This window comes from Amaranthus tricolor, chromosome 1 (genome assembly GCF_026212465.1).
Source record: "Amaranthus tricolor cultivar Red isolate AtriRed21 chromosome 1, ASM2621246v1, whole genome shotgun sequence".
Taxonomy (NCBI): Eukaryota; Viridiplantae; Streptophyta; class Magnoliopsida; order Caryophyllales; family Amaranthaceae; genus Amaranthus; species Amaranthus tricolor.
This window is the reverse complement of record NC_080047.1, coordinates 15350037-15483737: the sequence shown is the minus strand read 5'-3', so window position 1 is coordinate 15483737 and position 133701 is coordinate 15350037. Positions and strand designations below refer to the sequence as shown.

The 133701-nt window shown below is 33.3% G+C and overlaps 6 protein-coding genes and 1 long non-coding RNA gene across 13 annotated transcripts in view; 3 read left to right on the top strand and 4 right to left on the bottom strand.

The window, feature by feature from the left end:
• Nucleotides 1-1721, bottom strand: part of LOC130805657 (uncharacterized) — a 3076-nt gene extending 1355 nt beyond the window's left edge. The window contains exons 1-3 of the long non-coding RNA XR_009040213.1: nt 1000-1721; nt 557-630; nt 1-136 (exon numbers count right to left, since the gene is read on the bottom strand). The exon at nt 1-136 is cut by the window's left edge and continues 1355 nt beyond it. This is a non-coding gene — a long non-coding RNA (uncharacterized LOC130805657). The remainder of the gene's footprint in view (nt 137-556; nt 631-999) is intronic.
• A 6179-nt stretch (nt 1722-7900) lies between these two features.
• On the top strand, nt 7901-11193 carry LOC130805653 (uncharacterized). Its single transcript, XM_057670437.1, has 2 exons — nt 7901-8520; nt 10838-11193. The coding sequence occupies exons 1-2, from the start codon at nt 8197-8199 to the stop codon at nt 11012-11014; spliced, it is 501 nt and encodes a 166-aa protein (XP_057526420.1). The 5' UTR covers nt 7901-8196; the 3' UTR covers nt 11015-11193.
• Nucleotides 11194-12483: 1290 nt separating this feature from the next.
• On the bottom strand, nt 12484-22296 carry LOC130805647 (exocyst complex component EXO84C). The gene is made up of 7 exons (XM_057670433.1): nt 22066-22296; nt 19540-19634; nt 17104-18133; nt 15427-15951; nt 14944-15132; nt 13051-13187; nt 12484-12966 (listed from the first exon to the last, which is right to left on the bottom strand). Exons 1-7 carry the CDS (start codon nt 22159-22161, stop codon nt 12705-12707), a joined length of 2334 nt encoding a protein of 777 aa, XP_057526416.1. The 5' UTR covers nt 22162-22296; the 3' UTR covers nt 12484-12704.
• A 26950-nt stretch (nt 22297-49246) lies between these two features.
• On the top strand, nt 49247-57083 carry LOC130805640 (zinc finger protein CONSTANS-LIKE 10-like). The gene is made up of 6 exons (XM_057670427.1): nt 49247-49402; nt 50741-51391; nt 52190-52414; nt 54157-54461; nt 56818-56950; nt 57051-57083. The coding sequence occupies exons 2-5, from the start codon at nt 50831-50833 to the stop codon at nt 56945-56947; spliced, it is 1221 nt and encodes a 406-aa protein (XP_057526410.1). The 5' UTR covers nt 49247-49402; nt 50741-50830; the 3' UTR covers nt 56948-56950; nt 57051-57083.
• Nucleotides 57084-66465: 9382 nt separating this feature from the next.
• LOC130805632 (NAC domain-containing protein 21/22-like) lies at nt 66466-73057 on the bottom strand. Of its 2 annotated transcripts, none has more exons than XM_057670418.1 (3): nt 72792-73051; nt 70648-70928; nt 66466-67341 (listed from the first exon to the last, which is right to left on the bottom strand). In XM_057670418.1, exons 1-3 carry the CDS (start codon nt 72958-72960, stop codon nt 66790-66792), a joined length of 1002 nt encoding a protein of 333 aa, XP_057526401.1. In that variant the 5' UTR covers nt 72961-73051; the 3' UTR covers nt 66466-66789. The 2 variants fall into 2 exon arrangements, with proteins under 2 accessions (XP_057526401.1, XP_057526405.1); XM_057670422.1 differs by having other exon boundaries at nt 66468-67338; nt 72792-73057.
• Nucleotides 73058-79952: 6895 nt separating this feature from the next.
• LOC130805623 (peroxisome biogenesis protein 22-like) lies at nt 79953-104719 on the bottom strand. Of its 5 annotated transcripts, none has more exons than XR_009040211.1 (9): nt 104401-104679; nt 96613-96843; nt 96496-96543; nt 88346-88402; nt 88151-88249; nt 85797-85869; nt 81963-82028; nt 80549-80650; nt 79953-80462 (listed from the first exon to the last, which is right to left on the bottom strand). XR_009040211.1 is itself a non-coding variant. In XM_057670409.1 (8 exons), the coding sequence occupies exons 1-8, from the start codon at nt 104503-104505 to the stop codon at nt 80358-80360; spliced, it is 816 nt and encodes a 271-aa protein (XP_057526392.1). In that variant the 5' UTR covers nt 104506-104719; the 3' UTR covers nt 79953-80357. The 5 variants fall into 5 exon arrangements, 2 of the variants coding, with proteins under 2 accessions (XP_057526392.1, XP_057526397.1); XR_009040210.1 differs by having other exon boundaries at nt 88151-88252; nt 104401-104677; XR_009040212.1 differs by lacking the exon at nt 79953-80462 and adding an exon at nt 84800-85727 and having other exon boundaries at nt 80581-80650; nt 88151-88252; nt 104401-104678.
• A 9455-nt stretch (nt 104720-114174) lies between these two features.
• LOC130805606 (uncharacterized) lies at nt 114175-130424 on the top strand. Of its 2 annotated transcripts, XR_009040209.1 has the most exons (10): nt 114175-114793; nt 116880-116927; nt 117066-117125; nt 121772-121855; nt 123057-123161; nt 126508-126621; nt 126738-126838; nt 127533-127644; nt 128968-129090; nt 129896-130034. XR_009040209.1 is itself a non-coding variant. In XM_057670393.1 (9 exons), the coding sequence occupies exons 1-9, from the start codon at nt 114296-114298 to the stop codon at nt 130028-130030; spliced, it is 1257 nt and encodes a 418-aa protein (XP_057526376.1). In that variant the 5' UTR covers nt 114178-114295; the 3' UTR covers nt 130031-130424. The 2 variants fall into 2 exon arrangements, 1 of the variants encoding a protein (XP_057526376.1); XM_057670393.1 differs by lacking the exon at nt 128968-129090 and having other exon boundaries at nt 114178-114793; nt 129896-130424.
• The last annotated feature ends 3277 nt before the right edge of the window (nt 130425-133701 follow it).

Below are 133701 nucleotides of genomic sequence, written 5' to 3'. Positions count from 1 at the left end.
CAAATCTAATATACATTTATCCAAAATCCTAATACAAATCTACAAATTCCTACGTGCTCAGCTCAATATACATCCTTGGAACGCTATTTAACACCGCTAACCCATCGTTTCCGACCGGTTCCGATCTGTGATCAAACTAAAAGATGGAAACAACAGAGGGTCAGATTAAATTGAATGAGAAGTAACAATCCAAAACAACAAAACACAGTAATTCAAATCATAGGTTTAAAAGCAACATCAGTTCCTTAGATCTATGTGCGCACAAGGAGTCTAGTTTGAGAGGTGCCCCATAGCTCTAAGGCTATGTCGCTCTCCGGTGAAGCTAGTCAATATCTAAATGACAAATCGCTTCAAAACAGGGAGCAGGGAACAATGTTCCTCAACTCCTTCAATGACCAGCTCGCAAGCCCGATCTATTGACCATATCATAATATCAGCATAAACATTCACAACAACATTTGTCTCAACAATTTTCAATTTCAAAAGAGCTTTAGTAAAAAGTTTATTTTCAAGAATGTAGTCTAATCAGACCGTTTAAGGGACTGCTACTACTCACCAAAGACGACGCTTCAAAGAGGTGGGTTCGATTCACAAATATCAGCTAGAATGGTTCCTCCGAGAAATCGTCTCCTGAAGCATAACAATACACATAATCACCAAAAGGCGTTCAATACTTAATACTAACATATAACTTTATTACATCTCCTCCTAAGACCGTAGCGTAACCAAGACTTTATTCTTACATAGTCCAACCCATATGCCATAAAGAGTTTATAATCCAATACTCAAAAATTGTTCACATTCTCCTAAAGGTTATCCAACAATCATCATTCGCTCTTTCTATATATGTAAACACCAAAATTGTTCATCATTCTCCTAAAGGTTTCTTTCTTGATGGTACGAAATTAAAGTAATATAATAATAACATTATATAAGGAAAGAAGAGTATGGGTATGTATATATCAATGTAGATTAAGCAAAATAAATAAAGGATGTTACCTCCTTGCATTTTCGGTTTAGAAACACAAAGGAACATTGTTGCCTGGCCTGCTGATTTTCGAATCAAAAGAACGCAGCAAGGCTGCTGCCTACTGTTGTCGAACCAACCCGATGTGAACTTACCAAAAAGAATTAGAATCCATGGAGGTTTGCTTTCAAAGGAACATCAAGAACAATTAGGGAATTAACAAATGGGGTTTGTTTTGCCAAGAAGGGTTGCAGTACAACCCCTTGTTCGACAGAAACAGATGCGAACGGAGGGGAAAAAGAGGGGGTTGTTTTCGAACAAGATCAGCGAAATTACCAACAATTTATTTTGAAATTTCAGAAGAAGGGCTGCGGGTTGTTGTCCTTATGATTCGAACTCAGAGGAAGGTGGATTGGGAAGGCTATGTTCGAATTTCAAAAGGAAAACGCAAGACATGGAGATTGTACTCGATTTCATATGTTTATGGAGGAAAATGGTTGTTGCTTGGATTTCGAACATTAAGAACCCTAACATTTGAATCTGACTATCGAATTTAGAGGAGGGTTGTGTTTTTGTTAGGTTCGAATCTTAGGGCAAATATGGGGTCAACTGTCGATTTCCATGGCAAAATGAGAAGAATTTTAGTAGGGGTGAGGGAGATTTCGAGTTCTTGATTTATTTCTTGCTTAATCATGAAAGGAATGGGATTTGAGAAGTGGGGAGAAATGAAGAAGATGATGAATAGTGGAATGCATGAAACTGGTTTCTATTATTCTTTTTTTTTTTTTTTTATTTATATTCTTTTAAAAGAAAAGGAAAAGAAGAGAAATTAAATTGAGAATATTTTATGTCATGTGTATTTAAGATCATTCTCGCACTGATAATTCTCTTAAATTTACTCGTCTTAAAATATTAATTTCCTGAATGTTACAGTAATAGCATATCTCACATGTTTTGGCAGTATTCCACAGACTGCAATTGGTAAGAACACTAGCATCATTACATGGCAATCGTGAGATTTCATGCTTCCCAACATCAGCTCACCATTTAGGCTCACAAATCTCTTCATGTTGGATGAGTACACAGACAGAACCTTAATGTCATACAAAGACTCACAAAATGTCCGCTTCTCTGCTTTGGACAATGTGTAGCAAGCTGGAGGCAAATAAACTTTGTCATTACTCATCTTCTTCTTACCGCCCTTTCCCTTGTTACTGCCACCAACTTCATCAGCTCTATTTCTTTTCTTACTCACCTTAACATGTGCCCACAACTCCAGACGAAGACCCTTACATTCGAACCAATCTCGCACGGCCCTAGCATCCTTTGTCTTACCCGGAATGTTCATGAGAGTCCCAAGTATGGCATCGCATACATTTTTCTCTATATGCATAACGTCAAGACAATGCCTAACCTGTAGATCTCTCCAATATGGAAGCTTCCAAAAGATTGATTCTTTTTTCCATAATCGGTCTTCACCCCCTTGCACTTGCCCTATTTTACCAAATACAGTCTCAACTCCCTTAACCTGTTCATAAACTTCATAACCGGTCAACGGTCGACGAGCTACACGGTCCTCAACCTCCCCATTGAACATCTTCTTCTTCTTACGATATTGGTGATCTCGTGGGAGGAACTTTCGATGGTGCATGAATACGTGGTTGCACTTAGGAATCCACGTGGATTCCATGTCATCGATACATATTGGGCATGATTTCTTCCCTTTGTTCTTTTACCCCGATAAGTTGCCATATGCCAGAAAATCATTAACGATGCATAAAAGCATTGCACGCAAGGTGAACTCCTCATTAGCATATGCATCAAACACAGAAACGCCTTCATCCCACATCTTTCTCAAATCCTCAACAAGAGGTGCAAGATATAAATCTATGTCATTGTCAGGTTGTTTAGGACCCGAGATAAGAAGCAAAAGCATAATGTACTTACGCTTCATACACAACCAAGGTGGCAAATTATAGATCACTAACAGTACCGGCCAAGTACTATGTTGAGAACTAAGATTGCCGAATGAGTTCATTCCGTCCGTACACAGCCCGAGCCTTAAATTACGAACCTCATCCCCAAAAGTCTTATGCAACCTATCAATACTCTTCCACTCCGGAGAATCAGATGGATGTGTGAGCAAGTGACCTTTCTTCACCCTATCTGCATGCCACCTCAAATTTAACGCATCTTTCTTTATAGAAAACAAGCGCTTGAATCTAGGTATTATTGGAAGATACCACAATACCTTAACCGGGGGCCCTTTAGCATCCCAAGCCTCTTTACGCTTGTAGCGCGATAACCCACACCTAGGACATTCTTCTAAGTTCTCGTTTTCATTCCGATACAACACACAATCATTCGGACAAAAATGAATCTTTTGGTACTCTAAGCCGAAAGGACACATGAGCTTTTTGGAATAATATGTCGACTTTGGAAGTTCATTTCCCTCAGGAAGCATCTCACTTAACACTTCTAATAACATTGTGAAACTAGCGTCACTCTAATTGAACTTTGACTTAATGTTGAAAATTGTCAATACTGCTGTTAGTTTGGTGAACTTTGTACATCCAGGGTACAAAGGCTTTTGAGAAGCCTTTGTCAACAAGTCAAAAACATGAGGATGTTTTCCTAACTCATCCTCGACTCCCTCCATCATCTCATCAACATGATCCATATCCTCATCTACATTCTCTTCATCTGTCTCATACCCATCAACATGATCTATTACATCCTCATTGACATCAGCCACATTATTGACGTCCTCAACAACACTTTTCTCTTTGTAAACTCCCTCCTCACCATGCCAAACCCAAACATGATATTTAGGCCTAAACCCATGTCAAAGTATGTGCTCCCTAAGGATATTAACACTATCTACCTTTGATACTTTGCCACAAGTGACACATGGGCAATAAAAACCAACACCCCCCGTCCTAACTTAATGTTCAACCGCAATACTACAAAATTCTAATACGCCATCAATAAATTCTGACGATTCAATGCTTCCATGAATCCAAGGACGATCTTTTGTCATCCTAATTAGTGTGATTAATTAATTCAAAAATAAAATTAATACACAACTTTTAACATATATACTTCTTTATAACAAACATATTTAACCCTAAAAATATATACTTTGAATAATTAACATTGTATACTTCATACTTCATATACTTCACATTCTAATTCTATATAACCAAACATATTCTAATTATATACTTCTTACTTCAATATTAAGCACTACATTGTAAATAAAATCATATTCAAGATATAAATAATAAAATTAAATCATTTAACCTTAGATATATAAGTATTCTAATTCTAATAATTAAAGATAAGTATAACAACAAACCACATTTTTAACAAAATATGCAAATAATTAACAAACCACACGAACCACATTCACAAATAATTACTAAATATGCAAATAATTAACAAACCTCATTTTTAACTAAATTACTAAATTACAAGTGAAACAATAAAAATATAAACTTGCAAATTTACAAAACAAATAAAAATTACCTTGATTTCGTGGGTTATGTAATAATCTACAAAGAAAAACAAAAAAAATTAGCCCTAATTTCGTATGTTATGAACTTGCAAAAAACTTGAAGGTTTGAGAATTTAAAAAGACGAATAATACCTTAATTCGTGAGTTTTAAAGATGAACAAGACCAAATGCCTTTGGTTTCAAAGGGTTTTGAAGAATGATGAATAGTAGAAGTCGTGGGAGAAGAAGAATAGTCGAGCAGATGATGAACAAGTAGGGGGTTTATGAAAATTCGAAGTTTGAAGTTTGATGATGAACAAGAAGAACAGTAGAAGTTTGAAGTTTGAAGTCTGGAGAAGAAGAACCGTTGTGCAATACTACGTGCGTGTGTTCGTTTGTGGTTTATGAAACAGAAGGGTTCTTATGAAAATATATGTTAAAAGGCGCCATTTTAAATTAGTCTATTGCTGCGGTCATACAAAGAACCACATCATTTGATTTCTTCATTGATTATTTGTTGCGGGCTTATCACAAAACCGCAACATTTGAGTGTCTTATTTGCTACGGTCTCACAAAGAACCGCAGCATTTGAGTTCTTCAATGCTTATTTGCTGCGGGGAATGAAGAAACCGCAACATTTAATAGGTTTTTTTTCTAAATTCTTTTTCCTATTTATTGCTGCGTATATAAAAAATCGCAGCAAATGACACGCAGCAGATGCGTTTTTTTCCACTAGTCATTCTTCTAACAAAAATCAAGATTTTTGTTAAAGAATTATAAATCATAGAACTATATAAAAACATCATGACCAAAAATTCCTCTAACAAATTAAATTTTGTTAAAGGATTGTTAATCATGGAAAAAAATTATATAAAATAGCTCATGACATAATTCTTCTAACAAATTAAATTTTTGTTAAGAATCATAAATCATGAAAACTAAAAAAAAAAAAAAAAAAAAAAAAAAAAAAAAAAAAAACATACCCATAAACACAATTCCTTCTAACAAATTAAATTTTTTTTAATAAAACTAAGAACAATAATTTTTTTAATTTCAAATAAAAACAAAAGTTTGATTAAAGAATTAAATTTTCAAAACTTACAATTTCAAGGTTTGAAGATTGAATAATACAATTAAACACCCAAAAACTCAACTTAAGAATTTTCCTCACTTTTCCTCTCAATACTACACTTTGGCCGAAAATTTTGAAGCAAATATGAAGAAAAATTTCTGATTTTTGTGAGTCAAAAGTTGAAGGTTATTTGCTAAATTAACCTCTTTAATTCCATTCCTTAATGCCTAAAATAATTACCCCCTTAATTATTATTAAGGGAGGAGTTACAAACTCCCCAAAAGCCACGCCACAACCGGCTCCCCTTCCCAAAATTTTTTTTTTCTTTTTTTTAATTAATTAATTAATTGTTCGGTTTAATTGTTAGACGAAAAACCGTTATGCGATAAACTTGTTACGCGATAACACGCGCGTACCACTTAAATAATTAAACAATCAAATAACTAATTAAATTAAATAATCAAATAATTAATTAAATATAATTAATTAAATTAAATAATTATATTTTTTTTGATATTTTAACAGGGTGTTACAATAAAATAAAGGGAAATTTCACATAGTAGCATCCAGTTTTCATAAAACGCCAGTGATAGCACTTTTGTTGAATTTTTCCACATGGTACCATGTAGTTTATGCACTATCTAACTGTCGTAGCATTTTCCGTTAAGTTCTTGTTAATTTTTATTTAATTCATCATTTTGTAAAATTTTTTCACATGGTAACATCCAATTTTTTGCTCTCAAATGTTTAATTCACCATTTTAACTTTTAATTCACCGATTAAATTATCAACGCCCTTAAATGTTGTAACAATTAAGTAGATATGTATTAGCTAGTGCTTGGAATGCACCTTTTGAACTATTGAAATGCACCTTTTTAGCTTATAAAATGCGCCTTTTGAATTATTTATCAGTGTTTGTGATGCACCTTTTGAACTTTATAATGCCAATAATTCGAATGAAAATAAAATTGTTACAACATTTAAGGGCGTTGATAAATTAATCGGTGAATTAAAAGTTAAAATGGAGAATTAAACATTTGGGAGCAAAATATGGATGCTATCATATGGAAAAATCTTACAAAATAATGAATTAAACAAAAATTAACAAGAATTTAACGGAAAATGCTACGGCAGTTAGATGGTGCATAAACTGGATGCCACCATGTGAAAGAATCTTACAAAAGTACTACCACTCAAAATAATAGACCGACTATTCCAAGTTACTACTAGTTATTACATTCAACACGTCATCCTCCTCCTTCTTTATAAGATTTCTTTCATGGAGTAATACCATATTCAACCCCGAAACTTTAGATAGAAAGAGAAAAAAAAAAACATTTACTTTTTAAATTTAGTAAAAATTTTGATAATTTTAAAAGGTATAAATTCTAATTGATCTTTTTCTGGACTTCAACAACGTTTGTCAAATCCTAATTGCAATGAAGATTGAACTTGGAAATTCATAATTGAGAGAGAGTGAAATTGAAAAAGATAGGATTTTGATTGTGAGTTGAATTAGAAATGAAGAACAAGAGGAAGAAATAAATGGGGACTTTAATAAACGTCAAAGAGATTCTTTAATTAGAAATATAAAGGATATTTAAATAAGTTAAAAGGAAAAGGAATTTATTGGTTCTTTGAAACAAAAGTCCATAGGCAACAAAAGATATGTAAAAGTTGAATTATTTAAAATTTTTCAAAAGTTGAGATTATTAACAAAGAATGACTAATAAGTTAGATTATTTAGTACTTTCTCTGTTTCTTTTTGTTCTTCTCATTTACTTTTTGCACAGATTTCAATGTAAATTTTAAATCTCAATATCTCTAAATACACATAATAAAAAATTATAAAAAATACATAATAAAAAAGTATACATTAAGACGAATTAATGAGATCTTACATGGATATATTTTATCTTCTAAATATGTGTTAAAAACATTAATTAACTTTCTCTCTCCTTAAGATGGTGGAATATTCCAAATGAGAAAAACATTAAAAAATGACGTACTATTTTTCCAAATTATAAATACAAAACCATAAATTAAATGTAAACAAATGTTTTTTACTCCCTCCTATTCAGCTGAACTGTCCCATTTGACTTTTCACACTTGCCGAGGCAACATTTTAACTCTTAATATCTCAAATTATGCTTAATTAAAAATTATAAAAAGTTGATATTAATAATCCTTGTATTGAGACGAATCAAACAAGATCCCATATGACTATGTTTTAACTTATAGATTAAGAGTAAAATACAAATTAAGAGTGATAAGTGAATAGTGCCAAAAAAATAGGACAATTCAACTGAATAGGAGGTAGTATTTTTCAAAAACCATAAGCACTTGAATGTCCACGTTAGAAGCACTACCAAAAACATGGAATCTAAAATACATGGCTTCCATCTAGTTATATTATTAGGATTTGAATTTGAAATACTATAATCTAAATAATGTTCAACTTGTTAACCCTTAACCCTTAAGCATAAACAACCCATTACCAATTGTTCATCTCAGATCCAGATCATTCAAGTCAATTTCCTATAAATTCTACCCATCACGCATTCCCATCACTCTTACAGCATCCCAATCAATCTCGGATCCCACAAAACGATTCAATTCTTATATCATTTACAAACCCTAAAGAAAAGCCAGAAGAAGAAAATGGGGTGTGTATTGAAACTCATAGATGCAGTGTTATTACTGTTCTTTCTTCTAATGTCAGTGGTGATTCCATTGTTTGATGCCCAGAATTGTTTGCCTCAGGAGTATTATCCTGAGGCTTTGGTAAATCTTAATTCGTGGTATAGTAATGAGTATGGAGATTATTTAGTGGTTGAGAAGCCACATTTCTTTGTTGGTCTTGTTTGGATGGAGTTTTTGGTTCTTTGGCCTCTATCCATTCTTAATCTTTTTGCTCTTATTTCTTCCAAGCCTTGGTTTGGCTCTACCTGCTTGATCTATGGCGCTTCTGTCACCACATCCATGGTAATTTTGGTTATCTTCTTGTTGATGTGACTCATGTTCTTGTTTTTGTCATAGTTGTTTTATTGATATCCTTATTATTGGATGATAATGGACTACTTCTTTTTGTCATTGTTGTTATGATTGCTATTTTTGTTATTGCACGTGCATTAGAATTGTCGACCCCAATCTTTTGAAATAAATGTTTTTGACATAGTTGTTGTGTTATTGATTAAAATGGGGTATATTAAAATGATTAAATTATAATTTCTATGAGTAGCATGCACCGGTATCAGGTATGATGGTATATGATGATATCAAAATGATTAAATAATAATGTTTGGTGCAAACAATCTCTCTTTTTACTCACAAGAGTAAAATTGCTTATTCAATCTCATACTGTGCCTAGATGGGAGTTATTAATGGTATTGGGGTAATAGAATATTATTGATTTAATTATTTCATTCTGAAGATTAGATAAGTCTCAAAAACCAGATGAAATCGGTAATAAAATTTGCTAAAATAATAGAGGAAGAAATAAAGGAAAGTGAAAATGGAGCTACAATATCCATGTAGATGAAAGGGGGAAGAAAGGGTTTTTCTTGATCTTCTTCAGGTTGAATAAAGTATATAATGGAACTTAGGCAATAACTCTTGATGTCATTGATTTAGACATTCATTTGGTTTGAAAAGGTACTCATTATCTATGGATCAATATGTACCTCTGCTCTATACATTTGCTTTCGAATTTGATGGATCTGATTGTAAAATTAAGTATTTTGTTTGTGGTCTTAGGATAGATAAGTCACATAAGGATGATTTTCATTAAAAAAAGTCAGCTTGGCCATAAATTGTCCTACAAAACAAGGTTTCATTGAAAGGTCCTATTACGAGATAATTTTCATTGAGTTTACATTAAGTTATTGTTGTGTACTATAATGTATTTGCACCTGTTATGCTTCATTTGTATTTTGTGTTATTTAGATCAACACGTCTAAGTTCCTAACACAGACATATTGTTAACTTTCCTATATGGGTTTGATTGGTTCAAGTTCTGCATTTATAACAAAAAAAATTCCTAACATAAGTTGGTAGATTGGTTTGAGTTCTAGTATCATTACACTTCTCAGTTGTTGAGGAGATCTATGTACTTCTATAGTTACATCTGAGGTTTGTCAAAATTGGACCTTAAGCTTAATATGTCATATGTGGTGTGTTTTGGTGCGCTCACTTTGTATGAATTCATTTTCACTTTGTTTGAATTCTTTTGCTTACATCTTGATACAAACCACATGAGCTTCTTCTTGAAAACATTATTTATCGTAAAGTTTATAAAAACGAATTATAACAATGCCAAAGCCTTATTGCCAATTATGGGACTGGCTACATGAAATGAAATCAGTCAGCGTGATGAATCAATGCTAACAAAATTATTCGGTCCTATATAATACTAGTATTATTTTCTTGTTCTATTCTACCACTAACAAAATTAATTCCAATGATATCAACATATATTCGCATCATCTATTTATATTGCCTCCATCACTCTCATTTTGCACCTAGTGTAAAATGGGTGAAATTTAGTAGAATGGAAAATGGAATTGGAGAATAAGATGAAAAACAAGTGGAGTATAAAAATGAGGGGTAAGATGGAGAGAGAATAAAAGTTTGTGGATGAGATTAAAAGGAGAGTGGGACCATTGTACAAATTAAAATGAAAAATGGTGCAAAATGAGAGGGGCAGAGAGAGTATCTATTATCATATGGTCGGACAAATTTCAATTTTTCATGCCATATTGAAAACCAAATAGACAACATTCTTGTTTCAGAATAGAATTTACTTGGATGGAATGCTGCACAGTCCAAACTATTTTCTTCTTAAAAGGTCTATAACAAGGTCAATGTGTAAAATGCGAGTGCAATCCTTTCAACTTTTGTTATGATATAAAAAAATATCTTTGTTTCTTTTCCTAGCATCCCCATGGTTTCTCCGCAAAATCGATTGTTTGAACATCCTAAGAAAAGGTTGAACCCAAGACAAATCATATTTTCAATGTTAGATTAAGTGCAGATTAAGATAACCATTACATCGTAGTTTTTCCAAAGGGGTATGTCTTGCATAATGTTACGTTATGAATTCTAGTATTTTTAGTGATGTGTTCTTTTATAACTTTTTAAGAGAATTCACCCCACTTCTGCTGGATGTATCTTTATCCTAAGCTTATGAAATTCTGATGAAAACTTGTATTTTACTAAGCTTAAAATTGTTCAATATTGATAACTTATGATTGTATGACCAAGGATTTAATTGCTGAAACTTGATTGTTACTGGACATTTTAGGCGGCAATACTCTCGGAATTAATCAATTCTGGCAAAGCTTCAGATACATTGAAGATGGTGTACTACCCATTCTTGGGCTTAGGGTTGCTAGCAGTCCTACGAGGCTTGCTCCCATCATCATGCAAGACCGAAGGTAGCGCAAAGCGTGTCATTGCACCAAGGAAGAAGAGGGCTTGAAGTTATTGGCATTGCTTTGCCTATTTTGCTATTCATTGAATGTTAACGTTCCCATTTATTCAGTTTCTGTGGCCACAATTTAAGTGACGCATTTTGGTCGCTAATCACAATGTATTTGGGATTGTTATTTCTGTATTTTCTCGAAATCGGATCATTAGTATCAGTTAATATTTTCCTTCGTTTCCGGTGTTCTTTTTCCTATTTGTTTTTGTTTTAACTTTTGTTTTATTTGTTGGGTGGAGGGAATTTGTTGTTGCGACATATTCTGTTTGGGTTATGTTGGATATGAATTCCCGAGTCTCAAGCATCAAGCATGGAGTTCAAGAGACAATTTTCAGATTATAGCGACTACAACACGAAATTGAGTTTTAATTAGGGTTTTGAGTAGCATATTCTTACAAAGTTGATTTGGCTCACAAGCTAAGACCAACCAATACAAAATTCACAAAAAAAATATTGCAAAGAATTAACGAAAACAAACTCCTATAAAGCTAGGCAATGCTTTGATTCATTCTTCCAACTCTCTAATTCTCAACTTAACATTCAACCAAATGTTTTAATTGAAGATTTGCAAACATTTAAACTTAATTAATTATTAACATTGGGTCCAAATGATATGCTTTGTGTCCTTAAATTCGCCACTCTAAACCAATTATCAAAGTGAAACTTAGCGTTTGAAAGAGGTGGAGGGAGTATGACCAATCCATATAAATATGAAATCTTTTGAAATCCGAAAAATTATTGTCATTTGATTCAATTTATTAGAAGTTTTATACAATCTTTACAGTTTTGGTAATCAATATTAAATGGTGGAAATAAGAATGATTCGTAGTGTTTAATTTTTATGATATTTATCTCATGGTAATGAAAGTTTGGTCATAAAAGAGTTTTTTTCATCATTTTTCATTACCACCTAATACCACATGTTTAAATATGATAACGTATAGAATGAATTTTGTAAAGAAAATGAAATTATTAGAGCATAACCATGACTATTAAACTTGTCAAGAGACATTCCTACTAAAATTACATTAACTTTCGATTACTGTTCGCACTACTTAGTACCGATTACCGAATGAATCATTAGTGTTTGGTATAATGAAGTTAGATTTAAAATTTTCAGATTTGATCCAGGTTGTGATTTCAGTTTTTCAATATAAAAACTATTAACGCATATGAAATCTATTGAAATCCGAAAAACTAATAGAAAAATGTTAATGTATGATATAACACCATAAAACACACTTATTTTTGTGAAAGAAGCTCTTTCTTTGAATGGAGTAGAGTTCGCCTGTTCGGTACATTGAAGCAAACGGGCACTAGCCTCGGCAATGGAGAGGAAAAAGAAACATTACTAGCAACAGACGAATCCCTTGATTTGAGCAAGGATTCGAAGAGTAGAGTGAAAAGTTGTCTGATAACCAAGATGTTGTGACTTTGAGGAATCAATATGACCAGTCGAGTTTGGATTGTATGTGACCCTATAAAATCATATATGCTTATAAAAGTAGCGTTCGCAAGTCATCAATTAATTCGAAAGAGTACCAACTAATATCGACATATTTTACTACTGAGAAGCGTATAATGATACAACATACACAGCTTCGTTTAGTCCAAGGACACACAGCCCTCACCACTCCAATTGCGAGCGTAAAGATACATTTTTCAGGCGAAATTTCAGCTCACAGAATCAAAAACTATGTGAAGGGCTGTCTGGATCACCCATTTCTGCTGACACAAATGAATGAAAGGAATCTGTGGTTGACGGACAGGAAATTGAGTCATCCGAATCTGACACGATATGTTCTTGATGAAGAAATACGATTGGTTCTTGATGAAGTAACACAGATTCGTCTTCTGCTTCTTCCGCTTCTGATCCAGAAGCTGCATGTAAAAGTTTTGTTATAGCAACCTTGGCGGCCTCGGAGAACCATTCATCCTCAGGAAGTGAGCTACAAAAACATAGAACCATAAGAAAGCAGCATAAATCCGACATCTATTATTAGACCACCAATATTTAGAAGTATGTGGGATACCTTTGCGGATCAATGCCTTTTGCAGAAAAGGTTTTGACTGCACGAGTAATAATTCCAGATGCTTGCTGTAGCACATTTCTCGAAAAAAAGCCTCCATAACGTGCGATTTCAACGGTAAAATGCATATCAAGAATCAACTGCCACGATAGAAAAAGTAGGATTTGAAATTTCAAATGATCAACAGAAGAAAGTTTTGCTAATTAAAGCCATTTTTTAAGTTTCCAAAATGTCTATTTAGCATTTATAAGCATTTGTTTGCAAACTAATGCCATATTGCCATCTAATTACAGCCTTGGTGCATTCTCAATGGAACCAAAGAATTATACTTGTTTAGTTTCAAATATAGTAAAATGCTGTACTAAATCATGTACACTTATTATGTAAAGTTGTGGATGTCAATTAAAGAGTAAGGCCACGTATATCCATTCCTTAAACCCTAAGTGGGAGTCTAAATAGAGTCAATTAATGACACCATAGTAATGCTATGTTTGCAAACTAAACTTCTACGATTTATAAACTTTAAAATTACAACCATATTTATTAACCTGGCAAAAACAATCAGACATAATGGTAAATTGACTACTTGTAATCCAGTTTTGGACTGATGTTAAGGTTAAATCTTGGTAAAAAAAAATCTGATTTTGGTATCATTCAACTCCAGTTGTTGCTTTTATCCGAGCTTTTCTATGTATTGACATTTGTTTCTAACCCTAATCAGCAAATTAGTTGGTGTGATGGCATTAATGGCATAACATTCATGGCATCGTGGTGGTGGAGAGGGTGAGGACTGGTTGAGGTAAAAGGTGGGGGACAAATTAATTCGTTATAAGGAAGTTAATGAGAGAACAGATAGCTAAGGCTGCCCAACAAATAAAAGTTGGGTACCTAATCATTAATTATTAAAGTTACGATTCCACATTAGTATTTCTGCTGTGCAACAAATTTGACCGACATACACAATTTTTCACTTGAATTTAAGGGATTACCCATTTGGGTTGATCACTTTATAGGAAATTTGAGATAATGATCTGCTTCGCCTAGTATAAACACATGCAAATATTGATTTTTCCCACTTCATATGGAATATGGATTACTAGGCAATTTTTCCTCATAGAAAGTCAGATGTGAGGGCAAGGGGAAAGAGCTAATCAGAGGGCTAAGAATTTAAGAAAAAAAGAATAAGTGGTTGCAGATTTTGTTTTCTTGAATTCATAGCTTGATAGGTTGGTTTGTCATGGAGTGAAGGAATCAAGGGGAAAAACAAAAGAGAAGAAGAATAAAGTGAAGGCATTAAAGCCATGGTGGTGGAAAGGGTGAGAACAGCTGAACAGGTGTTGAGGATGGAGTTGAATGAAAAATTAATTAGTTCACCAAAGTTCATTTGATAAAGGGTGTTTTCCCTTAATTTGAACCTTTTAACCAGTTTAGTGATGGTCAAACCCTCTATTACTCAATCTCTTCACTTACGCTCAATTAACCGTGTAGGATTCCCTAACAATTGGTCATGTCTAGGACACTCGAACATTTCAATTTCGTTCCAAGTATTGGGAGTTTTTCATAAATTAGCCAAGTAGAACACTTTGACATGGGTATATGAGTCTGGGTAACAGGTCAAACCACCCTAGTGAATGTTTTTCGGCTATAGTAATTAAGATTGCAATATGCAATTACAAAGTAACTACATCTTAATAAATCGTAGTTAAGATAAGAATTCAATGTATATCGTTCACAAAAACCAAAACTTCAAAAGTTTTAGTTAACAAATTCCAAAACATATCAGGACTGGTGATTGTTTCTGCAGTGTGTTTGAGGATGAAAAACAAATACTTGAATCAATATCAAGAAGTCATTTTTTGACCTGCAGGTATCACAATAATAGTAAAATTCTAGTACCTGTTGCAATCCAGATGACTTTAATGGCACTGACCCGTCCTCTAATACGACCCAAAATTCCTGTTCATTAGACAGCCATATGACTATCACTTCAGTCAGCCTTGCCAGCACAACTTTCTGAAGCTTCTGTTTTCCGAGCAATACATCCCCAGCAACAATAGCTAATTGTTGTAGCCTAGCAAATAAAGCCTGTGACAATTTTAAGTCAGTTGCTATACGACTGAGGTTTCCAACACTATCGTATAATAATGAATTCAACAAAACTTTAGATATTAGTTTTGAAGAATATGAAGAAGAGATGAATCATAAAACTACAGCAACCCCTAAGCTGAGCAAGAAACAGACACAGAAAGCAAAACAATAGTGAGTAAATTTTTTAAATGCAGCCTGTACAATTAGGAATACAAGATTTAGCTACTCATTCAACATAAATTATGATATCTAGAAGAGAAGATATATAAGTTCATCGTAGCAAGATTTTACCTGGAATGGAAGTGAAGGAAGTGGATCTGAGTCCCAAGGTAAAACCTCCCCTTCTACATCAACATAAATTCTGGCATCGAGTTTTGCTTTCTCCTCTCTAGTATAAATGAAGTTACAAACATACTGCTGGCAAAAATAATCCTTTAACTTGTCTAGAGAGAGCTGGAGCTGACGTCTCCAATCCTTGAACTCAGCAACATTACCTCCTATAGACAAGATGCTCTCAAGAGATCCAGTACTGGGATCATTAGTTTCCATTTTAGCATTCCAAATTCTTGACAATGCCATTGGTAGAAGTTCATCAGCAACAGTGTTAGCAACCCCTAAAAGAGCAAGTTGCTGTGAATCTGCCTCAGCTTTGAAGGGCAGATCCTCCTTTAGCTCTGTAATACCATCATCCTCCAAAACCATAGGTAAAGCTTTCATCAAAAGGTCCACATAGTTATCAAATAACTTCAAAACTCTACTCAAAACATTACCACCAAACTGCAGAATGGCCAAGGGTGTCAGCTGATCAATTATTTCCTGCAATTGCATAAAGAGCACCTGTTTGAGAAATCTCTATTATGTCATCCAATCAGCAGACATGATAATTTTTTAGATCTAGTAGCTCATACTGTTTTTGGTGGGAATAAAAGTAACAGTTTATACAATTCTTTTGGACGCAAGATAATATTGGAAATGATGAACCAGGATACTTAACACCATAACGATTGGATGAGACATAGTAGAAATTTCTGAAGATTGCTTGCTCCAATTATCTTCCAGTCAAGATACTTTCTTTTATCTCCTTATACGAATTTGAGGAGCTACTTTCACAATTTTAGCAGTCATGTTACATAACATAAAGTTTCCTGGTTTGACATCCTTACTGAAAATTGCAGTACTCCTTAATAATTACCATCTTTATCCTTGTAATATATGAATTAATAGCATGACTTCACAAATCTAACTAAGCAAAATAATGACTACACAAATCAACTATAGGTAGAGACTAAATATTCCCTTAACTCATCCATCAATTCTTACTAGGAAGTCTAAGTTCACCATTGTTGATTGAAATGTAATCGGATTCAAAATTTCTTCAGATTTAGTAACAGGTAGAAAGAAAAAGGGGAAAAACATATTAGACTACAACTATTATTCTAGAGTCTACAGGAATAGAAGAGATAGATGACAAACAAGAAGATGAATGCATAAATTTCAAATAACTAGAGTTACCAGACCAAAAACAAAGATGATCCTCTCATCCAATATTTGTTTAACCACAAGTGTTTGCAAAAAACAACCTGCCATTAGCTTTTTGATTGATTTTCTCTTCCTTCATTCTTTTAAAATGCACCATACTCCTTTTAAGTTTCTAGATAAATGCATCACTTTATTTGATAAATTTTTTTATCATTAAATGACAAAAATGTCCGCTTGACAACCACTCAAGTACATGGGCAAGTTACTTAGTTAAACAAACACTCTCCAAAATGGTGAAACTAAAAACAGAAGTAATGTGCATCCATTCAATTAATCATAACTTAATTTGAGAAATGTTCTCTTTCCCTTTGCAAATAAACTCACCAGCGAAATTACTAAATAAAAAAATTTCATTGACATGTTTCAAAATTTTAAAATTTACGGGTGCTTCTTATGATGCCAAACTAGGTATGAGAAAAAAAAACTTACTTTGACAATAACTACAAACTTCACTCCACTTCTAATGAGAGCAGCATCTGAAGAGGCTGAAAAAACTGACAAAGGAGACAAAAACTGAGGAGATAGCATAGAACTTCCATCATTTTCAGCAGTGTCCAAAAACGCTCGTCTGGCTCTTCTAAAGTTCATCTCCAATACTTCTTCCATATAAGGCAACAAAAGTACCATAAGTAACTTAGAGAGCTTCACGCCTTGTTCTTCCAGTATTACACAATTCTTGAGGTTAGCCTCAACACAAACACTAGCTGCACGCAGTGCAGTAAGAGTTTCTGATGAAGGACTCTGCTCCTTGACTAACCGCAAAAAAGACTCAATTTCCCCCTCTGCCCATTGAACCACTTTGTTTATATATAGAGGATCATCACCAAATGTTGAGTGGGATTCTTTTGCAGCTAATAAGATAAATGAAAACAAAATTTTGGACAAAGTAGCTGGGTATGTCTCTGGATAAAGGGAACATGAAGGGATAAAAGCCTCAAATCTGTTTCGGAGTCGGGAAGCATATCTTTTGAGTAGTATCTGATGAGCTGACGGTCCTTTTCCAAGTTTCAGCAGACCAAATAAAGCCTGCTTCAGCTCAACACCGCCAATTGAAGATTGACCACTGATTCCAACAAGCAGATCCTCAAGAATGGATTTCCTTTTCAAGAAAGCTGATTTATAGGACACATTTGATGAAGTGTCTCCAGCACTTCTCAGATGCGGAGAGCTTTTTTCTTCCACATCCAAAGCTTCAAGAGCTTCCTGTAGTTTGTGCTCAGCCAAGAGGAGATCAATCTTTTCCAAGAATATTTTTTTCTCATCATAGGTGTCTTTACAGAACAGATCATCTAGCTCATCATATTGCATTTCAGGCGCATCTTGTTCAACAACTTTTATCCACTCATCTAACTCATGAAATACACCACTCTCTAGATCCTGTACAAGAATTCCTTGGGCAGAAATGTGCTTTCTAAGCTCAGTCAGTTCATGTTCCATTTCAATTACTTCTTCAGATAATCTGTCACATACATCAGACATTATAGATTAATCCTTCAACATCCAATTTAAGGGTAAAAGACAGTAGAGACCACTTTGCAATATGTAAAAAACGATGAGTATTTAAACAGAAAAACCAAAAGAAATTTTGATATAGATAGCACATAGTGCACAATGGGTTATAAACACCAAAGTAAACAAACGCCTCTTGCACAACTGACCAGAGGAAATTCGGTAATAAACCAGTAAGTTTTAAATGATGAAGCTTGTCATATTACAGTGAACTTTTTCCTCACCAATTAAAAGGGTTAAGTACTTTATACCATAAGGTTTTTCACTCATAGCTTAATGTTCAAGTTCAACCGTTAATATTTTGATGTTGATTCACATATAAAGGTTCTAGCCTAATAGTGATTTTAGTTCTCACAATGGGCTGGTCTTGATAAAAAAAATATGTTTTCAAGTTTAGTTTAATCTATTTGATGACAAAGGTGAGGGTTTTTTTTTTTTCTTGAAATGAAACATCTTGTGCATTGAAAAGACATCAATCATGAATAAATTTTGTCCAACATTGTTTAACACCTATTGTCACTAATCACACAAAAGATGGGAAATCAAAATAGTCAATTTCTATATAGGTCCATAGTGCAAAACATTGATTGCATCACCGCATTGACACCATATTGTTCCGAATAGTGAGCTAACAGCAATGTAAATACAAACCAAGACAACTGCAAAATATGCCGCATTAACAGCAATCACACAACGTACTAGGAAAGTGAAGCTATTTATATAACCGAAAACCTCTACATTTGAGGGTGCATTAGTGGTGATCGGTTAAGGAAACCTTACAATCAAAATATAATCGCTCTCACTAAGCCAATAAGCAACTAGATCAATATATTAGATTAGAGCTCATTCAATTACCAAGTTTCCTCATTCCAAGGATGTTGCACTCCTAGATCAATTTACTTAACTGACCACATCCGTCATACTAAGACCAACCACATTATCATTGAAATTTTATTAGGTGTTATAGTCCTAAATATCTTTGTGAGTGAGGGATACTAAGCAAGACCCATGGAAAAAGTACTGAAAAGGTTGATGTGGCTCGCTGAATGATACAATCCAACCTAATATGTAGGCCACATATACATCTTTAGAAGTTTCAACTTAAAGAAAAAAGATCCAAAGGAGTTCCACAAGAGACAAGTCACGATCCATAATATCCATCCATTCTTAAAAATAAAGAGCACTTTTAATCAACAAGTTACTAACTACATCATCAACTTTTCTCAAAGGATGCATGTCGTTACCTATTGTCATATATGCAATTTAACATTTGAGAAGTGAATACAAAAGTACAAAGTTTCTATAAAACATATTTATTGATGTAAACCAAAATATTTGAATTTGGTTCAATAATACCTTAGGAAGGCCAAGTATTTTGCCCTTGTATTTCCACATAAATTCTCCACTGAATCCTTCAGATCCAGCAGCTCACAACATAGTTTTCTGATTCCCTTTGGCAATTCATATGCAAGAATGATAAAGAAACTCGTTACTTAAAAGGAAAAAAAAGTAGTAAGTCAAGATATTTAATGACATAAGATTCTAGTTAAGGCACATGATTTCAAAAAAAATGAGTGCAAATAATACACCCAAAATGGCCAAAAGCATGACTACATAAGACAATTACATTAGGCCTTTAACCTCTAAAAAAAGTTTCCCAAAGTTCCAATATTTACCGTATGTTTCAACAATTGAAGTCTTTTCTAAGAGCTTGTTTGGTTTACTCATAAATTCTCATATGAAGTTGCATTTCGTAGAACTTATGACCCTTGTCAATTTTTTGGGAAATACCTTAGTATGTGTGATAAGTGGTAACCCATTGGAATTTATATTTCCTTAGAAACTGATAAGGAACTTGCAAACCCCCTTGGTAAGTTCCCATGAGAATTGCAATTTTCCTGGTATGTTACATTTCCTGTGCTTCAACTTCTAATGGCCAACTAGACACAACTTTATTCGGCTAATTCCTAGGAATCAAAATTTTCAAGGGGATTGAGGTCCAAGCAAGCAGTAAGATGAGAAGCATGAGCAACATGTGGAAAAGGGAATTTCAACCAATTAAATATACCCAACCTGTGACATAAGAGGATTAACTTATTCAAATTTCTTCGAAGGGAAATAGTAACAATATTTTGAGCCAACAAAATCAAGAAAATACAAGATTCCCTTTCTTAGCATACACCAATAAAATAACCTACATTTGAGATAAGGGTTTATGTAGACTAGAATAAAAGAACACATGGATGCCCTTCATCAATTGGGATCAACCATTCAAGTTTAAGATCGAAGAGCTTGTAGCTCTACAAGAGGGCATAAAGATGGTAGAAACAAAATGCATGATTATCAAAAAGATTGTGTGATATATTAGATATGAGGGTATCATGGATATTTTAACATTAGTTGGTTATAGAGCTTATTAGTATAAATAAGATAGAAGGAAATGAAAAAGGTATCAAGAAATTGTATTTAATTTTTAGAGGGAATTTTATACCCATGTCCTAGGAGAGTGCAAGCCTCTCAAAAGCTTGTATAACTTGTTTCCTCCCATTACATCAATAAACTCTACAATTTCATTTTAGTCTCATTAACATTTATGTAATCTTTAAAAGAGATATCTAACTTCCATTGTGTAGTGTAAAAAAAAAAAAAAAGCATTAAGAAAGTTATGTAGTGTAACTGAAACTTTCTATCCAACTAGACAATAAGAGATAACCAGCCAAGGGAAAGCACAACACCTCATCAAATATTCAAATAATAAGCAAATAAATTCAAGTCAAAGAAACCTTTCCTAATAATTCTCTCTTTTTTCCAAAGATACTCTCTCCAGGTTAAGGCCCAAACCCAATGTTCTTTTGACTTGTACACGATTGACAACAATTTGAATTCATGCAAGATTGAATACAGAACCACTACTCCCAACTCAACTCTATGTCATTATTGAAGTGTACTCTACACCCTATTATCACATTAAATTGATTTCCTGATTTTTTAACATCGTGATAAATGCAAATCAGTTGCACAACTGCTAATACTCACAAGAACTCAATAATTCCTCCAAAAGTTATGAAAACATATGAAGCTGGAAATATAGTCAAAGACTCAAAAGTATTCAACATTTTAAAAGAACGGCAAAATGGGATTATTTAAAGAGAAAGCCAATCAAGAGGCACAGAAAATGGCTTTACGCAGTCATCCTAGCAGAAAAAACCAGTGTGATACTTAAATTCAAGTCTCAAAAAAAGGTAAGAAAACCCACATTTGAATTTGAAGCTGTATACAATGAAATATAGTTACGCCATTAAACTCTCTCCTACTCTTGTTTTGTTCAAGCAAAATTATTCATTCTATCTTTCACTAATCTTGAAACCCTGAAACCAGTAGAAACATCGGTTTCTTTTCCGGAGCTACTCTTGTGAGAGAGGTCTCTTGGTGATACAACCTAGCTCATATTCTTCATAATATGTATAAATGGACTATTTAATCTCACATATAAGACACGTCTATCAGTGAGACCATCTTCTACAACAATGTCTTTTTCACTCAAACAAGGGCTTTCATAATAGAGCACCTCAACCATCCCGATACAACACCCATAGAAAAATCAAAAGGGAAGTTCAAGCTCACACAGTCTTGCAAATAGGAATGTTTACGCCATTTCTAGCCCGTATAAAGTAACGTATAGTTGTGTTATTCAAAATAAGCCCTAACGCAAGTTCTCAACCAGTTCAATACAGACCAAATGGGCATAAAAATCCAGCGTGAAGCTAGAAAAAGTGAACAACTAGAAAAACCGAAGAAAAGAACTAAGTTGATTGAGAGTAGAAACTACAAAGCAGTTGAATCAGACAAGAGAATAAAGCTTAATTGTAAAAGAGAGAAAACCTTTTCAGTGTTGGATTGGTAAAGAGAATTGATCTTAGATTGTGGGATTATGCCTTCATGGTATGAGAAATCTTCGTCTTCGTCGCTGCTCTCCATGTCGAAGATTCGACAATTAGCTGCTGGATTTCTTGCTGTTTTACGTGGGATTGAGACTTTGGGAGATACTAACAGTTCAAAATCAACAACTTCCAAAGGGGTAAAAACCAAAACGACCAGTTCATCACTCACTACTAAATACTTCCTCTTAGTAATAGGATATATGGCACTATTTATTTAATTATAACTTAAAATATAGTCACCTAAATTTATGATTAATTTTTAATTTATAAGTTAAAATATAGTCAAGTGAATTTTTGTTTAATTCGTCTTATTATAAAGATTATTAATATTAAATTTTTATAATTTTTTATTACATAATTAGACATAATAAGGATTGAATTAGTATATTAAACTGCGTGATATAACAAATGTTGCAAGTATTTTGGAACGTAGAAAGTACTTAAAATTAAGGGTTTGACAAATTAAAGAATCTAAAATTGGAAGAGATTGATATGACTTTGCTATTTTTTATTATTTTTTAAAGGGAAGGATAAGAAACGAGAGCGTACATCTTGACTAGAAGGGAAGGAAAGGAAAAATAGAACAAAATGAGTGTTTTCTCCCGGAGACATGTATTAAAGTTTGTTTTTGTCTTCCCTTCTAACCCCTCCCTTTCAAATTCATCCCCTCCGTTTTTTGTTAGTCAAATAAGATTTTAGGATATTCTATATGATAACAACATTTTTTTATGAAACGGCAGTGATGGCAAATCTTAAAAAAATTCCACATAATAGCATTGTAATGTTGTACTTAAAGCTATAGTAACATTGATGTGCTAATAAAAAAAAATTAATATGCTAAAAACGTTTAATTGGCCGTTAAGTTGTGAAATTTCTTATTTGCACTCGTCTTCTTTCCTTAAAGCTACAGTAGATTTTGATTTGCTACCACTGGCATTTCATACAAGTATGTTACTACCATATTGATATTCGTAAGATATTTCACAGCATAACAGTCAATTAAACGTTTTTAGCCCATTAATGTTATTGTAGATTTAAGTATAATAATACAATGTTATTCTGTGGAATTTTTTTTAAGATTTACTACCATTAGCGTTTCATTAAAGTATGTTGCTACTATATAAAATATTATTTTACATTTTTTCAAATCTCTCCCCTTTTTTACTCCTCGGTTCTTTCTATTTTTATTCATCCTCTATGGTTATAATTGACCAATTTATTGCCATTAAAAGTGATCATTTAAAACTGTAAGGGATCATTTTAAAGTTGTAAGTGATCACTTTAAGATTATAAAGTTATCACTTTAAAATTATAAGTAATTACTTTAAGGTTATAATTGATCAATTTAGGATTATAAGTGATGATTTTATGATTATAAATGATTATTTTTAAAATTGTAAGTATATATTGGGTTAGCCAATATAAATAGTCTCACCGTGAGACTGTACTACTCTAAATTGAGAATTTGTACTTTATGTTTGTTTATGTTTTTTATCGCCTTCTTGGCACCCATGATAAATTAGAGAAACAAAATGTTAATCCATATAAATAGATCTGCTAAATTTGTTTATAAATGTTATAAATTTATAAAATGCTAAATTTGTACTTAATAAAGAGTCTACCATTTGTCTTTTTTTTATTGGTAGCAATTAATAGCATTAGAATGAATGTCACATGTCCTTTTCTAAATAGTTTATAAATGTTATCAATCATGTTAAATTTATCAAAATTACAGTTTAGCATTTTAAGAAAAATTTATAAATTACAGTTATTTCAATTATATTGTGATTATTTTAAAATAGAAAAATTAACTGATAAATATAGCAAATGTATCATATGTATTGCAATTACAATCAATCAAATACAATTACTTCTGAGAATTTGGGAAATTACAAGAATCACAGAATTTTCATGAATGAATTACAGTTATTAATAGAGACAAATTTACAGATATTTCAATTATGTTGTGATTATTTTAAAATAAAGAAATTAACTATCATTCTATTATAATTAACATTGCAATTTAGGAAATTACAGGAATTATACAATTTTCAAAAATGACATACATTGTTATTTTAAACTGAAATGACATAAAAGACATTAAACTAATCACTACAATCAGTAATCACATTGTTAAACCTATCATAATTACAATTTTGAATTTTAGGAAAAATAATAAGAATAATAAATCGGGTTGCAAATATGGTAACATATAAACTAATAATTAAAATTAGTTAAATACACTATGCCAACTACCATATATATTGCAATTAAAATCAATCAATTAAAATATTGTCTGCATTTTTTGTTATGTAATTAGCCCTTTTTATAAATTGTTATAATACTGAAATGAGAGAAATTACTATATTAACTTATTTGAAAATTCGTGCATTGCACGAATTTCTATCCTAGTATTTGTATAAATTAAGAAATTAAATTTTGAAAAATAAATTTTTCATTATAGTTATATTTCATTTCAATCTGAACTAATAAACAGTTGTATAGATAACATATATTGTATCATATTTTGCATTGTGTGCGTGATTATGAAAATTTAGTTCATGACAAATTAATCACAACAAAAGATAAAAAAAAATTATATCTTTGATAAAAAATTTAAATAACATACTAATTTTTGGTAACAAAAATAAATATTACACTAATTTATACTCCCTCCGTTTTATATATTCTTCCCATTTACTTTTTGCATAGTTTTCAAAATAAATTTTGAGCTTTAATATCTCTAATACACATCATAGAAAATTATAAAAAACGTATAATAAAAAAGTATATCTTAAGACGAATCTAACGAGATCTCACATGGATATATTTTATTATTGATATATGTTTTAAACATCTTAATCAAATTTCTCTCTCCAAAATAGAATATTCTAAACGGGAAGAACATTAGAAAACGAAGAGAGTATAAAGTATTAAATCTATTAGTAACACACATTACAATTACATATAACATAAAAATATGTAAAATTATTTTATAAAAGTTTAAACGTAAAAAGAGAATTTTTCCTCATAAAAATATATGTGACTTACATAAAGATAATCACAACCTAAATCATATCAGAATTAAGCATTGCATTTAAGTAATCGATAGTATAAATAACAAAAACAAATCCTGATAAAACTATATTATGTTTTTAACCATCTCCAAAATATCCCATACACTAAATAATACTCATTTAATAAACAAAATTTAAAAAATTTTATAAATAATTTAAAAAATAAATAAAATATATGATTTTTTAATATGTTAAATGATGTATACAAAAAGTAAAAAAAATCAATCAATATAAATATTATAGTCATAGTTAAAAAGTATTAAAGTCAAAGATATAAACATTAGTCATTATGACAATGACATTATCATTAAACTAGTTTTGTATAATAATTGATGAATGTCGGGACCTATCAAAAAAGGAGTAGATGGATATTGACATAAGATTTGTTGATAAAGATGGATTTGTACAAGAATGCTTTTCGGAGTTAGTACAAGCTAAAGACACAACCTCAAAAACTCTCCATGAATGTATTTCTACGATTTATTTAACCATAAGTTGAGTGTTACAAATCTTAGAGGGCAGGGGTATGATGGTGCTAGTAATATGTGAGGTGAATGGAATGATTTGTAAGCACTTTTTATGAATAACACCCCCTATGTATATTAAGTGCATTGTCAAGCACATCAATTGCAATTAGCTCTTATTGCCCATGCTGGAGAAGTATCCGATATTCATGTCTTTTTCAAAGATTTAATATTCGTCATGAATGTTGTTAGTTTTTCTTCCAAGTGTCACAATGAGCTACAAGAAATCAATTAGATGAATTGCAGCGATCAATTGAAATTAATTTGCAGTTTGTTAAAAATGTTCAATGCAACTCTTTCAATCCATGAAAAAATAGCCTCTGTTCGCTGTCTTTCATACGCTCAATGTGGAGATGCTAAATATGCTCTAAAAAAGTTGTTCCATTTGATTTAATCTTTATATTGCAAATTTGTAACACCCTTGAATTTTCGACCCCTTATACGGAACCAAAACTGCAAAGGACGGGAGGAAATTTGGGTGTTACATTAAAATAAATAAAATAATAATAAACTTTAAGAATGTGAGTGAAAATTTCGGCAACATTTCGACTAAAATCGAAGGCGTGATGGAATATAAAACACAATAAAATAACTAAATTCATCCTAGGCATCATCGTCTTAAAAATCTCGTACCACGACGAAATGATTCATCGTCGGCTCCTCAAATCAACATGACAAGCCTGGATCGTGATTTCAGTGTCGACACTTGAGTTTTTTTTTTTTTTTTAAAAAAAATACTTTAAAATCATACAAACCCATAACCTATGCAGCGGGAAGTTTAAATAATGCAAAGGAGGACACAAGGCCTCATGTCAATAACATATACAGACAAAGTTTGAAAAAAGACATAAGAACTACAAAATCAAAGCCGTTTGCATAACAGAGTTATGCTTCGCACTCCACACTCCCCCAAAGCAAAGCAAAAGATGCTCCAGATACCTGGTACGCTAGTCTATGATCCTGCTGCTGCTCAACATCAGACCAAAGGCCTATGTATCATAGCAGAACAATCAGAGAAAGTCATAAAACAATCAAATATAAACACAAACACGTACACGTCAGTAACTAACACCAAATATAATAAGGCCAACATACTAGATCACATTATGTTATACAACAATATAAATATGATTTCATAAGACACAAGCACAACTAATAACCATTTATCATCCATTTATACTTGTAATCTCATTTCTTCCTTTCCAACCTGAACAATGCGTTCCTGGGTGGAATGTAAGTGTAACAACCCGACTTACCGTTGACTGAGTAAACAGGGTCATCATGGGGTTCATTTCCCAAGAAACTGAAATCACACTTCCAAAACTTTGAGCAAAGGGGTCACAAGCTCTTTAACCTGACTAACTCAGCTAAATCTCAAATCAAACATCTAACTAAAACACAAGATACTCATACAATTCTCTACAATTCGAATATAACCAACACAACCAAATCTAATATACATTTATCCAAAATCCTAATATAAATCTACAATTTCCTACTTGCTCAGCTCAATATACATCCTTGGAACACTATTCAACACAGCTAACCCATCGTTCCCGACCGGTTCCGATCTGTAATCAAACTAAAAGATGGAAACAACAGAAAGGTCTGATTAAACTGAATGAGAAGTAACAATCCAAAACGACTAAACACAGTAAATCAAATCATAGGTTTAAAAGCAACATCAATTTCCTAGATTTATGTGCGCACAGGGAGTCTAGTTGAGAGGAACATCCATAGCTCTAAGGCTATGTCACTCTTGGGTGAAGCTAGTCAATATCTAAATGACAATTCGCTTCAAAAAAAACAGGGAGTAGGGGACAATGTTCCTCAACTCCGTTGACATATCACAATATCAGCATACGCATTCACAACAATATTTGTCTCAACAATTTCCAATTCAAAAGAGCTTTAGTAAAAAGTTTATTTTCAAGAATGTAGTCTGGCCAGACCCTTTAAGGAACTGCTACTACTCACCAAAAGAATGCTTCAAGAAGTTAAGTCTGGTACTCCGCGATTACTAGAAGGGCTCCTCGATAATGTCGCCTCCTGAAGCATAACAAATATAGCATTACAACAAAGCATACGATACTACAACTAGGTTCATATAGCTCATTGCATCTCATCCTAAGAATGCATCTCGGTTCCATCTTCTATTCTAATATTTCTAATTTCAAAGATTGCGCAAGTTCTAACTCTAACCCCCAAAATCATAAGAAAATATATAACCTTATTTAAAACCAGCTTATATTCTTGTAAAGATCGTACGTCTCCACTAATCCCCTTTGCATTTCCAATTCAAACATTTCTATGTTCATCTAGACTCAAAACCAAGAAACTAAACAAGATTAACAAACTATCCAAAAGAAAGATTCAGCTAGTCTATCCATTCAACTAATAATTTCCACACGAACCCTAGATACCTTCAATAACAACCAATCAATCAACATTTAACCATTACCATAATTTGAAAAGGTTAATATTACATCCAAGAACACTGAACTAACCACAACTAAATCATTTGAATAATCTACTACTAAAATCATAGCCCACACTTAAATTCTCATCATCATATAACTCACTAATAACACATTTCCATGAATTTCCAATTTGATGACTCATCTACTAATTCATACACATTACAAGATTCAACAACATTTAGGGTTTAACACATGAATGAAAGATTATACAAGGGAAAGCATATGAATAAGAGTATAATCATTAAGGAAAAACTAAGGAAGAAATCAAGAAGAACTACCTTCTGTTTGCAGCAGCAAGAAACGAAAAAATTCAGGTTCAATGCTTTATTTTTGACTTGGATTTGATGTTTAATCAACAGGACTAAAACTCACTCAATCCTTCCCCAAATCGGCAGAATTCAGGTCAAGGGATGAAGACTTCGGCTGCTTCTACACTTATGGTGGTTCGAAATCAGAGAAAAGCTAAAGATAATGCTGAAATAACGTGTTGAAAATCAAAGAAAGAATCGTGTAGATTATACCTGATTAGTTTTAGTTTGTTACTTTTCAAGAAAAATCAAGCGAAGGACTACGTTTCTTGAGGAACCAGGAGCGAAATCAGATGGATAATCGACATTGTTGTTTCGAAATTAGATGAAAGGAATGGTGTTAGGGCTGTGGCTTCCTTTGAAGGTCGAAAACAAAGAAGACGACAACCATTGTTGTTCTTCTTGCGAAAACCAAATGTAAGAGATGATTAAGGCTTGCTTTGCCCTAATGTGTGAAGAAGAAAGGGTTTATGCCCTAAATTTCGAAATTTCTGGAGGAAGAAGTGCGAATTGTGTGTCGCAGACTATAGGAATCGAAGAGGGTGAAGAACGGTTAGATTACCTTTGAAAAATCAAGGGGAGGAGAAGAGAATCAAGAAGGAATCAGAGGAGTGGCACCATTGTTGAGGTTCGAAGGAGAGCTTCAAGAATGAGGTTGTGATTATGTTGTTGCTTAAGTTCAATGTCGTGGGAGAGAAGGAAATTTTGGGCATTTTAATCAAAATAAAACAAAAGGAAAAGAGGGAAGAAATTAAATTGAGAATGTTTCATGTCATGTGTATTTAAGATCATTCTCGCACTGATAATTCTCTTAAACTTACTCGTCTTAAAATATTAATTTCCCAAATGTTATAGTAAGTCTTAACACTCCTCTTTTCAAATACATAGACTCAAATAAACACGCGTAGTGTCAACTCATTTAAGGGCATCAACAGACTACTTAATGCGTGACCTTAAAAAGCTTGTCTACTTTAAAGCAAGTATAATCATAGTATATCCTTAGGATCCTTTACTCCCATAAGGTATCTTAACTTAGGCATAATCTTTCTAAAAAGGAAAACCTTTGGAGTTCGCAAGACCCACTGGACACTTCTCACTATAAATCTTGTACCAATGAATAAAATCTCCAATGAGAACCATGGGGTTCGCAAGATCCACCGGTAACTCAAACATACTCTTGATATCAATGAGAACTATGAGGTTTGGAAGACCCACCGGTAACTCAAATATACTTTTTCTATCAATGAGAACCATAGGGTTTGCAAGACCCACTGGTAACTCAAATATACTTTTGCTCATAATGAGAACAATGGAGTTTCAAGACCTATCGGTAACTCAAACATAAACTTGAACTCATATATAAAGGAATCATTCTGACTCCAAGTAAACATAATGAAATCTATCGATAAGGGAATTGTGCTTAACATCTAATAATACCTTAGTTCTATACGTCTATACCATTCTAAGTTCAAGAGATACGCAATCAATAGCTATTCATGTATAAGGCTTACTCTAGTACTTCATATTTATAATACAATGCATAAAGTCACAAATATTGATAACACTTTGAAACATAAGCATATAAGAGGTTGTTACGGCATGTGTGTACCTATAATTGCAATTGCAAGACAAAAAGTTATCACAACCACCAAATATGAGGTTCTTAAGCTTCTCTTATGAACTGAAAACTTATGCACGTTCAAAGTATGACTAATAAGTCTACTTAGCCTCATATAAGAGTCAATTACTATAAAAGAAAGTACCCTATTACCATTAGAGCAAGTTCTAGTTCATGCTATCAAAAAAATTAGCCAAATGCAATAATTTCAATTCTAAGCTTGCTTACCACTATACCATTAATTCCAATCTAAGCAAAAGATACATTTAATTTCCACTGAATATTTACAAAAAAGTATGTTTTAGCACGACGTAACTATATATTTTTGCGTTGTCATATTACTATGAATTTGTAGTAAAATTGTATAAAGTAGAGTATTACATACAATGGTATACCAAAACCTAAGGTAGTAAGCTAGTAAAGATATGGAATCCATGTCACCACATTGTTTAAGGTTCACAGTGACTACAAGAAATTACTTATATCACTCACAACATCAATTATCCTTTTCTTTTGTGCCAAGGCTATGCAACTTACAACAACAATTAGTTTAAGTAATAATGACAATTAATTTAATTTCAAAGTGCAACGAAAACAATGCCAACTCATAACAATCGCAAAAGCCCATTAACAACTCTTAGCAATCAATTAAAATTAATTAACAACCACTATTAACAAACACCTCTTAATGGTATTAACAATATAAACAACCATTAACAAAAATAATAATGACAATTAACAATCATTTTTTGTGACCAAGAATCCTAACCATTTCTAATAATAATACTACCACCATTCATCAACAATATCACATACAGAAAGCTTATACAAGGTTTTTCAATTAATAAAACACCATCCAAACCACAAAAGTAGTACATACTAATTTTAAATTCATCCTAATATAAACCCTAACTTATTCATGTTCAAATCACACTTTTTAACACTAACCCACTATAAATTCTATCAAGATATAACTTAATTTAAGCTAAGATTCATTAATTTACCCAAAACTTTATGATTAAAGCACTAAATTAACGAGATTGAGAAGCTCACAAAAATGGGGAATAAGAGAGGAGTGCGCATGGGGGGCGGGGGGGGGGGGGGGGGGGGGGGGGACAACACCGACTGCTGTGGCTGGCCGACTGCCACGAGCTGTCCGGCGGTGGCTGTATGCGGCTGCTATTGACAAATTCTTGGTGGTTTTAAGGATGAGAGATGAAGAAGAAAGAGAGGGAAGAAGAAAATGAAAGAGTAAGGGTTTTTGTTGGGTTTCTTTTATTATAATTATTTTTTTTTTTTCTAATTTAACACCCTAACTCATTGAAATATTTGCCAAGATCGTTATGACGCTAAGAACTTAGATGAATGATACAAATAACAATGAACAAGACAATGTTTGATAATGTAAAACTAAGCAAAGAGACACAAAGGTTTAAGGAGGTTCACCCAATAATGGCTACGTCCTCCATCGTGTGTAGTTTCCGTTTATATTATATCAATGGAGTATAAAATACTCTTACAAATGAAGTATTACAATTGTGTAAGAGGTAAAAACAAAAAAGCTATGTGTTTGGCTTAGGGGTTGTGTTTGATGTGTTTTTTGAGTGAGTATGAGAGCTCTATATATAGTACTAAGTACATTAATGTTAATTACTCACTGAATACAAGATTAATATTGAATAATGAATGATATGAAACATCTCCAAGAACTTGAAAGGTCGAAAAACAGCATCCTAGGCACATCAGAGGATGCTACAGACACCTTCTGCATGCATTCTGTCTAACCGCTCGACCAACCAAGAAAACTCGCTCGGTCGAGCGACCATCAGGCTTCCTTTGTCAGAATTCTGTTCGAGCAAGCATCTATCAAAGCCCTTTGCACTTCTTCATTAATCATCATTAACACCAATAATTACCATGAATACTCTTCCACAACAAATCACACTTAAACACTACAATCATTAAGTTAAGAACTTAATCTCCCACATTATCACACCCATTGGATTCCAAACCCAAGAGTCATACATGAATGCACTCATCAAATGTGCACTCAAGTCACATAATTCATAACAATCTCCACCTTGACTTGAGTTCACCTAAGTCAAAGCATACATCAATCCACTTCATCTTACAAAAATATAAACAAAAGTAACATACATACCTCAAATGCCCCAAAAGCCATTACTTCAAGCAAGGAGCTAAACCAACCAAGTCAACACACAAATCAAACTTAGTTGTAGGCAATGACTTTGTCATAATGTCGGCTGGGTTTTCTTTTGTAACACCCCGTAATTTATCGGGTTTAAGAAATAATATAATAAAATAAAATAAATACGTATTATTAAATTATATTATTTCACATATATAATTTTAAGAAATAAAGTGAGTTAAATTTTAACGGTAACGAGTTTTATCGCGTACGAGACTATCGCGTAACGTTCTTTTTATTTTAACAATAATATAATAATGACTTAATTAATTAATTAAATTAAATTAAAAAAAAAAATAATAATGAGAGGGGAGTGAAGGGGTGGCCGGTTGTGATGAGGAGGAAGGGGAGGAGTTTGTAACTCCTCTCATAAGTGAGTATTATGGCATAATTAAACTCACCTCTTAAGTGCCTATTAATCCTTAAGCATCATTGAGTTGCCTCTCTTTTCCTAAGCTTTCAAAGTGAACAAAAAATTCAGAAATTTTCCCTCTTTCTTGCTCTTGTTTCGGTATTCAAGGAAAAAAAAAAAAAAAAAAAAAAAAACTTTGTTCAATTCAATCTTCAAATCAAAGGGTAAGTAAGTTGAGTTGTTAATTATAAATTTTATTTATAAGAAATTCTAGTATGAGATTATATAATATTTCTTTCAATATGATGATATCCTATGACTTATTAGGAGGATTGAGTATTTTACATAAGTTTTCTTTTATAATCCTTTGATAAAATTGATTTGTCAAAAGGGTTAAATCATATCTCTGTTATGCAAAATTTTCCTTGATTTACATTCTTTAACAAAGTTTAAATTTGTTATAAGAATAAAGTTTATACAAAGGTTAAAAATGTATTTATTTTATGCCTTATATTTCTCTAGCAAGATGTTAGTTTGTTAGAAGAAATTTTAAGTGTATGGATTAAGTAATGTAGGTATCCGTGAGTTTATAAATCCTTTAACAAAATTTGATTTGTTTAAAGGATTGTCCTTATATAGGTGTTTAATTCAAAAATGATGATATATGATTCTCTACAAAATTTTAATTTGATAAGAGAATCAAGTATTTAATTTAATTGTCAAGGGTTATGAAACTTTAATTGCTTTTGAAGGATCTTGTGGATGAATATTTTTTAAATTGTTAATTTTGTGTTTTGATGATGGTTTGGATTGTTGATGGGATTTTATGTATTGTTACATGTGTGGAAATATCAAGTGGATGGTGGGATAGGAGATTTGGTTTTATTTGTTTTATTTTAGTAAAAGGTAAATTTGGTTTTGGTTAGGTATATTTTGATATGGGGATTTAAAAAGGGATTAAATAATTTAAATAGAAAAAAAAATATATATAAATATAATAAAAATAATTTAAGTAGCGGGAATTTTCGGACAGCAGCTGCTGCCTCGGTAGTGGCGCTCCGATCCGAGTATCGGGTGTGTTTCGTTGTGGTTTTATTTAACCGATGCGTTTTTTTTAAAACTCGTTAAAACGCTTAAAATAATTAAAAATAGTAATCGGATGCTAGAAATTATGAAATTTGGTACCCAAGATAATTGATGCGTTCCGGACGCAGCGGTGAAGTCGGATTTTTAATTTGAATTTTCTAAACTGTCCGATTTGGCCATAAAAGTTTCTGGTCAGAATGGGAATTTTGGAGCGATCATGAATTGGATGAAAACATTTGAAATTATCAAGTCTTTGTGATATTTTAGTAGTATGGAGTGGATTGTTTGTGTAAACCCGTTATTAAACGTGGTCGTTTTGTGTGTTTGTTAATTAGGACCTCGATTCATAAGAGGGTGAAATTCTTGTCGTGCGTAAACGTCGTTTGGATTTGCTGTGCTTAAAGGTACACGCTTAGACCATACTGTTTATATGGTTGTGCAAGTAATGTTGTTTTATTCCTAATCAAGGCATTGTAATCACATAAGGTTTAGACACCTCAAATAATATGAAATGATTATGTGGAAATTGAGAATTTATGGATATGTTACCCAGAAGGGTTAACAAATAAATTGGAAAACTATCAACTATTTTTCCCATGGCATTCAGGGATCTTTATGGTCACCATGGGGGTATGCATACTTAGCCTTTGGCGACCCGAACAGGACGGGCAACGTCTTAGGTAGGTGGTTGCCTTGGGATTTGCTCTCCCAAGTGTATTCCACCAAAACAAATTTGGAATATGACTTGTACGACCCGAACAGGACGGGCAACGTTACAAGGTTTGGAATTAATGAATAAAGATTACATAATAGAGCCTTTGCATGCTAGGGTAAACACAATGCTTGTATTCAACCTGTTTTGTATATGTATGAAGTCTCTGACGTGTATTGGTTGTTCTTTGGAACCTGCTACGTGTTATCATATGACGTGCAGCAGGTTAACTGCAGGAGGGGGCTGGAGTGAGGATTCAGCTTAGAACCCGTAACTATCAAGTCTAGACTTACTTTGTAATGAGTCTAAATACCTCAGTTTATGTAAACAAAGTTTATGATGTTTTCTTTTTATTTCGTACAACTTTTAGCTAGTCTAGAGGCCGGTGGGCTCTCGAGTTGTATGTAAAGACTTCCGCTGTTTTGTTTGGTTTTGTTTTGTTTGGCGCTGTTTTCTTTGTTGACCATATTCCTTTACCGTTGGAACGTTGACGATCCGAGTAAGGATGTGTTTATTTGTGTCCGTAAGTGAACCGGATTCATGTTTTCACATGATTTTTCCGGGTCACTTTAACCGGGCCGTTACATCTTTAGTATCAATCTTCTTCAAAATCACCCTTTTGTACTCAACTTCATCCCGGATGAAATTATACTTAATATCAATGTGTTTGGACCTTCTATGAAATGTATTTGATTCCTAGCCAACTGAATTGCTTTTTGACTATCACAATGCACACTTACCTCACACACCTTATTGCACATTTCACCAACAAGACCTTTAAGCCATTTTGCCTCCTTGAATGACTCGGCAACAGCTATGTACTCCGCTTCGGTTGTCGAAAGAGCAATCACATCTTGTAATGATGATTGCCAACTTACCATCGAACCACCCAAAGTGAACACGAACCCACTTGTGGACTTTCTATTATCTAGATCATCACCATAGTTCGAGTCACAAAACCTGGTTAGCTTGCTTGAATCCTTCCCATACATAAGACAAACATTAGAAGTACTTTTCAAATACCTCAATAACCACTTAAGTGCCTCCCAATGTCCCTTCCCCAGATTTTACATATATCTACTTACCAAACTCACCGCATGAGCTATGTCGGGTCTAGAACATACAATGGCATACATTACACTACCAACGGCACTAGTATATGAGATTCTTACCATTTGCTCTTCTTCCGCCTTTGTTCATGGACACAACCTCTTGGATAATTTGAAATGAGAGGCAAGAGGAGTAGACACACCTTTAGCATCATCCATAGAGAAACGATGCACAACTTTCTCAAAGTACTTCCTTTGGCTTAGGTATAAGACACCCTCAGCCCGGTCTCTCAAAATTTGAAAGCAACTCTTTCAAGTTCTCCACCTCAAAAAAGAACTACAAGCTACTAGCATATCATCAACATATAAGAGCAAATACAATAAAGAATCATCGTCAAATTTCTTAAGATAAATACAACTATCATAAGAACTTCTAATAAAATCATGTGAAATCATAAAGGAATCAAACCTCTTGTACCATTGACTTGGCGATTGCTTCAACCCATACAATGACCTCTTCAATTTATACTCATGATTTTCCTTACCGGCTAACTCAAAACCTTCCGGTTGCTTCATAAAAATCTCCTCTTCAAGCTTACCGTGAAGAAATGTCGTTTTCACATCCAATTGATGCAACTCCAAATCCTCCATCGCTACCAAAGCAAGTAATGCCCTTATAGAAGAGTGCTTCACTACCGGTGAGAATACCTCATGAAAATCAACACCCTCAATTTGAGAGTATCCCTTTGCAACTACCCTTGCTTTGTAGATGGGAGGAACACCACTAGAAGGACCCTCCTTCCTCTTGAATATCCACTTGCACCCAACAATTTCCTTTTTCTTTGGTGCTTCAACAATATCCCAAGTTTTATTCTTTGCAAGAGACTCCATCTCTTGCTTTATGGCTATCAACCATTTGCTTGAGTCATTTGAGGCCATAGCCTCCTTGTACGTACTAGGTTCATGTAACCCTTCGACTTCGCTAGCAATGTTGAGAGCATATGCAACATAATCACACTCTTCAATATACCTCCTTGGAGCCATGATCTTCCTTCTTTGCCTGGTTTTGGACAAAGAAACCTTTGTTGAACATCATCATCATCAATTTTATCTTCCTCAATATTGGGAGGTTGATCCTTCACTTGTGCATCATTCTTTACAACATTATCAATGGACTTTTCTACACTAGAGACTAACATACTATTTTCATCAAATACAACATCTCTAGACGTAATTATTCTTTTTGACTCATTACACCAATCCTTATATCCCTTTACACCCACTCCATATCCCACAAAAATACATTTTCTAGCTCTAGGTTCTAACTTACCATCATTTACGTGAATATAAGCTGGATAACCAAAGACTCTAAGACTCGAATAATTTATCGGAGTGTTGTACCACAGTTCTTGTGGTGATTTGAATTTTAAGGCGGTATGAGGTGAGCGATTGATCAGATAACATGCCATAACCACCGCTTCGGCCCAAAATTGCCTCCCCAATTTTGCTTGGTTTAGCATGCACCGAGCCCTCTCCAACAATGTTTTATTTATCCTCTCTGCAACACCATTTTGTTGAGGACGCCTTGCACAAGTTCTATGTCTAACAATACCTTCACTAGAACAATATTAAAGAAATTTGTTATCAACAAATTCAAGACCATTATCTGTTCTTAAGGTCTTGATGCTCCTACCGGTCTTTTTCTCTATCATGTTCTTCCACTCCAAGAAACATCAAAAACTTCATTCTTTTGTTTGATGAAGTAACACCAAACTTTTCTTGAGAAATCATCAATAAAGGTCAACAAGTAATTACAACCACTAAGGGAGGGCTTTCGTGAAAGCCCCCACAAGTCGGAATGGATATAGTCTAAAATTCCCTTAGTGTTGTGTACGGCGGGTTTATAACTAACCTTCTTGTGTTTCCCATAAACACAATGTTCACAAAACCCAAGGTTCCCAAATTTCTTGCCATCAAATAAACCTTGTTTAGAAAGTTCAAACATACCTCTTTCTCCCATGTGACCAAGTCTCAAGTGCCAAAGTTTTGTGTCATGATCGGACATTGTGCTTGTGGAAATGTTTGCTGAGCCTAAGATGGTTGAACCATCAAGAGCATACAAACTCCCATTCAACTTACCCTTCATCACTACTAGTGACCCTCTAGCAACCTTCATGACTCCACCTTCAGAAGTAATTCTATACCCGATTTTGTCAAGAGTACCCGAAGATATAAGATTCTTTTTCAAACCTGAAACATACCTTACATCGGTCAAGGTCCTTACCATCTCATCAAACATCTTCATTTTAACGCTCTCAACACCAACTACCTTACATGTGTTGTTCCCTATGGTTACATTTCCCCCATCAACACTTTTAAATTTTTGGAAGAAAGTTTATTTGGGAGTCATGTGGAATGTGCACCCCGAGTCTAGAATCCACTCATCACTATCTTTGTACCAAAGTGTGGCAACTAATACACCACCATCATCACTATCATTTACGTAACTAGCATCGGCATTGCTAATTCCATCCCTAGTCCCCTCATCATTTTTCTTTTTCAATTTCCAACAATTTTTCTTGATGTGGCCCTTAAGCTTGCAATAGTTGCAAGTCTTATTTTTGTTAGGCCCCCTAGACTTAGACCTCTCTTTACCCTTGTTTCCACTCCCACTAGTGGAACCTTTCTCTTGTGTCCTCCCTCTCACAAACAACCCATCACTAGTATTACTTTGTGATTTTTGTGATAATTGTGAATCAATGAGATCCCTTTGTGTCAAGGCATTTTTCACATCATCACTACTCAAATTATCTCTACCATAAAGTAGAGTTTCTCTAAAATTTTTGTAAGAAGAGGGTAGAGAACATAAGAGGTAAATTGCCAAGTCCTCATCATCAAGCTTGACATCAATATTTTGCAAATCCATAACGATGGAATAAAATTCATCTAAGTGAGGTTTTAAAGGTTTATCTTCCTCCAAGCTATGTGTATGGCTTAGGGGTTGTGTTTGATGTGTTTTTGAGTGAGCATGAGAGCTCTATATATAGTATTAAGTACATTAATGTCAATTGCTCACTGAATACAAGATTAATATTGAATAATGAATGATATGAAACAGCTCCAAGAACTTGAAAGGTCGAAAAACAACATCCTAGGCACATCAGAGGATCCGCTCGACCGGAACAGAGAACTCACTCGGTCGAGCGAGCTATAGACACCTTTTGGATGCATTCTGTTTGACCGCTCGACCAACCAAGAAAACTCGCTCGGTCGAGCGACCATCAGGCTTCCTCTATCAGAATTATGTTCGAGCAAGCATCTATCAAAGCCCTTTGCACTTCTTCATTAATCATCATTAACACCAATAATTCCCATGAATACTCTTCCACAATAAATCACATTTAAACACTACAATCATTAAGTTAACAGCTTAATCTCCCACATTATCACACCTATTGGATTCCAAACCCAAGAGTCATACATGAATGCACTCATCAAATGTGCACTCAAGTCATATAATTCATAATACTCATCAATATAATTACATGGAGTATTTACTTACAAGCCCAAATTGAGACAACTTTCAATATTACAATTATAAGTTTAATTTGAAATATTATTTGAGTAATTATAAATAAAATCTTAATATAAATAAGTAGGCATTCATATACATGTATAAATAATCGGTATAAACTTATTCAAAATAATTATTAAAATTAAAATAACTCCAAAAATCATTATTACAAATTAATGATGACATAATAAAATGACGGGGTGTTATATTGCAAATGCCGGAAGAACTTATGAGTTTCACCAATAAACTTTGTCAAGCTTTGCAATGTAAAGCATTAGACATCTTGAATGCAATGGATTTACTCGTTGCTACGAAGATAAGGATACAAGAGTTTAGGGATAATAATTGGGAAGGTCTTTTACATGAATTAACCTTATTTATTTTGTGATAAACGTAATATTCCTCTTTCTGAAATAATGCTTTATATGCTGACATCATTTAATCTCATCGTGATAAGGATATTGTAACAATGGAGCATCACTATAAAGTGGATATATTTAGAACCGCTATGGATTTATAATTGCAAAAACTCAATAGTTGTTTTAAACTATTGACCGACATATAACTAATGACAGAGATTAATAGAATCTAATAGTAATCAAGCCAACTCATATTCAATCCGAATTATGCACAACACCAAACTAGATCCGACTAAAACTGACTTAACCTGCATCGATTTTTTGTCAAATTGTTGTAAATTCGAATCGATGTTTAACCGAATTGTTGTAAACCCAAACTGATTTTTAATTGAAAACAAGTCAAAACTCTAGAAAATTTATGATTAGTTTTAGTTTATCAAATTATTACTAATTTATCGAATAATTTCAGCAAATTTATAGCTTATTTAATTAATCAAATGATGAATTTTTGAAAAACTAATTTTTAGTATTGCAGCATCATAAAGAACTTTGAAAACAAATTAACAAAATTTTCCATAAAATTATCATCAATTATAAACCAATAAGCACATTACAAAACTCTGATCAAGTAACAGATGGAAGTGCATTAAAACAAAAACTTTTTTGTATATTCGATTGATAGATAATCTAATAGTTTAATTAATTTAATTTAAAGTTTCAATGTAAATAAATAACTTAAAAATTATACACATCTATTTTAGTCTAATCAATTATTTAAATTAGTTTCATTCACTCAACTAGGTCAAGTTTAAAGTATTCAATATGACTTATAATCTTATAGGCAAAATTACAAGTCAATATTAAACTAATGGATACTTAAGATTACTTTTATTTATCTTAATGAATAGAGTTTCAATTATTTAGCTTTGTAATATCCCCGCTTTATAATTTAATAGCTAATAGCGTAATATTAAATCTAATGGATAGTTTAGTTTAGAATATTCACTATTAGCTTATTTAGAATATTCACCATAACTATTCACTTTTAACAAATTAAGTATAAGGCCACAATTGTCTAATAGATTGCCTTTATTAGTTTTATTCTATCTAATAGTATGGGTTTCGATTATTAAGCATATATGGAAAAGTACAATCGACTCATGTTCTATCATCTTATTAGTTAGTCTAACTGAGTAATATATAATTTTATAAATTAAATTTACAAATATAAAGTTTCATATATTTGGAGTTAACAATCAGTGGTCAATGTATTAAACAATTTTAAATCAAATTAAATGAAAAATAATAGAACTTAAATTTTTATTTACAGTCAAATAGTAAACGTAACAAAGTAATAATTAATAATTAATTTACTCTGTAATTATTTTTCCCTATGTAAAGAAGATATGATTAATTACAAATGATTAGATATTGATCCGAGCGATAATAACCATAGTCAAATGCTACTCAAATATAAAGCCTGAACCTTATATGTGTCTGGTAAAACTGAACCAATTGTTAACCCATGACAACTCGAGACTGATTAACACTCGATTCGAACTTTAACCGATACTGAATCAGTGCAATCTCGATAACTTGAACAAATGATTTTCAACCGAAGCGTAACTAACTGACACGAGTGTAATTAGTCACGACATTTATCTGAAAAGTAACCAACCTTAAATACTCCCTCCTATTCCCTTTAAATATTCTATTTGAGTTGGGAACGAACATTAAGAAAGAGAGGAGACCATTACGATTGTAGAGAGATACCCATGTGGTAGTTAAAGTGTTTTAAGACAAATTGAAAAGTTAATAGGGGTATTTTTGTAATAAAATAGAACTCAAAAGGGAAGGAACGACAACAATTGCAGAATTAATATTTCTATTTTTCTAATAAAATAGAACTCATAACGTGAAACAGCCCAAACCAGCGTAAACAATATAATAATATTGTCTACAAAGCACAGCGGAAGACTTATAGAAGTCTGGGCTGAATCCGACCTGTGGCTCGATAGCCACAGCAACCAATATCAAAGTATTTAAAAACTTTATATAACTGTAATACAATTACTTACAACCCAGTTATAAACTAAGTTAATACATTATAAAATATCTAAATTTTTTTAAATTTTTACAACACATGATTAGTCAAAATATCATTATAAGTTAACTTTCCAAAAACGATGTCCTCGCTATTACAACACATGACACATAAAGGAGCAGCACATCCATCCGCACTAAAGTTGGCAACCTGAAAGGGGATCTATCCCCCGTAAGAGATAGGCCCCATAAAAAACTGTCAACAATTGAATTGTTGAGTAATCCCACAAACTATTACATTTATATACAAGTCATTAACAAACATCTCCAATCAAATTCCTTGTTCACTTGGTAACCATTTATAAATATTATTTTATCAAAATCCAAACTCTTTTAAAAGACCGTTTGGTATCGACATAAATACGACTAAGAACCTTTGGTTCATAATGAATCAAAACACGGCTATAACTTTACAAGTTAATAGCGAAAATCAAAATGCGGCTATTACTTTACAAGTCAATAGCGAAACAATACGGCAAATGAAAAATATGATATCATTTGCGAAACAAACAAAACTTTATGTACCAAACGTATTTATTCAAAACTCATATTAAATCAATAATTTAACATCACTTTAAAACGTGCACTAGTGGAAAAAACCTCATTTGCTGCGTGTCATTTGTTGCGGTTTTCCTTAGACGCAACATTAAATAGCAAAAAAAAAAGAAAAAAAATATATATTACAATTGCTGCGGTTTTCCTGATGCCCGTAGCAAATAATGCTTATTTGCTGCGGTTTTGTTAAGCCCGCAGCAAATAAGTGCATATTAAACGAAAAAAAATAAAACATAAATAAATAAGCATTATTTGCTGCGGTTTTGTTAGGCCCGCAGCAAATAAGTATTAAAAAAAATTTTAATTTTTTTTTTTTCGTTTAATAAGCAGTTATTTGCTGCGAGCTTCTTAAAACCGCAGCAAATAATGCTTATTTGCTGCGGTTTTTTAAGAAGCCCGCAGCAAATAGTTAGTTCAAAAAATATAAAAAACGCTTTTGACGTTCTATTGCTTCAAACCCTAAAATAACTTTCTTCAAAAACCCACGACGACGACTGTCTTCTTCTTCAAGCTCTTCAATTTCAGAAATTTTTTTCAAAAACCCACGAAAAATCTCTTCAAGTTTTTCAAATCATACGACTCTACTATGTTTTCTCTTCATTTCGTTCATTATCTTCCAAACTTACGACTTTGTTTAAGTTCTTCAAGTTCTTGTGTTGTTGAAATTTGTTGCTTCAATAACCACCCATTGCATGACTTTCCTTCTCCATCTTTGTTTAAGTTCTTCAGCCCACCATTGTTGCTTTTCCTTCGAAAGCCACGAAATTAGGGTTAGTCTTGTTCTTTTTCAAGTCATTGTGTTTTAATAAGGATTTAGTCTTTTTTTATACTAATCTTATTGTAGAAACAAAATTATCATATCTCATTACCAAGGTATGTATTTTATATTTGAATGTGAATAATTTACTTATGTATGTACTTGAATGTTTGAATGTGAATAATTTTAATTAATTAGGATTTTTAGGGTAGATTGAATGTGAATAATTTACTTATGTAGTTGTATATTTGAATGTGAATAATTACTTATGTATGTGGTATCAATGGTTCAATGGGTAGTTGTTCTTGTAAACGACATCATGTAAGATTATAATCATGTAATTTAATTATCAATCTTTATCATTGGATTAATCATTGTTTATTCCATTCTACATTATTGGATTATTTAATACTTTTAAACGAAAAAAGCAAAAAAAAAAAAGTGAAGAATAAATTTGAAGGCAGACAGACCCAACTCCGCGCCTCGCCCAAATCTCCACGGCACGCGGAGAGCCTTCTAATCCAGCAAAAATAAATAAATAAATAAAAAATTGCTGCGGGCTTCTTAAAAACTGCAGCAAATAGTGTATGACTATTTGCTGCGGTTTTTAAGAAGACCGCAGCAAATAGCCTTTTTTTGCTGCGGTTTTAAACCGCAGCATTTAAAATAGGCCATTTGCTGCTATCACTATTGCTGCGGGCCAAAACCGCAGCATATTATGGCCAAAAAAGGCAGCAAATAAGGTTTTTTCCACTAGTGGTGGGAATATATGGACCATCAGGAAGTAGGCTTGATCTAAATCCTGAGAACACGGGTGATCGTCATCACCAAAAATACTGTTCTTGCAAGAACGAAACGGGATCGGGGGCTCAAGACCGATCCGAATAACCATTACCTATTATCAAGCTATAGGATTTCACAATAATCCGGATATAAATATTCGTTGCCAATTCCCAAAAACGGACATTTTTCAATGTCGAACACTTTAATATAAAACGAATCAATAAGTCTCTTGATTTTCTTTAAAATCAATAATCATAACTCATTTTCCTAGTTTAATATTGAAAAGCTCATATTTATAAAATTGTGAATATACAAAACATAATTTTGACCAAGAACTAGAAGCAAGGTCAAAACAAAGTTAAAGTCCAAAGTTTCAAACACCAAAAATTATACGATTTTGCTCAAATATCAATAGCAGTAATACCACACCTTATAAACTATAACTTAACCTTTGAAATACTTGAATTAAATTTAAAAGATAGTAGTGTTTGTAGGATTACCTTTCTATGCCATGAATAGCAATCAATAATTAAAATACCAATCAATTCATCATCAACCATCATCATGTAAAAGCTTAAGTTACTATCAATGGGATTTAACTAATTTTACACAAATCTTAAATCCCAATATCCAACTTATCATATCCAAATATATCAACTAATCAATACCCAATTGATACTTATGTTCCCAAATTTATACTTGAATCAAACATCCATATTAATCAAATAAGAACCATAACTCAACAATAAAAATCAATAAAGAAAGAATAATAACCCTAATTTGATCTCAAATATCAAATAAGTAACCTTAAACATCCAATTTATTTCATAGTTTCTAATCCCACTTTATAAATTCCGTATTAGTACCATATCAGGACACCCTATTAGTATTTTGGACATAACTCCCTCATACAAACTCATTTTGGGGGGATTCAAGTGCCCACGAGACCGCGACTCGGAGCTCTACAAATCTTGTGCAGATACCAGAACCTAAAAACAATCAAAACTGACCCGAAAATGGCCAAAATAGAATGCTCAGTTTCTGAGCTGAAATTTCAATATCCAAATACTAAATTTTATACTAGAAACCAAATAACCCAAATAACCAATTCTAATCAACACTAAAAACTACTCAATTACTAATTGAATCCATATACTCATCTTAAATTCAAGTTGATACTTAAATTTGAATCAAAGACCCAAATTGAATCCACAAATACTAAACAACTTTAAAACATTCAATTAATACTTAAATAGAATAATTTGTGGGTTACCTCAATCACCATGGAAGGGTGTAACATCTCGGAATAACTCGGATCGTACGAAAAGAGAAGATGACCTTTTAAAAACAAGTGTATATCGTCCGAGTCAAACCAGGATGTTAGAAGGCAGTTAAAAACGGATTTGAAATTAAGGGAAGCTTGCGGATCGAGTTTTATTCGTGTTATTATGAACTACTAGATATAAGAAATTCTTAGCAGCGGATAAGAACGAAAAATTAAATCAACTTATTACAACTTGAGAACAAAATCGCCTCATAAAACCAAATATTCTTTAAACTTTATTAGAAGTTCTTATCAAGACTTCTGTATCCTAACGGTTTATTTCTCCAAGGGACAATCCTCACTCCCCAGACCTGCAACTTAACTTACTGCTAGTCATTGCCCAGATAGGAAACAACATCATCGCAGGGTCGTTAAGACCAAAAGTACACGTCAGCTAACGTCGCATAACAAATAATTAATTACAACAAGAGAAAGACTTAATTCAATAGCTGTCAATTCGCAGAAAAGTACGCTTCGATCATGCTAATAAAGAATAATTATTTTCATATAAAGGTTAGTCAGCCATACTGCTGTACTATCCAGCCATACTGCCGGTACACTCCAATCTCCATAAGTGAGACAATACATTAGGGGGAGCTAACCCCTAAGCAAGTCTCTACCATAGACACTCGCCTTACTTCGGTGCCTATGGTTAAGTATGCATACCCCCGCGGTGGCTCATAATGCCCCCATATACCGCGAGTAATTCATTTCCACCAATTGACGTCATACTACGTCCACTTTAAGGTTAATGAGGTCATACTACCTCTGCTTATCAAAACAATGTATAAAAATTATTTATTCGAAAGATAACATTATCCGTACTATATATCCATGCCTTACTTTTGTATACCATTATTATATGATACATCGGACTAATGCGAACCACGCTGCGTGTACATACCTTAAGCAAGATAACCAATTCATAAGCGTCTTAATCAATTCCCGGTCACGAATCGACTTCCTACAAGGTTCAATCGTATTCGGGAAATAAGCACACATACACATTTTCCTCAAATCATCCATAACACACATATACAATTACACCCACACCTAGAATACCACACACATCATGAACATCCATCACATACTATAACATGGTAAACACACAAAACAGGACAGCATACATAATCTGTCCAGAAACACAACTTAAAACTGTCAAACTGAAAATCCGACTTCACCGTTGCGTTCGGAAGGCGTCAAAACCCCCGGGTACTAATTTCCATAATTTATAACATAGTATAAGTATTTTTAACCTAATTTCAAAGTCAAAAATGTTCCAAAAACACCTTTTTTCACCATTTTCCAAACCTACGGGATTTTGTCATTTCATTTTTTTTTATCACAAAAATATAAATTTCAATGCTTTATTTCCTATTAAATCTAAACGACTATTTACATAATTTTCATGACCATCTATGAAATTAATTTTTATTCCTCAAAAATAATTCTTTTTACACAATGTACACACACACACACATCACATATATATTTATATATATTTCTCTAACAACATTATAAATTCCTCCTATTAATCAATAAAATAAATTTCTAACACCACATACATTTTTCTATTAGCATCCATTTTTATATATATATATACTTTACAATCATCCATCAAACAAATCCTTCACACATATATAAACATATCTAAAACCCTAAAAAGAAACATTCTTCATCAATTTAGATAGAAAAATACATCCCAAAATCATACATGAAATTTTAAATTCATAAAGTAAACATGAATTATAAGATAAAACATATAATAATCATAGAATTTTAATTTAAAACTTAAGATTCAACATAGATTAAGAATTACACTTACAATTGTAAAGGAAAACACCAAATGATGAAGTGTGATGGAGTTAGGAATGTGAATTAGGAGAAATTTTGAAAGGATGTCAATATGAAAATAATTTAGGAATTAAGAAGGGTTAATTATATGGGATTAATGCCTTGATCCTTCATTACCCTAAGGGAGTTACAAGCTCCACCAAGAGTCCCTCCTATTTTCTTTTTTTTTTTTTTGAAAAGAAAAGATGGGTTAAGGAAAAGTTTGGGCCCAAATAATTCTAATTGCCAAAAAGGATTGCAAATCTCATGACCCAGCCCAATAATAAATAAAATATATATATATAGAAATAATATTACTAGTGAATTATTAAATATATCGGGAAGAAAATATCGGGAAAATATCGGGGTGTTACAAAGGGCCTTTCAACTTTCAATCTTGAACTTCAATTTGAGTCACAAAATCCCCAATTACTTCATGTTCAAAGTTAGCACCATTTAAAGAGTGAGACTAAGAAATGGACCAAGAGATAGATGGTCCTTGTGGTGGTGATGACTCACGTGTGTGATGGTGGAGGGAGGAGAGAGAGCTGTTGCTTGCTCCTGTTGGCGGCACAAAGGCTGGCTGCTGGAAGGGAGGCAGCTGGCGTCACAAATAAGGGAGGGAAGGCTGGTGAAATGGTGGCGAACAGCCGATTTGGTCGGCCAGCAGCAGTTGGTGCACAGGGAAGGGGAGAAGAGAGAGAAAGAGGGAAGAAGGAAGGGCCGTGGGTTTTCAATGTGAGGGAAGGGGTGTGTCGGTTAGATTGAGGTAAGAATGGGTTCATTTTTAGCTTTGAACCACTAAATTCTATTAAAGTCGTCTCATCGTTAGACAGTCTTATATAAGACATGCTGTAAGGGTATAATAGACGATTTTTGAAATAAGTAATTGGTAGTATGAATAAGGATTGCATTTAGGAATTTATTTTTCAATACTTTATTTAAATTTATTTTTATAAAGATAAGATAGTAATCAATTAATAAAATATAATCAAAATACACTTTTATTGAAGTATTCTTTATATAAATTTTATACATTAAATAAAATATACCTCTTTCTTGAAAATGTTAACAAATGAAATACTTGAATCAATATTATCAAAATAATAATATTATTACTCGAATAAACTTACTTAATAACCCCAATCAGCTTAATAAACTTATTATTAAGCTTTATTAAATTTAGTCTATATCATGGACTGTCAAGAAACCACCTCAAACAAAAACTTAAGATATAATATGTTAAATATTCTAAAACGCTTGCTCACACAAAAGACCTTTGGGCTAGAAGCGTGGATGCAACACATACTCTTCTCATACCTTACGCTAATTATTCCACTTTGAATGAGGGGTGATTGAAATTCAAACTCGTGACTACTTGTCACGTTGGCTCTGATACCATGTCAAGGAACCAATCAACAAAAATCTTAAGCTAATGATTGAAACTTCATGATGTGTTATATACTCTAACAAGAAAAAAATGTTAAAAAAACCCTTAAATTTACTAAAGAAAGAAATAATATAATTAAAAAGAAATATGAGGGAATATAGCCGAACATAATACATCCTCCAATTCTTTTTAGTTATCCTCTTTCTTTATTTTGGCAGTTCATCTCTATTGTTCCATTTTCATTTTAAGATATACATTTTTAGGTGGTCCTCTTATTTTCTTAATATTAAAATACTCAATATTACACATGGGTCTACTATTTTAGGTGGTCCCCTTATTTTCTTAATATTAAAAATACTCATATTGCACATCAATCTACTATTTTAGGTGGTTCTTTCATTTTCTTAATATTTGTTCCCAATCCAAAAAGAACAACTAAATTGAATTGGAGGGAATAACATCCATCTTAAACCGATTCTATAACCTAATGTAATGTTTGTGAATAAGTATTTCATTTCAAATTATAAATTTCAAATATAAAATTATAAATGAAGAATTTGAGAATGACAAGATTTGGGTAGTCATTCTTAAATTCTCAACTTTAACTACATTAAAAACAATGATGAAATTTAATCCAAATTCAAATTTAAAATTTTAATTTGTCCAATAATAAATTTAAATTAATTTTAAATTTCTTGATGGTTTTCAAACATTGTATGGATGAATTCACATAGTTAAATAAAATGAAGTCATTCAAGATTTGCCGACCATGAGGTATGAGTTGAACTTTCATAAAAATGATGACTTGGCAAAAAACAGGTTGCCAAAACTGAAGCATTAAAGCGGCATACGGGTTGGGCCCTAACACTTTTCGTCGCATGAACTCCATGGCCCCACCTATTTTCACTTTTTATCACTTTTTGTCAGAATTTCTTCCCACCCTACTTTCTTTATATTTATAAAAAATATCTTTTTTTGTCCATAAATACTTTATTTTATTAAAATGAGTCTCAATTTTGATTGGTTTTTTTAATTTTAATTGCCAAATTTAAGCTGTTGTGACCCACACACAAGCAAGAGTGTACAATTCATCAAGTAGATAGAAAAGAGAGCACAGCCTCTGGACTCTGCACTCGTCCCTTTTTTATTGCTTTTTCTATCAACAGATTTCTTCCTAGATTCCTGGTAATTTTTCCGTTCTTTGATTTTGACTTTACTTGATTCTTCTTCATCTTCTTCTTTTGATTTTTCTTGTTTGTTTTTAGTGTTTATTTTTGCTTTTAATTTTGCGTACTTTACCTAAAAGTCATCATCTTTTTTTTGTGTGTGTGGAAATTCCATGTTTTCTTGTTCATCGTTTCTTTTATTAGAATATGAAATCAATCTTATATTTGTTTTTGATCCGGGATAAGGATAGAAAATTTCCAGAGAAATTGATTGTTGTTATAAGCAGTGAGAATCGAATTCCGGAAAAGCCCTTAACCAGTGGTTTAACTCATGATTGTTGAAATCAACCTGATTATTTGAGTTGCTATTAAATTAATGTACTGATGGTTCGGTATTAGTAGTTTTCAATGAGTTCTATTGTCGGTGTTAGTTTATTCCAATACTCTAACTTGTGAAAGTGTATTTCAGGACATACTTATTACTTTTCATAATTAATTTGCAACATTTTCTTTGAATTTGTTATGGTCATTTGACTAAATAGTGGTTTAGGGTGTATATGAAGGAATTCTGTTGCCTATTCTTTCAACTTACTTTTCTCTTTCTGAGCTGTTTGGGTGTTTCTTCATGGTATGGATCTTGACCCTAATGGGATAATTAAATGGAAAGCATCAAAATTGAATTAAGTGCATAGTAATCCATGTTTGAATCCTCAAATAGCCCATAACACAACTACTTAGGTTTTTTATTTTTGATCTCGATTGCAGAAATTGATTAAAGGTTTGTGATAAGTAAGAACAAGAGGTATTAGTTCTGCAACATTGTTAATGTTGATTATTCTCTTTTTTGTTTGTGGGCTGTCAAGGGAAGTGCTTGTAAAATGCACTACCTTATAAGTCAATGTGTACGCGTCCAGATCCGGGGAGGTTTTGTGCATATGCAACATGCTTGACTGCACAGGACCCAAGGGGCCTTTAGTACAACTATATGTAATATGCCTGGCTGTATGAATGTTTGGTCCAAAACATTTGGGGTTAGGGGGCCTCCACTATGAAAGCGCACAAGGTCATAAATTTTTTTGCCTGTTTTGCTCCGTCCTTGTGCTTATCTTGTTGATAACTGCACTGAATTTCCTTGTGTATTAGGTAGTTAGCTTGCTCCTATTATTAGGGTAATTAGCTTGATAAGAACAAGGTATTGTTGACGCATTAAAATGGTATTGATAACTTTCCTGTGTATTATTAAGGTAGTTAGCTTGTCCCCTATTGCACTTTACGTGGAATTATTGACGCATAAAAATTGGAATTTGTTCAGTGATGTTTACATTTCTCTTCTCTAATTTTGTTTCCTTATGAACAGGTATTCAACTACGTGTTCCTGTAAAAAATAAGTTGTGGGGGGCAAACTGGCCCGTGATTTGAATAAGAATTTTGAACTTCCTTAGAAATAATGGGATATTTATGTGACTATTGTGGGGAACACAGATCAATGGTGTACTGCCGATCTGATACAGCTTTTTTGTGCTTGTCCTGTGATCGAAATGTTCACTCTGCTAATGCCCTTTCGAAGCGACATTCTCGGACTCTTGTTTGTGAAAGATGTAATGCCCAGCCTGCTTTAGTTAGATGTATTGATGAAGAAGTATCTCTATGCCAGAAATGTAATTGGGAGGGTCATGATGAGAAAACTTCATTTCATAAGCAGCAAAGTATAGATTATTATACTGGCTGCCCTTCTGCATCAGAGCTTTCCAAAATCTGGTCATTCATCTTAGATATTCCTCTGCCTTCATCAGATAATTCTACTTGTCAAGAAGGATTAGGTTTATTGAGTATTTCTGAGAGTGGTACAAAGAACTGCATGGATCATGTTGATAAAAATGACAATCAAGCTGCAGTTGCTGATGGGAATGATCTCAATGAATCAATTTTTTGGAGTGGACGTGCATCTAGCCCTGAACTCCGTCTGCGTGAATGTCCAGACCAACCTGGGTGTACAGAATCCTCTCAGGTAATTACCACTTCAGCATTTTTCGGATTAGTCATTTGGATAGGAAAATTGTCTAGTTACGGTCTCACTAAGCATCCTGTTGTGGCTTCATTCCTTGTTATTGTTTTCTTGATGCAGCAGCATCCTTTTCTGGTCCGAACTTGTTTAAGAATCCTTTAGATATTCAAAGTAATCATATTGATGAATCAAAATTTATAAAACCCCTAAACAAAGAAGTATTTATCTATTGCAGTATCAGAAGTCTTCTGTGACAATGGTTTTCATAAAAAGAACAGTACATCAGTCATGCTGAAGCCTGCTAGTCTACTAAAGAATTTCCTGGTACAACCAAAGTAAAATCTGTGAAGGAACAAGTTAAAAAAATTGATAAGAAAATTGATGTATTCCTCATAACAAAACATATAATGATTAGGTTCACCATTGCTTTCCCCTCCAGTGCCCACATATTTTGTCCAAAACTGCTTTCTATCATTAAAATTTTAGTTGTGAAATTACTGATCACTTGTAAGTTTCTGATGAAGTGCGAATATTTAATTGCGTATCAGGTATACGAAATATAACACATTGGCACTCTGAACCATCGAGATACTTATGGTAAAGCTTTTTGTTAAGGACAAGTATATTGCCATCTCAACCTGTTATATTAATTTAATATCATCAAAGTATTCTGTTATATTAGTTTCCTTTAGTTATTCATTTTTCCCTCTTCCAGGGGCTTTTCTGGATCAGATATATTGAACTATATTTGGAGGTGTTTTTCTGGGTTGCATTTGACAATCTTTTTTGTCTTCTGTGCAGATGTTTTATTCCTCTTATAGAGTTGTTGCAACATCCGAGGATGACCTGTTTGCAGACATAGACATGGATGAAGTTGACATAAATTTTGAGAACTATGACGAGCTCTTTGGTGTTACTCTTACTCACTCGGAACAATTGCTTGAGAATGGTGGAATTAACAGCTTGTTTTCAAGACATGACATGCGCATAGCTGATTCTAATTGCCAGGGTGGATTGGGTGCTGAGGTTTGTTTCTTGTTGGACCTCAATTTTTCTTAGAAGTATCTTTTATGTTCTAATCCAACTCTATCCAACCACTTAACTCAATATAATGCGAAGTTGAGGATTTCTTACCAATCACGTCAAATTTTTTTTAAAATCCTGTTAATCTAACTATGTTGTGTTAGGCTGAAAAAGAAAATTTTTAAGCTCATTAGCTTATTAATGGCCAGGTCTACATTATTTTAGATCTTTGTCCTTACTAGCTTTAGATTTAATTCTTTTTTCATTTCTTTTTAATTATTGGTTTATGGAAAAGGTTAGGCTGATAGGGATAAGTATGAGGCTCGTTAGCTTATTAGTGGCTAGGACTACGTTGATTTAGACCTTGCTAGAAAGCATGTACAGTTTTACAAAACCCTTGAGGATGTCAGCACAAGGTATCCACAAGGAAATCAGTTTGAGAACTGGGCGTACCAATCTTATAACATCTTCTGCTCCGAAACCTTGAAAAGCTTCCATAGAATGGCACCAAGCTTAAACAAGATGAATCAATGTATCCCATAAAATGCTCACTCTTTGTACTTGTATGAGGAATTCCCAACATTTGTCTCTAGCTGTAGTATCAAAAACTATTAACTTCCACAACATACATAGGAAAAAAGCTGATGTGCTGAAATAGAATTGTAGAAGCTTGCCAACTTCTCTTTTAACCCTGCAGTATCAGAACTAATAAACAGTAGGCACATTAGACCTATGTAATGGGAAATACACTTATTTGGCTCTTAAGTTCACCTATCACTCTTAACCAAGGATCAAAACTCCAATCGAATGAACACTTCTAGATAATACACTCACTTTTAAAGATAATAAAGAAGCAAATTGTATCCAAATATCTTGCTTTGTCATTGGGCCACTAAAATTCTGTCTTAATTGGCCATCAAGAAGATAGATGCCAATCTTAACTTACATACAGTGGATTAAAGTAAGAAAAAAATTTAACAATGTTAACTTGTAAGAAAAAAGGCACTTCGCTTGGCAATGCTCTCTAATTACAAGCTTGTGGTTAACTTCAATTTTTTACCTTCAATTATGGGTTTTTTGCACCTAATAAAGGGTGTTGGGAGAGAAGAAAATCAATGGGGTTGTTCTCAATAAGCATTTCACCAAAACAAAAATTTGGTACTTAAGGAGTGTCATTCGTATTTTAAATCTTTGGTTTTGGATTATAATTGAATGTACTAAAATAACTTGTAAAATTACGTTAGCTTCCTATTTATGTGAAGTTGTGGATGGTATTTGATTTTAATGGTCCATTGGAAACAATCTTTGTTGTTTAAAGGGTAAAGTGGCTCCCACTTAAGCGGGTTTAAGAGGGGGTCGGATGTATATAACCTTACCTTACCATGTTAGTGATAACAAAGAGATTTTTTCTGATAGACTCTTGATAACAAATATGATTCGCACATAATTTAATAAGTCATCTTAATAGTCTATTATAACAAAGAACTATATATCTTTCGATCAAAATAAGGGACATATGATTTGCTTTTGCAAGTACTGAAAATTTTGGGAATAGTTCTTGATTCAGTTCATTGAAAACCTGTTTGTGTTCTGTTATGCAAAGCTTTAATTTGTAAAGAATCCTAGTTCCAAGGTTCTCCAATAAGTAGCATTTTTTTAATGGTGTATTGTATTTTACATTATTGAGCTGGGAGTCCATTTGTTCTTAATAGTGGTGATGGTGATGATATTTTGGTATAATGCAGGGGGCATCGGCTGGAATTACTGGTCAAATGCAGCCAGCATGCAGCAATGCAGCATCTGCTGACTCAATCATGAGTGTCAAAACTGAACCAAACATTGGCTTTGCGGCAAAGCAAGCCCATTCTGGTCTCTCCTTTTCTGGCCTTACTGGAGAGAGTAGCGGTGGGGATTATCAGGACTGTGGAGCTTCTTCATTGCTTTTACTTGGAGAGCCACCCTGGTGTCCTCAAGGTCCTGAAAGTTCTAACCAATCCACTATTCGAACTGAAGCTGTTATGCGATATAAGGAAAAGAAGAAGACCAGAAAGTAAGTTTTGCAGAAAATTAATTTTGTTTTGTTTTCCTTATGTCATCCTTCAGGACATAATAAATTTCTTTGTTGCGTTTTTTAATTCATACGCATTGTTAATATGTTATCATTTGTCTTGTTTGAAAAATATTTGTGACCAAAAAGGAATAGTTTTAGCTTAAGATGCTCTTAGAGGACATTATATGGTGACCAAATACTTCTGGTCTACACAATACCCGAACAAATATATTCATCTATATTGTGAGTTAGGACCTTTTGTGATAAATTAATAGATTAAGTTGTCTTTCTTATTATTCTTAAACTTTTTGGTGCATGGTCTTTCTAATTTATCCTTTGTGATTGAAGACATGAGGAAATCTCCCGTTCTTTTAAGGTTCTTCTTTGAATTCAATAAAGTGTTTACAAGACTCATCAAATAAGAAAGTGTTAGTGTAGACTGAGTTTCAGCTTTCTTTCCATGATAATCTATTCTGTTACATGTTTTCTGAAATGAAACAATGATAGCTATGTCACTGCTTCTGCCTTACCGTCGTTTATTTAGGCCTCTGTGTTATGCATTACTAGTACTCTTTAATACACATACATGAGAACTTTACTCTTTTATTTTAGTATTGGTCAGACGGTCACACTTTCAGTTGATCTTTTCCCGGCCAAAAAATATGAAAGTAAAATTTTTACGTACCAAATCAAATATCTTACATCAAATCCGGGAAAACCTCACAAAATCCCCCCAAAACTCTTTGATGCTAATTGTTCTTGTCTGGGACCGATAACAGTTAAGGTTACTCTAAACTGGTCGAGTAAGAGGATTAAGGAGATGATTAAAAAGGTGTTTGATGTGTGTGATGCTGGTGAGAGACTTGTTTTTTCTATCCTTCCTGTAGTAAGACCACTTAAATGACTAGTCTGTTCAAGTAGTGCATGATAGATGGCCTAAAGTTACCCTGAGAACCACATCCGACGCTCAAGTCAGACAATCCCAAGTGCACAGTGACCTTAGCTTGAAGGAACTTTCTAGGGTTTATTTATGGCGCGAGGCTTTAATAAATGTTCTTCAATGCAAGAATCAATGCAAGAAGAGTAATGCTTATTTACCAATGATTGAGAGTGAATAACAATAAATGAGTTAAGTTTGGGATACCTGAGATTACCTTGATTGTGGGGAATGTTAGTATATTTATATCCAATGTTTGACTTGGAGCAGTGAAAATCCTATTTTGCTATGTAATGTCTCTCATGACCTTCGTGCGTACCATTATATATCCTTTGTGGTGCAGCACCTTTCCTAAGCTTTATGAGTAGAGTCAACAATGTCTTTTGCCGTGGCAGCTCTCTTTTGAGTATCTCCACTCACATTTCACTATAGCAGCCATAAATTTAATGGTACGTCCTTTTGAAGATTTTGAGAAGATCGCGCAGCCCAAGGTAAAGGATTAGGTTCTAGATCCTTGGACCCAAATCCAGATGCTTACAAAAATGAAAGTGGCTTTTGGGAGGTTTGCCCAGGTTTGATGTAAGATCTTTTCTTTGTTAAGTAAGAATATTTTATTTGAAAAAAACAAACGGAAGAAAATATCATCGTGTTAAATATCGACTGCATGACGGGATCATTGCATCGCGACCACATCAATTTGTCATAGTTTTTGAGGTTATTGCAACTGCAATATAGGTCACGGTAACCGTAAAACACCGTGAAAGTTGTTTTGGAACCGTCACGGGCTCACGGCAGCAACTGCGACTGTGCTTGAGATTTTACATTATGGAAAATTTTCTGTTTGTCAATTCTGCCAAACCACTAGTCCACTACATTATACTTATTGTTATAATCTTATACATTTGAGCCAAAATTTGAGTCAAGACTTGGGACTAGTCTTTAGGAGGTTCTCAGAGTTTTATGGTAAGACTAAACCAGCTAAACCTAGAAAGAGGAGATATACAAGGACTCTAAGTTGGATACGCAGAGAGTGAGCAGAGAAATAGAGAAGAATAAGCTAAGTGGCGGAATTAGAACAAAATCAGTAACAAGATGCAGCCTTGAGCCATCAATTATTGTACTCAATCCACCATGAGCTAAAATATCAATTTATGCTCAATCAGCCACAAGCCAATCAGCAATTTATATTCAAACAGTAGAGTGCAGCAGCCATAATTTATAGGATTATTAGTGATTAGTTACTGGTATATGGGTCGATTCTAGTTTGCAGTCATACTGGGTGTTTATAATCAGGATGTTGCGAGTTTTATGTGGGCAGGAGAAAGTCTGACAGGGTACTCGTTGAATTCTTTGTTTATTGCCGTGTCAGTGTGCTGTAGTTTGATTTACTGACTGTTTTTCTTCTTATTGATGAACTAGGTTTGAGAAGAGAGTTAGATATGCATCTCGCAAAGCCAGGGCTGACGTGAGGAAGCGTGTGAAGGGCCGATTTGTCAAGGCTGGTGATGCTTATGATTACGATCCTTTGAACGATACTAGGAGCTTCTGAAGAGTAAATTCCCATCCTTATGATATGGACCTTCTGATTTCATGTTAGGATAGGTTAAAAAGTAAAATCTTTCTCGAATGACAGTTCTATGGTAATATTACAGGAGCATGTCAGCACCAAAATCCATGTTGTAATTTCAGGTTCAGCCCAATATTCAATTGTGCATCGCAAACACATCAGATTACTGACAGTAACCATGAATATGAAGGATGGCTGTTCGCCTTAGCTTCCAATGGTTAACAGTTGGAGCACAGTCTTTCCGGCTGACAATAAACTCAACCATTTTGAACAGTCTATCCAGATTCTCCTGCTCGTAAATTCTAGCACCTGATATTTGCCAGGTATAGATGTACTATTATCTGCAAAAATGGTATTCTCTCAGTATTTCTGTCATAGATTTCCTATGGCATTGTATTACCTTGTATGTAAAACAAAAGACCTGCAACTGCAAGCTTTAAGAGGGAACTAGCGAGGGTTTCGTCTTTTTTCCCTTTTCAGGGGTTGATGGGTGTTTGTATAACATGTTCTGTAGATTATATGTACATTACCTGTTTCTCTATCTCTGTAATATTTTTTCTCTTTTGGGAAATTAACAGAAGAGTTGTTAGTGTACATTGTATATCTATTTTTAGAAGGTTATAGGGTTTATTTGGTCTTTGAACAACATTGTTCGGTATATGAAAACTTATTTTTCAATGTAAGGATACACTGTTGTACTATTGAATTTGCAATAATTTTCATGATTTGTTCCACAGAATTTGTTATACGTTTTTTTTGAAGTAACGTCACTATATCTTGTCATTTATTATGCACACATTTAGTCACTTTGTTTAGTATGCTCTATCTTAGCTTTCAGAAACAAGGTATTGTATACCTCTTCATTCAGGTACTGATTTGGAAAAGCACTAGACTCTTTGGCTCACGATAAGCAATTTTTGCTATTGTTCTCCTCCCATCGTCAATGGGTGAAGCAATCTCTTTGGAAGCCCTAAGGACTAAGGTAACATAACCTTCAAATTGCTAATTATATCTTGATCATCCACATAACCCTGATATTAATCTTATGACTTATAATTGATGATATTGTAATTGTGGTGATTAACTTTATTCTATACAACCTTCTCGGATGAAGTTGAGAATCTAATGAACTTGGACTTCTAAACTACTTGTTCATTAGAGGAGTTTTTACCACAAATCCTTATGGAAAATAATTAGAAAATTTGAAAAAAAAAAAGATAATTTAACAACTTTATTCAAAAAATAAACTTTGAAAAAACTTTATTCTCAAAATAAGCGTCCTTGCCTCCGAAGCTAGGCTTGGTGTATACTCGCACTTAATAACAGCGAATTGAAACAAATGATCAAAATTTGAGTCAAGCCTCAAGTCGCCGTTAGTACAGCGACATTAAGGTTGACTGGTCAATCCTTAATGTCATTGTTACTAACAACGACTTGAGGCTTGATTGGTTTGACTTTTATTGACTTTCTTGTATGAATTAAAATAGCCGTTGTTAAATTGAAAAATAGCCGTTATGAAGTTGAAAATAGCCGTTGTTATTATGTTCTATAAATAACTCCATCATTTCCCTACTTCATTGTATCCAATCTCCATAATTCTTGTTCTAGTTAATCAATTTTTAAAGGTAACATAAGGTATTATGTTAGTGTTATTCTCAATTTATAAATGTTAATATTATTTTTGAATGTTTACTTACGTTACTATATCATATGTGTTTCGTAGATGTCACAGGAGCATTCTATTGAAGAGCTTTCTGATTGTGGTTATGAAGTTGAGATTAATACAGATTGAAGCGACTTCGATCCTGGGCGTGATTTTGTTGCTTGTCCTTTCTGCTTGGTTGAAGGATTAGGTTGCACATACTTTAGATGGATTGCTCCGGAGGGTACCAAATGGCAGAGAGACTTAATAATACGGCTTGAAAAAGAAAAACAAGAGCTTAAAGATGAGGTATTTAATCTCAAGAGACAAATAGATGATATGACACATAGGAAAGAAGAGACTGAAAGGATTATGAGAAAGTTTAAGAAGCAATCTTAGTTAGCGACGGTGGTTTAACTTAACGAATGAACTATGTAATTTGATATGGATTCGTTGAACATGAATGAAATTGTGTTGAATTTTCAAGAGCATTTTCCTTATTTGAATATGATTGTCTGTTTGTTTTTGATTAAATTCATATTGCATTCTTGGCGGAATGATTCATCGCCGAAAACTTTGAGTACTTAACATCATTTCATTCATAATAAACGTGTGATAATACGATAAAAATATATACATCTACATATATATTACAAATTATACACAAAAGTCCAAATGTTACAAATATTGAATATGTACAAATGTTCAATGTATACAAACAGTATACTAATGCTAATCCTCCTCCTGTAACCTGTTTAACTGTGACAGTTTACGATGCCTCCTACGATAGTAAGAGGCCATCCCATGACGCTCGGGTAGGGGAGGTGATTGATAATGTGATGATCCAGCCCCCTATAAGGACCCGACACCATAGTCGGGGCACGTTAAGTCTACCTCCTCAAGATGAACGTCGGCATGATGAGGAGATGACCCCTGCTCGTCCATACTGGTGTCGGGCACAACGACTTCTGGAATGAAGTGCTGAAACTATGTCCCTAGGAGTATGCCTTGGGCAATCTCCCGTACAGGCTCCTCTTGGGTGGAGCTGATGACAGATGCAATGCCCTGTGCCTGCATTAAGACTGAAGTATTAATGAAATGTATAACATGTAAGTTCTATGGATAATAATCAACGTTGAAGAATACTTACAAAGTGTGTCATCGTCGGTGCTGCGAGAGCGTACTGGGCTACCGCGATGATACCTCGTGGTGTCATCCATCGATGAGTGATGGAGAGGAACCACGTCATGTAATCCGCCATAGTAGGTGCGCCTACAGCCTCGATCGGCGCACCTTGGGCCAGCAGCTCCAGCCTGTGATCCTAACGAGCTATATGGCGCCAATTGATCTCCAACCAGTTCTTGGGCTCCCTACCCTTGCGTGAACTGTGATGGAGATCCGCCACTGTGTCACAACGCGGCGGGATTCCCTGTACCATCCCAAATTGGTGCAGTATGCGCTCAGGGAGATGCACTTCGACTATGTCGAAGCATATCAAAGGTACAGAGGCTCTCCACGCCCCTGACAAGATCCCTGAGTGCTAGGCAATGCAGCGTATGCCTCAGCGAGGTAAGGGTCCCATCGAAACTACAGGTGAAAATGTAATTAATAAATTACGCAATATGATAGTTACAAGACAAGTTGTAGTGAAGTTTTTACCTGGTCAGCTTGAAGTAGATCGAGTTGATCGCGGTAGAACCCCACGCTCGATCCTGTGTGGGTCCTTGTACGTCTTTCAAAGGACCACCGTGATCCATACGGCACATGTGGGGGTGGAAGAATTGGTGGCGCAAATGCACCACGTCCCACACTCCTCATTAGTTGACCAATGAGAATGTGCTCCCACGCCCAAAGCTATGAATTACAGATATAAGTAAGTAAATGAAACACAAAAACAAATTAAGAAATAAAGAGTTAACATGTAAAGTTAGTACTACCTACAGAATAATTAGGGGCCCGACGATCTCCTTCACGTTCTTCTGTGAAGCTTCACACAGTCTTCTATACAGATAAGCTAGGGCTGCGGAACCCCAGCTGTAACCGGAGATGACCTCCCATGGCGCATCAAGCAACGTCAAGTACAAAAGTTGTACCCTGTTGCCAGTCTTGTCGGGAACAAGACAGCACCAATCAGATATAAGAGATACGCCTTAGCGTATCTCTCAACGGTTCAGGGAGGTGCGAGAAGTTCTGCGTAAGCCATGTTACGCGCAAGCTACTCCCTTTGGCTACCTCTGCGGGAGGTCGGACTCCTAATAATCTATGGACTTTGTCTTACCAACTTCTTAAGTCACTGTTACTAATAGCGAATTGACCCTTTACTAATTTTTTGACCATTTGCTTTAATTCACTGTCAGTAAGAGCGAGTTTACACCAAGCCTAGGTTTGGAGGCAAGGACGCTTATTTTGGGAATAAAGTTTGAATGAAGCTTTTTTTTGGAATAAAGTTGTTAAATAATCTTATTTTTAAAAAATTTTCTAAATAGGAGTCCACAAATAATTACTAGTTACTAACCTTGGATAGAGTGCGAAATGCATGAGGTCCCCTATCTAGGGATAGCCCAAACCCCATTGATCCTCATTTCAGGGATTTCTAAGAGGATTTCAAATTCTAGCCATGAGCCATTAATTTCCAATCCAAAGCCTTATTATAAATAACCCCCCACTAAGCATGTTTAGCCCCTAGTTCTAGTGAGGTTACCACCCACATATATTCAAAGTAAACATAGAAATGGACAACTTAAGACTAAACATGATTGAGTTAGCTAATGAGAAAATTATTACTAAATAAATAAGATTGAAAATACTAGATAAGCAAATATGAACTTAAACATAGAAACATGTAGAATATTCCATTAAAAAAATGTATAGGGCTATTTCCTTAAAATGTGTCAAACTCGAGTCCTATATACATTTCATACCAATTTGGTGAACCCTTCCTGCTGATCAACTTCTAATGATCGCACCACTCATGAACGCATAAGAGAAAGACTTATGCATCAAAAAAAGCAAATGATTGAGTTGACACGTCATATATATTAGGAGACCAATGCTCTACTAAGCATGCAACAACAACATTTAAATATGTTGCAATAACGTTTAACTAACATTGAAAACGAAAACACGCAATTAAAAGAACTTCTCAGCCAAAGACATTACAGTTATTGACCTGGGGGTCTAGTATGGGTGGTCCAAGCTCATGTTAATTTTTTTTGTAATTGTATGTAAAATTCCACGTGGTAATCCTAAGGTTTTGGGTTTTCCACGTGGTAACCAAAACTTTTAAAAAATCCACGCGGTAAGCATGAGGTTTACTAAATTGTTCCACCGTGACCTTTTTCCACATAAAACGTTAGCAAACGTTAATTTCGAAGCTTTTAGGCTGTTGTACGCTTATTTATGCGACTCATCATTTTAAATTTCATCATTTTCAACCTTTTCTCCCAAAACATAAATCTTAACTCTACCATCTTTCATTCAAATCACATTTTCCCCCCAAATTCAAATATAGTACCTGAAATGGTGAGTTAGGGTTTGTGTTTTGGGGAAAAGGTTGAAACTGATGGACTTTGAAATGGTGAGTCGCATAAATAGGTGTACAACAGCCTTAAAGCTTCGAAATTATCGTTTGCTAATGTTTTATATGCAAAAAAGGTCACGGTGGAACAATTGGGTAAACCTCAGGGTTACCACGCATATTTTGTAAAAATTTTGGTTACCACGTGGAAAACCCGAAACCTCAGGGTTATCACTTAGAATTTCCCTTTAATATAATATAAAGTATATGTTTTTAGATTTTTAATGGTTTATTTTAATTGTTTGTCTTTTAATTGTTTCTAAAATTTTCACATATATTATATATCATATTATATAATATTATCATATTTATAATTATATATTATATTAGTCTTCTTGTCCCCTTTTATTCTGTAAGTGGGTCTACTTATTTTCTTTTATAGGTTTTTTCTCCCATGTAGCTACGTCTTCGTATCTTTCTGCGAGCCGGGGGACTCCTTTGGCCGCGCTCTCCTCCATGGGTATGTGTTGTCGTCGTTTTCCCTCCCCAGATCCTGTCCATAGTTTTTCTATGAGCGAGATATACTAGGTTGGATGATGATGATGACTATATTTATAATTATAAAAAATAAAATCACATATTATTTTTAATATAAAAATTATATTGAAAATAATATGAGTATGATTTTTTTTTTAATTTTTGGGTAAAAACTGGCGACCAAGTCTTGGTGGGGACTTAGTCGCCTTTGGCGACCCAATAATAACACAACTTTAATTTCTAGTTGCCATTAGCGTCTCAATGGCTAAGCTCCTCTGGTCGCTATAGGTTACCTACTTATGACAAACTTTTGTTTGCCGACTAATATCGACGTGACTTGGGGGATTTGTCACTATTTGGTCGCCTAATTAATTTTGCCTATTTTCTTTTAGTACTAGTTAGTCGTTGGTCATCTGTTGGACCCAAGAAATACATGTTATACTTGTTGCCAGCTTAACTAAAAAATCTTGTGAAGATTGTGTATATAATTGTTTTAACCCTTAACCTTTCCATGCTACAACACAATTTGAAGCCTGGGCCATAGATCGCTTGAGATATTTTTAGCCCTTTTGTATTTTATAATTCTATGTTATTGTTTGATTCTCAAGTTTAGCCTTTAGTATTTCTTCCCCATGCCCATTCATGTCAACTTTGCACTTTTTTTTCTTTTTTTTTTTTTTTTTTTTTTGGCAATTGAGCATGTTTAATCTTTATTTACCACTTGTATGGTTTATAACTCCATATTATTTATACGATATTTCCCCTAATTTATGAGTTTAAAAATGATGTGTTTTTATGCTATTATCTACTTTTCATTAAATTTCCAATTTGAATGAGAGTTTATGGGTCTTTACTTATTTTGCAGGTGAAATAAGCGTATTCTATGAAAAAGAAAAAGTTTTGAAGACATAGAAACACTAAGTAAGGAAATGAATCTACTATTTTAGTCATAGCTTATGATAAAGTTAAAATGTAGCAAGACTAGAATTATTAGAAAGAGGATTTCAATAGTTTTTCAGGAAACATGTCATACGTCCTAATTAATTAAACGAATATTGATTAGAAAGTTATGACTTTTAACGACAACAGTCTCTCTAAATCAAATCCGCATAGGCCAAGCCCAATACAAAAATTAGTTAGGGTTTTGGCTATTCTAGGCTAATCAATATTCACAAATTCTAGTTTAGGACTGTCTTATTGATAGGACGAGTCCAAGCTGTACATAACTGATTTTAATATATGTGATTGATTTTAAGCTATATGTGATTGGTTTTATAGATGTAAGTTTGCACTATATGTTTCATTTTATCATTTATGTGTACATTCTTAAGGCATATGTGATCATTATTAAAAGTGATCATTGTTACTATATAATTTTTTCATTAATAGATTATTATTCTCATTTAATTAAAGAAGCATGAAAGAAGTCAATAGTAAGCACTATGTGATCAATTTAAAGCTCTAAATGATTGATTTTAAGTTATATGATTATTTTAAGGTGTATGTAATTGGTTTTAATGTGATCAATTTTTAACTATGTCATCCGTTTTAAGCTGCATATGACTTGTTTTATGATGTATGTAATCATTTTTTATCTATTAGTTGTACACATTTTAAATTTTAGTTGTGATTAATTTTTAAACTGTATATGTTCAGTTTTAAGCTATATGTGACAGATTTTTAGCTACTTATGAGCGCTTTTAAGCAATATGTGGTTATAGTGAGCTGTCTCATATGCAGCTTCCTAATGTTGAGACGGCCGCATATGATTTTATAGTTGGCTGTCTCATATGCGACTTCCTAATATTGAGACGGTTGCATATGAGACGCACTAATGAATAGTAGTTCTATTTTTTCTCAACAATTTAATCCATTCTTTAGGATAATATGTAACTGTATAAACCCCTTACGTCCCGTTTGGTTAGTGGTACTAAATTCCGGTAATGCGAATGATTTATAGCGTAAAATTTCATCAAAAGTTCCATATCATTCCCATGGTAATGAAACTTCGATCACAAAAAGGTTTTTTGTTTACAAATTTTCATTACCGCCTAATACTACATCTCCCAATGATATACACTAGAATGAAAATTATAAAGATATGAGATAATTGAAGTTGGACAAGTATGACTATCAAGATAGCAAGAGATTTTTCAACTAAAGTTACACTAGTTTGCATTCTTATTACCATTGTTTAATACCACCTACCAAATGGGCCGTTAGTGTCACCACATTTTCTTAAGCCTTTAATTTAAGTTATGTCATTGCTTTTTTAATTGTGTTATATTTTATTGATTTTATTATGTTATAGTTTTATTTTAGGATAATATTAGATTATTTCATCTCTATATTAGTTTTAAAGTTTTATTTTGAATTTTTCATTAATTATTTATTTTTTGTTATTTACATGTTGATCTTAGTTTTTATATTTCAATTTTTGTTCTTAATTTCCATTTTTATTTCTTGTATCATGATTAGGGTTTTAATTATTCATTTCTTGTATCTCGTACTAACATACCTAGCTAGTTGTTTCCTTTCTGTGGTAGAGCATCGAACCCTAATGTATATGGATTGGTTTACGTATGGTTTTACATATGAAATTGTGGGTCTTTTAATTAAATATGTGTTTAAGGAAGCTTAGATTAAAATCTTTGTTAACTTGATCAATATCACTATGAAATCAAGATTAACCAACCTTAAGATTTATCCAATTAAACATTTGTAACCTTTTTATCTAAAAAATGTTTGAAAACGTTAATTCTACTGCCTATTGCTGGCTTGCTGTAAGCATGTACCCTCAAGTTTTTTTTTTCCTCTATTAGTTTTTCCATTTTTCTCTCAAAACACAAATCCTAATTTTTCAAAATTCAACAATTAAAATTAGGGTTTCGAAATTGACCTAACAACAAACTAAAATTAGGGATTTGAAATTCACCCAGCAACAAATCAAACAAGAGTTAATTGACAAAAAAATTCTAGCAAAAGAATCGAATAGACCTAAAAGCATTCGAATTCATCAACCAACAATTGAAATTCTTGTAAATTAAAGTTTCTCATCTTTATTAATTGCTAAACCAAACGAAATTTTTAAGTAAACAAACAAAATTGACCCATAAACTTTCAAATTCATCCACTAGCAGTTGAATGCTTAAATTTGTTGTCAAACTTTGAGAAATTATGGAATCAAGGTTAAATAATTAGGGGTTGGGAATTAGAGAAATTAAAGAATTAGGGTTAGAAAATTAGAAAAAATGTGATTTTTGGAGTGTGTCAATGTATTGAATCTCAGAACCAAGGAATACTTACTAATAGACGGTTTCCAAACATCTTTTAGTTAAAAAGGTCAAGGAGCTTTAATTGGTTAAACCTCAAAATTACAATGTGGATTTAAAAAAAGTTTTGGTTACCACGTGGAAAACCCAATACTTTAGGGTTGTCATATGTAATCCGCTTTAAATTTTTTATATTGTTATGCCCATTAGCCGCGGATAGTGACAAAAAAATTTGGTCCGCAATGGTGAACATACCATTGAAAATTCAAGCTCACAAACAAATTTTTATAAGCATGTCCGATTTACTACCCGTCTAAACCCCTATAAAATCCTCAAATACTAATAACTAAATGAAAATAGTTATCATTCTCATATCACAGGCATCCCATTAACTTAACAAAATTCTTCAAATGTTTGCATTGGTAGAACATCAAGGTCCGTTTAATATGTATCAATATACATATCCATGTAAATAAATATACATCTGTGTAGATGCTCCTATAGCGCGCCTATAAAATGGTACTATCAATCGATTTACAAAGTATTCTATGAATAAATCATTAATATTCAAAGTAATGATAGGTGGTAAATGTCATGAACTCTGATACCATGTTAAGAAACCAATTCAGCCAAAATCTCAAGTTAATGATTAAGGACCCATGATATATTATATATATTATAACGGTAAAGACTAATAGTATTCCAAAATAGCATGAATTCACTTTAAAAAGTTTGATTTATCAATTACAATATACTTAAATCTTTAAAGAACATAACATACATATAAAAAGTCATGGAAAACTAGAGTGTACATGTAAAGCCAAGTAGCAAAGTATTACATCCTAATAATAAGAAGCTAATAATGATTCCACATGTGAGTGGGTAAAGCAGCATAAGGAGTAGCATTTAGGGTTGGGGAAGGAAGGGATGGTTCCATCTTAGTAAGGTGTGTTAGGAAAGCTTCAACCACCTTTTTATCACATGATAAAGCACCTGGGTTTATATTATTATTATTATTATTATTATTATTATTATTATTATTATTGGCTGAATCATTATTTAGATGAAATTGCTGCATTATTATGGGGTAATTGTAGTTGTCTGATGATGACCTCATGGAGAAGCAGGGCACTTGCACTTGATTATTATTATTATTATTATTATTATTATTATTATTATTATTATTATTATTGTTATCATTATTATTATTATTATTGTTAATATTATAAATATTTGATTGAGTTTGGTCAAAAGTGATGTAAGAATCCAATAAAGGAGGTAGAGTATTAAGAGTAGATGAGCTTGTTTCTTCAACTGAATTATTGGTTGAATCATTTTCAGCTTGATCACTTATTGATCTTGATTCTTTCTTCTTCAAGAACACCCTACATAGCACCCAGTCCTCCTGCTTCACATATGTCAATATAGAAAAAAAAAATTAATTAGTTACATTTTGCATTAAACCTATGATTTTCTATAGTTAATTATACATATATTTAAAATTTTGCATTGAATGAGGTTGGGGTCATTTGATATAGAACTTATTCAATGTCGTTTCTGGTATTTTTTAGGTCCTAGATAAATTGAACGAAATGACCCTTTCTATAGAAAGTTGATTCTAAACTTTAATAGGTGTTTGGCAAAATAACAGAGATTGCCGAAATATATTATAATTATCATTATAAATGTAGCTTTGGTGTGTCATATATTCAATCGATAAAAGAAATAATCATAAATTGTAAATTTTTCAAATGTCTACTTCATTAACCAATAAATATTGGGCCGTTTTTAGATCTAGGCCCTAGGCAAATGCCAACCTTGCCTAGGGTTAGGAGCGTCCATGAACCTATTGATATAAGATTATGTAACATACTCCCGCTGTCCCTCTTAATTGGCACCCCTTTCTATATTAGTTTATCTTACTTATTTTGCATTCTTTTTTTGGTTAAGGTCTCACTCTCTCTTTCTTTTAATTTCATTCATAAACTTATTATATCCTCCATCTTGACCACTTATTTCTATCAACTATTTGTTTTTTGTCTTATTCTCTAACTTTTCTCTTAAATTTCACCAAAATTTTTTTTTGTGCATCCTTATATGATTAGGGACGGAGGGAGTATAACATAACAAAATGATAGCCAAGTAATTGGTTCAATATATACATGCAAAGTCATTGACTATTACTCAGTCCACCTTATATTAGTATTTTAGATTCCCCCATTGATATTTATTTATATAAATGAACTAAAAATTAGTTTAAATTGACTTATTGCATATAAAAAATTTTATTCCCTTAAAAATTATAGCTCTTATTAAACTAGATAATTTTTTATAAGCTAATTAGCTCTTTAAATTTAAGTCTTCTATTTTTTGTGTTCTTTTGAGCTTGCACTATATAACTTAAAATAAATACTTCCTCAATTCTTTAAAATTGTTCTCATTTTTCATTTGTCTCTTTCATTTGTTGTTCCCCTAAATTATCTTTCTATTAACACAAATTTTGGATATAATTAACCTTATTCATTTTATAATAATATAGTAATGCTTATGGTCCTACATATTTTTCACTAACCTTAGTTTAACATTTTATATTATTTATGATCTCTACATATTTTCCACTAACTTCTTAAAACATGTTTTTAATAAGTGTGATTTTCATATTTTTTCCACTAACTTTATTTTAATATTTTTAATGCTTATAATTATAATCCTCACTTTTTCATTCGTTAAATTTATTATTCAATAAATAATTTATTCACCATCTAAAATATTTTATTTTTCTTAATTCTCCTGATCATTTCTTATTAAATCAATAAGAAACGGAGGGAATATAACTTTTTAAATCATGTGGTACAAACTGATAAGTAACAAAAAAAAAACTTCATTCTTTAAATCTTGGAGCATTTTACTTTTCTCTTCCCCCAATACACAATTTTATTTGTTTCCAATTGTTAATATCTCTATTTATATTTATCAAAAAGTTATGAAAAATATAAATTAATATATTTTAGGTCAAGACGATTCAAACAAAATCCCATATGAATATGTTTTGACTTATAAATTAATGATAATAGAAGAGTCAAATTTTACTAATAAACAGTGAATAGTGATGAAATAGAGCAAGTAGATTATTGTTTAGGTGATGGCTTCATTAATTACAAAAATGCAAATGGAATAGTGGAAATATTGTATCATCATTAGATTAGATGGTTAACAGCTAATACAATTAAATTCTTCGTAGCTGAATATATGGTGATGCGAGTTGGCCGCTGAAAACTAACTACTCTTTGGCTAAAAATACAACCACATCAAGATTTAACTACCAATTATGACTTTAATGTGAACTCTTTTTTAAAGTCAAAATGTAATTTAATATAAGAAGCTACTACATCTATTTTTCAGCATTTTAATGTTAATTAGTACGTTAAGTGTAGTTAATAACATATAATAAATTACTACTTAATAACAAATCAATGTGGGACCCATTTTTATGACATTTATCCTACATGGAGGAGATGTCCATATCTTTCTCAAAATTGACTTAATAATATAAAATGTGAGATTATTATTATTTTTTTTTAATTATTTCCTCATCAAAGAATATTTCAAATCAATGATGAATGCCTTGATGTTACACTTTTAACTATTGCTTTCTTTTACTTTTATGATCATTATTTCAAAGCATCATGGTTTTCCATGCAAATTAGGACACCTTATATTTGCTTTTGCTTTTTTATTTAAACAATTTTTATTTTTTATTTTACTCAATAATATTTATCAAAAGAGCTCTTAAATATAAATAATGAAATACAGGAAACGTACTAAAATAGAGAATGCTAATCAAACTCTTTGTTTTATTGTTTAAAAAAAATTAAATTTAAAATAAATTTTTTTGTGATATCATACATATATAAATTAGTTAATATAGTAAATTTTAAACAATGATTCCAAATGATGAGGTTTTTTTAAGTATTAGCTCATTTACTTGTAAAATTAAGTCTTTTCTCAAAGACTAAAATTGAATAAGTAACTTTAGAGAGTAACTCTAAACTCTAGAGTTGTACTTTCCAAATAAACTTTTAGATTTTCATGTAAGGAAATTAACTTTCATGATGTACCAAACCCTAATTTGAAACATTCATTGTACATTTATACGTAGCTTCATAATTGTACATTTTCTCATGATTCATGCCATCAACCCCAACATAAATTTCATAATTGTTTCATTTAGTTTCAAATGTCATAATGTATATCAAGTGAAATATATATATATATATATATATATATATATATATATATATATATATATATATATATATATATATATATATATATATATATTTGATAAAGAAAAAGATTGAATTGTATTGAATATTGATGATATTAAAAAGAAAGTTACAATGTATGGATGTGACTAAAAAAAGTGATGGTCAATTTTTAAAAATAGGATTGATGCAAAATGAAAGAACAATCCAAAATGAAAAATACAAATTCTTGTGAGAGATGGTCTCTTCAAGTGACCATCTCTAATTGGGTCGGCTCATAAAGAAAAATGTAAAGTAAGAGTGGGCATTAAGCTTTAATGAATTTGGCCTGAGAGACGTCTCTACAGTTTTCCAGGAGACCGACTAAATGAAAAATAATGCTAAATAAGAGAAATAGAGAGAGTATGGTAGTATTAAGTAAATTAGGTTAATGGGCAAAGCATACATACCTTAGACAAGCCAGAAAATGTTGGAGGGGTAAAAAAAGGTCCTTCAACACGAAATTCATGCATAACCCAATTAGTTTTATTGCCTTTGGGAGCTCTCCCTTGGTAAAATACCAATGTTTTTCTCATTCCAACCAAGCTGCTCCGTCGAAGCACCGGCCTATCTTTTCCGGTGGCTTTCCAGTAACCGGAGGCGGTTGCTCGATTTGTTCTTAGCCCCGTTGCATATTTCCTATCTCTTTGGCTGTAAAAGTACCATTCTTTTCCTCCAACACAAACTGTTTCTGCCCACCAATAATCATAATCTATCGCGTTAAGTTGCTACTATTAAATTGTGAAATTTTAATGTAATTATTTGAGAAAGTATGATCATGTTTATTCTATTACTTTATCCTTTTCAAAATACTTACAAGTTATAATGTTTGACTTTTTATGTAGTACAATGTATTCATTCAATCTTTAATATATCTAATGATGTATAATAAAAATTATAAAAATTTAATATTAATAATCTTTATATTAAACTGAATCAAACAAAATCTCAATTTATAATATTTTAACTAATAAATTAAAAATTAATCACAAATTAAAATTGGAAAACGAATAGTGCAATATTTCTTATATATAGAAAAACGAGTCGAGATACTTTATATGTAGAAAAACTTTATAAGAAGTTGATAAGGAATCGAGATACTCTCACCTCTTTAAATACAAAAGGTTGATCTATGGATTATATATTGTTAGATCAATTACTTAATTAAAGAAAATGTAGTACTCCTAGAATTATTATTATTATTATTATTATTATTATTATTATTATTATTTACAATTTTTCGGTAGTGATAAGACACTACTAATTGTTTGACATCTTAATTACACACGTACGTTGAGTGAAAATTAGTTGGTATGAATGATGACAATTAACTTTAATCAGACGGTGCCAAAATTGTCATTATCTCAGGCAAATATTAACGAAATATAATAATTATCAAAATTTTTAAATAAGAATTATGATGTTTGAATAACGTTGACTACTAAATAAAACATGGATGATTAGTATTAGTTGGCAAACTACTCACGTGAAAGCTCCCAATATCTCTATAAAAAATTAAACCTAATTATTTGTTATAATATCAATCAAATTTCTGTTAAAATTGAAAGAATTCTAGCCATCTCATCAAACCAAATAGTCGTACTACCATAATATATATAAACATATACTCCAATTACGTGAAATCGTCTCATAGTGAGACGAATTCAAAATAAGAAGTTTACATGCTAATAATTATATTAAATAAAATCAATTTAATTTATATATAAAAAACGTCTCATGATGATACCGTCTCACCCAAAAATACGATTGAAATCAATAAAAGAATTTCACTAAATATAGGTATTTCTTTACCTTAACACTTATATATGTACGATTTGGAAACCTTTTAAATTAACAAATTAATTTAGTGTAGAATCTCCTTATGTGCCTGAATTTGAGGATGACCCTATTTAGATCTCAAAATTCAAAAGTTATTTTAAAAATTCATCTTTGATCCGGTTTTAATCTTATTAATGTCAATGATTCAACTCAATTTTAATCTAATAATTGAGGCTTCAATATATGTTATTTATTCGATCATGCCCACTCTCATAATTAAGAGCCCTTGTCTAGAATTGTAAAAGCAACGTACATATTTCTCTTATACTTGCCACTAATAATTATATTCCACTTAATATGATTTAGACTTGTATAATTCATATTAAGGAATTACCTCAATCAAACGTTTAAACTGATGGGTGAACTCGATATATATGATATGGTATATAAATACTATCACATCCCAAAATAATTCCTTTTTGTTAATTATTCAAGTAATTAAGAAAACTCCCATCTTATCATTCAAATTCTTTTAATTTCTTTAGAAGCTCAATTAATCCAATTTTTAAATCTAAAAAAGCCAAATTGAATCTCAATTTATTTATGAAATACAATTAATGATCACCTCATAATTTAATTATCAAGTAAAAAAAAACAACAAAAATAGAATAATATAAGCAAAAAAAAAAGATAAAATAAGATAATTCAAAAAAAAAAAAAAGAAGATAAAATGAGAGAGCATAGAAATATATGAAAGGTAAAGAAAAGAACAAACCAGGAATATCCCAAGGCTCACACTTATTGAGATCAAGTTGAAGAAGGAAAGAAGAGTGATCGCATCCATTCCACTTATTGATTAAGTAATCACAAACAAGTTCGTCATCTCGAGGATGAAACCTAAACCCTGGTGGTAAACTTGCTTCCACCATGGTTAAGCTGCTCATTATTATTTTTTCTTTTCTTTGGATAATTGAGTAATGAATGGAAATTAATAATTAGGTGACGAGATGATTTATTATTACAGTCTGCAGAGCATATGAGGTGTACGTGCTTTGAATTTTATGTGGCTTAAATAATTATATTATATATAGACCATTGCATTGAGTAGGGTTAGCAAGATAGCTAGGGTATGGTATTGATATCATTCCCAATTTGTTTCATAACTTTCACAAATTCTTGTGAGAGACGGTCTTTTTGAGAGACCATTTTTAATTTAGTCGGACTATAAAAAATATGTAGAATAAAAATAAAAATTAAGTTTTAATGGATTGGGCCTGAGGAACGTCTCTCTGAAAGACGGTCTCTCAGAAGACCGGCCGCATAACTTTTGCTATAAGTACAATTTGTAAGCAATTTAAGGTAAGGTAGGAAAAGAGATGTTTTAATGGAATAAGTGAAATAAATGTGTAAATGTGATAAATTCGTCACTGAGCTTGTACACAATAAGAGCAGTACAAGAATAAAATTGACTGCACGCAAGTCTAATAATATAACTCAATTTAACATAGTATCAATTAAGATTGATGATTCGATTAAAAACTGAATGGTAGGTCTGAAAAGAATGGTATTCTTATCCTAAATGATTATTCTCACATGCAAACTTGATTAGAGAATTCACATGTGTGGAGGATGTACGAATGGTTTGTTCTATATTAATGAATTAAAGATGTTGTTCATATTTTATCACTCATTGGAGGCTCTTTCTCCCATTGTCATTTGATTTTGGAATGAAATATCTTTGGCTTATGAAATGTGTATATCTTATGTTTTTTTCGAATATATGATGACATTTACAATAAGTACAACTTAATTTAACTGAATTAGAAAAAAGATAAGTTAAATTTGTAAATGAAAATTAATAGAAAGGAAAATCACTAATTTTTTATTGACACATTCTCATGGTGAGACTCTTATTAATGATCAGCTGGCCCATTAATTAAAAAAAATAAAAAAAAATATTTCCTCCAATTTACTACTAATGTTTCATTTGCTTTTTGAACACTATTCATCTCTTACTCTTAATTTGTATTTTATTATTAATTCATAAGTTAAAATATAGTCAAATGAAATCTTGTTTAATTTGTTTCAATGTAAGGATTATTTATATCAACTTTCCATAATTTTTAATTATGAACAATTAGAGATATTAACGATCGAATAAGTGTATTGGATAGAGTGCATAAAGTAAATGGGACATTAGTAATAAATTGGAAGGGGTATAAAGTATAAAATTATGGTTATAATTCCTAAAACTAAGCATATTGTTTTGTAAGCTATAGTGTCTGTTAAAGTTTAATCTATGATTTTTTTAAACATACATAAGTCAAAGTGCTTATATAGGTCCATTTTATGGTAAAATAGTCCCAAGTATTGAATAAAAATATTATGACCAAAACAAAAAATATAGAAATATATAAGAGGGATTTAAAAAATAGCTGGTTTTGGACGAGTACCGTCTCAAGCATTGTAAAACAGACCCATTTTTCAATTTTGATCTTAAAGATATCAATATTGATCGATTTTCAAAAGTGATACCTTTAATGTCAAACTTGATAAATGCCCCATTTATTATGTCTTCCGATCTTTTTTCCAATGTTCCCACTAATCGCACTCACATTCAAACTGCTAATGGGGAATGAATTAATATGGATCAGGCTGGAACTGTTGAAATTTATCCATCTATTCATTTAAAAAATTATCTTCTTGTTCCTAGCCTATCCCATAACTTGTTTTATATTAGTCAACTGACTAAAGAGCTTAATTGCATTGTTATTATATCTTCCACTAATTGTGTAGTGCAGGATGCTCAGAATGGGAAAATCATTAGACGTTGTACTAAACGAGGAGGCTTTTATTATGTGGATGAGGCGACTCAAAAGGGTCATACTTTGCTTGCTTATGGGTCTCCAGATCATCAATTGTGGATGTTGCATCGACGTCTAGGTCATCCTTCACTTGGGTATCCAAAACGTCTCTTTCCATCTCTCAATAATTGTAATATACCCTTGAATTGTGAAGCATGTGTTCTAGCGAAGAGTCGTAAGCACAATTATTTTCTAAGTCTAACACATGGGCTTTCGTACTTTGTTTTGTTTGTGGATGATTGTACTTGAATGAGTTGGACGTACTTCTTGAAATATAAATATGAAGTCTGATGTTGATGTGAAATTCTATAACATGCTTATAACTCAATTCCAAGCCCAACCACAAATTCTCTGGTCTGACAATGGGGGGAATACATAAACTTGGATACGGAAAATTTCATATCAACCCATGACTTAATTCATCAGACCCCTTGCCCAAACACTCCACAACATAACGGAGTTGCTGAGAAGAACAATCGTATCCTCCTTGAGATAACTCGAGCACTCATGTTTGAAGCACATGTCTCAACTCAGTTTTGGCCATAAGCAGTTGCCACTGCCACTTACCTCACTAATCGTCTTCCTGTAAAATCTTTCCACTTCAAAACCCCCTTGGAAACACTACAAACCCATAATATTATTCCATCATCTCATTCCCTACCTCCTCGAGTATTCAGTTGCGTGGTATATGTTCACCATCCCAAACAAGCTCGAAAAAAACTTGAACCTCGTGTTATTAAGTGTATCTTAATTGGGTATGGGGTTCATCAGAAAGACTATCGATGTTTTGATCCAGTCCATAACAAACTGTATACTACCATGGACTGTGATTTCTTTGAGAGTTCATACTACTACCCCCAGCTTAGTCCTCAGGGGGAGACTATGAGTGGTGATGAATTAAGCTGGCTAACATATCCTACTGCTATCAATTCAAATCCTATAATTGATCATGAACCTACAAAGCAAAGTAGGTAATCCCACAGCTGTTGCCACTGAAGATATAGTACATCCTTCTCCTCAGATTACTCATGTCCTGTATGAAGCATCTGGGGAGCAATCCGAACAAGAGGTAATTCCTGAGCCTTTGATTGACATTGCTAATGATGTTCCTAGTGTTAAGTCACCTCGTAGATATGAGTTACCCCCAAGGAGTATGAGAGGTATTCCACCAAGGAGATATGACCCTGAGTTCGAAGCACAGCGGTCTCGATACCCCATCAATCAGGGTTATGTTGATAATATATCCCAAACTGCCGTTGCTTTTAACACTTCCCTATATTCGAGTTCTATACCCCGAAATACTAAATAAGCACTCTAGAACTCGAAATGGAAGAGGGCTATGGAAGATGAGATAACAGTCCTCAGAAGGAACAACACATGGGAGAAATGTATGATACCTAAAGGGAAGAAGATAGTAGGTTCTAAATGGGTGTTTTCGATCAAATATCATACTGACAAAAGCATTGAGAGATATAAAGCCCGACTCGTAGCCAAGGGATATACTGAGACATACGGGGTAGACTACTCAAAAACCTGCTCCCCTGTTGCCAAGATTGATACAATCAGAGTCCTATTCTCAGTAACTGCAAACAAAGATTGGCAGTTATACCAGTTCGACGTAATAAATGTCTTCCTCCATGGTGAAATTGAAGAAGAAGTTTATATGAAAGCACCACCAGGGTTCTCATATGAGTATAGATCAAGAGAAGGGTCTAGACTCAAGAAAGCTTTGTATTGCTTGAAACAATATCCGCGAGCATGGTTTGGTTGATTTACTACAGCAATGAAGAAATTTGGTTACAAGCAAATTAACTCTGATCACACTTTGTTCTTGAAGAAAGAGAAGGGAAGGATTACCTACTTGATAATCTATGTCGATGATATGGTCATCACTGGGAACAATGAAGAAGAAATTAGTGACCTGAAGAAGAAGTTGTTTATGGAGTTCGAAATAAAAGACCTAGGAAACCTGAAATATTTCCTTGGAAATGAAGTTCTAAGGTCAAGACGGGGGATCTCATCAATCAGAAGAAGTATATACTTGATCTTCTAGCAGAAACTGGGATGTTTTATTGTAAGCCAGCTGAAACTCCATTTGTAGCCAACCATGGATTTCAAACAGTACAAGATGGAGAATTAGCCGACAAGGAGCGGTATTAAAAGTTGGTGGGAAAACTCATCTACCTATCCCGTACTAGACCCGATATTTCATATGTTGTTGGGGTAGTTAGTAGATTCATGCATCTCCCACAAGTTTCATACATGAATACAGTGATGAGGATTCTTAGGTATTTGAAGGGTACTAGTAGTAGAGGAGTCTTCTTCAGGAAAAATAATCATCTTGATCTCATGGCTTACACAAATGTAGACTAGGCAAGTAATCGAGATAATAGAAACTCTACCTCAGGGTACTTTATTCTGGTAGGAGGGAATCTAGTCACTAGGAGAAGTAAGAAGCAGAAGGTAGTAGCTCTATCAAGTGCTGAGACAGAGTTCAGGGAAATAGCCAAAGGAATAACATAGATTTTGTGGCTTAAGAAACTCTTGTGTGAATTGAACTTCCCACCAAAGGAAGCTTGTAAATTATTTTGTGATAATCAAGCATCCATCAACATCTCAGGTAACCGTGTTCAACATGATCAAAAGAAGCATGTGGAGATAGACAGATATTTCATAAGGGTGAAACTTGAGAAGCAAGTCATCAGTCTTCCATTTGTCCGATCCATAGATCTACTAGCTGATATTTTCACGAAGGCAGTCATAGCTAAAGCCTTTGAAGATACTTTATGCAAGTTAGGTATCGGTGATCCGACGACCTAACTTAAGGGGGAGTGAAGGAAAGTATATATTTTAGTACAATCGAGAGTATTGTAATTGATTTTCTTTTATTTTGTTTTCTCGTTTAGAGTTTTCACTCTTGTATAAATCTCGACCTTGTATCATTCATAGAGTAATATACAAAACCAGTATTCTTAACCTAATTCCACATTATACTCGTTATCAGGAGTTTGATGCAATGTTTGAACACTATTTAGCCTTTATTTAGTAAATCATAAATTGGTATATTTTCTCAGAAAAATCAGTTTACTTAGTAAAGAAAATTTTCATTAGTAAAATTATTTTTTATCCATAAAAATAGATTAACTTTACTAATATTCTTAACTTAGTAAAATTTTGTTATGAATGTTCAACAAAAAATTTTCATATAAATGCACAAACTAACACATCCGTGCATTGCGCAGGAACGTATCATAAAAACCCTTAGTATAAATAAGTGAGTATTTTGAAAAAATAAATAGAACTATGAATTATAAATCAGGAATAAATTATTCCAATAGTATGTATTATTTGGAGTTAATCAATATCATAAATATTATTTTAAGTGAATAATTGGTCAATATGAATCAAAGTCACATTATACAAATAACGGTAAGTATAAGTGAATTTGAAAAGGATATACAATGATAAAGAATATACTGATATGAGGAAGATGAAAAAAGAGCGAAGATGATCAACCTTATTTTGGGGAGGAGTAAAATATTTTCCTTCCATCCCACTAGGCAAGTATTTACCAAAATGAGGGGATTAATTCTTTAATTTTTTTTTCTTTTCTATCACTTTACAACTATTTTTACAATAACAATATTCTTTTAATTTTCTACTTTTAAAAACCTTATTTTCTTAGTTTGATTTTTATTTCTCAAATAAATATTTACTTACAATACAAGCATGACCTAATAGAATTATCAATGTTTTAGACACCTTGACTATAGTCTGTAGTGATCGGACTCATCGTAGATTTTGATATATCATCATATGATCATCATCTCATAAATTATAATAATTTTGTTAGATAATTCCAAATGGTGGCTTTATATAGCTTTGTCAATTTGAGCATTTTTACATGTTAAAACATGATAATGTGACATTAAAAAGATTTTATGCTTCTGCATATGTAATGTTTTGCATTAGTTTGTTTTGTATAAAGTTGTAGCTAACATTAGCTCTATATAGCACATGTTGAAGGCCTTTCCTTTCCGTGCATATGAATAGTGGGCCTTCAAAACTTTTCATAGAAAGTTGGCCTTAATTCTATACTGATGCAATATCAGTCAAATTGAGTGCTTCTTATCTGAGTTGTATTGACTCTCCTCCATTTGGTAGATTTTATAAAATTCTTTTATTGACCCAAAAAATTTATTATATTAGTATTGATTTTAACTATTAATATATGGTAGGTTTTTGAAAAAGATTTTACTACATAATTTATTTGTATATCTAACTAAATAATTTTTGTTTCAAATGAAGTTATACATTATGTATATATATTTGGTTTCCTTATGATAAGTATTCCGATTTTTAACCAAATATAATGCACTATAAATGTCACAATGTACAGACACCAAACCCAAACTAGAAAATAAGTCTCCTATGAGACCTTTTATTTTATACAAATGAACAAGAAGCACACTTCATATACACGTCCGTTTAGATTGACAACAGCAAGCGCCGATTAATTTACGTGTTTCACATAAAATACAGACTTCACAACTGACTTTGGATACAACTGTAGACAAAGAAACATATGCAAATTACAAATAAAGAAAATACAATTACAGTATCAACTGGACTTACGCATACGTAACACACACCACCAACTAATAATAATAAAATACAACAAATTGATCAGGTTTAAATTTATTGCTTTATTCATTTTACCATTCATACTCTTGCATATTTGGTTCATATCATTGTGCACCACATAGATACTCTTGCTTCCTTACTTGTTGATCTTAGACTCATTTCAGTCTCCAGTCGTGTAGAGATCAAATATAAATCCAACGTAATCAATTTTATATCGAGTCAATCAATTCGGGTGAAGTTGATATTAGTCAACTCACTTTTTTACCTCTCTATTCGGAACAAATCAACTATGACTGGCAGATATAGGTAAATTAGAAAATTCTAAATAATAACTGTTATTTACAAATAACCACAGAAGGACAAAATAAATATTATTAAAATAAACAAAATAAGAAAAAGGTAAAATAAAAATCTCAAAAGTCTTCCTATAAAATAGAGACACATAAGCGTGATTTACTACTTTTCTAAATAACCGTTATTTACCTATACATACTACAGGTAAATAATCATCTTGTTTATCGTTTAAACTTAGGATCATCAACAATATAACTTCATTTTTAACAACTTGGCATGCCAGACTTAAGGGGTACCCAGTAATACATAGTTCACCATACACATTGACCTTATGGCCCATAACAGATCTTTATATTCATCGAGAGAGTTTGAAACTGCACAAATTATAAGAAAATATTGCCCTCCACACTAGTATAAATTTACCTGCAAATCAGAATGACAAACCGGACACAAGTATAACCTATTTTATCGAATAATATTACGAGAGAACAAAAAGGATAACACATGAAGCATTCGCACAGCCTATTGTCTTCAAAACATCACACACATCCAAAGAAATGGTCCAGGGACGTGGAGCAAAACACGTTAGAGGCCAATCGCTCAGGTCTGCTTGAACAAATATGAAGCTGATATTTGATGAACCTCTGGAACCAATGAAACCATATTATCAGTTAACGAAAATGTGAATACTAACCAGTAACCACACCTTATGGTAAAGAGAAAAGTTTACCGCCAACTGAGAACTGATTTCAAAACTGGAGTCGATATGCCAATCTGGCTCTAATTGCCGTACGAATGATGTTCGTCCAATCTCAGTACTGCAAAACAAAACCTGCAATTGCACAGCTCTAGATCAACAGAAGCAAACATTATTAAGCATTTGTACACAGCATTTCAGACATTATTGCCCACTTCTGAAATTTTATCTTAAGGACTAGCACTCCACAATCAAAACCGTATAAAAAAGATTTTAATGTTTTTCTCCTTTTTGGTGCATAATGGTTGGCTTTTCTTCTTTTACTTGAGATTAAATATACAGGGAGTTTTTATTTGGGATTACTAAGACAGAAGGTGATCAATATCCGCAAGTTATTCAACATTGCAAAACCCTCATGCCACTAAGTGGCTCTCATTTTGGGAGGAAAATGTGGTTTCTAGATTTTGAAATGTAGCACATTGTAGAGATTACCCAACCATGAAAGGTACCCAAAAACCTTGACAAGCCATATAATTTGATTAAAGTCGAGTAACTTGCAGCTAAACAAAACTCTTTGACATATGCATTAGGCACACCAAAAATCAGGACTACATTTTCCTATCACTATGGACCATAGTGCAAAAACAAGGTCGAGTCAAGTATAAGTCAAGTGGTAAAGGTTGTTAAATCAACCGAACACATACTACTCACATCATAAAGGTGTGGAAAACCGCGAAAGCCGGTTTGACAGATATATAATCATTTCAAATTATATTTTGCGGTACAAGAACCATATCACCATCAAAAGTGCATCATCAATCACGACCAAAACTGCAGTTGTGCACTAAAGCTAGAGACTAATGAGTAATATATCCACTCCACCTTCGCCACTTGCACAAAAATTTTACAACTTAGCTTGATCCACAATTTAGAAGTAGCTAAATGCGGATGACAAGGGTAGCTTTGATTTTAAAAAAAAGATAGTTATTACAAACAAGTAAAATCAAATACAATTTTTGTCCGTTTAATTTTGCTACAAAAAGTGACATGTTGAGAAGAGAAATATCACTTTCAGTAGCAAACTTAAAGGGTAGAGGGTGTAAGTCTTAATTTTGGATGATCTTTTCTCATTCTGATTCTTCCTGTTGCTATTGATTGCCTCCTTTCCATTTCCTCATCTTCAAGTAAAATTTAACAAACCTCTCACCAGACATTGTCCCACAAATATTCCACATTCACCTCCATGCTAGTATAGCTGAATCCCAAGTTCCTGGTCTTGCCTATAGTTGCCTATTCTCTAATAAGTGAGAATACCACTTCTAAATTCAATTGCAGAAACTTTGCACAGATTTTATGCTCACTGAAGACCAATAGACACTCCAAACAAGTATAGCATGATGGAAGAGGAAATGCAACTATTCCAAACTTTTATGATAACAAATTTTACCTTGTCTTTGATTAAACCTCCAGATGAGAAGATCCCTGCTTCTTCCAAAGCCAAGAGAACCCTTTTCTGTATCAGAAAAAAAAAAGAACAAAGAATGAGTAACATGTCATCTGCTAGCAAGAGTCGCAGGAATTATCTTGAATACAAATGCCGTAGAACGAAATGATGTCATTCCCTAAAAACATGGCTCAAAAACCAAACACATTGAAAAATAATTTTAAAAAGAAAGTATTAATGGTAGTTTTGCGCATCAGCCATCAGGTATATAACCATCTAATGGTGAGAAGACTATTCAAAAACAACCTTATAAACTACAGGAAAGTCCTATGCTATCCTCTCAAACTATCCCAAAAACAACAAAATGCAATTATAATAACACTGAAAACTAGTAACATTGAGGAGTTTTTAATTAATACTATGATTAGAGAGGATTCAGAGAGAAACAGCAGAGGAAAGCATTGCCATTTTTATAAAATTTAGTAAGAACATATACCCAAATTCAAACACATAAAGATCTATAGAGCGAGAGAGAAATGTTTGAGAAAGATAATGGACTAGCCATCAATGAAAAAATCATGGAACAATAGCAATTGGCAAGAAAAAGCTCATATATTTTGTTAGAACATTTTATTAAGACCTTAGCATTAGACAAGCATAAAGATTGGCACCAATTCGACATTTACCTTTGTATATGCTGTAAACCTATATTTGGAAACGAGATCAAGTTCTCCTAGAAGCATTAACGGGACAATGGCTCAAGCATCCATGTACACAGTTCAGGCTCTCTTATTTAAAGGAAAAAGGAAGAAAAGAATACGACAACTCATTTCACACAGATATGTCAGACAGGAATGAGCTGGCTGAAGCTGAACTACAACATGAACAGCAGAGACACTACATGGAGCTAATATTGTCGCTACAGAAATTCAACGGAAAAAGGGTGTCACACGGAATTTTTAATACAGTGGAATTGTACACATTAGAAAAAAAATGGAGAGTACGTAAATGGCTCATTAAATCATGTGTTGCAGATGATGTTATCACGGACCAATATGAAACAACCTCTTTGCTCACAAGTGGTGGGATACACCAAATCGCATTGGGCTAATAGAATATTTTGTGTTAAAGGACTCATGTCACTAAACATTTAGGGCTCGCCTAGATTTCAAAGGAAATCCCACAGCGATGATTTTAAGATTTTTGATTACTAGAATAGGGGAATTAACTGTCAGGGAGGCGACAGGAAGCCAGGGGGTAAATATTCCCTAGTAAAAAGAAGTGATAACTTACCTTGAGAACCACTTGGTAAAATCGCACCACCCCCCCCCCCCCCCCCCAATATTTCTAAGTTTCACCTCATTCTATCTCCTAATCTCTACACCACTTCTTCCAATTCTTTCTCACCTCTTCTAGGAATACCACCAAACACCAGCTCTTGCTCAATTGTCCCTATATTATCAGTCAATGTGAATATTTATGTTTGTCTAGGTGCTAGAAATCAACTAGATGAATCATCATGGCAAAATTCAATCACCATAGACTTAGATTTAACAAGCTTAAGAACAAGTTTTCCAAATCAGTATATCTCAATCCTTCCCTCATACTTCTCTCTCATGCCTTAGATAATTCATTTTTCTAATATCTGTTTAAAATTTTAAGGAGCAAGCGCGAGTCACTAGCCTAGTTGGGCATATTGGGAGTTACGGACAATATATGGTAGCAAAAGCTTTGAAAGAGCTGCAACACTCGCTCAAAAGTAAAACAGTGGACATAGGGTCAGGAAAAAGTTTGTTGAAGATAGGAAGGTAGCTAAAGAAATGAATCTCGACTAAATAAAAGAGTGGTGAAAGAAAAGATCATCAAAATCTTCAATATTTTTTGTAATTTCATTGATACAATACCACTCTTATCTTTTTTTTTTTTGATAAAGAAAAATTATATTAGTGGAAAAAACCGTCAAAAGTACAAATTAGGGATAAGAAGTCCCAATCGAGAACATCTAAAATCTACATTACAATATACCAATTACTCCTATAAAGATCATTAATAGTGGCGTGCTCAAAAAGACCATTTACTTTAGCCCATAGTGACGCTAAGAATTTAACTTTCTCTGATATGATTTCCAACAAAAGGAAACTATCATTAAATATTCGTCTATTCCTCTCCAACCAAACAGACCAAACAATTACATAGCAGCATCATCTCTACAACCATTAACACTAGAAAATCTTCAATCCTCCTTGGATCTAAACAATGATCTCCACTTATCATAAAACGTTTGCCCCATAGTTCTCTTGTGAAGCTACAATGATCATTATCCCCACCATTTACCAAGCACATAGCACATAGGTGCAGGCTCAATGCTTTGTTACCTCTTCTAATTTGAAGATTCTCCATAGTATTGAATTTTCTTAAAACCTCCAACCACACTTTGCTCTAATCTTAGAGGAAGCTTTCATCTTCTAAATTAAGTTAGCCACAAAATGATGATTAAAAGAGGAAGAACATGATATTAAACAAGAGTAAAAAGAAGCACATGAGAATCCTTTAGATGGATCACGATTCCAAGACCTAGAATTCGAATTCTTAGAAGGGACAAAAATTTGATAACAATTGAAGGTCTCTTTCTAATGGATGATGCCTGAAGAAAAAAAGACCACGCCACTTGATTATCTCCCTAAAAATCAAAACTAGGAGCACCATGTTTAGAGGATAATTAATATAGTCCAGAATAAGAGATTTGAGAGGGTGAGCTCCTATCCACATATTTTCCCAAAATCTAATTAATTTGCCCCTCCCTAATCTAAAACGAATAAAAGAAAAAAATATGGAAATACCTGAGATATTGACTTCAAAGGAAGGGAAATGAAGAGCCAGGATTAGCGCGCACATCCCATTAAGATATAGGAGATTAGATGCTTCTGATGACTCAATGCCAAAGAGTATCTGGTTTGCGACACAATCTCCAAACTCCAAAGCCGTGTTCCAAGTAATGCTGAATTTTTTGCCTCCAATACCCCTACACCCAGGCCTCCGTGCTGAATCACCAGTTTGACTATATGCCACTATACTATATGATCTCTTTTCCCCTCCACCTCCCTCCCAAAGAAAATTCCTCATCATCTTTTCCAAAATTCTAAATGGATTTTAGGGGCTTAAAGGCGGAAAGGAAGTAAAGTGGAATGTTCCTTAAGCAAGATACGACAACAGTGATTCTGCCTCCCAAGGAGAAAGATGATTTCTTCCATCCATCAAGTCTCTTTGAAAACTTTTCAACGATTGAACCCCAAAATTCTTTTTTCTACAATTAGATCCCACAGCAAACCCAAAAAATTAATGAGAAAACTTACCACTTCACAATTAGTCGAGTTAGTCAAAAGGCTTACTTTCTCGTCTTCCATATTAATTCCAACCAAGCTAGATTTAAGAGAATTAATTCTCAATCCTAAAATCTTAAAAATCAATATTAAGAGTGTTCCCGACTTTTCCCCTGTCTCCCGATGAACGTAATATAGTATCATCTATATATTAAAGGTGACTAACCAATAACCATGTTTTCTTTGTCCACTCTTAAGCCTTCTATCAAACCTCTCTCATCAACAACTAAACGAAAAAGAATTAGAGATAAAGCATCACCTAGCTTATGACCTATGGAATATTTAAACCATTCTTTAGAATAATCATTCACAACAATTGAAAATTCGAAAGAACACTAATCCAATTTCTCCATGATTTCCCAAAGCCCTTCTTTTCCATGATCTTCATCTGCGAAATTCATGTCGACCCTATCATAAACATTCTCAAAATCAAACTTGAAAATTACTTCCTTCTCACCTTTTGATTTGATATTTGGCACTGTCTCTACACCAATCAAGAATGTTGCGATCTCCAATAAAACCGCATTGTTCTGTGGAAATCGTGATTGAAATCAAATGACATAATCTGCTTGCTTAAAATTTTCTACACACTAGTAGTAAGGTTAATGGTTCTAAAATTGCCTAACTTCATAGTTCATAGCCCCCTCTTCTTGGGAATAAGGTAAATAAAGCCGGGGCGGAGCAAAGATTAGAGGGGCCCAATTCAATTTTATATTTATGTTCAAAATTGGGCCCTAAAATCAAATTTAGCCTTCGGATTGATAATCAAAGACGATAACTAGAAAGTTGATAAGTGATGTTAATGAAGCAAATCAATTATCTTCACAAAAAAAAGAAATTTGAAGACTAAAAAACAAAACTTGGAAATCATAATCATAACTAATCTACAAAAGATTAATTATTATGAAAATTACTCAACTAACCAAAAATAAATTCACATCCTAACACAACTTCACATAAAACAAAATAAAGTAATTATGGATTAGAAATTAAAATCACAAATAATAAAAAAAATATAAATAAGAAATATAAAAATATAATGCTAAAAATAAAAAATTCACCTTCATAATCAAGTTCCTTCACTTTTACTCTTTCTTCATAACTCTACTATAAATAGCTTCTTCATAATCCAATTGTTTCTGGTGATCTAATTACTTAATCAAAAAACAAAATTACTTAATCAAAATGGACTTTAACATGATTTTGTCTCTAACCTTTTTTCTAGTTTTCCTCATCAAAGGTTCTTCATACTCTCATATTTCTGGAATGCTTTTATTTATTTTTTATATTGGAATTTTGATAAGAATTACCCATCTCATTGGTTATCCGTCTTCTCCGCCTCTTTCATATTTTCTTGTGATTTTATATTTTCCTAATATATATTGTTTTTAAAATGATGAAGATGATTGATAAATGATGTTGGGGTCTGGGAACGTTAAAAGAGGACTTTCAATATGGGGAAGGAAGATGAAAAAAATAATTCATTAGGGTGATTAAAGAGAAGTTATGGAAAATTGAAATGGGTGATTAAAGAGTGGTTGTTGGAAATGAAACTGCATTTGGTCATCAATTATGTGCGAAATGTGCTCACCATTTTTCAAACCTAGGACCTTTGTATTAAGTGGCAAATCACTAACCAGCTGCTCCGCTTCATACTTAGTTTATGAGGCCCCTTTAAATTGGAGGCCATATGCAGTTGGGCACCTTGCATGGGCCCAAAACCACCCTTTGAATGAAGTTTGAATTCATACATTGATTCCCATTGGCATGAAACTTCATGAAATATTTAAGCAAATCGGCTTTAACCCACTTCCAGCATCATTTGAGAATTTTCATAGTGAAACCATCACAACCAGGGGATTTATTTCCTTCTATTTCAAAAACAACTTTTATAACTTCATCCAACTCAAAAGGTCTTCTTAGCGTTTCTAAAAAGCATACTTCTTAAACTAATAACACTAATTCCCCTTGTAATTCACAGTATGTTGCACCAGCAGGATTCTTTTATAATGGTCTCCAAGGTGGGGGTTTATAAATGAGGTGGTGGGGCAATTCTTCAGCTCTTTCCAGTTATGTGCTAGCTTTATAGTGATTAAATGGTTTACAAAATGAACATTTCTCTTGAGAATTTTTAGGCAATTTGCACGGCAATCGGATTCAATAGTGTTCAGCAATGGTGTTGTTAGGATTGAAATTGATCAAGAGGCCCTAGAAATGCAATTTTGAACAATACATGGCAATAGACAACAAACTCAAGGAAATGAGAAGTCATCCCCCCAAAAAAATTAATTACTACAAAATTTGCTCCCTTGAAATTTACTCCATAAATTATTTCAAGGAATAGAGGCATGACCTATAGGGGACTCTCTTATGACACATTCATGAGAGCCACAGCAATGGCACTAAGTGAATAAAAGAAAGTGCTAAAAAAGATTTGTTTTTCCTGAACCCAAATTAGTGTACAATGATGCAGCAACTGTTAAAAGACATGCCACAAAACAATAAGTCTAATGTTGGTTGATCCGGCAAGAAGATAGATCAAAAGATGTCACAGATTCCTATCTTGAGAGGAAGGAGGAGCACATAGGAAACTAAAGAAATAAAAAAAAAACATCATTTTGCCTTCAAGTTGGCCATGGGTTTAGCACATATATTGAAATTGATTCGGAATAAATCAAATAGTGTTCCAAATAGAAATATGCATGCTAATAACGTGTTACAAGAAAACAAACATAAGGAAAAAAAAATAACTAGAGCATCATGGCATGGATCAAGACAAATTAGGTCTGCCACAGGAAATTTTATACATACCTCACTTTCATCATCTAGAACTTGTTCCATGAGATATACGTCGCAGAATTTTGTAATCTCTAACAACACTTCCAGCACAGAGGATCTAACTGTTACAGTCTTCTGCATAAACAAAGTGAAAGTAATAAATACCCCAAAGAATTTTACGTGCACATCACCACATCCAAAGACCTAACAGAGATATTAAATTCACACCTGCAGCTCTTCCGGACTAGTTTCTTCCAGGACAACACCAAGCAAACGGCAGGTCACCTGCACAGATAAGGCAAGAATGATGATGATTGATTAAATAGGGAACGAGAATGATGATCATGGCATGAGTCATACATCACTGAAAATCTAAAAGCTTAGGAAGTTCATATTCACAAACAAGCAAGGGTATGGTATATATTAAAGGAAAATTTGCATAGCCTGGTTGAAATTTTTCCAAAAAAGTTTATTGGCTCAAACTTTGCTCGAACGAACATAAAAGTTTGTTTTCATCCAACAAGCTTTAACATGTTGGTGAGGTCACTTGCTGACGAGTTTACACATGGTCATTGTTATGGCGTGGTGGTACACTGTTAACACGTGGTCTTACACATGGCATATTTTTTAAAGTTACTTTTTTTTCATTTTAAAATTTTTTAATTATAGTTTATATCTAAAATTATTTTTAATTATATTTTATTCTAAAATTTTTTTAAATTTATTTTTATCATATTTTATTTGAGAATAGTTTTCAATTTATCTTTTATTCTAAAATTATTTTATAATTTATTTTTATAATATATTATAATAATAATAATAATAATAATAATAATTTTTTATAATTTAAAATTTATTGTATTTATAAGTGAATAAGTTTATAAAATAAAAAAAAAGATTATAAGCAACCATCATTTCTAATGGTCAACCCCATCCCTGAACCACAGCACCAATACCATCCCTTTCAGCTATCGTTTTTAACCATAGCACATAGAATAAAAACAAGGCCGCATCGAATCGGCCGCGTTGAAAAGGATTTCAAATAAACGAACCGATTTCTTCCGCATTGTAAAGGTGTAAAAAAACCGCGTTTTGGGCCGCACAAAAGGGATATCTAATGGTTTCAACCGATATTTAGGCGATATGATAACCGCATCATTCTCATTACCGCATCAACTTTCCGTTACCGCGATTGATGCCGTTACCGCATTTTTACACTATGCCATAGCACCACCGCAGCAAAACCTATCTAAATCTTCCCCTTACCAAACCCAAAAATCTACAACCCAAAAACCAAAACAAGCTTACCACACCAGTAGTCAGTCCACCTCCATACCTTCCCCTTTATTTCCTCCCTCCATTAATCTAGATCTTTCTCACTCTTCATGCTAATTTCACATAAAACAATTAGGTAATGTAATTAATTGATTAGTTAATCAATTTGGGGAGGGGTTTCAGGCGAATGTTGCGGTTTTAGGAAGGATTTCAAGAAGGGGTTTCAAGCGAACAAAACAGTTGGAGATTAGGGGTTTAAGGAGAACAAGACTTTTAACAAAGGAAATGGTGGTTGGCCGGAGAAGGAAGGGGAAGAAAAGGGTGGCCAAAGATAATGGTGGGTGTGAGGAGATCTAAGAGGAAGAAGAAGCAAAAGAGGTTTGGAGAGAAATTTTTATTATTTTTTACTTTAATATTACTTTTTATTTCTATTGTTTTTCTTTTTATTTTAACATTTTAATCAAATCAAAAAAATACGAAAAATACTTGTTGCCGGTTAAAAAGCTTGTTGGATGAAAACTAACTTCATAGTGCATCCCAATGTATATAATTGTAGCCCGTCTTCCCATTCCGATTAGAAATAACTAGATTCGCAAACATGGAAGCTAAGGCTACCTTTTGGCTTTCATAAAAACCGAATACTTCATTTCATGACTACAAATTGATGATCCTAACGCAAATTATTTCCAGGAAAGATATTAAGGTCCTTGGCAATCATAACCCCTTAAAAGGGTTATTAGACATTAAGGGAGAGGTGAAAAACTAGGCTTACAAATTAACAATGAGAGCAAAATGAAAAATAAAAATAAATTCTAGAGGACATATGGTCATTCTCTCATCGAATAATCTCTGTACCCGACCACCTAACTTTGTTCCACTCGTCTGTGAATGCATGTTTAATAATATTGTTGAGCTTTCCCTACATAAAATTTTAAGAAAAGTTGAGAAACGTCGAGCACATACAGATATTATATGGGCATGACATTATGGAATATAAGGAGAAGGAAAAGGGAGGTATTCAATCATTTCTTCTTGTTTGAAAAGCAGAAAATAGAAATGGGTGAAATTGAGGTTTGTTTTGCTAGTTTTTTCAAATAACCCAAAGTAGGAAAGATTCGATAGGGGCGTTTGAACATAAGACCTAATCTCTATAGGAGCACCATTTCTTCCTAATAAAACTTTATCCCTCGTCATGGCTCCTCCCTTACTAACATATGTTTTCTTTGTCATTTTCTTATGTAAATCAAAGTTACATTTTAAATCAAGAAATTGAATTGAAAGGATTAAACACTGGAAGAGGAGTTCATTACAAAGAAAATTCACCATCTTTGACACTACTAATTAGGGGTATTTAGTTGGCTAGTTGTTTTGGCAAACCGTTGTCCATCCCAAGTCACGGATACCCAACTATTTGGAACCCGATGTTGTGATATTGTGTACTCGATAATTTGTACTATTTTACTACTATCCTAGTGTTCAATATGTTTCTTACAAAGATTATACTTGACCATGAAATTGTTTACTTGATTCGTATATTTGTAGAGCACAATTTGAGAAGCAACTATCTTTCTATCGACTAAGAAGAAAAGAAAAAATTTGACTATTTAAAACAAAAAAGAGTGCATAACGACATTCAAAAAGCATTTGATTTTTCTCCCTTCAACAGAGCTCAACAAACAACAACTCTAATTAGAAAGGTATGCACGTAAGTCTCCAGTACTAATGAAGAAAGAGCAATTTTTTTCCGACAAAGATGACAAGTATTTGAAGATGGGAAGAAACGTAAAAGTTACCTACATGAGAATTAGATTGCTCATAACCCTTAGCAAGCTCAAAAATATGGAATCGAAAAGGACTTGTAATGGTTTAAGCACCGAAGCTTAAAATTTTAAACTTTAAAGGTCGCAAAAAATTAACAAAAATGGTATTATTTGAAGAACGCAAGAGAATTGTAGTTGCCATAGAACTTAGGATTCGAGATAGAGCACTGTAATTGTAGTCTGAAGGAGACACAAAATGACAATTTTTGTGTGAGAGCATTTAATGCAACAATTTACTAAATTGGTGGTGGCCTAAATTACAATGTTGTTTTTCATTAAAGAAAAGTGATGATGTTCTAAGACTTTTAAGAACAGACATTTTTGGAAAGGATTACTCTTTCGCCATAGATGAACAAATGACATTGATGATGTCGATGAACATGGTTGCAAGATAAAGATGATGATGATGATGATAATGATGATGATGAACAAAAGTACAAAGAAGTTTGTTTTGTTAAAACGTACTGAATTGTAATAACACCTACTTTAGTTCATAAAAATACCTACTTCAGATTGTTAAAACACCTTCTCGTGCTCTTAAAAATCTTTCATTCAATTTTTGCAAGAATATAATGTGTACATTGTGCATCAACATATTGATTTGCTACAAAAATTTGATTCTTAAAATACATACTTTGGATGGTTAAAACACATATTCTTACTCTCAAGAGTCTCTCATTTACTTTTTGCATAAATGGTTATAAACACCTCAAAGGTTTTTTTTCTTTTTTTTTTGGCTTATATCAAATATTCAATAGTCAAATTTTTTATTTATACAATACATTCTAAAAAAGTAGGATGTCTTTACAACAAAAACAATGTCAAAGCTTTAATTCCAGCTCTATGAGGAGGCAGATATAACAAACTATCATTAGAAGGATTATTTTTAAAATATTGTTCGTTAATTAGCAACTTAAAAGAAAATAACAATGAAAAGGTTCCTTTCCAAAAATGTCTGTTCTTAAAAGTCTTAGAACATCATCCCTTTTCTTTAATGAAAAACAACATTGTAATTTAGGCCACCACCAATTTAGTAAATTGTTGCATTAAATGCTCTCACACAAAAATTGTCATTTTGTCTCTCCTTCAGACTACAATTACAGTGCTCTATCTCGAATCCTAAGTTCTATGGAAACTACAATTCTCTTGCGTTCTTCAAATAATACCATTTTTGTTAATTTTTTGCGACCTTTAAAGTTTAAAATTTTAAGCTTCGGTGCTTAAACCATTACAAGTCCTTTTCGATTCCATATTTTTGAGCTAGCTAAGGGTTATGAGCAATCTAATTCTCATGTAGGTAACTTTTACGTTTCTTCCCATCTTCAAATGTTTGATGTATGATTGTGCTCAAATCTATATAGATATGACAATTTATGTTAAATGCTATATGTTATGGTTGTTTTGACCAATCCAATGCATGAAGATCCTCATTCAGCTATTTTCGTTGGATAATATAGTTTTTTGTAGACTAATACACAAAATGCAATTCACTTAGTTTCTCGATCCCATCTTATAATAAAAACTCAAAGGAAGAGTGATTTCATTGGAGGAAAGAGGCATTTGAAAGGTACGAGATACGCAAAGAAAAGGATGATAAAAACTTTCAAAAATTGGATCAAAGAACTAGAAACTTCAATTAAGCTACCTTTTCATAAACCAAAACAAAAATAAAACGATATTTTTCAAAATCTACGCTTAGGTGGAAGTCACTTAATGGCATTCAGGCAAATGAAATGTTGTTTTCCACAAATTATGCTATCACAAAGAAAGTTATAAAAGTAAATTTCCAAACAATAAATATTAAAGTAGCATTGGAAGAACAGGTGATCCAATGATTCAGGACGAGAATTACACCTAGGGCACACATTCTTTGTGATAACCCTGATCTGAGATAGACTCCTCCAGATGGGGGTTATCACAGAGAATGTATGCCCCATGTGTAATCCTCATCTTGAATTAGTGGATAGTATGACTTGTATCCAAAAGCTTCAGTAGACGTTGGGTATACTTTTTCTTGTGATCTGACTCAACTTGCTAAGAGACGATGGAGGATCCCCAGACTTAAAAAGTCTTTGGTCTTCACCAGTATATGTAGTCTAGTATCCAGACTATGGTTGGTTCGTGATGAGGCTATCTTGGCAGTTTTGTATGAGCTCTATGGAGGTTGTGCTTAAACAGGTTATTTATGATGTGAGGATAAGGTTTCCATCTCTTTATCTTGAGGTAGTGGATCAAGGATGGTTTAAGGAGCTTTTTCTTGTTTTGTAGCTCATGTATAGCTTTATACTATGGGTTTGGCTTTCTTTATGCATATAAAGAGTGAGATGGTTCAATCCTTCAAAGAAGGTGGGTTTCAGTTTCATACTGTTGCAATATTAAAGTTTGTCAGCCTTGGCTTTGTTTTGTATCTTCTCTTTATTTGAAGCAATAAATTTTTTTTTTCTTTGTCCAAAAAAATACAATCAATATTTTATCTAAAATCACACTGCTGAAGGGAAAAAAAACAATATATCAATATACCATCGTAATGTTGTTTTGCTCAAATTAAAACCAACTAAATCTTATAGTTTGAGTCATAATAAACAAAACTACACATTGACTCATAATAAACCAAGCTATAGGTGTGACATTCACAATTTAACAAGAATGACCTTTGACCAATCATCAACTATACGTTAGGACAAGATAGAGGAGAAATATGAAGCAACACAATTGCACAAGTAGAAAAGAAACCACTTACTCATGATAGATTGTTTTTAAATGTTGTAATAAATGCAAAGATCTTCACAAATTTTTATGGCTCTTAAATATATATTACAAGTTCTTAATGGTTTCCTCATAATACTTTTGTTGTATCCACTTGAGAACTATAATTCAAGGGATATGGCTTATTCTGTAGAGTTTCTTATGCTTAGTTTGGATTTTACTAAATATTTCATGAGCAATGAAGGAGGAGTGGAAAGTTAAAATTGTGTGGTGTGGATAAAAAGAATGAAATATTTTTAGGGACAATGAACATAGATTTTTGGTGCTAGTGGATATTTAGTTAGAGTTTATTTACTTGTCCAATAAAGGCATACGAATCATTCTTGCCACCTAATGTAGGCTTTTCCTTTCTTGAAGCTAACAGATTTCGATTCACTTGTTGTCCAGCAAGTGCCAAAAGTCTATCTTGCTTTTGTTGTGTTAAATAGAGAGCAAGAAGGACTATAGGAGTATGAACTACGAATCTTCTTTCAAGGGGTTAATGGGAACTTATCCTAACCAAAGTAAGTTTGCTTTTTATAAATAGGAGCTAGTAGTGTACACAATTTCACAAAAATTAAATAATTATGAATTTTAAAATTTCTTCGTTGTGAAGGAAGACTTATTCACTGATGTTGGTGTGTTTTAAATATGTTATTGAAAGAAGAGTTAAGCTAGTCCAATTGAACGAAAATCCCATTATTTTAAGAGATTAGTGCGTCACGGTCTTCAATCATATTAGATTCTTGGATTTAAATAAAGAAAAATGATACTGAAAATTCCACCTTTAATGGCCCAATATTTAAACGATTCAACCTTTTGAATTATCTTATGAAAATCCCACTTTTAGATATCTTCACATAAAAGACACTAGAACATGTTAAACTTAACTATTCATATACCATGACTTTTGTGTTCTTAGCACCTATATCACCATCATCGTTACCACAACTTCAATCATGCCTTTGCGCCTTCCCCACCAAAGTACCTCTAAAGTCATCCTTATACATAGTGCAAAAACAAGGTCTTTATCTTATTTTATTCGTCGCATCATAAAGGTTTTCAAACTGGTACTACACGCGTCGCAAGGTGTTCAAAAAAACACATTTCATGCCGCTTCAAGGGATATTCCATGGTTTTAGCCCACATGACAAGTGCATTGCCTTTGTGACACAGTATCTATTATCACAATCACTGTTGCCACATTTTATCACTATACCCTTAGCACATAGTACCAAATGCGCCTCAACAAGAACTACTAATTGTAGTTACATAGGTGTTTTATGCAACATCCTATTGTAGCTCAAACAAGTTACCCGACCAATAGCAATCATATTATTCATCATCAAAATTCATTCATTAGAATTTATGGGAAAATAAATAATGACAAGATTAACATTTAGAAAATCGTCATCAAGCTAAATAAAGACATTAATACTCATTTGATGAAAAGCAGGACATGGGAAGAAAGGCGCAAAGTTCTCGTTTCTCTCTCCTCCACACGTGATTTGCTTTGTTAGGATGCACATCGCCGAAATGTATGTACAGTGTGACATTGATATTGTATTGTCATTGTCGTTAATGATATAGATTGATGCTTCTATCTTTGCTCGTGATCCGTGCTCCTTTCAATCGTCTATTTCTCTCTTTGACTCTTTAAATGAATGCATTATGCATTATAATGTAAAGTCCAATAAGCATCCATGCATTTGTGATCAGAGAAAAAGAGATTAACGATTATTTAGGGGGGGGGACTCCGAGACAAACTAGAAGGTAAAGAAAGGAGAGAGAAAAAACGGGGTGATGGAAAGGAGGTGTGTGAGGAAAAAGGGTGAGAGAGAAAGTTAGGAGTTTGCTTGTAATAGGAGGATGAGGGAGAAAGAGCTGGTGCATTGGTATTTTCACAAGAAATCATATACGGAAAATTCAAGTGACACATGTTGCCTTAATTACTTAATCAACATATTCAAAAAGGTCAGCCCTTTAGATTTAGGATTCCTACAAAGATAAAACGATGAGATTTTCATAATCAGACCAACATTAGGTGACATTTTAGAAACAAATTTTTCTTCGATAATCATGAAGATTTCAGGTTCAAGTTTGAACCCTCCTTGATAACAAAGAAAATGAATAGTTCCTTTCCACGCATAAGATTGAGCAGCTCTCCCCCTTCTTTTCCTCATATTCAATGCTACACAAGCAAGAGAAATGTCCTACTCTTTCCCACCCAGCTTCCCAACCCTCTTTTACCCTCCTAATTAAACATCCTTAATTACAAACAATCTATTCGTGAAAGCCAAAAACTATTTAAAAAAAAGGATTCAGAATTAGCAGTAATAACAACAGAATCACCATTGGAAACTGAAGCATAAAACAAAGTAATATAGCATTGAACAAAGTCTACAAGCTATCAAAACGAATCTGGAATTTCTTCTCTATTCTCTACACGGAAACAAAATGACATTACAAATCAAAAAATCAGGACATGCACAGATAAATAAAATAACAGTAGCCTAAATATCTGGAGAGAATATGTACCTTCCTCCCTTCACACAACTTCTGCCTCACAAGTTGTGCCAATGTTGGCTGTACACCAGAGGAAGATTATTAGAAAATTTTTCAGTTTATATCAATAGACAGCTCAAAATGACTTACCTTCACAGGCTGAAAGAAATCATCAACAACATCTTGTGCCCTCAAATCGTCTGATGAAGTAGAAGCACCAGACATCTCCACGGTAGCATTTGCTGGCAAATTGTTAACAGAACTACTAGCTCTAGCAGACTGTCTCTTTGGTTGTCTTCTTTGTGGGGCACTTGGAAATATTTTCCAAGTAAAAAATATGGCAACAGCAAATCCCGCAAGAGCACTAACGGAAAGCACATCCTAAAAATTGTTCCAAACACACAAGTATTAGAATGTCAATAAGGAAGGTTCTTAAAACCGTATTATGATTCAGTCATGTGTTCAACATTGACATCATAATAAGGTAACCTAAAGCATTTATCTAAGATGGGAAAAAATAAACCCATCCCTACCAAAAACTTGTAAGAATAACTCAAACTATAAAACTGTCTTCTCAGATTAATCCTATCCTTTACAACTTTACCTCAAATTAACTCTAGTACCCATGTTTTGTACTTCCTTTCTCAACAGGCTCAAATTTAGGTTAATAGCATTGTGCTATGTTCTCACCTCTTTGATTTTGTACTTTTTGACAACGTTCTCTCTCTCTACCACGATTGGCATTTCTCCACACCATAAACCAGGCACAACAAGCCACCTCATCCTCCCAATATTCCAAACTACCAATCCTCGTTCCCATGAAATACCCCAGTCACCACCTCCTCACTCCTTAAGCAAACTTCATAAAACACCTCAACAAAACAGCCTCCCGACCACTTCTGTACACCCAAAACACTAGAATCTGTTGGCCACAAATTCTACAAAACGGAACCCACCCTGTTTACTTTTTACAGCCCTCTTTCTCCAAATTTCTTTCTCCCAACCACTATGTCAACCAAAGCCCTACATAATCCCCCAAACACCCACCCTTTGTTCAATCCATCCACTCCAAAAATAATCTTACACCCCCTCCAATTAATAGTTGTAAAACGGAAATAAGATTATAAATGTTGAAGAAAAGCTTAGAGTATATATCAACAATTTCGGCATGGTTAGATATGAATTGCTTATAATATGTCAAGGGTGATTTAGAGAATTGAGGCCGCACACTGGTTATCATTAAAAATAATAAAAAGGCAAGAAATGAAACAAATTAATAATTGAAACAAAAAAGGCATAAATTAAATATTAAAAATTACACAAATTCTCAAGTGAGACGGTCTCACAATAAGACAATTTCTATTGGGATGGCCAATGTACACTTACAGTCTTAAATTGATCACTTATATCCCTTATAACTTAAAGTGATTAATTACAATCTTAAAATGATTAATTATAACCTTAAAGTAATCAATTATTAAGAGATTACTCTTTATAGTCCTAAAGTGATCACTTACAATTTACAAGTGACTAATCATAATCGTAGAGTGATCAATTACTATACACCATATTTGTAACTAGTATTTGTAACTATATACCATTATTGGTAGTCAAGTAAACCAATTATAATCCCTTTAAAGAAAGCATTTGTAACTTTTCATACACAATCTAAACATATTCTAATTCATTCATTTGATGAAACCTTTACAAAAAGATCTATTCATGATATGAAATAGTGTAGATGAAATATAAAGCTAGCTAATTTAATCATTTATATCACCTCTCAAATTATTCTGGAGAATGCTTCAACATAATGTGCACCTCACACAAGGTTACAAAGTAGTAACCCATATCAACAAAGGGGAAGACAGGGCCAACTAACCTTCGCATTTGATAGTTTTATGACCAATGCACTAATAAAATACTTATTTTAAAACAATTTAAAATTGTAAATTTTGTTTTTAAAATTAGAAAATTCTATAATTTGGAACTTGAAAAGTTGGGAGGCTACGAAGGTGCCAACAAGGATTACGTGTGTTATGAATGGTAGTATACTAATGTGATTATAAATGATACTATACTAATGTGTGACTTGAGTGCACATTAAAGGGTTGAATTCATGTGTGTGACTCTTGAGTTGTGGAATCCAAAAGGGTGTAATAAGGTGAAGAGTATTCATGGGAATTATTGGTGTTAATGAAGATTAAGGTGAAGAGTCTCATGTGTGTGACTCTTGAGATAATGCCTTTTCAAGTTCTTAGAGTTATTTCATAGTATTCATTACCCTAAATTAACTATGTATTTATGTGAGCCATTCATCTTCAAGTACCTAGCACTATAAATAGGGCTCTCATACCCACACTTCAAGTATGCAAAACACATCAAACACAACCCTTAAGCCAAACACATAGCCTATTGTTGTTATCTCTATCTCAATTGTAATTCTTCATATTGAAGTGTTGTTTGTATTCATTTGATATAATATAAACATAAACTACACACCACGGAGGACGTAGCCATCATTGGGTGAACCTCCTTAAATCTTTGTGTCCTTGTTTGTTACTTTGTCAAACTTAATTTTGCTCATTGTTGTTTGTTCTTAACATCGTAAGTATTTGGCGATCGTTTTCAATTGGTATCAGAGCCAAGGTTATTTTGCGGTGTTTTAAGAAATTATTACTTGAAAATCATGACTACAATGAAGCTCGATATTGAGAAGTTTGATAGGAATGTAAACTTTGGCTTATGGCAAGTCAAAATGAGAGCCATTTTGATTCAAAATGGTGTGCAAAAGGCGATTGATGGTGTAGAGAAGATGTCGGAAGAAATGTCCGCATCGAGATGGGAAGAGATAGACACAAAGGCGTTATCGGCAATCCAATTATGCTTATCCAATGAAGTTCTAAGAGAGGTTGTTAAAGAAACAACAACCAAGAGTATATGGGAGAAATTGGAATCACTCTACATGGCCAAGAGTGTTACCAATAGGCTACTTTTGAAGAGTAGACTCTACGACTTACGCTTGGAGGAAGGTAAACTTTTAAAACCTCACTTGGATGAGTTTTGTTCCATTGTTATGGATTTACAAAACATTGATGTTAAGCTTGATGATGAAGACTTGGCAATTTATCTTTTATGTTCTTTACCCCCTTCTTATAAAAATTTTAGAGAAACTCTACTTTATGGTAGAGATAATTTGAGTAGTGATGATGTGAAGAATGCCTTGACTCAAAGGGATCTCATTGATACACAATTGTCACAAAAGTCACCAAGCAATGCTAGTGACGGTTTGTTTGTAAGAGGGAGGTCACAAGAGAAAGGTTCCACTAGTGGGAGTGGAAACAAGGGTAAAGGAAGGTCCAAGTCCGTAAGGCCAAACAAAAATAAGACTTGTAACTATTGCAAGCTTAAGGGCCACATCAAGAAGGATTGTTGGAAGCTTAAGAGAAAGCTAGAAGAAGAGGCAAGGGAAGGAACTAGCAATGCCAATGCTAGTTATGTGAATGATAGTGATGATGGCGATGTTCTTGTTGCCACTCATGAGTACAAAGGTAATAATGAATGGATTCTTGATTCGGGGTGCACATTCCACATGACTCCCAACAAAACTTTCTTCCATACATTTGAAAGTGTTGATGGGGGAAATGTTACCATGGAAAACAACACCACATGTAAGGTTGTTGGGATTGGGAGCATTAAAATTAAAATGTTTGATGGGATTGTGAGGACCTTAACCGATGTAAGGTATGTCCCGGGCTTGAAAAAGAATCTTTTATCTTTGGGTACTCTTGATAAGATCGGGTGTAGAATCACTTGTGAAGGTGGAGTTATGAAGGTAGCCAAGGGTTCACTAGTGGTGATGAAGGGGAGGTTGAATGGGAGTTTGTATGCTCTTCAAGGTTCAACCATTCTTGGCTCGGCGAATGTATCCACAAGCACAATGTCCGATCGTGACACCAAACTTTGGCACTTGAGGCTTGGTCACATGAGCGAAAGAGGTATGTTTGAACTTTCTAAACAAGGTTTATTTGATGGAAAAAATTTTGGGAACCTTGGTTTTTGTGAACATTGTGTTTATGGGAAACACAAGAGAGTTAGTTTTAAACCCGCCATCCACAACACTAAGGGGATATTAGATTATGTCCATTCCGACTTGTGGGGGCCTTCACGAACGCCCTCCCTTAGTGGTTGTAGCTACATGTTGACCTTTATTGATGATTACTCTAGAAAAGTTTGGTGTTACTTTATAAAACATAAATATGAAGTTTTTGATGTCTTCTTGGAATGGAAGAAGATGATTGAAAAGAAAGCCGGTAGGAGCATCAAGACCTTGAGAACCAACAATGGTCTTGAATTTGTTGATAGCAAGTTTCTCAATTATTGTTCTAATGAAGGTATTGTTAGACATAGAACTTGTGCAGGTCGTCCTCAACAAAATGGTGTTGCGGAGAGGATGAATAAAACGTTATTGGAAAGGGCAAGATGCATGCTAAATCAAGCAAATTTGGGGAAACAATTTTGGGCCGAAGCGGTGGCTACGGCATGTTATTTGATCAACCGTTCACCTCATACCGCCTTGAAGTTCAAGTCGCCACAAGAGGTATGGTACAACACTCCGGTAAACTATTCTAGTCTTAGAATCTTTGGTTGTCCAGCTTATATTCATGTAAATGATGGTAAGTTAGAACCTAGGGCTAGAAAAGGTATCTTTGTGGGGTATGGAGTGGGTGTAAAGGGGTATAGGGTATGGTGTAATGAATCAAAGAAAATTATTGTTTCTAGAGATGTTGTTTTTGATGAAGATAGCATGCTTGTATCTAATGTTGAAAAACCTTTTAATAATGATGATAATGAAGCACAAGTGGAGGTTGAATCCTCCAATGTTGATAATGAGAAAAATGATGATGTTCAACAAAGGTCTCCTCCTTTGTCCACAACTAGGCAAAGAAGGAAGATCGTGGCTCCAAGGAGGTACATTGAAGAGTGTGATTATGTTGTTTATGCTCTCAACATTGCTAGCGAAGTCGAAGGGTTAAATGAACCAAGTACGTACAAGGAGGCTATGGCCTCAAATGACTCAAGCAAGTGGTTGATTGCTATGAAACAAGAGATGGAATCTCTTGCGAAGAATGGAACTTGGGATATCGTTGTTGCACCAAAGAAAAAGAAGATTGTGGGGTGCAAGTGGATATTCAAGAGGAAGGAAGGTCCTTCTAGTGATATTCCTCCCATCTACAAAGCAAGGGTTGTTGCAAAGGGATACTCTCAAATTGAGGGTATTGATTTTCACGAAGTTTTCTCTCCGGTCGTGAAACACTCTTCTATTAGGGCATGCTTGCTTTGGTGGCGATGGAGGATTTGGAGTTACATCAATTGGATGTAAAGACGGCTTTTCTTCACGGTGAGCTTGAAGAAGAAATCTTTATGAAGCAACCGGAAGGTTTTGAGGTAGCCGGTAAGGAGAATCATGTGTGTAGATTGAAGAGGTCATTGTATGGGTTGAAGCAATCTCCAAGGCAATGGTACAAAAGGTTTGATTCCTTTATGATTTCACATGATTTTGTTAGAAGTTCTTATGATAGCTGTGTTTATCTTAAGAAATTTGAAGATGGTTCTTTACTATATTTGCTCTTATATGTTGATGATATGCTAGTAGCATGTAGCTCTTTGCTTAAGGTGGAGGACTTGAAAGAGTTGCTTTCAAGTGAATTTGATATGAAAGATCTTGGTGAAGCCAAGAAGATTCTTGGGATGGAGATTTTGAGAGATCGGGCTAAGGGTGTCTTATACCTTAGTCAAAGGAAGTACATTGAGAAAGTTGTTCAACGTTTCTCCATGGATGATGCTAAAGGTGTGTCTACTCCTCTTGCTTCTCATTTCAAATTGTCCAAGAATTTGTGTCCACAAACAAAAGAGGAAGAAGAGCAAATGGTAAGAATTCCATACACTAGTGCCGTTGGTAGCGTTATGTATGCTATGGTATGCTCTAGGCCCGACATTGCTCATGCGGTGAGTTTGGTGAGTAGATATATGTCTAATCCGGGTAAGGGACATTGGGAGGCACTAAAATGGCTATTGAGGTATTTGAAAGATACTTCAAATGTTTGTCTCATGTATGGGAAAAATTCAAGTGAGCTAACCGGGTTTTGTGACTCGGATTATGGTGGTGATCTAGATAATAGAAAGTCCACAAGTGGGTTCGTGTTTACTTTGGGTGGTTCGGCGATTAGTTGGCAATCATCTTTGCAAGATGTGGTTGCTCTTTCTACAACCGAAGCGGAGTACATAGCCGTGGCCGAGTCATTCAAGGAAGCAAAATGGCTTAAAGGTCTTGTTGGTGAAATGTGCAATAAGGTGTGTGAGGTAAGTGTGCATTGTGATAGTCAAAGTGCAATTCATTTGGCTAGGAATCAAAACACATTTCATAGAAGGTCCAAGCACATTGATATTAAGTATAACTTTATCCGGGATGAAGTTGAGCACAAAAGGGTGTTATTGAAGAAAATTGACACTACGGAAAATCCGGCCGACATGATGACAAAGTCATTACCTACTACCAAGTTTGAGTTATGTGTTGACTTGGTAGGTTTAGCTCCTTGCTTGAGATAATGCCCTCTTGGGTATTTTGAGGTGTGTATGTTTTTTGAATATGAAATGGATTGATGAATGTTGTGACTTGGGTGAACTCAAGTCAAGGTGGAGATTGTTATGAATGGTAGTATACTAATGTGATTATAAATGATACTATACTAATGTGTGACTTGAGTGCACATTAAAGGGTTGAATTCATGTGTGTGACTCTTGAGTTGTGGAATCCAAAAGGGTGTAATAAGGTGAAGAGTATTCATGGGAATTATTGGTGTTAATGAAGATTAAGGTGAAGAGTCTCATGTGTGTGACTCTTGAGATAATGTCTTTTCAAGTTCTTAGAGTTATTTCATAGTATTCATTACCCTAAATTAACTATGTATTTATGTGAGCCATTCATCTTCAAGTACCTAGCACTATAAATAGGGCTCTCATACCCACACTTCAAGTATGCAAAACACATCAAACACAACCCTTAAGCCAAACACATAGCCTATTGTTGTTATCTCTATCTCAATTGTAATTCTTCATATTGAAGTGTTGTTTGTATTCATTTGATATAATATAAACATAAACTACACACCACGGAGGACGTAGCCATCATTGGGTGAACCTCCTTAAATCTTTGTGTCCTTGTTTGTTACTTTGTCAAACTTAATTTTGCTCATTGTTGTTTGTTCTTAACATCGTAAGTATTTGGCGATCGTTTTCAACGTGAATTTCTTGGAAGACAAGAAGAAAAAAAATAGTATGGCATAAAGACTGTTATGTTTTCAATTCACTACTTTGACCATTAAACTTACTTAGATTTTTTGATACTAAAATAGCCCAATATCCTATGTTATATAAACTATTAAGGCGTCAGGTTAAAAGTACAACAGACGGGGATTTTTGGAATGGAGGGTAGGCCTCCCCGGCCCCACCATGTAGCTTCGCCCCTGAATATCATCAAAAATGTCAAAAGCCTTAAATCCAAAAGATTGGGCCCAGCTACTAGTAGCAGTAACCCCTATACATCAAAATATTTGCCATAAACTTCAAATGACAAAAGAACACCCTGATCACAATTGCAATCTCTTCTAATCTATCCCTTCCGCCTCTCATTACTTCCACAGGGAAAAAACCTAATCCCAATCACCAATACAAAAATGAAAACACAATCAAACAACACTCAAGTATATACATGACAAAAAAATCAAAATATCAACATTCAGAGACATTTGAACATTTAAACCAATAATTCATCCAAATTAATGCAAAAACATCATAAAACAAACGATACAGACATGATTTACCCTAGATCCAAGAATAAGATAAAATAATTGAAAGAGAGATTGGATATATACGTACTAATTTCTGGAAAGCGATAGTGAAAAAATTTGACATTTTAACGGATAGAAAAGAGCTTAATTGCTTGACAAGCTGAAGCAATTCATCCTTGGAGGATTCAGCCATAACCGTGAGAGCAAAAAGGGGGGAATCAAAGAAGGAGTGAGAAACAGAAAAGATAATCTAGTTTTCCATGGGAGTTTGTTTTCTAGGGAGAGAGAGAGAGAGAGAGAAAAGTAGTAATTATTAGAGCTGAGGTACAACCGTCGGGCGATGAAATGAGAGCGAGGAAAGAAAAACAGCTGTTGTACTTGTTTGGCACGGCGAGTCAATTTTCGTTATTCTCAAAATTTTTGGGTTGAAAATTTATTTATTTTGAAAAATACAAATTCTTAATTAAGATCCATTCGTCTTTTAATTTGGTTGACTCAATTATTATTAGTTTTGGTGTTTCGATTTAACAATTTTGGTGTTTTATTTGTTTTTTTTAAAGTACTAATAAAGAAATTCCTGCAATACACGGAATTATTAGTCTAAAAATGTATACAAATATAAATTTTAAAAAAAAGATGAATTACATATTTTCAGTATAGATTTTATAATATTTCTTATAAAATAGATAAAGAATTTTAAAATATGGAGTATAGTGTTTTTAATGAAAAAAAAGATAATTGTTAATATAAGTATTAATTAAAGTTTTCATACTTTTTAAAGCACATTTTGAGTAATTGTCCAACAACTTTATCATAATGATTTTTTTTCATTCTCAAAAAAAAATTTAATTATCATGTATCTTTTTTTTTCTTGATTAAATATATTAGAAATTATAAAACTTAATGAAAAAACTATATTAATTAACAAATACTTCAATGTGAAAAACAATTATATATTATAAAAAACTTTAATTGGAAATCTTATGTAGCTTTTAAATTCAAATCTATGATATTCCAAGAAAATTTGTTAGAACAGATCTGAATGTAATATACTACTCATATATTAAGGAATAAGTTGATATTAACTTTGGTAAGAATTGTTCCATATGACAAATCAGTATGAGAATGTCATGTGAAAATTTTACAGTCTCTTTATTAAATTGTTTGATTGTAAATTTGTAATATATCACTCATATATTAAGGAATAAGTTGATGTTAATTTTTTAGTAAGCATTATTCCATTTGACAAATTATTATGAGAATGTCCTATGAAATTTTACAGTATTTTTTATTAGATTGTATGATATTTTTATTTGTATCACAAATTTTTAACAAAACTAACATTGTTCATCTACATTTTAATATTTTAATAATGCTTATTGTTCTCATATATCTTTTTCTAACTTCATTTTAATATTTTTATATATGAAAAAATTATCTAGAGTAATCCAATCTTTTCATGATTTTTCTACCATAATCCCACCTATGGATTAACCATGAATAATCCCAACTTTTGAGAGTGTTTTCCTATAGTAAACCCGATAACCTGATGACTTGCTATATAAGTTTTATTTATAAAAAAGATAAATTAAAATAAAATGTTAAAAAAAAATTGTTGAAAAAAAATTTTCGATTTTTGTAATTATTCAAAATTTTTACGTGAATTTTAAAAAATTTTCTCTAATTTTACATTAATTTTTAGTGTATTTTTTGATGAATTACCTACTATAGCAGGTCATTGTGTTACCCAAGTTTACTCTAGGCAAATAACCCCTAAAGTTGGAATTATTATGGTTAATCAATCGATGAGATTATTGTAGGAAAAACATAAGAAGGTTGGATTATCTAGATAATTTTCCTAAATGAAATTGTTATTATTTTCCAAGCTTATTTAATTGATCATTACATAAATAGTAATTGTCTTTACATATATATCCCTTCAATTAGGGGTGTTAAAAAAACCGACCCCCTTGACCCGACCCGCTGACCCACATCCTAAATGGTAGGTCAACTTTTTTAAAAAATAATATAATTCGGATCGGGTACTCGACCCGCCTTAACCAAGTTGGGTCATAAGCCACAAAATACATTAAGTCGAGTACCCTTCGATCCGTGATGTATTATTTTCATCAAATTGAAATTTACATGTTAAACTTTTATAATCAATATAATTATAAAAAATTATAATAGTCGTATGTTTTCCACTTTTCTTCAAAGTATACTACTCCTTTAAACTAGTGGCAATGAAAAATTGAGTATTTTATTGTGAATTTTTTGATAATAACTGAAGAGAAAATGTTAAAAGAAATTAAAAGAGACTTAACAGTATAGATGAAATATGTTGGATTATTATAAATTAGTGGCAACGAGAAATTGAGTATTTAGCTTCTTGAAGGGTCCATTGGCAACAAACGAAAACTAAAGTTAGATTATTAAAAAAATAATTCAAAATGCGGGATTATTGGTAGGTAATGAAAAATAGGTTGGATTATTATAAAAACGGAGAAGATGAGAGGTAACCTGATATAGTAGGTCATTTTCTAAAGGGTCCATTGACAACAAATTGAAAGCAAATGTTTGATTATTAAAAAAATTTCAAAAGGTGGGATTAAAGGCATGTAATGGAAAATAAGTTGGATTATTCACAATAATATTTCCTTTCATTTAGCTTTTTGAAGAGTCCATTAGCAACAAACTCAAAGCAAAAGGTTAGATTATTAAAAAAAATTTTAAGGTGAAATTATTGACAGGTAATGGAAAATAGATTGAATTGTTTATTATAAAAAAGGAAGAAGATGAAAAATAACTTGATATATCAGGTTATTTTTTAAAGGGTCTATTAGTATAAACTAAAATAAAAAATTAGATTATTATAAGAAATTTCAAAGATGGAAATATTGACCAGTAATTGAAGATAAATTCAATTATCGGATCCTTAAATATCGCCACCCTTTTCATTTTATCGCCACCCCCTGAGTAAATTACCATTTTGCCGTTGGAATTTGAAAAAATTACGATTTTGCCATTGACTCTAAAATTTTCTATATATACCACACTCCCACTAAAATTAATTTCACCACAACTAAAAACCCACTTACAAAAGCTAAATTTTGGAGCAAAAATTAAGTTCAATCCGTAAATTATTGATCGAGGTAAGTTATTTTTAATTTAATTAGTTGGAAAAAATAAAAAAAAATGAGCCGCCCAGATCTGGGCGGCTCATACTTTGTTTTTTTTTTTTATAATTTTTTTCTTATGTTTTGGAATAATTATTATACATTTTGAAGTATGTTATAATTGTTGTTAATGTTATTATTATTATTTTTTTATTATTATTGTGATTGTTATTTTTTTTATTATTAAATATATGTTTATGTTTTGTTTTATAAATTATTAATGTAAACTTGTATGTTGTAATGTTTATTTATTTTTTTTTAAGTAAGTTTTATATATTGTTTTTAATTTATGAAATTGAAAAGAAAAAAAAAAATTAAGATGAGTCGCCCAGATCTGGGCGGCTGGACCCCGGTTCAGTCGCCTAAAATCAGGCGACTGAATAGGCGACTGAACCGGGGTCCAGCCGCACAGATCTGGGCGACTCATTTTAAATTTTTTTTTTTTTAATTTTTCCGTATATGTAGGAATAATTATTATAAATTTTGAAGTATGTTATTATTGTTATTGTGATAGTTAATAATAATTTAATTTATTGAAATTTAAAAAAAAAATAGGTGATTATTATTTTTTAATTTTTTTATTTTATTTTGATTGTTAAATTTTTTGTTGTTAAATTATTATTTATGTTTGAATTATTAATTTATTATTTGGTTTTTTTTTTTCCATTTTAAATTTTTGATTATTATTTTGTTTAGAAATATTATTATTTTTAATATTTAATGAAACTGAAAAAAATTGTAGAAAATGGCTGGTAATCAAGGAAAAGGAAATGGTTTTTTTAGACAATTGTTGAGAGGTAATAGTTCTAGGCCTACCTTACTCAGAGGGGACCCGCATGAGAGGGGGTAACGGGTTCTGCTAGGAGGGCTAGGCATGAAGAGGCTGCCAGACAAAGTGAGGCCCAAAGGTCGAGTACGCTGAACCAAGTGCGTACTCGTTTTGATGACCAGGCTGACAGCCTCCAGAGTAGTTGGGGGGGTTTATAGTGATGATGATAATGATGCTGAGTTCCAAGCTCCTGATTCTCGCCCATTGGACTGGACTGTTGTTCGCGGCCCCGACGGCAGATTCGTCCGTGGCGGCCCGAGTTCTTCTGCTGCATCTGAGCGCGCAGGACGTAGTTTTGTCGATAATGAGCCGCCACGGGAGAGCAGGCCCTCACAGTCCACTGACACGGACTGGTTAGTGACATCACCCCAGCCCGGGGGGCCGACAGATACGCGACTGATCCCTAGCTATGGCGGGCACATAGCTAAACTTATTTATGACGGCTCCGAGCGTACGCCTCCAATTCTGGATTACCGTATTAGGAAGAGACCGGTGGAGTCCATCATCGGACTGAGGGATATGTCCGATACGCTAAACGATGTTCTACCTGCCACTTCCCTCGGCCGACTACCAGACATTATGCACCAGCACATCGACTGTGCTTTGATATCGGCGTTCGTGGAGAGGTGGTAGCCGGATACGAACACTTTCCACATGCCCTGGGGAGAGATGACGATTATGTTGCACGACGTGCAACGCATATTGGGCAATTCTATTGAAGGTTCTCTGCTGGCTGAGCCTTCGGAGGCGGGGTGGCAGGTTGGTATCACTAATCTGTTCGAGGAGCCTATGTCTGAGCTTTGGCGTAAAGGTGCATTCACCAGCGGCTATATCAGCGTTGCTGAATTGATGCGGCTGTGTCATAGGTCGCAGGCCATGGATACCCAGACGACAGCGTACTACATGGCTGTCATCGGCTCTACCTTGCTGGCGAATAAGACCAGAATTGGCATGCGACCTCACCCGATACTTGCAGTGAACGACGATAAGCAGGACGTGGCCTGGGGTGCGGTGACCTTGGCGTTCTTGTACAGGCAGCTCGGAATGGCATCGAGGGCTGGTTGCAAGACCATTGCGGGATGCCTCACATTGCTCCAGACATGGATCTATGAGTACTTTCCCGCTTTCCGCCTTCATCCTCGCCGAGAAGATGTGCCAAACATGACTAGGGCGGAGATGTGGACAACGAAGAAACCATGTCGTGAGGTGGACAGGTTGAGGGACTGCCGCAAGGTTCTTGACTCATTGACGGAGACTCAGGTATTGTACATTACATTTTGTCATGCATGTGTTTTTTAATTTACAGTATTTTTTTTGTTAACTTCGCTTGTATGCAGGTGGAATGGACTCCCTACAATTCTGCTGCTGGTGCGTTGCTGAATGATCACCCACGCACCACCGTCATCGGGGGTATCACGTGCTTTGATGTTGTGGAGGTGTACTTGCCGGAGCGGACATTGCGACAGATTGGGTTCGTGCAGGCTATTCCTCCCGCTCCTATTAGACCGGCCAAGGCTCTCCGACCGGCACATGGTACCTACTCCGTGACATTTCCTTCTTCTACTGTATATTTGGAGGCATGGAGTAGGTTCCCCTATAGTGCCCGCCTTGTTGAGCAGAGACTTCGTCGGGCTTCTGTGCCTTCAGAGGCTGAACCTAATTACGTTGAATGGTTCAGAGTGTGCTCGCACCCGTACATAGCCCCGGACGAAGGGCCGACTTCCGGTCCTGGTTCTTCTCAGAGCAGATCTGAATACGTGAGTTTTATTATCATTTTTTTTTTCAGTTTTTGTTTTATGAATTAATAACGGACATTATCCCTTTGTGTTTTCAGTTCCTGAATGAATGGCCTAGTCGATTCGCTCCAATGGCAAGACTACCTGCTCAGCTTGCGGATTTGGACCCCCGTCAACGACATGCGTTAGAAATATACCTTAATGATTGTAGAGATTTATTTGAAGAATGGCAAATTTTTAAAGGGCATGACCCTGCATAGTCTGTACTGAAAATATTTTACATTAATGATTGCATTTATTTTCGTCAATGAATGTCGTTCGTATACACAGTATTATAACTATTGATTATATACAACTTTTAATGAATGTCGTGTATAAATTCTATGGAGTATCTAAATTTACAGCATCGTCAGCGGTGTTATTAGTTGGTCGTGGTCGTGGCCCGCGTAGATTATTCCAGAGCATAATCCTCGTAGTGAAATGTGTGTCAAGATGTTTGGTGAAATTGTCAGCTGCTTGTTTCCAACGTTGATGGATCGGCGGGAGAGGCGATGAATCGTCGTTCATTAAAAGTTGAACAAAATGATTTCTATTAACCCAACATATATGTATTACTTTATTTACACTATGCACGCCCGGTGCTTTCCTTAATGGAAGAACCAAACAGTTGTATTGCGAATTACCGTCAGCAGAACCATAATAAGCAATGGTAATGTTTAGAAACGTTGCTGCAGAGTACAAAGCCATCGGTGCATCCATCCAGTGCATGAAAGGAGCAGGTCCATTGATGTGTGAACCTATTCTGAATATAGCCTCGTCTAGTGACTCCTGGGATAGATACAAAGTTAGGTATTGCGCTCTGTTCATTTGCATTTCCATACTCATAGCACGTCTTAAAAGAGGCCATGCTTCCTCGCCTCCCAGCTCTGTGACGGCAATTGCTCTAAATCCACAGTTACCATCACCTAACACATCAATCCAGTCGAACAAGTAAGGAGGAAGGATGAATGGGATGTTATTAGGCCATGGAAACTGTAAGAAATCTCGACCTCCTGGATCATCTACAATAAATGTAAATAAGGTTAATATGCGTAAACTGTGACAAATTAATGCAAAAAACGAAAAATTAAGTCAAGTACCGGATAAGTTGAAACTGAACTAAATTCCTACTGAAGATTGCGTCTCTCGACCACTAGATCTGCCACTAGATCTTCCGCGGGAAAAAGATCTAGACCCTCGACCACGAGAAGATGATCTGTTATATTCAAATGAACTTTTTCTCCTTCTCATGGTTTTACTTGTGCTTGGTCTTCCCTTTCTCGGTGGACTTGAGTAAGGCTCAGGTATTTCCGCTACATCTGGGTGTAGTTCATATTCAAGTACCTGAAACATTCGGCGTACAACCGGGATCAGATTTAAGGACTTCATCGACCAGAGATTGAAAGTACTCTTTGTCATTGGCGTTCGCGTATCGTACTCCTTCATCGGGTTCGTCTCCTACCTCTGTGTACCTCAAAGTACTCTAGAATTCATGAATGTCATCCAAATACAAAACACCATGTGATCCGATGGACATATGTAAATAACATGCACACGGCAATCCATGGGTTTGTTGAAGTACACAACCGCATTTGTTAAATACATGCAGTTATACTCAAGCTGGAGCTGCTCCAAGGCATAGAGAGATACGTGGCGATATAGAGGTCTAAAGAAATGTTGTCGCATCGACCTTGGTACAGAAATCATGGAGTCCTGTAGCTCTTGTCGGATTCTGGCTTGTTGATTTGTAATCTGTGCGTGTGCCCTTTTGAACAGGGTATCGAATGAGCTATTACCGCTACCAAGGTAATACTTAAAAGAAGAGCGTTGGCTTTCAACTCTGCTGGAAGTCTGGTTACCCAAGTGGAAACAATCATTCGTCCACGCACGCACAAATTTCTCTCTAAGTGGAATCCATGTTCTAGTCAAATACCGAACGACCTTTTTGTTCCTAACCGACCACGTACTGACGATCGCTTGCCATCTCTGTTCATATTCCCCGATTGTAGAACTTTCAACCAAGGGGTTCCATCTACTTTTCCTGAATACCTGCCCTTGTTGATTTTTCTTGCCGCCGCACAACTTGTCCACCATGTTCTCAACGTCGTTGCCAATATGCCGGATGCATAACAAATGCCGCACATCTACATTAAACAAAACATTGAACTAATTAAGACATTATCATTAGATATAACCACAATAATGAATCAACAAAGCCTTTTTACCTGGGAAGACGTCACGAATAGCTGCAGATAAACCTTCGTCTTGATCGGTTACAATGACGCTAGGAGTTTGAGCAGTGCCGAAAATATCTCTCAATCCCTGCAGCACCCACGAATACGACACAGCCGCCTCATCTCGCATCAAACAAAACGCAACCAAGAAGTTGTGATTGGTTGGCGTCATTCCGATCACTTCACCTAGTGGCCACTTTTGTTTGTTCGTTTTGTACATTGTATCTATCAGCACAACATACGGCCACGTACGTATCATTTGGATAGAGGTAGGATTTGCAATTAATAGTCTGCTCAATTGCCCTTCGTTATCCAAGTCTGTCCAGACCACATAATTAAGTTATGTGGCCATATGAAGACAGTGTTGAAGGGGAGTCCTACCCTCCATCTCTTCTCTCCTTATTGATTGCCTAATATTATATATTTGATTCATACTAGCATAAAAACCAGGATAATTATCTCTAATAGAATTCATAATAAAGGCCGGTTGCATTTCGGTTGCACTAAGCTGTCGGATGTGCTCCCGAATATCTATATTAATCCTATTCGCCCTTACATGACCGTCTCTGTACACTAAGAACGGGTGGTTATGTTTTCCCATTTCACCAGGACACACCCTTACCGTCCAAGGTCTTTCTGGTGGTTTACGACTACTTCCTACAATCATAAATTTACACCCGCAACTTCTACTTTTAGAACCAGGTCGGACAGTATTATCTAGATTATGTACATCACCCCTAATGTTACCTTAGCGGTGACATCTTAAATAGACACTAACTCTAGAACGTCCTTCTTTCTTTTTATAAGAAGCACGTGTAAATTGAAAACCGATTGTTATTGCTATCGCATCGGCCCAACTATGTAACTCATCTACGGAGATAAATTCCCTATCCGTACAAAGCTACCGGAGTAGTCTACGTTGTCTCCAAAGTTTTCAAACTCCTGCAAATTTGAAATATAAATAATATAAATTAAGTACATTAATGACTACAATAATAATAATAATAATGACATTAACAACAACAACAACAACAACAACAACAACAACAACAACAACAATAATAATAATAATAATAATAATAATAAAACATTATGTAAATAAAAAAATAAAAAAATAAAAAAAAAAAAAAAATTTTAAAATAAAATTATCAACAATAAAAATAATAATAATGACAACGATAATAATAATAATAATAATAATAATATTACTAACAATAATAAAAAATTAACAAAAACTAAAACAACAATAATAATTAAAAAAAAAACATGCATACGTAAATTAAAATTTAAAAAAAAAAATTAATCAGTCGCACAAATCGAGGCGACTAAACCATGGTTCAGTCGCCCAGATTTGTGCACTTGAACCATGGTTCAATCACCTACTTTTGTGCGACTTTTTTTTTTTTTTTTTTTAATTTCCAACGACAACTTTACGTACCGCATTCAACTCATAGTCACTTTCGCTAGCCATATTCAACCAATTACGGGTTACAACTTCTTTAACTCTTTTTAGAGAGATGGTATCAGTTTTTAAAGAGATAGTACCGTGTTTGAATTCGTACTTCATACGCATCTCAGAATTCGATATATATAGACAAATCATCCGCATTAAATTCTTAATAGTGTTATTAAGCGTGATTTATATTTATTAATTAAGTTTTAAGTTTAGTGGCATTTTTGTAATTTTTTCAACTCCAAGGATAAATACGTAATTTTAAGGAGGGATGGCGATAAAATGAAAAGGGGTGTCGAAGTTTAGCAAACCTTCCAATTATTCACAACAATTTTTTTTAAAAAAAAATCACTAAGGGGTGTATTGGTTTTGGGGCATGGAACGAATGAATGAACAAGCAAGTCAAGTATCCAGTAGAATCATCTCAAAAAAAAAAAAAGTACCCCCTGTCAGTCACTGGGTACCATTTCTTCAATCGTACACAAGCACCTTTTCCCTCCTTTCATCATCAGATTTATGAATCGTTTGAGTCGTCTAGTTAACCCGTTCAGTTCGCTCGACTCAACCTTGTTCATTACCCCAATTAATCGGAATCTTACCCTTCCCTTCAATTTGCAATTTCAATCCCAATCTTGCAAACTCTGTCAATTCCCAAGAAAACTCACTCCAATTTCCATTTCTTTGCACCCGGGAATGGATTCAAATTTTCCGGAGAATCTTTCAAGCAGCGCAATCGATGATTTTGTCACAGTTGAAAATCCGGAAAATGAGGAGGAATCGTCATCGTCATTGTCATCGTCTGCTCTTGCGAATGATCCCAGTAATGTAGTTACCGATGAGATGAATGAAGATGATAGTTTTGATGATGAAAATGAGAGAATTTCGGGTAGGCAAAGTGAAGAAAAAAATTTTCTTCCTGAAGATTTATCAAGAAGTGTTATGGTTTTGTCTTGCGATAATGTTCATGGCCATAATTGTGATGTTTATTTAGTTGGAACTGCTCATGTGTCTCAGGTACTTCCAATCTTTGATGACATCTTATTATTTGAATTATTTTTGAATGATGTTATGTATCTGAAGCCAAGAATACTGCATTTACTTTGGGTGCTTGTGAATTTATTTTCTTGTTTTCAGTTGTTGATGATATCTTATTGAATTTTGTTTCAGTTTCTAATGGCGCTGTCATAGCATAGTTCTTTTTACATGTCTGAATTTTGATAAGGTGTTTGTTTTCAAAAGAACAAAACCTTATCTACCCAACGGAGGTTTCATCATGGTCAAGAAAATAAAAATTATCTAGAGTACAGCTAATGCCTTTCAATTCTAATTGTGCAAACCCATCTCCCTGTTTGGCCAATAGAGGATTGTAATTTTTTGTTGATATCATTAACTGGGACCTGTAGCTGATTATTATAGACATAGTGCATAGTGCAAAATCTTGTATGCGCCTATGCGTTGGGGATAAAGATGGCAATCGGCTTTTGTGATGTATTTCGATTGTTTTGTGATTTTCTCGGCCTATATTCAGTCATGACAAGCTTAAGTACCTATAATAAGGCTGTGAGTGATGCGAATGATATTTTGGACTATAATTATGGCATTGGGGAAGTCAGTGAAAGATTGTTGTTGTTGTTGTTGTTTTAAGTACATGAAAGAAAATCACGAACCTGTGTTTTAGTTTTTAATATAAAAAGGAATCAAAAATAGTAAAACATAGAGGGACGTGAAAGTCTAAGCTAGGCAGTAAATTGATTAAGTAGTTTTTTCTCTCAAGTCTCTAGTTTCTCTACTGCTAGTTTTTCTTTTCCATATTCCCAAACAATGTACTCTCTTCTATAATCCCATTCTACCCTTGTAATCCTTTTCTTGAGCATCGATGACATTACAACTCATCTGCAAAACTGTAAGGTAAATCAACAAAAGTGAAGCTAATGTCGAAATTCAAACCCACAAATTAGTAAGTTTTTGATATTTCAACGGTCAAAGACTTCATCGATAAATCACTGGTCTTCAACTTCAAGACTTCGTATGTAATTTTTTTGTCGTCAAATTTTAATTTTAAAAGATTTGTGGTTAAGTTCTGACCAGTATTGGTAAAATTCACCAAGAATCGCTCAAACTCGCTTTTAACTAGCTATATCTCGGCCGAGTTTAAATGCCCTGGTTGCTTATCACCAAAATCAAGTTTTCTGCTTACTGAGACCTTACTATTAACTGCTAAGCCAAGTATCATGACTTATGAGATTATTTAAGTCGGTACTTTGTTGTAGATGTAAATTCTTTGATATTTTATCTTGTTTTGTACATTGATGGTGAGCGATTCTAGCCAATCAAAATTTTGATTCCCATGCAAGGCTACCTGTGCAATACATGCTCTTGTACTCATGTAGTGATTATCTACATCTTGTGTGGCTCGATTATTAGACTATCATGATGTTTATCAAGATGCCTTTTGGTGATTATATTGTGGTGAATATTTTCTTATTATCATAATAACAGGATCGAAGTTTGGTTGTTGTGACATCGCTTAGTCCTTGATCGATGGACCTCGACCTACTTTTTTCCCTTTAGTAATGTCCTCTATTTCTCTCTCTTTTTCCCCTTGATTAAGTAGGATCTGTTAACTTTTTTACCTGTCAAGTTTGGAGATCTAATTTTTTAAGATATTTAGAAAAGATACTAACTTGAAGACTTATGCGCTACCAACTAATGCCGGCTAGGTTTCCAAGTGTAATTCTCTAGTGCCAGTAGTTTAAAGGTTACATTATTTTTCACCTCAGACTTGTATGGGATCCAACTTGGATATCCCTGTGCTCTATATCGGCTTTGTGCAGTGTCATTTTACCGAGAGATTGGTTGATGCTCTGTGCCCGCAGTACTTTTTTCTGATGTTGTGTCCTTTAAATCATGAGTTAGCTTCCCTTAATATCACTTTTTGCCTATGCCGCCAATAGGGTATAGAATTGAGTCATCGGTATGCAATTATGATTTCGCTTATTTCTCACTTCTGATTTGAGATTATATTTTGATGGGAGCAGAACATTTTTCCTTTAATATGGTCTATGTGGCAAGTTTGAAACCTTTTAAGTATTTAATGCAGGAATCGTGCAGAGAGGTTCAAGCTGTAATTAATTGTTTGAAGCCACAGGTTCTTCTCTCTATATAAATCTTTCAACTTGAGTACTTGACAGATTGATTTGTTTGGCGAGATGCATTCATCCATGAGCGCGATATATTTGATTGACCTTATGTAGTACTCTTTTATTTGAGGTATTGATGGTTGTAGGTTGTTTTTCTGGAGCTCTGTTCGAGTCGAGTGAATATACTTACCCTTAGGGACTTAAAGGTTGGTGTCTTTATCTTTCAACCATTATGCTTTTACTTACCGTTTCAATCAGTTGCACTTGCAGCTTGGGGACATGTAACAGCTTGTTTTTGCTTTGGTTTCAATTTCTTAATTTGAACACCAGTTTTTCGAAGTTCTGCATAACTGAGAATAGATTCTTGTACTTTTTTTTTTGCAAAGAGTGTTTGGCCTCTATCAACAAGACTCTATTTTTTTCAAATGCTTTCCTTTTTGAAGAGCCATACATTGATAATCTATTCACTTGCTGTCTCATTGTTAGGATTTTACTTTTTTTTTGTGTTAATCTTGTAAGATTACTTGTTTGACTAGCTTGAGATTATTTTCCAGCATTTCCTTGATCCATGCTAGAAATAGAATTGAGGCTGGAGAGAGAGGAATCTTGAGAAGGTACATTATTAGCTCTTATAGTCAAGGCCTCAAGAAGTTATGCATGGGATGTAGGCTTTTTGAACTTTTTTTTTTTGCTTTAGGTCGGCTTGGTTTCTATGTAACAGAGAATAAGCACATGTGCACTATTTGGGATGTTATTTGATATATTCACACTTTTATAGCATATGAGGTGCCATTTTGACATTTTGCTTTCAGCATAGTGCAAAAACAAAGTTGCATCGCTTTGGCCGTATTGTAAAGGTTTTCAAAAAAATGAACACATATTTCCCGCGTTGTAAAGTTGTAAAAAAACACTTTTGGTCATATTTTGCGTTAACCACATCACTCCCATCTTCCCATCGCCCATTACCGTATCCATTACCGCAATTGCTGATTACTTTGTGGAATGGGATATAATTTCATGTTTTTTGGATTTGTGACATTTTTATCTAGGAATAATTGTCCTGAATAATCCAACCTATTGCTTATTACTGGTGAATAATCCACCTTTTGAAATTTTTTTAATAATCTAACCTTTGCCTTCATTTTGTTGCGAATGGACCTTTGAAAAAACTGACTGGCTATTCCAGGTTTTCTTACTAGCCTTTAACATTCAACCTTTCATCCTCTGCCTTCTTTATAAGCTTGCTTTCATGGAGTAACATAACATCCTCCTCCTTTAATTTAGTGAAAATCATAACAATTTCTGGAAATTATGAACTCTAATTTTTCTTCTTCTCGAATTGTTGGTTCAATTTTTTAGATATCATTAACTTTATTATGGCTCCATTGATATTACAATAGCTAGCATCAATTGTAATTGATAAACAATAGTTAGGGAAAATTATAATTTTATTTTCACTTCTTGAAATTGTTTGAACCATTAGACCATGACAATTAATAATCCAATAGTGGAAAAATTAGTGATTGCAAATGCCTTATTTCACATGAAACACATACTTGTATAATGAATTTGTATCTAGATATAGAGATCAAACCAGGACGATTTACAAGGAATTTTTGGCAGTCTGTACAACAATCTGAACTTTTTCATATAGCGAAAATAAAAATAATTCAAGACATTTCCGACATTCATGATAGATCTCTATCTAGAAATCAAGAAAATATTATTTCTTCCTTGCACTCTAATGTGTGAGTGTACTGTGAGGCTGTCCCACTGAAGAAAGTAATTGATCAAAAATACCAGCTTTTGAAAGAAAGATTGCAACTCTATCATCTAAACCCAATATAGAAGACCAAAATCTTCACCAAAACAACAAATTAACCCACTTTTCACCCAATAAATTAAAAGGAAAAAAATGATAAAAATGATGAAGGATGAATTATTACCTTCTTTAACATCTTAGAAATGAATTTCTATCAAACTCTACATTACTCCTTTTTTTTCATCATCCTCATCTTCTTCGTTATCATCATCACATACTTTACAACCTTACCAAAAAAGATCAATGGATGAATTCAAGAATTAGCTATCTGCAACAAGCTCTTGCTATCTCTATCATTAGATGATTAAAATAAGCGTTTGGGTGTGATTTGCTAAAAATGAGGAGTAGAAAGTGTGGAGCAATTCAGAAAAGTAAGGAAGAGGAATTAGAATTATCATTAAAAGAGGAAGAGGAAGAGGAAGAGGGATTTTAGTTATTTTGATTTAGGATTTAGAATTGAAATTAAGAGGAAAGGGATGACCAGTTGTAACCGATTCTTTTAAACAAAGGTTCATTCCCAACAAAAGCAAAGCAAAGGTTGGATTATTTAAAAATTTTCAAAAGATGGGATTATTAGCAAAGAATGGATAATAGGTTGGATTAATCAGGATAATTATTCCTTTTATTTATATCTTTTTGAGAGTTTTCTGATCCTAGTTTTGCTAACCTTGCCATGTTTACCTGTCTCATCTAAATTTTAGGGATTTGTTAAGGATTGCAACTTGAGTTACCCTTATTTATTTATTTTCAAATATTTTGTTGGTAGGGTAATATATATTAGTTTTGCAAAAACTAACTTTACTATCTGGTTTTTTGAAAGAATAATTTATTTAACTTTATAGTATAAAAAAGGTGTTTGTACTTTGAGTTATTTATTTTGTCTAGCAGACTTTAAACTTACACTAATATCACAAAAGTTAATTTTATGTCTTTCTTAAAATTAGGAGTATATTGTATTATTTGTGGTACATCATTAAAAGGATGAAATGTATATTACAATCATGAAAGATAAAGATGTGTAGTCATGAATGAGTAAAACAATTCTTAATAAATAATCAGAAAAAAAATTATTCCATGAGTGAACCATAAAGTGAAAATAAGATTACAAATCCAATTCGGGAACCTTATCCAGATCTTCCATTTCACAAGTCCCTGGAATGGGAATCTATTATATTCCAGGTTGTTGAACAAAATGGCACTTAAGATATTTAGGGGAGTTTCTGTTCTGTCTTAAAAAAATTAAGAAGATAATTCTGGATCACTAAAAAACTGACATTGAATGGAAGGACATTTGCAAGGACTCCAATATGCTGAAAACATGTCTATTACATCTATAAGAATATTAGGACTAATGTCTTATTCATAGTCAGGAGTATTGTTATTATGCATCTAACAACCGTAACTTGTGTGTATTACTGTCTGAACACTATGTTAAACTAAGCCTTAAGAAGATTTACTAGTGCTGAAAATCATAAAGCAATTATATTTCTTTTTTTGCTGTCAATATGATGTTACAATCACCCTTGCCATACCTATTGTGTACACAACACATACCTTGGCATTATTCCCTCTCTCTTCTTTTTGTTGTTCCACTTTAGCTTTTGCATACCCCACTGCATAAAATTGACAGTACTGTAAACATCTGACTAATTTGATAAGATAATTTTCTTTGTTCAATCCATGATGAGCGTTATCAACTAAATATCATAAATTTGCATCTATAAATGGTTACATCAAAGTTGAGTTTGACGAGAGTGATAACCTAGGAAGTAGACTCAACATTCAGCATAAACTTGAAGCTAAAACATGGTTGGAGCTCCTTTGATTAAATATGTCAAATCCTTTTGTTTGTCATATGCACTTGTGCTTGTCAGTTGTCATTCTATGGAACCATGCCCTTCAATTTAGACATGCTAATTATATGGAAATTGGAAGTATGGAACCCATATAGGTGCAGAAAAGTTGTAGAAAGCTGGGGAATGACTTGGGAAAATTGAGCATAATATGCTCAGTATCTCACCAATGCACTTAAGAAAGATTTCTAACTAAAACTGGCCTACAAGTCAATTGTAATGTGTACATGTTTTTTTAATGCAAGCAAAGAAACACTTATTGGATTTTTAAACATTGTAATCATTTATGAGTGATACAATTTTAGGAACATCTTATTTTACAAACTTTTGAGTCTTGAGACGCTTAGAGAGATGACCCTACATGTATGGCGTATCTGTGTAACATAGGGGAATTCAAAAGAACTGTTCAATATGACACAACATGCTATCACCCTAATGCCAAGTGGCTCTCAACTAGGTGGGGTTTGGGGAATCAAATGCTTAGTGCAAATATGCAGTTTCAGTTATGGTTGAGGTGATGATCGTAAAACGGCTTTTGCTGTCGAAGTAGATAATATTGCAGCTGTATCAGCCTATTTTTCAATCGTGGCAAGCTCAAAACCCCTTACAACACGGTCGTAATACAGTGTTGCGGACAATATATGCATTATGGTCAATTTATGAAACTTTACCCCTGTAATAATGAAGAGTTTGTTTTCAATTGAGTGATCTGTGATCCTGACAAACGCAACATATGGACTAAGTGATCCTGATTAGTGAATGTAAATTAAACTCTTTCCTGCTGAGTCTTTTATTATGATTCATGCATCCTCTAAAATTTTGGAACCTTTTGTGTCTACCAAAGTCCATGACAGAAAACAAGAAGAGCTTCTAATGAGCTATTGGCAGTGCACCTAATCAAAGGTCCAATTCCATGAGAACCCATAGTCTGAAGGATGGACTCTAAGAATAATAATTGTCAAATTACAAAGATACAATGAGGCTATGAAACTTGAAAATTGCAAAGACCTGCTAAATGGTTTCCTAATTTGGTTGGACAAAATTTGCATAGTCATAATAATATTTAGTTTAATTTTGCAGAAAATTTCAAAATTTATTCTCCCAAGTCCCGCGTTGCTGGGAAAAGACCTGGGATACTTTAGTTTAATATGGGCATAAATATCTAATTTATTCACAGGTACCAACTATGAAAGAAATGATAGATATGTTGAAGAAAAAACAAAATATTTTTGGAATACTATACGGCTGGTTTCTTGCAAAGGTATGTACTTTCTGACAGGCTTTTATTAACAGTGTTCGTTACAGTCTTATGTGTGTTTACCATTGCAATTAGCATCGTCGCAGAGTTGACCTTATTACAAATATGATTTGGGCTTTTGCTATCGGAAAAATTACCAAGAGTTACCTCAATCTTAGATTTCATTTATCTCAAAAGAAAGAGTTAGTGAGCTCAAGTTTTTGCACATCATGCACTGACCACTCTCTTCATGTTTTTCTGTTTTACTTGCAATTGTCGTATATAAAAGGAAAAGGGTATTCTGGTTAAGTCTTTGCTGTTATTCTTCCACTGATTTCTCTCTTCATGTTTTTCTTCTTTAGTTTATGTTAAATTGTGGTTTACAGTTTTTTTACCTGTTAATGATTTTATTTTTATCATAATTCAACCAAACTCATATTCGATAGCAATGGATTCTACTGAATTTGAATGATAATTGAAATAGTTGATGTCAATTGAAACTCCTGTCTCTGGCTAACCTTTGTCCTTGTTATTGGTTTGTGGGGTTTAGATTTTGTAAGAGGGCACAACTGTATTCAGGTACCCTGTACCCAGGGCCATCTAGGTTATTCTGCAACTTCAAGGGGTGTTTGTAAAAACCACATTCAATGCAAGCCTTGCAATTCATATTGACCACGATATTTGTTTTGCAACTGTTATCGTGAGCGTGACCAAACTGTTTTTTGTACTATGACCTAGGGCAAGATTGGTTATACAGTTATCCTTTTACCAGATATGTTGGTTCAGTGAACAGCTTTGGGGTAAATCTAATGAGATGCATTTTGGGTCCTCAGAACATTCTAGTTGTTTATTCTGGATATGTAATATGCATTGTCAAATTGTTTTTGTGTAATTCGTAATGCCTTATCGTAAATTAATGGAATTTGTTGTCATAATGTGTCATAATATTGTTGTTTATATTCAGAGTTTACTGCATCTGAAATGCACTTTTCTAGGTTAAGCTTATATGTATGAATGTATCATGCCGTTTTTTTTTTTGACGTAGGTGAATAAAATTCTGATTTTTAAACCTAAACTATTTCCCCACGCCTTTCTCCTTAAAAATCTGGCTGGGTTCATTTATTTGAAAACTCCTATTTTGTTTGTTTTTTTTAAAATTACAGGGTAGGCTGAGGGAAGGGGAGGGTTAGATATCCATATGCTAACTAATACCCTTTGCTGTCAGGTTGGTGATACACTTGAAGTTCTCCCTGGTTCTGAGTTTCGAGTAGCATTTGAAGAAGCAATGAAGCATAGCTGCAAGGTCATACTTGGTGATCGACCTGTACAAGTAAGATTAAAGTTGTGCGTTTTAGGACCAGAACAAATATTTATTAATTTTTTTTCCCAAAACAAACATTTCTGATTAAATGTGACTACTGCAGTCCCTTAGTTGGTTTTTTCTTTTTTGCAAGTCTCACTTGTTTTGTATGTGTTGATGTTTTGTATGTGTTGATTATGGAAGTTTTATTATTTTATTTTTTTAGAAACTACCTTCAAAAATTGACCTCATACTATTTACAAAAATATTTTTTTGTCTAAAACTACCATCACAGAAAATTATCCATTTGGACATTATTTTATGCGTTGACCGACTTACTTTTATTGAATTATTGTAGTCTTTAAATCAATTAAAAAATAAAAGAAAATGAATACAAAATTAAACCTCCAACCACTTCATCATCAACCTTTAACCTTATTCCTTTTCCCTCCCTTGCGTCCTTGATTGCACATAAAAGACCATGTCAGAATGGAGATTTATTGAGATAAAAATGGGAATTAGGTATCAACATGATAAATAAACTTAACGTCACCGAATGATCCTCTTTCCAATGATCCTCCTCGTCCTTCTCCATTTTGGGATTCTCTTCTAAATGTCACCTAATTGAAGCTAGGGCTTCTTTCCCTCCTTTTCTCAAACATTGTTGGGTATTGGCTTGAGAAGAAAGATTATTCTTTGTCTTAACAACAAAATTAGGCTTCAACGTGATAAATAAACTGAAGGTGGTAACTGTTACTTCCCTTATAGAGTTCACTACTAACTATATGTAGAAAGAGAAAAGCCCTCATAAATGGTGACTTCGTATTGTTTGAATTTTTGCTCATTTTCTTGGATGTATCACTTTGAGACTATATTTTCAAGAAGAAAGTAGAATTCAAGCCGAGTACACTTATTTCTTCATAACGTAATTGGTTTCGTTCATTCTCATCTTTCCAATGCTTCTCCTCCCCCTTCTTCTTCTTCTTCTTCTTGGATGTATCACAATTCAGAATATGGTGATGCGACCCCGTGGTTGTGCAATGGAAATAACACTTGAAAATTTTTGCATGCAAAACCTAAGCTCAAATTTTTACAACATTTAACTATGGACCGAAGGATATGAATTTGCAAAGGAATTTGTTGATTAACATACAAGAGCCAGCTTTTTATCAAATATAATTAAGATAATTTAAGTTTAAATATTTAGTACAACAGGCTAATCTCAAAGTTTCATTATCTCCACATCCGTAGTCTGAGTTTGAGACTTAACTCTCAAGCTCCAAACTTTCAATTCCGCAAATCCTTTTTTGATTTTAATGCTAATCATACCTCGATAAATGGGAGGTCATAAAGAATATGACATAAACCTTACAACCTTCGAATTTAGGCCTAAGAAATCATGTAAATAAAAAGGGTGGGATTAAAATATGAGGATACATGATGATTAACGAAAATCGTCGGCACCATTGTACGAGTATTATGCTCTCCAATTTTCATGCTGTATCTTGCATATCTTCAAGATTGCAAAATTTACTGTGCAGTATTTACACTTTATTTGTGCTAGAGTTGCACAAGAGTTCATGCAAAGCTGACAATTTCTCCGATTAACTCAAAATAACCATATTTCACTTGTTTGAACTCCATTTCTTGTGTATAATCTATTGTTGGGATGCACAATGGATCTTCTTTTATCTCCAAGGGACCCGACCATGAACTGATACGTGCATAAGGAGATATGTCTGTCCGAAGTCAACCCTCCAAGAAGCAACTACGTATTGCACTCATTTTCTTTCCTTGATGATTGATTCCATTAAAACCTTGTTATAAATCATCTTCGAAACTTCGAAGTTCTATTGTAATTCAAACTATAAGAAATAAACCACGTCATAAATATAGAGAAAGCCATTAATAATACTCATTTCAAGACTAATTATCACCCTTTATAAGCAAGACCCAATCCATTATATTATTCAAAATAGATACAGGTTTCCCGATCAAGAGCTAAGGTTGTGTTTGGTTTGGAAGAAAACCTTTTGGAATGAACATTTATGGAAAGCTATTCAACAAAATTGAAATTTAAGCTTAATGTTTCATTGTTTGGCTCTTTCTAATAAAAGGAAAGGCAAATGGAGAGAAAAGGTGTATGGGCTATGGAGGCAGTAACATGAGAAGGGTATGAGAATGAAGGAAAATATGCAATGCTTTTTTAAGTAAGAAAACCCATTCTTCACTGTACCAGTTTTTATTTGAAGTGGTTTTGGGCTGCGTACACATTTGAGATTTCGCACTACAGTTTATGTACAACATTTTTGCTTAAAGTATAGTGCAAAAACAAGGTCAAATAATTTCATGCGTTGTAATGATGTAAAAAAATCGCATTTGGATTGTTTTGAAGGATATGGATGGAATCAAAATGTGGTTATTCCATTACATAATGACCACTTTATAACGATTTTATATCATATTGTTCCATGAATCCATGTTATATAACTTGTGATTTAAAATATAAGTAACAGTCATTATAAATTGTTATTCGAACATATTAGCCATTATAATCTTATTTTATTATATATTAGGTTTTAAAAGGTTTATTATAATTTATAATCTTTGATAAAAATGTATGTTCTAGTGTAATCTAAAATAGTTATTTTTTAAGTTACTATTCACATTAAGATATCTACAAAGTAAGTTGTAAAATCGCAAAATGTTGTGTGCGACATCATGAAAACATTTGCGAATTTTTTCTTTACTGATCTCATGCTTATGGCCGAAATTTTTACGATAACCACATCACTCATGGGTCTAGACAAATTTGGGTGCGTTTGACTTTGGTAGGGTATGGGTCATACCACGTCTATTTAAAATGGGTCTTGGCGTGCTGTGTTGGGTTTGGGGCGATTCCAAATAAGTACTAGACCCATGAGTACATGACCATACTCATTGATCATGTGATTTATGGAAATTTTGTAGATTCCAAAATTGTAAAACCACAAAAAAAGTGGTTTTCATTTTCTTAGTTGTCCTTTTGCAAAGCATAATAAAAGTTGTTATTTGAACCTATTTTGCCAAACCAATTTTGGTTTTTTCTTTTTTTTGTAAAAACAAAAAACATGAAACTACAACAATACCTAACGACAACTAAATTATTTTTTGGGCTTAGCTTTTTATTTAAATTTCTTAAATTTGTTTATTTTTGTTTTTTTGGTCACAGCTTTAGCTTCAATTTTCAATCGGACAGGTCCCATTTCTCTCAATCTTTTGTTTTTGAGGAGTGCAAATACTTTTATGCTTTTTCTACCTGGTCAGATGATCTTAAATTTCTCAAGTTCTGCAAGCTTGAGGTTGACTAATGAATGTGGTTTCTTCATGGAACTAGATTACATTACAGAGGACATGGCGCAAAATGCCGTTTTGGCATAAGATAAAATTAGTGTACTCTCTTCTCTTCCAAGCAATGTTTCTACCAAGCCCAGATGACCTAAACAAAATGGTATGTTTTTATCATTAAATTATGACGTTGTTATTGGATGGATTTTTTTTAGTTAATTTTTGTGGTTTTGATGCTTTTTTATTGCTTTGAATTTGATATGGTGTATGCATGTTTAGCTAAAGGAAATGAATGATGTTGATATGTTGACTCTCGTGATTCAAGAGATGAGCAAGGAATTTCCCGTATTATTGGAAACACTCGTGCATGAGCGTGATCGGTTAGTTTACTCTTGCTTGTGTGCTGCAATTTATTTGTTTCTTTTTTGAGTTTTCATATAGGTAAGGTTAAACTCACTATAATATCATTTTCAACTGGTGATTTTGGATTTGTGTTTTCTTTGCACACATAATCAATGATTCACACATTCCTTTCATTCCCCTTTGTTTGCCCCATTCCATTTTTCCGTGCAAAAGCTTTTTGGATGTATCAGGGACATACTTTGGGAAAGAAGAGTATTCTTACCTCATATCATTATATTCTTGTTCCAAAAGTAGTTTAGGGTCCACATGATATTTTGAGGTATGAGTTTATGTAAATGAAAATCTGCTTCTGAAGTAGTTTGGATAGAGATTTGAGAATGTGAATTTGGCTTCCAAAAAAGATGATCTATTATTTTACATTAACTTTTTGCAAAAACTTGGATAAATTTTTAAAGGATGCTTTGCATGATTATGTACTTGCAGTAAGTGATTTCAAAACTTTATTGGTGGATCTTAGGCACTGAGACTAGCCACCTAAATGGAGTATGTGGCCTAAGGCTTGGATGTACACAAGCTTACTCCCTTGTAAAAGCAAAAAAGCTGTCTTTATTTCAAAAACAAATAGGAAAATTGGGAGTACTCTTTGTTGTTGCCTTTTTGTCTTTATTGTTATCAAGCTGTTAAAAGGCCATAGGAATGTTTATGTCCTAGGTATATGTCATCTACATTATTAAGAGTTGCAAGAGAGCATACTTCAGTGGTTGCTGTTGTTGGGAGAGGACATCTGCAGGGTATAAAGAAGAACTGGATGCAGCCTGTTGAGGTTAGTGACTCTCGGATCACTTGACAACTTATTTTTATAATATTGATGCTAGATATCAATTGTCATTGGTGTGAGTTATTACATGATGGATCAAAAGTATATTATGTTTTTTGAATACTTGAGACTGTTACATATTGGTCAGTGAAGTAACTTTCCGAAATTCCACTGATTGCTCGTTTGTATCTTTATTATTCTAAATCCTAGTATTTAAGCATTAAAAAGATACTGGCCAAGTTTGTTCTAGTTGGTTTTCCCTGTTCCGCCTCATTACATCTTGGCCTCTTCCAAGTACTCTTACTATGGGAATTTTTTTGCTGCTGATTTTTTGAATTTATATATATATATATATATATATATATATATATATATATATATATATAAGTACTTAAGACATATAGGAAGGAGCATTGTACTATGTATTTTTCCAAGTAACGTTTAATGACATAGTGGAATTGCTGGTGAAATACTTCCAATTGTTATGCACGAGTAAATTGTTGAACAAAGCTTTTTTTTATTGTTTTTCGACGAGCACTCAACAGAGTGTTAACAACACTAGCAAAATCTCCTATTTTAAGAATTGATTTATTTTGATGAGCGGCTAAATCAAGTCTGTCATTTTACTTTGACTTTAGAGTGAATTTGATGTACTAGGTATGATGATGATGATGGTGACTTGTTACCACATTCACCCTTTAACGATGCTTAAAGTGAAAGGAAATTAAAATTTGAGATTTAACAAAAATTAACAATTTGATCATCACTCATGAAATTGTGTGTTGGACCTTATAAACAATTTGAAAGAGCATTTGTGGAAACTCAAATTGATTACTTAATCACCCTATACTCATCTGCCTAAGGTATTCAATCGACACACTAGAACATCCTTGAACTAGATCGAAAGCTTGAGAGGTACTAAATGACTCGAGAAGTTTTATAGAGGAAAAATTAACAGTTCATTATTCACTGTTTATAATGTACTTCATTATATGGCATTCTATAGCAAAATCCACAAATCCTAAAATTAATTCCAGAATTTCCATGATAAACAAAGAAGAATTCTGTTACTCCGATGCAATTAAGTGGCTCCAATCTGGGCTCCCACACGGGGTGTTGGATTGAAGCAATCTTACCCTTGTTAGAAAAAAGAGGTTTCTGATTCCATAAGAAAAGGAAATTTGAAAAAAATAAAATCTTAACTTGAAATCTCACTATTTTATTAGTATAAGAAAATAAACTACTTATTGTAACTACCCTTCGATGGAACATATTTTCTTATTTAAGTTGTTTCTCCTTCTTAGTATCAAACTTTGGTTTATTGTGTAGGTATGGACCTTCATTGAGCTTTTATCAATTCACCCAACAAATAATACAAGTGCATCTTCTCTAAATTGTTGAGCTTATATTTTCTTTCGATGTAGCGAATTCTATTAACGAAGTCACAATAAGGTGAGATATGTAATTAACTACCATATGATGGACATGCAATGATGCACCACATAATTTGTTCAAAAAATCAAGTTTTTGTTTAATGAAAGAAAAAGAGACTAAGAGTGTGTTTGGATTGAAGAAAATAGGGGAAAAAAGGAGAGGAATTTAGAGGGATGGGAAATTCCTTATTCGGATAACAAAATAGGTGGGGAGGAATTTGGAGGGGAAATATGAATAAGTTTTGTTAAGAATACTATCTCTCCTAAGGTGGAAAGATTTGGAGGGGAAACACTTGTTTTCCTTCATTTTCCATTCCCTTTCCTTCTAAACAAACAAGATACACTCTCCCTCCTTACCCCTCTGCTTCCTTTCCCTTCCCCTTCCCTTCCTTTCTTTTCCCTCCTAAAATACTATCCAAACATAATGTTAAAGTTGTGTTCTCTCTTCAAATAATACTTAGGCCTATTTGGCAAATGGCTAATGGTTGTTAGCTGGTTAAACCAACTAGAAATATTAGCTAATAAGCTAGTTGTTGAAGCCTACTATTATGAAGGTGTTAGGTAAAAATTAATTATGGATTGTTGGTTATTTATTAGTAAACAATGTGTAAAAAGCCAAAAGTCAATGAAGAAAAGCCAATTGAAGTGGTTTTTTAATATTAGTTTTTTTTCTCCTTTTATTCTGGTGAAAGTTGGTTACTGGAGTAGACCCCTTTACTTGAGTGAGTCTTCCTTTGGAATTTGAAAATTGGGCGTGAATTTAGATCATTGGCGTGATTGCACTACACCCAGAATTTTCAGTAATTTGGTGTTGTGAATTGTAGGCAAATGAACTTCTGGAAATTCCTACAAGTCGTCCAGTGTTTTCAGTGGTGAAGGTCCTTACAGCTGTTGGCATAGCCGTTGCAGGGACAGCTATACTTTCAGGGATATATATAGCATCAAAGAAGCAGTCGTAGTCGCATTTTTCCTGGTTTATGAAGCTTATTCAAACGGGGGTCAAAAATACAAAACATCCAAGTTGCTGAAAATGTGATGGTCATGGTGATGGTGTTTGCTCTTTTGAGTTTTGACAGAAGCTGATTGTCTACTAATACTTAGTAGTCAGTAACCAGTAGTGTTTCAAAAGTAATTGTATCTTTGTAATTGTATCAATTTCCAACTAGAGTGAATTAATGTTGATCTATCAATTTTTGTTTGATCCCCGTTGTTTTTTTTAAAAAAATTTAATAAATATTTGAGCTAGTTTCACACATACATGTCAATTATAGTTGATTGAATCTTGGTTTAAAAGCATCTTTTGCTTCTTTGCTCTTTATTTTGGTGTGCAAGTTATAAATTAAAACTGTCAGGAATGCTATTTTCTAAAATAAGTCATAAAATTTGTTTTTTATGATTAATTAGTTTATTTATAAAATATTAAATTTTGAAATATTAAATAATGTGCTTTCCATTCTTCATCATTTTGAGCATGTGCTTTATAATTATCTCGTGGAATGTCAAAATGATATTTTCTTCTTCATTAGGCTATTTTAACTTGATTGCTGGAATAATAATATGAATAATTAACGTAACATGTTCCTTGTTGCTTGCTTTTTGATCGATTGTATAGGTTTTGCATCAAATTCACCCTTTTGCCTATTTCTGTATGACCTTAAATAAACCACTTTTTTAGTGAATGGGTAAATTTCAATCTTTTTGTCAAATGTACATTCACCCCCTATAAACATAACCTTAGGAAAAATAAATTGGATGATTTCCCACTTCTATTTGGCTTATTTTTGTTTTACAAGAGACTCTGTCATTTTCTTGACACATAAAATCATTTTTTATCAATATGAACGAATGCATATAAACATTTATATCGTAGTTCAACTGTAACTGATTTGCGATCAACTAAAGTAAGTCTTCAACGAATTCTTACCATCTTATTTTCTTTTGAAATTATTAAGTGCATTGCATTTGTATGTGGATTTAGTTCTCCCTTCTTTATCACCTTCCAAACAATAAATGGTGCTAAGTCAAATTTACTTGCTAAATCTCTTATGCAAGTTCTATCATCTATTTATATGCTTGCAATACTTTCAGTGAAACTGTTATAAGTGTATATGTGATATATGTGATTTAAAGCATACTTTTATCCATATGATTTTTATTTTACTTTGTTCCACAAATAACTTATAGTCGTTGGAGAATAACTGAACTTCTTTCGCCGTCTTGTTAATTGACTCCGCAATTAAGATGTTTACTTCAGCATTTTCTATTGCCTCTTGTTTCATGAAAATTTCTTCGCAACAATCTACTTCTCGATGTAAATATGAACCAATCTTATATTCAAAATCTAAAATTCCATCCATTGTCTATATTATAGAATTGCCACAGAAAAATTATGGTTTTTATATTTACTTCTTTCACGATTAAACATATATAATCTCATATATGAAGTCATTTAACCTGCTTATTTTAACCGGTAGTTGCAGGTTCTTTTTGACCTCTGCACACCATTAAAAACAAAATCGAAGATGGTATAATGAATATGGCGATGTTTACCATTTACACTATGATGAAGGAGCTCTAATAAATTCGATTCAAACCCTTTCGATCAACATTAGATGCGAATGTCGTATAATTTGCTTGATGAAGATTCCATTCAATCAACAACAATCATATTTGCATCACGATGAACATTGGTGGTCATCTGTGATTATGTGATAAGCTGATATGCCAATGACAAGAACACTACGTAAATGAGTAATGATGATGACTAATAAAGTTTGATAATGGCGTTGATGATGATTGGTTTAGTTTGATGAAGGTGATGAAAATGGTCGAATAGGGCGGCTTAGTGGCTAGAGGAACATGAATTTTCTCTTTGTTTTTTCTTTTAAAAATTATTTCACCTGTATTTTTTTTTTTTTTACTTTTGCAAATGAACCTATAAAATAACCATATACATTTTGGTGATTATAAATCCATGGTTAATTTTGTAAATGAACCAATAAATTGAAGGCAAACACCCTAAAATTGAGATTATTTATGGTTAATCAAAAGTTTAAATTATTATAGAAAAATCAGTAAAAATTTGAATTATTCTGGATAATTTTTCCAATTATGTAATAAGTGTAGAAGTTTAACAACCATATACACTTTGATAATTATAAATTCATGTCATCATGGTAAATTATACATTTCTATGGTCATCATCATCGTCATCGTACCCAGTGTATCCTGAAAAATAGTCCCTCGACTTGATAAAGATCCTCAAATTGAGAGATTCTTGCAATGAAAAGGACTGAGTGAAGTTAAATCCACAAGCATGTATCTTACAACACAAGCTTGACCCTTATCATAAATTTTAAAAAGTATAAATAAAAATATATTTAAAAAAAATTAATTAGATAATAAAAAGCAAGTAAAAGAGTGATATGAAAAGGCAAAAAACAAGAACATCAACAAGTAAGTGAGAAAGTATCAATAGTCTAAGACATGAATAAGACGCCTCTAACTAAATCTATCCTTGGTCAGGTCCTCAAAGAGGTGTAACTCATGCAAGTCATTTTTTAGTTGTTCCTCACACGTTCTCATAGGTCTTCTTCGACTTCTCTTACCCTCACTATGATGCTTTCTATTCTTCTCATGGGGGCGTCAAAAATCTTTCTCTACACATGTCTAAATCATCTCAACCTATTTTCATGCATCTTTGCAAAATAAGGGGGCAACCCCTAACTTCTCTCTAAACTCCTGGTTTCTGATTCCTTTCATCATTGTGTGATTGCACATCCACCTCAACATACGCATTTCTGTAATTTCCATTTTATGTTCAAAAATATTCTTTATGGGCCAAAATTATGTTCCATACAACAAAGCATGTCTAATTGCAACTCGGTAAAATTTAACTTTTAACCTACTTGAAAACTCCCTATCACATAGTAGCTCGATGCTTGCTCACCACTTGAGCCAACCCGCATGTATTCAAAAAGTAACATCTTCATCAATCTCCTCATTACTCTTAATAATTGTTATTTACCAATGGTCACTTATCAGCTCTGCCCCACTAAAGTCGCATCGTAAATATTGTCTTTATACGACTTATGTGCAACCCTCTACCTTTTAAAATTGCCCTTCACTCTTCCAATTTACTATTAAGTCCCTCCTAAGTTTCTGCTACCAATACAATATCCTCAGCGAATAACATGCACCACGGTATATTCTCTCATATAGATTCAACAATATCCTCCATAAAGTTCTATGGTCAACTGACAATATTATTTAATCGCTAAAGAATACTTATTGCAATTTAGATCTTATTTTATATTTTTATATTTTAATATTTTCAATTCAAATTAATTTAATTTTTATTTGAGTTTAAATATTACATAATAATTTAACATAAATATCTATTTTAATATCATTGGCAAAGAATTAGAAAAAATTATCTAGAATAATCCAATCTTTATATGATTTTTCTATAATAATTACATCTATTGATTAACCTGAATAATACCAACTTTAAGAGGTATTTTCCTACTGTAAATCCAGTAACCAAAATGACTTGCTATAGCAAGTTTTATTTTTTTAAATAAAACATAAATTTAAATAAAGTGTCGAAAAATGTTAAAAAAATGTTAAA

What these genes read in the sequence shown, in the direction of transcription:
- LOC130805653 (XM_057670437.1), top strand. Translation starts at nt 8,197, where the DNA reads ATGGGGTGTGTATTGAAACTCATAGATGCAGTGTTATTACTGTTCTTT. An exon ending in CTTCTGTCACCACATCCATG is followed by an intron (nt 8,521 to 10,837) that starts GTAATTTTGGTT and finishes TGGACATTTTAG; the next exon opens with GCGGCAATACTCTCGGAATT.
- LOC130805647 (XM_057670433.1), bottom strand. Translation starts at nt 22,161, where the DNA reads ATGGAGAGCAGCGACGAAGACGAAGATTTCTCATACCATGAAGGCATA. An exon ending in ACCAATCCAACACTGAAAAG is followed by an intron (nt 19,635 to 22,065) that starts GTTTTCTCTCTT and finishes GAATTGCCAAAG; the next exon opens with GGAATCAGAAAACTATGTTG. An exon ending in AGTCATCTGGATTGCAACAG is followed by an intron (nt 13,188 to 14,943) that starts GTACTAGAATTT and finishes CTATCGTGGCAG; the next exon opens with TTGATTCTTGATATGCATTT.
- LOC130805640 (XM_057670427.1), top strand. Translation starts at nt 50,831, where the DNA reads ATGGGATATTTATGTGACTATTGTGGGGAACACAGATCAATGGTGTAC. An exon ending in GGTGTACAGAATCCTCTCAG is followed by an intron (nt 51,392 to 52,189) that starts GTAATTACCACT and finishes TCTTCTGTGCAG; the next exon opens with ATGTTTTATTCCTCTTATAG. An exon ending in GAAAAGAAGAAGACCAGAAA is followed by an intron (nt 54,462 to 56,817) that starts GTAAGTTTTGCA and finishes TTGATGAACTAG; the next exon opens with GTTTGAGAAGAGAGTTAGAT.
- LOC130805632 (XM_057670418.1), bottom strand. Translation starts at nt 72,960, where the DNA reads ATGAGCAGCTTAACCATGGTGGAAGCAAGTTTACCACCAGGGTTTAGG. An exon ending in TGAGCCTTGGGATATTCCTG is followed by an intron (nt 70,929 to 72,791) that starts GTTTGTTCTTTT and finishes ATTGGTGGGCAG; the next exon opens with AAACAGTTTGTGTTGGAGGA. An exon ending in CATTTTCTGGCTTGTCTAAG is followed by an intron (nt 67,342 to 70,647) that starts GTATGTATGCTT and finishes ACATATGTGAAG; the next exon opens with CAGGAGGACTGGGTGCTATG.
- LOC130805623 (XM_057670409.1), bottom strand. Translation starts at nt 104,505, where the DNA reads ATGGCTGAATCCTCCAAGGATGAATTGCTTCAGCTTGTCAAGCAATTA. An exon ending in AGTTGTGTGAAGGGAGGAAG is followed by an intron (nt 88,403 to 96,495) that starts GTACATATTCTC and finishes TTATCTGTGCAG; the next exon opens with GTGACCTGCCGTTTGCTTGG. An exon ending in CTAGTCCGGAAGAGCTGCAG is followed by an intron (nt 88,253 to 88,345) that starts GTGTGAATTTAA and finishes TTGTTTATGCAG; the next exon opens with AAGACTGTAACAGTTAGATC.
- LOC130805606 (XM_057670393.1), top strand. Translation starts at nt 114,296, where the DNA reads ATGAATCGTTTGAGTCGTCTAGTTAACCCGTTCAGTTCGCTCGACTCA. An exon ending in TTAATTGTTTGAAGCCACAG is followed by an intron (nt 116,928 to 117,065) that starts GTTCTTCTCTCT and finishes TGATGGTTGTAG; the next exon opens with GTTGTTTTTCTGGAGCTCTG. An exon ending in CTCGTGCATGAGCGTGATCG is followed by an intron (nt 126,839 to 127,532) that starts GTTAGTTTACTC and finishes TTTATGTCCTAG; the next exon opens with GTATATGTCATCTACATTAT.